General features: G+C 37.9%; 10 protein-coding genes and 1 long non-coding RNA gene across 39 annotated transcripts; 2 read left to right on the top strand and 9 right to left on the bottom strand.

The window, feature by feature from the left end:
* Positions 1-39,138: 39,138 nt before the first annotated feature.
* On the bottom strand, positions 39,139-44,674 carry LOC143722391 (uncharacterized). Its single transcript, XR_013196876.1, has 3 exons — positions 44,543-44,674; positions 39,798-39,854; positions 39,139-39,510 (listed from the first exon to the last, which is right to left on the bottom strand). It is a non-coding gene; the product is annotated as an uncharacterized LOC143722391 (long non-coding RNA).
* A 9,239-nt stretch (positions 44,675-53,913) lies between these two features.
* LOC143722390 (tripartite motif-containing protein 16-like protein) lies at positions 53,914-56,249 on the bottom strand. The gene is made up of 3 exons (XM_077213797.1): positions 55,907-56,249; positions 55,444-55,491; positions 53,914-55,203 (listed from the first exon to the last, which is right to left on the bottom strand). Exons 1-3 carry the CDS (start codon positions 55,983-55,985, stop codon positions 54,683-54,685), a joined length of 648 nt encoding a protein of 215 aa, XP_077069912.1. The 5' UTR covers positions 55,986-56,249; the 3' UTR covers positions 53,914-54,682.
* Positions 56,250-60,508: 4,259 nt separating this feature from the next.
* mrpl12 (mitochondrial ribosomal protein L12) lies at positions 60,509-68,310 on the bottom strand. Its single transcript, XM_077211745.1, has 6 exons — positions 68,286-68,310; positions 66,889-67,082; positions 65,178-65,370; positions 64,297-64,365; positions 62,559-62,696; positions 60,509-60,979 (listed from the first exon to the last, which is right to left on the bottom strand). The coding sequence occupies exons 2-6, from the start codon at positions 66,948-66,950 to the stop codon at positions 60,863-60,865; spliced, it is 579 nt and encodes a 192-aa protein (XP_077067860.1). The 5' UTR covers positions 66,951-67,082; positions 68,286-68,310; the 3' UTR covers positions 60,509-60,862.
* LOC143721414 (methyltransferase-like 26 B) lies at positions 68,234-74,425 on the top strand. Its single transcript, XM_077211747.1, has 7 exons — positions 68,234-68,356; positions 69,404-69,606; positions 70,363-70,525; positions 72,451-72,510; positions 72,638-72,705; positions 72,847-72,925; positions 74,148-74,425. The coding sequence occupies exons 2-7, from the start codon at positions 69,407-69,409 to the stop codon at positions 74,193-74,195; spliced, it is 618 nt and encodes a 205-aa protein (XP_077067862.1). The 5' UTR covers positions 68,234-68,356; positions 69,404-69,406; the 3' UTR covers positions 74,196-74,425.
* hgs (hepatocyte growth factor-regulated tyrosine kinase substrate) lies at positions 73,088-96,823 on the bottom strand. 28 transcript variants are annotated; one of them, XM_077211715.1, is made up of 23 exons: positions 96,507-96,639; positions 94,650-94,734; positions 94,466-94,541; positions 92,849-92,941; positions 92,349-92,472; positions 91,379-91,431; positions 91,223-91,291; positions 90,352-90,476; positions 87,991-88,077; positions 87,154-87,283; positions 85,053-85,151; positions 84,881-84,976; positions 84,761-84,799; positions 83,970-84,131; positions 83,675-83,888; positions 81,989-82,161; positions 81,776-81,916; positions 80,391-80,568; positions 80,144-80,277; positions 78,727-78,822; positions 78,512-78,598; positions 76,320-76,443; positions 73,088-74,306 (listed from the first exon to the last, which is right to left on the bottom strand). In XM_077211715.1, the coding sequence occupies exons 1-22, from the start codon at positions 96,541-96,543 to the stop codon at positions 76,348-76,350; spliced, it is 2,394 nt and encodes a 797-aa protein (XP_077067830.1). In that variant the 5' UTR covers positions 96,544-96,639; the 3' UTR covers positions 73,088-74,306; positions 76,320-76,347. The 28 variants fall into 28 exon arrangements, with proteins under 28 accessions (XP_077067830.1, XP_077067838.1, XP_077067841.1 ...); XM_077211723.1 differs by having other exon boundaries at positions 87,154-87,256; XM_077211726.1 differs by having other exon boundaries at positions 87,154-87,256; positions 87,991-88,071.
* A 2,103-nt stretch (positions 96,824-98,926) lies between these two features.
* cldnk (claudin k) lies at positions 98,927-99,813 on the bottom strand. Its single transcript, XM_077211713.1, has one exon. It carries the CDS (start codon positions 99,811-99,813, stop codon positions 99,163-99,165), a length of 651 nt encoding a protein of 216 aa, XP_077067828.1. The 3' UTR covers positions 98,927-99,162.
* On the bottom strand, positions 98,927-108,541 carry btr02 (bloodthirsty-related gene family, member 2). Its single transcript, XM_077211712.1, has 8 exons — positions 108,453-108,541; positions 106,348-106,643; positions 106,160-106,243; positions 105,793-106,017; positions 104,620-104,761; positions 104,068-104,094; positions 102,025-103,981; positions 98,927-99,984 (listed from the first exon to the last, which is right to left on the bottom strand). The coding sequence occupies exons 2-7, from the start codon at positions 106,639-106,641 to the stop codon at positions 103,437-103,439; spliced, it is 1,317 nt and encodes a 438-aa protein (XP_077067827.1). The 5' UTR covers positions 106,642-106,643; positions 108,453-108,541; the 3' UTR covers positions 98,927-99,984; positions 102,025-103,436.
* Positions 108,542-111,023: 2,482 nt separating this feature from the next.
* On the bottom strand, positions 111,024-119,633 carry LOC143721394 (GTPase IMAP family member 7). Of its 2 annotated transcripts, none has more exons than XM_077211697.1 (4): positions 119,119-119,633; positions 113,787-113,830; positions 112,798-112,905; positions 111,024-112,723 (listed from the first exon to the last, which is right to left on the bottom strand). In XM_077211697.1, the coding sequence occupies exons 3-4, from the start codon at positions 112,856-112,858 to the stop codon at positions 111,735-111,737; spliced, it is 1,050 nt and encodes a 349-aa protein (XP_077067812.1). In that variant the 5' UTR covers positions 112,859-112,905; positions 113,787-113,830; positions 119,119-119,633; the 3' UTR covers positions 111,024-111,734. The 2 variants fall into 2 exon arrangements, with proteins under 2 accessions (XP_077067812.1, XP_077067813.1); XM_077211698.1 differs by lacking the exon at positions 119,119-119,633 and adding an exon at positions 115,563-115,756.
* A 1,611-nt stretch (positions 119,634-121,244) lies between these two features.
* LOC143722389 (GTPase IMAP family member 7) lies at positions 121,245-125,654 on the bottom strand. Its single transcript, XM_077213796.1, has 2 exons — positions 125,531-125,654; positions 121,245-122,377 (listed from the first exon to the last, which is right to left on the bottom strand). Exons 1-2 carry the CDS (start codon positions 125,544-125,546, stop codon positions 121,353-121,355), a joined length of 1,041 nt encoding a protein of 346 aa, XP_077069911.1. The 5' UTR covers positions 125,547-125,654; the 3' UTR covers positions 121,245-121,352.
* Positions 125,655-127,853: 2,199 nt separating this feature from the next.
* On the top strand, positions 127,854-133,572 carry rsad1 (radical S-adenosyl methionine domain containing 1). The gene is made up of 9 exons (XM_077211696.1): positions 127,854-128,029; positions 128,120-128,253; positions 129,341-129,545; positions 129,631-129,996; positions 130,218-130,281; positions 132,102-132,249; positions 132,326-132,380; positions 132,582-132,685; positions 132,794-133,572. The coding sequence occupies exons 1-9, from the start codon at positions 127,922-127,924 to the stop codon at positions 132,909-132,911; spliced, it is 1,302 nt and encodes a 433-aa protein (XP_077067811.1). The 5' UTR covers positions 127,854-127,921; the 3' UTR covers positions 132,912-133,572.
* Positions 133,573-137,824: 4,252 nt separating this feature from the next.
* On the bottom strand, positions 137,825-139,623 carry rasd2a (RASD family member 2a). The gene is made up of 2 exons (XM_077213795.1): positions 139,075-139,623; positions 137,825-138,970 (listed from the first exon to the last, which is right to left on the bottom strand). Exons 1-2 carry the CDS (start codon positions 139,601-139,603, stop codon positions 138,462-138,464), a joined length of 1,038 nt encoding a protein of 345 aa, XP_077069910.1. The 5' UTR covers positions 139,604-139,623; the 3' UTR covers positions 137,825-138,461.
* Positions 139,624-144,179: the final 4,556 nt, after the last annotated feature.

Raw genomic sequence — 144,179 nt, 5'->3', positions numbered from 1 at the left:
CACAACAACTCTTCTCCTAAGCAAAAATGGCCTCGCCCCCTTATTTAGTATTCTCGGAGGAGGGGTTCATGTAAATATTGGGGTTTACTGACGTCAGCAACCCTGGAGGAATGTCGTGTAGTCCCTACCGGCCGTTTGCTGTAGTCCTTAGAAATTGATTTCTTTAAACGCAAATATCTCCCTTTGCTTTGAACTTTGAGCACTGTAACTTTGCAGATGTTGTTTATGCTCAAACAGCAACATTACACACTAGCTAAAGTTAGAAAAGTGAAATCGTGTTTTACCACCCCTTTAAGATTAATCACACCAGGATATATTTGTAAAAATAAGTGTTAGACCACAGATACATTTATGAGGGCTTATTTAATTTATTGCAACAAATGGTAACAATTAGTAAAAGACACAGTTTTAAAGCTTCGCAGGGTGCAATTTATACGACGAGTTGAAGTTTGCTGTGCTCGGCCTACACGAAGTGAATGCCTGCAATCATTCAGTCATTGAGGAATGCACAAAAAGTGCAAATTAATAAAAACATTATTAACTTTACGAAACGACACACAATTGTAGTATAAGTTTGCGCTGAAACTATATTTACCTTTTTTGAATCCATTAAACCTGCTGAGAAACGTGAAGCGAACTATAATGAGCAGTTCCACGCGCATGCCCGGGAAACTCATGAATATTCATGTAGGCTCCGCCCACTGCCTCTACAGGTGCACAGCACAACTTACTTTTGCTCCACATTTCACGGTGCAAAAGGGAGAGTGCGCGAAACGTGTCACTTGAAAGCTAGAAAATATACAAGATATTTGTGAGAAAATATTCTACAAGTGTGCCAAATTTCTCGGTGACTACACATTTTTTAATGCAGGTGTGTAAATGCGTTTTGCACCATATTCACTGCAGCAACTGTAGCAAAAATGTGAGCATAAGAGTTTCTTAATTTGTGATTTGTAGAATAGGATTTGTGCACCTGCAATGAAGAATTTGAGAAGGTGTAACTGTTGTGTTGTGTTTGTGGAAGAGAAAAAAAAGTCTACAAGTTTGCATCTCTCCCTGTGACTTTAAATTTACTGATACACATGTGTGGCTATTCTCTACAACTGCAAATTTCACTGTCACAGGCGTTCAGTTGATTTGCACCAAATATACCGTCATATTATGAAACTAATCAACATGAAAAACTACAAAGAACTACAAAACATGGCACAAGACAGTAAATATCAAAGAGTCCACAAACACACAGAGAATGCATGACAAACATCATGTTTGTCAACCTAAAGATTAGGATATGGAAACATGCACCATCACAAAGTCATCATGCAACAAATGCTGTGAATGAGACCCATATCTGTGTTTCGTTTGTGTGAATCTGCTCCCATTTGCTGTGTGATTTATTGTTGTGTGTAAAGAATCACTGGGAGGTCCATCATTACACTGAAAGCCTCACACAGAGCAACTGCAATGTTCACTTAGTCACATAATTAAATGTTAAAACACCATCAACATTGTTCCTTCAGAGGATATGTATATATATATATATATATATATATATATATATATATATATATATATATATATATATATATATATATATATATATATACGTGTGGGTGTGTGTGTGTGTACTTGTACAACTATCTTTGTGAGGACCAGTTTGAGTTTTAGACCATTGGAGTGAGGACAAAGAGAGTAAAGTGAGGACATTTTGGCCGGTCCTCACTTTCTGAGACCCCTTTAAAGGCATGTTTTAGGGTCAAGACTCGGTTTTAGGGATAAGGTTATAATTAGGTTAAGGGTAGGTTTAGGGTAAGGGTTCGGGTTAAGCACTTAGTAGTGATGAGTAAGGTTAGGAGTAAGCGGCTAGAGATTGCATTGTGTCAATGAATGTCCTCATAAAGATAGATGTACATGAGTGTTTGTGTGTGCGCAATTTTTTAAGCACCAGTTTCTCAACCAATGGCACGATTTGTGGGTGGGAATATCTGTTTGTTTGACCAATGGCAGAATTAGGAGGGTTTAGAAAACAGTTTAGTTTGTTGACGCTAGTGACAGAATCTGAATTCGACATTACGTCAAATGCATATACCAGACAGCAACACAGTGTCGGCTCAGATGCGGGCCACATCTGGTACATGTGGATTCTATGCGTACTAGACGAGGGCCAGGCCTGGGCCGACACCATGTCGCTGTCTGGGATACTAATCTAACTATTTAAAAATAGTGCACTAGTAGTATACTAGTACGCAGTTCCGAATTCAGCAATAGCCATTACACAATGTAGGCCTATGTGGAAAAGAGTTTTGTGAAGATTCTTTAACAATTCTCCTTTTGTGTTCTATGGAAAAATGAGTGAGTAAATAATGACAGAATTGTTATCATTCCCTTAAAGTATGACTGAAAACCGTTCAATGGACACTTCCCTCCAAAAGTTCTTCCTTTAACCCTGACTAACAGCCTCCTCATAAAGCTCCCCTCACTCCACTCAACCCGTACGCTGTCCTTCTGCTTCTAGCCATTCACGTGTAGAATCCTGATCTCTTGCTTAAGGTGACACCGCAGTAATCGTCGCTGTGTGGGAGTCATCAGGCCCACGGATGCATCTGTTAGTGAGGGCCACTGAAATGCCAAGCATAAATAAATACCCCTGTCAAGGGTTATTGACCCCATGATGCGTGACTTTTCTAGGGAAGTATTAATAATTACCAAGCAAGCATTTTAATTTGAAAGGACAGGCTGTGTCTCAGTTCAAGTGATTCAATTCAAACAATGCATTTTCACTTGGATTCATTATGATCCAAGGGTCTGGGTTTTGGGGTAGACTATAGACATTATGCACCAGAGAAACGTGGGCGCCGTCATCTTTAGAATATTGTCTTTGAACTTCCGTTTTTGCGGTCGCTCTGTATATTTCTATGGCATCGCTGTACAGGAGTAATTAGCTGGTGAAGTGGATTTACTTATTGTAGAGTTAACAAAAGTTATCATGAGCATTGTACTGTTTGAGCATTGTACATAGGTCCACCGGGAATTTTTTTACGAGCAGTTCATACATACCTATGCAAGATCGCTGTGAAAATACAGACCGGAAGTCAAAAGACAACGAGCGCAGCGCTGAAAAGGGGCGGGTCTACATAAGGTCTATAGATTTAAATTTTAAGTACTCAGTATTAATTTTTCATATGCTCAGAGATGACGCTGAAACATATGGTGGCACTTTATAAAATCCTTCTGTTTATATGGGAAAGTTGCAGTATATAATTCAGAGTCTTCATTTTTTCCTTTCTATGTACTATAATGGGCGATCTACTGTAATCTTTTATTGTTTTTCTGTGTGTTCGCTGCGGTTGTCATAAGCAGTGGATTTCATTAAGCGGCAATGTTTTCTCCCCCAGACACGCACATCCATTTATCTATTGCTCATCGCATTTATCCACTGACCCGCAAAATACAGAGACAGATGTAAGTATGATTCTATCAAATAAAACACATGTTTGAGTCCTTGAATTTATGATCAAAAAGAATGCTGGCATCCAAAACTCAATCTTTCAACATATCATATGGATGTCATTGCAATTACTGTTACAGTTATTTGTTTGTTTGACATTCCCGTTTTCATTTGGAATTGACTAAATTGTCTACTCAAGCCTGACCTTCAGACCAATACAAAAAACAAAAGCATCACATGACTATTTATCAAAACTTGTTACATCATGTCATATTTGAGGAGCATAAAGTTGGCCCGTCTGATTTTGCATTGCATCACAATGGAAAGTTTGCATGATGGTACACAACCTAACCTACTAAATATTCATGAGCTAAGCTTTTGCATTGCTGTGACACTGTGTGGCATGACCCCACCTCCTCTTAAAACAAAGTGACACTCATGCACTGAAGGATAAAAAAACAACATTGCAAAACTTCAAAAGACATGTTTTCCTCCCCAGCTCCTAGATGCCCCTGTTTACTGTGAACTCTGTCCCAATGCAAAGTTCATTGCCCAACTTTGAAGATAAGCTTTGGTGAGTTAAACCTCTGAGTAAACAACACAGGTCACTGTTCATTCTTTCAGTGTTTCTCCCTATAAGAAGAAAGACAGTTATGATCAAACTTTAAAGAGCAAGAATGATTTTTACAGTCAAGCCAAATGTTAACTGTCAAAATATAATTAATTTTCCAAAAGTCTATAATATATGCCCTTATAAATATATTAGGGAGGGGCTAGTTACATTGTCAACATTTCATCAACTACAAAGTTCTTAGTCAAAAGTCCGATAACACAAATGTTTGTTTAACTCTAGTAGTGGATTTGGTTTCATGTCCAGCATTGGGGCATACTACCTTAAAAGTTTAGAGGGCCCTATCTTGCACCCAGCGGAATTGACTTTGTACACCAAAGCATGTATCATTCGTATTTTGCACCCGCGCAAAGCGGACTTTTCCCTCCACAGACGCACGCCGGCAGACTAGGGAATGAACTTGCGCTCCCTGGGCGGTTCAGCGCAAAAAATGAGTCGTGTTCTGGCGCAAACAATCCCTGGTGCTATTTTGCAGTTCCAGAAATCAATTGCGCCACTGACCAGATAAAAAGTAGTCTAACATCAGTGGCGCGTTGCGCGTACATTCAGATGCTATTTTAAGCGTGCATGCTTGGCCACAATACAGAGTGTGAACAACACGCATAAACTGTAGATTCTCTCATCTACACAGATGCATTTTCCTTTTTGCAAATGATACATTATTATAAGGAAAAATATTAAAACACGAGGGAAATCATTGTTGTGTCCATGACCATAGGAAAAATAGACATAAAGCTTACACATTTACCCAAATTATTATATGCATGTTTAACCAAAGCTAATTTGGGTGGGTTTGTCCCATCCACAATGTCACTTCTCTTTCTTTTACGGCCCTGATGAGAACATTGATCTCCTCGGCTGAGAACCGATTCTGAAGCGCGCCTGGTAAATGCGCCGTTATAATAGTATTGCACAGAGGTGTCAATTCCAGGGTGTTTATTCCACCCATTAACTTAGCCAGCTGATTTCACTTATTAGTTCTATCTCCTGACTGAAAAACTGTGCTAATTAGCAAATCCAGGTGATTGGAACAAAATACTGAGGAGGAATTTTACTTTCTGAACCTGGACTTGACACCTCTGGTATTGCGCCATGGAACAAGCGCACCTCGTTCATCATGCTCTTAAAGCCCAGTTCACACTACGTGATTTTAAGCCCGATTTAAGCCCGATTTGCAAATCGTTGAGCTCGCCGACAGGTCAGGGTGTTATCGCGTGCAAATCGCGGGGGATTAGCGGGCGATGAACGCTCGCCAATCTGTTAGTATGAAAGAGCCAACAACGCATCAAAGACGCTCGCAGACGCCTCGCGGACGCGTCGCCGAGCCTAGAAGAATATATAACATGCTAGATATCCAGAGCTGTCGCACTACTCAACCTCACTGATGTCATGAACAACAGCCAATCAGAGCAAGGCATGGGTTGAGGTCACCGGGTAAATACGCGGGTAAATACAAGATTTCTGCCGTCAGCCAAACATAAACATGCAGCTACATCTCCGATATAAACATGCTGTACTCATCTCCAACTCTCTCTGTAGCACAGACAATCCCTGCTGTTCGCGTATGCGGATCCACAAGGCCATACTCTCTTATTTTTTCTTTTTTTGCGTTTTTTTCTCAGAGCAAATCATCGCGCAAACAGTTTGCAGCACTAGTTTCTGTGTGACGTCCATATTCGCGGCCATGTTTGTGTTCTTCTTCGGCGCGCGTGCGGTTTCGCCTCATTTCCGGTTCGCGTGATTTTTCGTGACAAAACGTGGTTTGTAGACAAGATAGAATCGTTGGGTGACAGAGTTGTTGTCAACTCGTGTAGTGTGTTACCTCCTGTTGCGGATCAATCACGTTGTGTCGTGTGGTGTGAACAGCTCAACAACTTGAACACTCCTGATTTCACAGGGAGCAAGTCATGTAGTGTGAACCCCACAGTTCAGCCCGACGTTTTAAAATCATGTAGTGTGAACTAGGCATAAAGGGAATGTGATATAAAGCTCTTATTGGTTTGTTTCCCGTTACGCCCAAACTACACCTATGAATAAGCTACTTCAGACCAACCCCTTTTAGATTTGCATCGAGCGCAAGAGTCATTTATCCCGCCAGTTAAATAGCAACAGAGATCTGCCCACAAAGTTACTTGCGCTTTGCGCTTTACACGTTTAGATCGTTAAAATAGGGCCCAGAGTGTGTTTAATGATGTTCAGTAGTTTTATATAGTCAATTATAGTCAAGTTTTCAAAAATGTATCTACTCTAAGAAACAGCATGAGAACTAGCCCCAATCTGCCCTTTATAATATCATTTAATGGTTAACCCTTTGGTGCTCTTCCTGTGGCGGTCAAAAATGTCGTTTTTTTGTGTTTTATTTCTATGAAATGATTGTAGTATATTTTAGTTTGATAATGTTTTGTTTGATTTTATGGTACTAAATTATATTTATGCTGTATTTATAATCCATCTATTCGCTTTTTGAGCATAGACCTGAAAATAAATTTACTTAACTAAACTTAAACTGTGGTAAATCTTGAATGCTTTGGAGCACATACTTAGGTTTGATCTCTTTCCAAAGACAACATAATGGAAAATATTGCTGAAGTGAAAAAAGTTTTAAAAAATTGACTTTAAAAAAGTTACAGAATTTTACGTTTATTGTTATGAAAATGCACAAAAATGTTTATATGAAATATATATTTTCAACAACGTGTTTTACTCTGAAACTGCAAAGAAAATCAAAGCCATAACTCAAAACAAGTTGTGTTCCAAATTTGAGCATGATATCTAAAAAAATTAGCTTTCAGGAAGATTTTGTTTGGCCACAGTATCAAAAGTTTTCACTAGATGAAATTCGTCTCTTAATAAAAACTTAAATATTAATAATAAAAACATAATATTTAGTCATTAAATACATAAACCTGGCGCTCGGCACACAGTAAAATGTCGGATTGTTACAGAATAAAATAAATACTACAGTAAAAATCTGTTTATTGGCTAACATGGCAGAACCTGATTTCACTAAGTGCAACATGTTCCAGGATTAACAACTTTAATGATCCTGGAACATTTCAATCAACCAATCAGATTTGAGGGACAAGTTTACAGTTTATGTCAAGTTTAGGCTTACAACCTAAAGAAGGGTCAATTCCCCCTGATTTTAGGGATAACTTAAATTTAATTTAAATTTTCGGACAGGAATGTTGTCTAGGATCAACTGATTTCACTGTAAAATACTGTCACAGTTATGGGTTTAGCAAGTAAAATCTATAAATTACCATATAATTTACAGTGAAAAATAGTAAAGATCCATTCTCATTTAAAAAAAAAATCGTATTATTTTTGTTATCAGCAAAGGGTTTTGTGTTGCATTTTCTGTTGTTTAGTTACCTTTTATTTTTTTAGTGTCATGTGTGATACCATGATGTTTTTTCTATGTGTGCATGACCTTGTGCACCGTCTACATAAAAGTACTCACCATGTTTTATGGACAATGCACTTATTCATCATGTAGTTTTCTATTGTATCCCCTGTATTATTATGGTGGTTATAAGTAGATTTTAAGGTGGATAGCAGATTGCAGTAGTTCAAATTTGGTATATTAACAGTAACAAAATGAAATATACAGTTATATTATTATATATGCAGCCAATTTTTCACTGTAAATTTAACAGGTTATTTTTAACAGGGTACGTATGCTAATTGGCCAAGAAGGCAAAAAAAAAACTAATACTAGCAAATGAATCTATTTCTACTCAGGAAAGCCAATAATTTTTCTCTCTGGTCCAGTATTTTGAATAAACGTTGACCTTCAGCCAGCGTGAACAGTAGTTGAATGGGAACTTACTATTCCCTGAGGTGTATTTTCTGGCAGGTCCAGCTGTCCAGACTCCCATGCACACCAAAGCCAGAAGTGAACTGTGAAAAAAATGTGACTTCTCTCAGGCCTGATAAAAAGCTACTGGAGCCATAAAACGAAACGTGACATTGACCGACTTTAACTGCACTTGCAGATCAAGGCGTCAGTAAATGAATGTCTTCTGTTTTTTAAGGGATTACAGATTTCTTCAGACTGACGTGGGTGTTAAAGTACGAGATTCCTTATAAATGGTGCTGAGTAGTTCCAGAGTCTGAGCTAAAGGTCCAGAACTGTGCCAGTTTTCTGTGAAAATCCATCATCAGGCCTGAGCCATTAAGGATATTATGCTCAGTTCTGAAAGAAGAGCTTTCTGAATTGGATAAGTGGTTCTTCCAAAGTCTTCCAGAGATCAGTGTATCAAATTGCTTTGGGCTTTTGAGTCATTCGCCGGAATAGACTGATTAATCTACAGTGTTCTTTGAAAAAGGCTCTCTCTCATATGGAAAGCGTGTTGCAATAGCAGCCAAGTAAATTATATAAATGTAATTTTCAGAGGCATTGGTCCTTTGGTACTACAAATTGTAGTACAAGCACCACCTGATAAAAAAAGCTTCGGTTTGCAATGCAAGTAAACTTTTCTGTTTTGCTTTCATATTCCTCAATTTGCATGTCAAAAACAGTTGTATCCTGCCAAATGCATAAATAGTGTCTGGGTTTAATGCACTAGAGTACTGAGGTGTGTAAAATAAGCTCATTTGAATCTGTTTAAAGGCAAATTCGAATCATCACAGCAACAAGTAAATTAAATTTGTCGTACATACACTTACTCGTTGATTCCTGACATTTGCAGTCCCATCTGTATGTAGCAGGATACATTTTCTAAACTCTACTTAACATTGTCCTCATATGGCTCCACAGCAAAGAAATCAAAAACGACCTGTGACCGTTTAGCACATCCCATTATTCCTGAGTTTTTGTGTCATCTGGAGTTCATTGGAAACCTCAAATCAACAGAATCTCAAAATGGTTTGGAAATTGCAATTGGAAAGGCTGAATGGTCACAATGATCTTTTTAGTTTTGGCACGGCAAAACGTGTAAGCGGCTCAAATTGTCAAAACAGATGGTAAAATAAACAGACAAGAGATCTTTGGAGGAAAGAAAAAGACGTGAATTATTTTAAGTGACTAAGTGTTGAAACTCAGTGAGTGTAGAGATGTATTTATAAAGCAGAATTAGAGCATACTGAGTCCCCCGGAGAATTTCACCTCCTGTGAGGAGGAGAAAGACAAGATAAAATGTCCTTTGTCCAAAGTGCAATTCAGAAATGTGCTGCCAGAGGGAGCTACTGGGCCAACAAGTTATAAAAAGTCTAGCATGTGCTTTCAGACGTTTTGCTAACAAACTCTCTCTTCAAAACCCTTCACTTCAATGACGCTTGCCAACCTGACAGACAGAGAATTTCTGTTTCTGTCCAAAGTTTGAGTTCTTAGGAAACACATTTCAGTGATTTCTTCCTGGTAGTGGGAATTTTAGGCAGTGAAATATGACTGGAAGACAGTATTGTTGCACGCATTCAAGCATTTTCTTGTATTGTTGTCTTGAGAATGCCAATAAAGAGAAGTGTTGGATGGACATCAATTTTTAATACCTCAAGGAACCCTGAAGAGTTTTATCAATGCCAGTTTAAAGTTCTTAAAAAATGGGTCCTGGCAGAATATATGATTAAGATGAATATGAATCAAAGGCCAAATAATAACTTTACCAGATTGTAACAGATCATTTGCAAATGAATTTGTCTCACGGCATGTTTTTTGGAAAGAATTATTCTCCACTCTATATCCTCGCCAAAGAATGTGTCTTTCATTTAAAATATTGGCGGATGAGCAACCCAACAACTGAGCTCAACTTACACACTACTGTATGTACTCCTTTTTTTAAACAATGCTTTTCATGTTATCAATTAAGCAGTAATTAAAGCATGTAAAGGATGCAACCTGTTAAAGTGCAGAAGTCCCATGAAAACAATCATATTTTGATTATGGAATTAACATTTGTATTAAGAAAAAAACACACTTACACATTTTTTAAAGATTTAAAGCCTTGAACAGTGAGCACATATATGAATATTTGAGAGTTTTAACCAACCAACCCAACCAAGCAATTCAATTGTGTGTATATATATATATATATATATGTGTTTGTTTTTTTATTGTTTTTCAAATGTATGTATTTTTCTTTTCTGATTAATATATACCACTCATATGATAAAGATTTTTTTTTTGTAACCAGCTAACTAAGGTCATGTCAGAATAAGAATGTGGACGGCTGGTGCAAATGAGCGTGTATCAACATGGTTTCTAAAAATGAGGGATACACATTGAGTGTTCTGGATGGCTTGGCTAAAAGAAGGCATCAGGGCTTTTTGCTCTAATTATCATGTTTTCACAGCACTGCAATTCTGAGGGATTTCTCTGCCTCTCAGCTTCTGCGTTCTTTGTGAGCGTCAACGCAACCTGTCATGCAAACTAAAGGGAACAATTAGTTAAACCAAAGAGATTCACTGCATTAATATTCATAAAGTAAACCCCCTTGTGGTCTGTATCATTAGTCAGTACAAGAAAGCATAAAGCTGTGTTTCTAGATGGATGGTTTCATTTATTTTGGGAGGAGGTGGTAGGGGACACAGAGATATGAGAAAAAGCATTTTAGATGAGTGTGCAAAATCAACGTGAATGGACTAATTGATCCTTTATCCATATGTGCTGTCTATTTTTTATGCAAATTGTATTTTTAAGCTAATTAAAAATTTGGAAGAAATCCCCAACTCTCATTGAAAATACACAATGTTATGTGGATTCGTCACTGTAATCACTGCCAGTGCAAACAGCCATATACTTTACGCAGATCAATATGCGACTGATTCAATGTCATGTGCAATTGTGCAATAATCTGCCTCACTGAATCCTCTTGACTACCAAAATGTTTGAATGCATCATAATTCAGCCGTCTGTGTCACGTCAATTGAATTTACTGTTTAGCAATTTCATATTTAGAAATTCATTTGTACGCTGTAAACAATTATTTTCATGATTATCGCCTCAGAATCATGATTTTGGTATGTTCCACCTTATAATTCATGACCTTTTCATAATTTTTAACAAATCTTTTAAATTCATATCCAATTCATTGGAGTAAAAACTACTTTTCAGGTGTACATTCGTCAAGCTATTCAATCATTTTACCCATACAATAAAAAATATGGAAATATAAACAAATATCACTTCAATTAATGAGAAATATAGATTTTTATGCAAATTTGATCTAGTGCATGACAGTTGAATCTAAATCTCCAACACTTTTACCTTGTTAACCCTGGCATAATATTTTTGCCTCGATTTAATTCAAACCTCATTTAAAATACATAGAGCAATAAAATGTCATATAATATTTAGTTTCCCTAAAGGTGACCCTCCTTGACCCTTTGTTGAAAAATATAAAAAATAAGTTCTTAAAGAGATTCAGGCCCTATTCTGTCCCCCTATAAATGAAAAGTGTTAGTCGCTGATGAGTTTTATGCCCATCATTCAGAACGTGTGTAATGGCATGAAACCACCCGAGTTCAAACCTCATGTTATTCTCACTTCTGTGCTCCTGAACTCAGACTAGACAGCTACCATTGTTTTACAAAACTAGACAAATCCATCACATGCTCTATGCCATCAAAAGCAATAGGGCACTATGTCACTCACACCCCCGTTTATTTCAGTCTTCAGTCACGCTTAGCAAGACACCTAGGGATGAGGAAATACAACCCGAACTCACAGCAATTCTTACAAATTTTACGAGGTGGCTAATTCGTACAAATTCATACGACCTCACTCGTACGAATTCATACAACTTTTGGTAAATCGTACATAATTTAGTTACCCAATTCGTATGAATTCGTACGAATTACCTACCCCTGACGCCACCCCTAAACTAACCCATCACTGGGGTTAGACAAATCGTAATTCGTACAAATTGGTCGTGAGATGGCGTTAGGAAATATGGCTGACCCACTTTACATTCTTCTGTTTCTTCCCCCATCACTTCTTCTTCCTTCTCATTATCACTTATAAATTGAATATACATTAACACATACTTATTCTGGTCAAGAAACGGCCACTGTCTGACTGATATGAAGAGCAACCAGCCAACCTGTTTTGTCCTTACAGTGTTTCTTGAGTGATGGGTTTATCTGAAACAGACAATATGACAATAAAGGACTGTCATGGAAAATACTGTAAAGAATTAGAAGATATATTCACTGTGCATTAACTAATGTTAACAAATACTACTTCTGATTTGAATCATCAATTAGTAAATGTAATCATTTAATAGATGTAGAAGTATTGTTTATTTTCAATTCATGTTAACTAAAGTAGTTCACTAATGTTTAGTAATGAAACCCTATTGTCAAATGTCACCAGAAAAAGTAATGCAAAAACATTTGTGAGGCCAGTGGCGTGATTAATGAGTGACACCTGCGCGACGCACCATCTCGTATCTCTCACGGAGGAGCGGAAGCATAAAGGAGGAGCGATGACAGTGAAGAGTGAGAGAGGAACAGGCCGGGATTTATGTTGTGTTTTAGTTTGTTATATGTGACCGCAATCGTACGTGAGGGGCTGCTGTCTTTTAATTTCGTTTTGTATTTGTTTCATTTATTGTATTAAAATCTGTTGAATGTGTGCCGGTTCCCACCTTCTTCTTCCCACAACATCTAACCTTGTTACACAAAGGAAATGTAACGCAATACTTTTCACAAAAAGTAACTAAGTAACACAATTGGTTATTTTTTTATGGAATAATGCAACATTGTAACACATTACTTTTAAAAGTAACTTTCCCCAAATTAGGTATAGAGCGTGATATGTTTGGTGTGAGTGGCGAAAGGTTGTAAAGGAAAAGCTTCACAAAAGCTCTAAAATGGAGACGGTTTGGGCGCTTTTGCTCCTCTACAAACCTCTACATTCATTGACACTAGAACAAGGTTAGTAACAAATTCATGTGCTAACGCACAGGCTGTGAATTTTACGTGAGAAAATATACGATAAAAATGAATAATCCATGCAATTACTAGTGAATCAGACCCATTTTCCCAAAGAGAAACAAACATTATAATGTTCACCAAATGCATTCAGGCGAGAGAAGGCTAAAAAGTTTCCAGTTCTTATCCTTAAGAATTTTGCCAATGGTTATGTTACAGTTAAAATAAATATGCACAAACAAAAGCCTCCATGAGCTGAAGTGTTTGTCCAACAACATGGCGAAATTAATGTTTCAGATTGCAGTACAGATAAAGAGTCGGCTTCATTTTGTAAACGGCGGTGGTAACAGAGGAAATGAATATGTGTTCTCTCTGACAGGAAGCTCTCAAACAGTGCAGTGTATAATCATTTTGAGAGTTTGGTTAGGTGTTTATGTTAAGAGACAGCTGAGGGACAATGCTATCCCATCTTGGCCAGTGGTTGAGGTCTTGGCCCCGGCCCACATGCCTGAAAGTAAAAATAACCCGCAGCTCCAGTGCACGTCTCCTGTCATCTGTCACAAAACCCTAGAATGACAAGAGCTCACTCTCACATGTACTCGAATTGCCCACATTCCCTGCCTTTTCCATTATCAGACTACTTATACTTGTTTCTACAGCTAGACGGTAATGCACTTCATCCATTATAAAAACCAATGCATGTTCTGTAAGTCGCTTATGTATTTTTAAAAATAACATGAAAAAAAGGTAACACTTTATATTACGACCCGCAAACAACTGCGTAAGTAAACCGAAATTACGGTGTACGTTTCTGTAATTATAGTGTACTTATGTGTAGGTATAAGGAAACAATATGTTAAGTTTTGGGTAATAAAGGGGTAACAAGAAGATAAACAACCTCCAAATAACTTCGTAAGTAAACCGAAATTACGGCGTACGTTTCTGTAATTACAGTGTACCTCCGTGTAGGTATAAGGGAACAATATGTTAAGTTTTGGGTAATAAAGGGGTACAACCAGATATACAAGCAAATTATTTATAATGTAATTATTTTAAAACTAACAGGTACCTATTCTGTTAATATATTCCAGGCAAAAATTGTACATCTGTTGTTTTTTTTTTTTTATCACATTTTTATCACATTTCTGGCAAAATATGTTCTTGTGCAATGTAGTTACAGGGTAATTTTGACATCTGTGGTTTGTAAATTAAATATATATATTTTAGGTGTAAATTAAGGTGGTGCTTGTTACCCCCTTGTTCTGTGTAGTTACAGGGTAAATACTTTGAAATTTTGTTTTGATTTTTTTTTGTAAAATAAAAGTCAGAAATTAAATGGGATCCTTTATTGTATATTTACTGCACTTACCCTGTAACTACACAGAACAAGGGGGAAACAAGTGCCACTTTAATTTACAGCCCGCAGGAGTTACACTTGCTGTGAATACAGTTGAAATGGGAAACAAACAATACTTACTATGTAACAATACGAAACAACACTATGTGCACAGTAATTACAGAGAAAGGTACTCTACTAAAACAAAACAAAAAAACATTTTAGTTACACAGTTAATTTGCCCTGACATTTAAGTGTCATTGCAATACAATGTGATAAGGTAAGTACTAAGTACTACATGGTACGTTCTAAACTAAAATCATAGCAGAAACTTTTATTTTTTTGGGTTAACGTTAAGTAGGCCTAGTTTAGTAAGAAAAGCCAATAAATAAAAATTTTATCATACTGTGCATACATACAGCCATATATATGTATATATATATATATATATATATATATATATATATATATATATATATATATATGTATATATATATATATATACGTTTAATTTTCAACCCACAGATGTCAAAATTACCCTCTAACTACATTGCACAAGAATATTTTGCCAGAAATGTGATAAAAACTTTTATATACAACAGACATACAATTTTTGCCTGGAATATATTAACAGAATAGATACCTGTTAGTTTTAAAATAATTACATTATATATAATTTGCTTGTATATCTGGTTGTACCCCTTTATTACCCAAAACTTAACATATTGTTCCCTTAAACCTACACGGAAGTACACTATAATTACAGAAACGTACACCGTAATTTCGGTTTACTTGCGCAGTTGTTTGCGGGTCGTAATATAAAGTGTTACCAAAAAACAACTACATCATTCCCTCTAAACTAGTATAGTCCATCTGAGCTCTTCAAGCTTAAAGTACAACCTTCATGTTTCTTCAAGTGTGCAATCACCAGAGTTCAGCTAGGCATCGTGCCTCACCGAACCGCGCAGAACACAGGACTCGGTTTTACATCAAACACAGTTAGATGGAGTGCAGTTCAACGAGAAAGAAAACAAGGGTCTTAGTAAGACGCTTTGAGAAGTTTTTAAAAGACTTCAACCCTTACGTGTGTGTGTGTGTGCGTGCGTGCGTGCGTGTGTGTGTGTGTGTGTGTGTCTGTGTGTGTGTGTGTGCAGCATGCAGTACATTTATACAATCTAACAAAGAAAATTAGCTTCAAACAACAAAATCAATAACACCCCCTTCACTCCACACAGAGAAAGATTGATAGAGACTAGATTAAATAGCCTAAATTCCCTCCAGTTACTCAGCAGGATCTTGATGAAACCAACAATAATTTTAATAATGAACACCAAATAATAAAAATGAATGAGCTTAAACATGCAGTAAAGTGGTGCAGGGGTTGAAATTATCTTTACATAACCATAATATTTGGATGAATACAAATGATGTCTGTTATTATTTGTGAGTAATTATTGAAAACCAGGCAATCAATTCCAGGATTAACTGCTCCATTCATAGTTAATATTATGAAACTGCAATGTTCTTTTGTTTTTTTTATCTTTCGCTGACTGAACTGCTTCACCATCTAAGTTCACAAACAAATGTTGCTTTCCCAGAAGTCAATTTAGCCACAGGCAAAAGCACATACTTTTTAGTCTCACCCATTGTGTCTGGTGTTATAAATTACTACTATTTCCCTTCCAAAGGTTGCTTAAGGACATTGTGAACAAGAAAATACTTTAGTACTACAACTCTTATAAGTATATACATATATGTAGCTAGTATTTAATTATTTTACCATATAGTTACAGTACATCAGTAACACAGAGTATTTTTCCAGAGTATTTGTTTCCTGAAGTTTCTCTCTCTCTCTCTCTCTCTCTCTCTCTCTCTCTCTCTCTCTCTCTCTCTCTCTCTCTCTCTCTCTCTCTCTCTCTCTCTCTCTCTCTCTCTCTCTCTCTCTCTCTCTCTCTCTCTCTCTCTCTCTCTCTCTCTCTCTCTCTCTCTCTCTCTTACCTATAGCTTTTTTAATTTCATTATGCTACAGGTCTTATTTATCATTATGCTATAGTCATGATGTTCATAGTGCCCATATGCATCCTGCATCATAATTAAAATGCAGCCCATGAGATAAAAGACTATATGAAAATGAAAGCAATTACCCAGTGCTAGAGGAAGGTTAATGCCACCGGGAGGATTCATCTGAGGTATTTACAATCTGCAAGATATTATTTCAGCAACAAGCTTATAATATAAGGATAGCTATGTTAATGACTGCTGTGTAATGTTAGCATAATACAGATGTTTAAGGACACACAAAATGTGAATTCAAAGCACAGGATTCTGATTCTCCTGATTTATGGCTAATCCTCCTGGACTAATTATGCAGTCGCCAAGTGATTTTGGTCCATGTTATATATATATATATTTCTCTTTTTCACTAGACGACAAAACAGGAAACTTTTTTAGAACTATTGCAATAAAACTGAGAGCACACGATGCTTGTTATACAGTAGGTGAAACCGAATAAATGTCATTTATCATTCTTGGTCAGCCACAGAGAATGTTTGAGGATTGTCACCCAAGCCTATTTTCTTGCTCTGGCAAACTTTTTCACTGTACTTCATTAATAGAATATAAAATATACAATAATCGTGTACAGTGATTGTGGTGTGTGTTTATCTCACGCAATAATTCTGGCAACACTTGAAGGCTGCATCACTCACAATTTCAAGTTACAGTAAGTCAGAATCTATGTTGAAGAAACTAAGCAGATATTGAGGACATATCCGTCAAGCTCTAGAAACATGGGATGAGTAGTTTCCTGTTGCTGGATAAAAGCCTGAAAATCAGTGGTGATATATGTGGGTGCGCTGCTTTCTGCCCATCCATGATAAAGTGAATGATGTAGTTCAGCTGAGTGGAAACCCACTCTTCTTACTTAAAGTGATAAAGAAAATGTGCTTTTTGCAAAGAAAATGGTGTACTGGAGTATCTGCATTGCCAAATGGGACCGGAAAAATAATCCAATGGATTTTCTTCAGCAGTGTCAAATTCTATCCAACTTAAAATGCCCAGAAGTATCGTGATCCACATTGTGTTTCACTGACCCGAAGCTTCTCCATTAGAGTTATTACTGTCTAATAGACATGGAAACTTGAGGATATACTAAATTATAGCTCTTGTATAGGAAGTACATGGTGCATGCTTCGAAATTCAAGCAGTGTTTTGCCATTAATGTTATTGAAATATTTGTTGAATCTAAATAATCGTTGGAAATGTCATATCGGTCCCCTCTTACAAGTGTCCTCTTCCTATGTGACTTTTTATCCAGTAATTGTCACAGTGTCTGGTTGTGTTCCCTTGTCTATCACTAGAGGTCCTCGTTCTCACGGTGTCCTTCACATTTGACTTCAATTCCCAGCATTCTGTCTGTCACTGTCACTCATCAGTTCATTGCACTCAGCTGTTCCCCGTAATCATTGTTCCCAGCTGTTTTTTGTTAGTCTTGTTAGATATGTGTATACATTCCCTGTCTGTGTTAGTATGTGTACGGAGTCGTTGTTTTATGTCCACACTTCCAATCTGTATCTGCCCGTTCTTGTTTTGTCTTGTGCCTTGAATTGCCTATTTGGATTTTGACCCCATGCCTGCATTACTATGAGTTTGGATTACCCTTTATTTAATAAATTACTGCACTTGGATTTTTCCGCCTCCTGTGTGTGTTCCGTGACAGTAATATCATGTCCTTTAACAGTTTCCAAGTAATTTGGCATTACTCTCTAATATTCATATCATGCATATCTAAATGACTCAATGAAATCAAGCGAGGCAAAAGGAAAGCTACGTCTCTCTGAAACTTTGTGTGTGAACTTTACCTTTATTTTATATGTATTGCACAATTATTGGCACCTCTTCATATTCTAATGAGTAAAAATCTCAGTGAAGTATATTCCCATTCATATGGTATGTTTTCAGGTTCACCGTAGTAATCAGCAGTGATATGGCATGACTTCCTGTTTCACTGGGCTCTAAATATGAAGTGACACACAGGCCAAGTTCTTATAGTCATCCAACAATATGAGAAAGACCTGAGAAAAGAGCAATGATAAAGCGTCAGTTGTGTTTGACCCGGAACACAAAAGGTGTAATAATGTGCATTTTTTTGTTGTAAATGGTCATATCTCTTAAATAACACTTAAAAAATATGAATATAAAATAAATTGTGTATTTTGATCGTTTTTAGTGTTCCAACTTCCAATGTTTGGTCCACATCCTAATACTGTTATTAGGTACTTCTTCTGGGTCAAAACTGACCCGTATGGAGGTTCAACCAAAAATGCCTGCTAACTCATGAAAGGAAGTGCACAATCTGGGTGTCATCATGCTTCATTTTGAAAGTTTATTTCACATTAGTTCCCCCCAAAAAATGTCACTGGTAAAACATCTAGAATGCAATGATACATTTGCAATTATATTAGTTAAACTACAGGTCTATGTTGAATGGCTGTTAATGAAGAAGGATGCATTTACCTCCATAATGGTGTAGTTACAACATCTACCAGCAAAAACTAACTGACGAAGTTAACTAGTCAAATCCTGACATTATGTTGCTTTTTCTGAGGTGCTGGATAGCCCCGCCCACTCACTGGTCCAAAGTCCCATTCCTCTTAACTGTACTAACCATTAAAAAATGCTCTGATTGGAACATTTTTACCTACATATTCAAACACAGTCTTAGTTTAGAACAATTTTCTCTAACATGTTGTTTTGCAGAACCATTTAAAACCTAGCCCGGACACCTCTCATCATGCTAGATAGTGCTGATTGACTTCTTGTAGCTTTTCCCCAGTGGAGCCGGTGAATTAAATGCGTAATTGAAATAGGAAGTGATTATGTGCATGTCCCCGTTTCGGTTCAGAGAGGGAAATGACCTTCTGACCTGTTCTTATAGTAATGAGGAGGTAAGCGGTCCCCATGCTGCCATTCGGCAATGACTAATGCTAACTGCACCAATGATTGCCCATATTTGTAGAGGCCAGAGTACGTGGAAAACAATTTCCGTGTAACAGCCGCCTCCCGTCTAACGCGAGAGAACATATTGTGAAAGTAATGGCAGGATTTCAGACGTCAGAGCTGTTCTGTCCCCGCCTAATCAGATGCAACCAGTAGGACTATTTTGCCACTACAGACTTTATTGGAAATGGCTCAAACCCCACAGTTATTACGATCCACCAACATATGTATTCATACATATAAATGCAATGTTCTCCTGCTCATATGGGAGATTAATTTCCTCCTCCCGAATGGCACCAGCAATTGGCCCCATGACACAAGGAGGAAACCAACTATATGAAAGACACGTCCTCCTAATGTGTCTGAATACAAACATCACAACAGTCGTTGAATGTAGTAATAGACAGAGGTCAGTCCACAAGCACGTACCTCAGAGCTCTGGGCTGCGGAGAGAGAACAGAGCGACAGATGGGCGAGACACATCTGTAACAGCAGTAAGGACATCATGTTGAAGGTAGCAAACTGGAAAAAATTAAAGGCTATTAGCTGACTTTGCTCATTTAGAGCTTTACCGATTTAAGGCCTCTACAAGTGGTTCTTAACTGTTTTGCTTGATGATTTTACACTGGACAACAAGTGATTTTACATAGGACAATTTTTTTTAATATATATATTTTTTTACAAAATTATATTTTATTATGCGACTTTTAATCTATATATATATATATATATATATATATATATATATATATATATATATATATATATATATAGCAATGATTCATTAATTTGATCAGTGACAGTAAAGCCATTTATAATGTTACAAATTTTAGAAATGCTGTTTTTTTAAACTTTGTATCCATCAAAGAATTCTTTATCATAGTTTCCATAAAATTATGAAGCAGAAAACTGTTTTCAACATTGATAAATGGTTTTTGGTCATCAAATCATCATATTAGAATGATTTCTGAAGGATCATGTGACGCTGAAAACTGAAGTAATCAAGCTAAAAAAATTCATCTTACATCACAGGAATAAATTACATTTTACAATGCATTGAAACAGAAAACAGTTATTATAAATTGTAATAATATTTCACAATATTGGTATTTTACTGTGTTTTGGTAAGCATGAGATACTTCTTTAAAAAAAAAAGTAGTGTATTTATTATATATTTCAATTGCATTGATCGTAAGAGCTGGGACAAAACAGAGGGAAAAAAGTGAATCAGTTCAAAATCCATATTTTCATTTCATATCATATTTATGTATAAAGCACTTCATAAAGCACTAAAACATAATGTAATAAGACAGAGCATATACTCCCCCAGACACACTAGATATTTTTCATAGCTCTGAGAAAAACTGTCCTGACTCTGCCCTTGGGATGTTAAGCCAGAAGACAGGGAAGAGAATTTACGAAGAGCATTCTTTCACAGACACACACACACACACACACACACACACACACACACACACACACACACACACACACACACACACACACACACACACACACACACACACACACACACACACACACACACACACACACGAAAGCATTTCTAGAGAGTGGCATTAGAGGCAAAGACCATTAAGACATTTTCAGAAATTACAATTAAACCCTGCAAATATAAACATTCACAGTGCATAGCCATTGCTTAAGCACTCACTTCAATCAGTCATCACAAAAATGATACAAGGATTAAAAGGACTTACAAGAAAATGACCCTGCCTTGAAAAAAGGCTTACATAAATAGCATTCAAACCTTTAGTAGTCTAGCATTCAATATCCATGCGACGGTGTAAGCAATAACAAATCCACTTTAAAATCTAGAGATGAACTACATAAAAAAAGAGTGTGTGTAAAAATAACAATTCATCCATCTAAGTGACCGAATATTAATGTTTGATTGCTTTATCTCTAAAACTGGAGGAGCAGAGAAATGAAAGCATTAAGTCTAAAACTGGAAGCGCATCAGAATTAATCTTCAGGGAGATGAAAAATGGATGGACGGCAAAATGAGAAAAAAAAATAACATGCATTTACCAAATTAGGCACAACCTAAAAATGTACAACAGATTGTAGTATATAGTAGGGCCTGGACAAGTTACAAAAGACAGCAGAGCTCTGTGAAATCCCTATGAATGTATAAAGCAAAACTGAATTGTATGTTTCCACAGCACCTCATCCACATCACAAGCAATGTTTTCCCTGGCCAAGCAGGGACACATGCATCTTTCATATAGCTTGGAGAAGGGGTATACGCGTTTGTGGATTTTGGTCATACACTTTCCATCCCCAGGCAGAAAACCAGTTACAAACCAGAGCAGCCCGGTGGAAACTTACGTTGTCCCAAAAGACAACGCGCCTGAGATGTGTCTTTTTGCAATTATGTTTTGTGAGGTTCAATCCAACCTCATCATTGAAGAAGAACTTGTGCTCCAGTGCAGCCACCTCTAGCTCAAGGACTCTCTGAAACACACATGACAATATCAGAAATAGATTGTATAGGACTCATAGAATACATATTACATAGTGCACATAGTTATATCGCAATTCTTTGACTCTTTCTGAACTGCGTTTAAATGGCACCCTGTAGACCTGCTTCATCCTCAGATTATTTCTGCGCAAGAAACGGTCCAGTGTTGATAAGCTTACCCTATCGATATTTTGAAAAATATCATTGTTTTCTATTATTTTTCTTTGTATTTGCCGTAATGTTATGGCGTACTTTTCTAGGACCATGTTCATGATTTCCTGTTCAGGAGACAGAACACGTTCCCGACCACCTTGTGTTGGTAATCTTTCAGTTTTGCCAAAAAAATAGTAAAATACTGTAAATACTTTGTAGGAATACAAAGTAGGAATACATTTTCCAAATACTTGAAACATACTTTATTTTTACAGTCCTACAGAACAGTCCACAGGGAATACTGTACTACTGTGCTCATTGAGTACTGTATTGATATGCATATTGATATTTCTAACATATTCTCATTTCGGAAAGATGATGATGGATGCTGCAGTGTTCCTGCTCAAATTTGGCTGTACTCTTTGCCCAGCCTCCCTCATTGTTAGACCATGGTTGATCACATGGTCAAGCAACGTGGCTCGGATCTCATCAGAGATTACGGTCCTTCCTCGTCCTCCTCCTCCTCCTCTTAATCTCACTCCTCTGGCTCTGCCTCTGCCTCTGTTTCCAATGTTGGCATCCATTGCTCCAAAACAGAAGAGCTCACCTGTTGCCCTTTTATGCTAAAGCTCTGTTTGCTAATTGTAAAACTGTGTGACAGGTGTTTGCCCATGTGAATAGTCAGTGTGCATATTTGAATGGAAGTGTGTTCCTTGTGAAAATAAGAGATTTTCTGCATGAAAATTGTGCCAAATGCAGAGAACTGTGTGGTGTTTTGAAAAAAGTGTGTTTTAGAACTGCAATTTGGGTGTAAAGCAGGAATTGTGCTTGTAGTTTAGCAGAATTGGTTCAGGGGGTTGGTGCATGAGTTACATGTTGTGGTCATTGTGTCTCAAGTACCAGTATTTGTGTATAAACAATTGAGAAAAACTAATTTCATTTTCAAATTTCCTATAGATTTTTGTTCAGTTTTAGTTAGTTTTATTAATGGTTTTGTTAGTTTTATTTTGTGAACACATTTCTATTTAGTTCCCTTTCGAGAAAACTCGCGCTACATCGAAAGATGACACTTTGGGGAACGCCTCCAGCATGATAGCGTCTGAAGTGCCTATGGAACTAGTCCGATCTCGATTGGTGTTGCATCATGATGTCACATGTGACGGCGTGGCGGAAGCTATAAAGGGACGGCGGCTCATAACATCGTCAGCTTCTGGTCTTCAGCAAGCGTTCTATAAACCCTGTGTGTCTTATTTGGTGTCTTATATCATATTAAAGCAATGGTGAGCCAAAAGAAAGTCTTCAGGCTGTTTGATTCCATTTTTTTTTCTGGGCCTGAAAACTTCTTAGACCTACCTGAAAAACCTTAAAAGCACTGATTATTTAATTTGTGTTCTTGTTTTATTGTATTTATTTGTGCTATTGCTTGTCATTTTGTTATCTGTTAAAAATATCTCGAATCAAATTGGATCGTAATCATATCACTGAATTCTTTGAGGTATCTGCAAATATCATATCTGTCACGTGTGGTTTCAGGCAGACAGAAGAATAAAGTTCCAACACGATGTTTAATGATAAATATCCAAAAGGCAGGCAAACAGGCTGGGTAACACACACTTAAAGTAACAGTGATTCGACAGAGAATGAATGTGAGGGACCAACTTATATAGCAAACACTAATGAGGATGATTAATAGAACACAGCTGACACATATTAACTAATAATTATGGAGCAGGAAAACTGAACAAAGGAACACATGATGAACATGAAAACAAACTAAAAGTCCAAGATAATGAAACTAACTGAACATAATGTGACAGTATCATTGGCTATGAGAATCGATATCATATTGTATCGTGATGAACCATCTGATCTACACCCCAATTGTATCTTTTAATAGCATATACTCATAGTTATACTCATATTCATGTGTTCTATTCAGACCAGACATTTAGTTTACTTACACTGACAAATGCATGTCTATTGTGGCATGCTATTTGTTTTTTTTCCGTTTTCTGCTCAGTGCGGTATCTTGTCTAATATGTGTGGTATCTTGTTTAGTTTCACATGAGTTGGTTATCTTGCTTGTGATTAAGGTACAGCTGTATTTGCATAAGGTCTAGACATTTCCGATTCTTAGGGTTGGTTCACACAGAAAGCGGTTTTTCTTTGAAAAAAATTGCAACTTAAATTTTAAAAATTTTAAAACAAAAAAACATATTTTAACTTGAGTGCCGCATTTAGAACGTCGAGTCATGCACGAGACGCTGCAAAAGACGCGAGCGCAACAGTCATACATGTCCTTTTAGCACGATTACATTGAAAAATAAAGAAGAGCAGTGGAATGGAATGGAAAAACTAAAATTTCCGGTACAGGGTGAGAGCTGGCGCAATATAATTTTTTTGTTATTTAAAGAGCGCGTTAGTAAAGTGCTCCTATAGGCGGGTCCACAACACGCGTAGGCCTACAACTTTGTTCCGTAGATAATCCGCTTGCGCGCTTTAACCACAAACAGATCCGTTTCCTCACTAGAGAAGCGCTCAGTTTTTCCGATTACAAATTCCGCCTTGTAAATAGTGAATCCGCCATGGAGCGAACGCAACTGGCTTTTAAAGGGAATGGGAAATGAGCCTTTGATTGGTTTATTGCACGTTACGCCCAAAACATACCATTACTCATTAAGAGTACAAGTAAGGAACAACCCTTTTAGACCATATGCTGGGCGTGCCGACCATTTTCCCCGTTGTTAAACTTGCAAGAGTGGATTGGGACACACTTTAGACCATGCGCTTAGATCGTTAAAATAGGGCCCTTTGTCTTAGTTTCAGTTTTCGTTTATGGAAATAACCTTGATGCTAACGTATGATGCTAATGTAAACAGAACTGGGAGATTTTATTTTGTACTCATACAACCTAAAGTTCACTTAAAATCGTTATGTAATCTTAACTTAAATATTTTTAAAAGTGGAAACTTGACTAAAGCATTAACTAGCTAATTCAGGAAGTGCTAACTTGCTAATTAATAATGCAATGGTTTGAAAGCATTAGTATAGCAAAGCAATTGCTGAATGAGTACGACAATATAGAACATTTAACATATATCTGTTTTCAAACCAAGCTCATGCTCCAGTTGTTTACAAAAAAAACCAACATAACAGAAACTCTCCTAAATTAACATAGCTAAACATTAAATACTACTAAATCTGCCACTTAACTTTAATCTTACACAAAAAACACCACATGACACTTAATTTTAGCATTTACGCTCACTTTCGAGTGCCGTGGCAAAGCATGCTGGGAAATCCCAGCCCAGTCTTAATTAAATGTAAGTTTGTAAAAAGAAATGTAAAAAGAATCAAGTCCATAAAACTCAAAACAATTAAACAATTCAGATGACTTAAAATGTGTCGGTTTTGTGAACTCAGAAGAAAAAGAACGTTCTTATACTCGTAAGAGTTCATTTGATTGAACTAATTTTTAAATTTAACCCTTGTGCATCAATTAAAAAAAGTTACACATAGGTCCATAGAGGACAAAAATGTCTGTGTCAAAAAACTGTCATAAAAATGTGAAGCTTTGGAGCACAAGTTTGGTCTCATTTTAAAGAAGACCCTTTGCAGATTATTGCTGAAGTAACATTTTTACATTTAAAATAAATAAATAACTATATTAAAAAAAACATGTATATACACAATACGTGCACTGCATCAAAAGATTAATTAAAATGTTAGTACATAGTAGTTCAAGTGGGACCAAATTTTATTTGGTTTGGTATAAACAGAAGAATCAAAATGAATACAAAATGAAAAATTATGCTGGGTGGTGATGGCGCAGTGGATAAGACACATGCCTTTAGTGTGAGAGACCCGGGTTCGAATCCACTGTGAGACACCAATGTGTCCCTGAGCAAGACACTTAACCCCTAGTTGCTCCAGAGGGGTGCGACCTCTGACATATATAGCAATTGTAAGTCACTTTGGATAAAAGCGTCAGATAAATGTAAATGTAAAAAGCCTAACAGTGTACGAATCTGGACATGAGGATGAGTAAATAATGACAGTTTTTAATGTTTAGATGAACTAATCTTTTAATGCTATGTGTCTGAGAATTCTGTCTGTAAAATATGACTTTCCAGCACAATCCTTATGATTTTGCCCAAATTAATTAATAGATATTGCCTACTAATACATCAAAGACAACTGAAAAGAGAAATGATTTTAAATTACATATACAGTAGATACTGGATAAGTCTGTGTGAAACGCATATCAAACAAGAATTCTTGACAAATTCTTGTACGCCTTTAAAGAACTGGGCCAGTATAATTTTCCCAGTCTTCCTTCATTCCCCTTAGGGGGGTGTCATGTAAATATTTGTGACTCAGATTAGCAATGCAACTTGACTCCAAAGGTTATTGCAGAATCTGGATAATCCTCAATTTCTGGCCTTTTACCCTCCAAAATCGTGCGTGTACTGCATGCAGCATGAAAAGATTTATAATTTTCATAGCTCTAGGTTTTCCGGGCGGTCAAACAAGGCATGTGTCACGATACAGAGGGAAGCAGACAAATAAGTGATACATAAACAGTTTTATTGAGCAGGGGCACGGATCCGAGTTATGCAGACAGGTGAGCTTGCAGCATAGAGACCGAATGGATGAAGGACTTAGCTGGATGATAATACGGGTCTGTGTCTTGTAGATGAACGGAGAGAGAGCAGCAGCTGTAGCGGATGACAGGTGGCTGAAGATGGATGACAGAAGACGGGGTTCGGTTAAGGAATCCTTGAAGCCTGTAAGTACAGGTATCAGGGTAGAGTCGAGTAAAGGAGAAGAGAGTCAATATAGTGTGCGCTGATGATGATGTGCAGGTGCAGAGAACGTGCCACTGACTCATCGGCTTGCTTTGCTGGATTTTCTATGAGATTTTAATGGGTTGCCAAGTCCTTTTTGAAGTCTCTTGAGTGGTTTAAGTTTTCTGTATGGCATTGTGTGGGTCACTTATTATTCTAATTGAAATCTAGTTGTTTTATCTCTTTCTCACACTTTTATCACAAACAGAATCAAAATAGTGTGGAATTAATCAGATTAACACAAATTAGAAAATTTGCTGGATTGGGTCGAGAGTTCATTGCTCTGAATATCTTAAAATATCAAATTATAAGTGCATAGCTCTGGCTATAGCATTTGATCAAATAGCCAAATGAAGAGAAAAGATCCAGAACTTTTATCATTTTAATAACTGGCACATTTAAATTTTGCTTTCATTTTTCTTTTTATTAAACAGAACTGCAGTTTAAATAATTATTTTTCACATTATCTGAAGTAAGTGTGAGCAATTGCCTGTTGCCAGGGTGTTGCTATGCAGTTTCTAAGGTGTGCTGTGGTTTTAAGTGCATTGCTATGTGGTTTCTAGAACTCAAAGACTAACAGGTGTGATCGTAAATGAGTGTCCATGACAACTGATTCGTGTCAGGAAATGGGAAAGAAAGGAACACGGTAAAACAGGTGACTAAACATGCTGGGAGAAAACAAAATCAAAACTGTTTAAAAATGTGACCATTACATAAAAACTGTTTCAAAAATTGGTAATAATAAGAAATGTTTCTTGAGCATCAAATAATCATATTAGAAGGTAGAATGAGTAATGAGCAATGATCCTGAAAAATTCAGCTTCGATCACAGGAATAAATTACATTTTTAAATATATTAAAATAGAAAAGTTATTTTAAATTGAAATAATATTTACATTATTGTTGCTTTTACTGTATTTTGATCAAATAAATGGGTAACACTTTACAAAAAGGTTCATTAGTTAACTACATTAGTTAACATTAACTAGTAATGAACTGCACTTATACAGCATTTGTTAATGTTAATTTCAACATTTACTAATACTTTATTAAAATCTTGTTAACATAATGCACTAACATGAAAAAACAATGAACAGCTGTATTTTTATTAACTAATGTTAACAAAGATTAACAAAAACAGTAACAATGTATTGCTCATGGTTATTTCATGTTAGTTAATGCATTAACTAATGTTTAATAAATTAACCTTATTGTAAAGTGTTACTAATATGTTTGAACAGTAAAATTAGTTCTGATCATAAAGAAAAGCTATAGTACATGATTACAAACCATGGATTAAAATACCATGATTTAAGGTCCACAACACAAACAGTTCGGGAAAGGTTATGCAGCCAACTTTAATACTTTGAGTATTAGTTTGTTCAGTAGTACTAGTGATGATTTGTACCTCGGCCTGCTCTTTTTCAAAGCTCACAAATATGCATATGGTAGGATACCTGGTTATGGGTGAAATTAGCTGCTGTTGGGATATAGGATTACAATTTTTTTTAATTTTTTTTTTTTTTTAAACATGAACGTTGACTTGTTACTTCACAAGCTAACAATGTGCACACCTGACAACTGTGATTCCCTGCTAAATACGCAGGCATAGACTATATTAATAGGACACGGTTGAACTGCAAACAATACAGACAATCTGAAATATTTTAAAGAGATCACGGACATTTTGGGAGAAACTGTTTCAGTGACCATATGAGTTTCTTAAACAGGAATAGACTTTCCTGCTATTGAGGTGGGATACAGGTTAGGTTAGGCACATATTTGGTGGTATGGATAGGTTTAAGGCTGGGTTAAGGTGTGATGGAAGAGTCAACAGTGTAATTATAGATGTAATCACAGAAATTAATTTTAGCTGTAATTACAAGCAGGTTTTTCTTAAAGGTGCAGTGTGTGATTTTTAGCGGTTCGGCTGCGAGTTGCACTGAGGGCTCAGCCCACTGCTCACCCCTCCCTTTCGAAGAAGCTATGGTGTCTGACATGGGACAAACATATCGTCGTCTGAGACAGCAGAGAATAGCCAGAGTAAGCCAAGAGTGTGTAACATTGTCACTGTTTCTGTACCACAGTCCATTTTAAACCACACCATGGATAAACTTTACAAAGCCATAGTCAGGTGAGGATCAAGGGCCTTAATATATAATATAATAATAGTAATCAGCTTATTGTCTCACAAACATAACCAGCACATTTCCCCTCACATAGCAAACCCATAATACAGCGAGGGAGAAGAACCACATGAAACTATGCAACTATATATTTTTTCTAACAGGTTAGTAAAAGATTAGCTGGCTAAATATGAGCTGTTACTGTGGCTGAGCTGGTTAAAGCGTAAAGCCTTGTTTAAACTCGACGCGTCCGCATGAGCCCAAAGGTGCGCGCGGCAAAAATGGCATGATTGTAACGGCGCGCGCGTGTCCGCATCCCCTAGACACCATTTACTACACACAATAGGCTTTTTTCTCTGATTTTGAAAACTCTTCGCAATCGACTTAAATGCTTCCAAGATCGACTTGTCGACCGCGATTGACGGGTTGGTGATTCCTATAACGTTACTGTTTTACGGTCAATGACAAGAGTACTAATCAGCTGTCTCACGAACGTAACCAGCACATTTATCCCCACATAGCAAAGCCATAACACGGCGAGGGAGAAGAACTAAGTTACATGAAACAATCCAACGACATATTTTACACCACTGACAAGGGAAAAGTCACTACTCACGGTGTTTATGGCTAGCTTCTAGCTTTCTGCTGCTTCTCTTTCAAGGTAGTGACGAAACGCGCTCTGTAACGCTGTTTGTTCGCGTTCGGCTATGGTAGAAACATGACGTCACAATATGGCGACCTTCATAGAAGGGGATTCCCGCGGTTATGTAGATAGAAATGTCTCATTCTAAGGTAATAAAAACATTACGGTTAATTAAGTAAGTTCTTTATACACCACTGAAAACATAGTTGTGGATGTCATATTGCATATCTGTTAATAGATACTCAAAATTTTGACACATTGCACCTTTAAATATTAATACAATACAAAATCATGCATATACACAATAACTGCATTATATCCAATTATTCATTTAAATGTTATTACATAAAAGTTAAAGACACTTTAGGGTCCCTTAGACCTATAAAAAAAATTCATCTTTTTCCATCACAGCCAAAGTAATGGTGAAAGTGATTTAGCCACCTCAGTCAATGTTTATACTATTTTAAAAATACATAGCCTTAAAGAAAGACAAAACAAGCTCTGCTTTCCCATCAGAACTCACCAGAATAATGCAAGTGTGTTCTGGGTGGCTGCCACTTGGACTTCATGCAAACTATTTAATCTTCTAAAAAGTCCTTCTTTATGTAAGTCACTGAATTCGGCTGATGGTAGTACTAGTCAAAGTACTTAACTTGTAGTAAAACTTTATATTTATTTATAGTTTTAAATGGCAATTAAATACCAGATGTTCGAAGTGACCTTTGGACCTCACTGTACACTGTCACTCAGATTAAACGGGCCAATCAAAAATAATTCATAGGAGTGCCTATTGCAGATCACTGTCTGTAACCTAAAAGCTAAAAGCCTTTTCATGTTTCCTCTGGCAGCTTTACCAGATGGGGTGTAAGGGTCATTTTAGCCAGCTAAAATGGATCAGTAACAGACAGGGACAAAGCAGAAATCCAGCCACATCCAGGCCTCTACATTGGCTCCTCGGACTGGAACAGTTTTGCATGTCTGCTGTAGAGTAATCTTTCAGCAGAGCTGTGAAGTGCTGCCAGAGCTTCCCTGGAACACAGTCAGACACAAGAGCCAGAGACTCTGAGAACTGAGATGCCTCGGGTTTAGGCTGATTACAAGTTGTGTTGTACACAAAACAAATGAATACATAACTGAATACATAAATAAATAAATAAATAAGTGTATGAATATTTAAGCCAGGTTTCAAATGTGGGCACCGACTCAGATTTCCATTTCTGTAAAATTGCCTTCTTTGCTGAGATCATGCATAATGATACAGCTTGTGATAACTTGCAGTTTCCCCAAAAATGCCAATTTTTGGCTCCGGTGCCAAATACATTTTACAAATCAATTGTGAATCAAAAATAAGTTCAGTAGCACAGATACAACCAAGAATCAAGAAACTCCACAACATAACCTAGTCAATCTCGTACCATTGTGATGGAATTAGTTAAGTGAGTGACAGTTGTGGCGTTCTATCAGAGGAAGAGAACGGGTTATTTAATGAGGGTTGGTTGTACCCAAAGAGCGTCTCGACTCGTACGTCCTCGTTTCGTCATCCACTAGCGCCTCAGTGTGTCCACTAGTATTTTTTTCTGACGGTGTACCACCAGCTCGGATTGGGTGTCTGCTCCTCCTTCAATGTTAGCTGGTTGCCAGTATGAACGGTTGCGGTAAACAGTAGCCTATGGGAATGGTATATGAGGTGTTGTCTTCCTGTGGACGTTTGTAGAGTGTGGGGTCTCCTCTTTCGTCCTCCGGACGGGTTTCCGTCCCAATCTCTCTCTCTCCGTATCGGCAGTGATTTGGCTTCGTTGGAATCTGAGCCCCTCTCAATAAACTGCAGTGTTCGCGCTGCTTTTCCTATTGCTGTGACTCGGCGGGGGTCGAGGTGCCCGTTGCCGGGATTCTACTGTCTACTTTCTGTTTTCCTTTTTTAGAGTGACCGAGAAAATTATAATCTGAGTGATAGTTGGACGCGCACTAGTGTGCGTGGGTGTGTAGGTGTGTGTGCTGCAACCGCCTTAACTTCTGTTATTCTTCTTAGGCTCACTGGATGTGTTTGATTAGTTTAGTTCCATTTAAGTGTGGGTGTGTGCGTGCGTGTGAGTCGTATTCGTTTTGTTTATTTCTTTTTTTTTTGTTTAATTACGTGTGGTTTTCTTTTTTGAAGATCTGCTGGTCTTTTGTGACCTTGATCATGTATATTTGTATGTTTTGCTTTGATAATGTTGGTTATTTTTAGGGTTGTATTAAACCCAGCTGTTTGTTTGTTTCTCCCCAGGGACTGAGGTACTTGGCGGAAGGACCTTCTCTGCATGGTGGTGCTGCTTTGGGTTGACACTTCTGAAGTGCCGGTGTGTGATTTAAGCGCACGGTGACGTGTGAGCGTGTGTGTGTGAGTAGGGTCGTGCTTTTGGAAAAGCCTATAAGTGGTCCTTCCGCCTGTATCCCCAGCCTGGGCGGGTTGTGTTTTTTTCTTTTTTTTCTTTTATTTGGTTTGCCTTGTGGGTAAGAAAAACAGAGTTTTCTTGAAGTTCCTTCTACCCTTGTGGGTAGGGGACTGTGTCCCTATGAGATCTTTCTTTCCCAAGTGCTATCATGTCTACCTGTGCCGAGTGCCCTGGGTTTTAAAAAAAGAGGAAATACCGTGTTTTTACAATTTTTGTATGGCAATAAAAGATTATTTGTAACATGATTGTACTTGCGTCTCTGACCTCCCTGGCACACACAAACCTGTGTGGCCTAGTGTAACTACTGGGTATATTCCCTGATTGAGTCAGGGTGGCGTAGTCGACTATCACAAAATTATTTATTAGCAACCCAGAAGCCGATCTTATCGCCACACTGGGTGCCTTTATAGTTTTTATTCAAGAATTTATGCACAGTAGAAATAGAGTTTTGTAGATTTTCAAGAAATTTCCAAGAGTGCAGTTAGACAAGAGAAGTCCTACAGTGGAATTTCTGTGATAGTCATGCAATTATTACCCTGGAATATACAGTAATTTCATACAAAAATGTGTAAAAGTGTATGTAGTTTGGTCCTCGAATAATGGAGCCTGTGGATAACTTTGAATTGAATCACAACTAGGGCTGCAACTAACGACTATTTTAATAGTCGACTAGTCACCGACTATTGAAATGATTAGTCGACTAATCGAATAATTATTAAATTTTTCTAAAATTTAGCATGAGATTGCTTTAATTCTGTGGAAAATGATAGGAAACACAAGAAAGAAGGGGGTACTTCAATGAAAAATGCATATTATTATGAATTTCAGCACCAGCACCATCGACCAGCACCATCGACCATGGAGAGCGGCCTCATATCATAGATCAGCATCTGCAATACTGACTCAGTGAGGGCATTCGCCTGTTGTGGGGTGCACGTCTGCTTCTTTTGCAGAAAGGGGTACTTGGTGGCTCTCTTCTTCAGACTGCATGCATTTAATTTAAACTACTTTTGTCAGGCACAGTCGGGCATAACGTTAAATCCTTTTTTTTATATACCGAAAATACGCTTATAAAATGTACAATGTACATCCAAAACAAAACGTATTCGCTTCCATGTTATTTAAATCTTACCGAGGCGAGTCAAACTCTGTTTCATTCAACTGTCCGACGTGCTTTCTCTTTAAATGTTCGTGCATCACCAAGGTGCTGCCGTGATACGCAAGGACTGCTTTGCAAACCATGCAGGTAATCTTTTTATTCGCCGTATCCAGGCCAAAATGCTCCCAAACTTTAGATGTTTTGGTACGCGCAACTGCTGCGTTGGACGCCGCCATTTCTTTATGTTATCGCTCAGCAGAGAAGCTAATGCGCATGTGCGACTCTCGGCAGAGATTGTAATAAAGAGAGATGCCTCGGTCAGAAAAAACATGTCTGGCGACAACTTCGACAATGAAATTCATTGTCGACTATTTCTATTATCGATTTTTGACGACAACGTCGACGAATCGTTGCAGCCCTAACCACAACGTGCCTAGCGTTAATAGAGCAAGACAACATTTCCATGAATCACTAGACAATTCTATAGCAAGTTAATATTCCCATTCTTGTATCATATAGAGCGTTAAAGAAAGAGACAGCGCCGTGTTCCTTGGGCCTGCGATTACTTGGAGCTTCAAGAGTTTGATGTATAGATAGTCCGAAACCTGTGAAACATTTCCTAGTAAAATCCTTAATTTGTAAATACCGTAAAAAGTCTCTTATGGAAATTAAATCTTTTTGCTTCCATTGGGAGAAAACATTGTCTTGTAAGCCTGGGTTGAAGGCATGAATTGGACAGTCCAAATGTGGAAGATCCAAAAAGGATTTAATCCGCTTCCATATTTAAGGGAATTATTTATTACTAGATTCTCACTATAAAACCTTGAGTCCATTTTTAAGGGACTATTCAACCAAGCTTCTAAAGATGTACTATGATTGGATGACTTGGACAAGGTTTGTTTTTCTAGTTTTGCAAGAATTTATGTTTAAAAGCTCCAGACACGAGAGAAAGAGACAGATAAGATAAATGCTGTTTACTGAAGGAAGTCTTGAGAATAACAGAGATTTCTAAATATGGGAGTTAATAGTGTTTCTTCATAATTATAAATAGCATGATAAAGAAAATGAGCAGTTCTAGCTGGATGTTTGTTTGTCTTGTATGTGTGGGCCAGATTGTGCTATCTTTGTTGTGACCGAATTTCCCCAAAAGGATAAAACCTGAAATACCCAACAGTGACTGGAGCACCCAAGACTTGTCACAATGACACCAGCTTAAAGTCGACATGAGATGGAAGTTGCGATAGTCTTTTCTTTCATATTGCGCATACATCTAAGTGAAATGACTTCTTCAACAACAAAATGTAGGCCGGGACTTGATTTTCTGGTTGGATTTCTGTGGTTTGCTATTGGTGGATCTGACGTGAGTTACTGGTTGGTCCGCCCTCATGCCAGTAAACACATCATCAAGAAGAGAAGAGATGAGCTGCAAGAGGGAGGGGAAGTTATTTTGATTAAAGAATATGAGGCAGATGAAAAAAAAATGGTGCACACGGATAAGTCATTTATATGAAATACTGCAATATTCCATTAAAAATAAGAATTGTCCATTTTGATTTCATTGTGGCTTAAAAGGTGCTGTAAACAATGTCAGCTGTTCGTAAACCTGAGGGAATGAGCAAATTTTGGTCTCTGAATTAGGCACCAAATTAGACACACTCCCTTTTTACAAAGGGATATTTACCTGTCAAGTAACGCAAGTTGTACATAGAAGCCCTTAGCTCTCTCCAGCTTAAAAAAAGATTTACCGGCCTCTTCTATCCTTTCTTTATTATTATTTTAGCACGTTTGGTGATGTAGGTCAGCTTCCCATATATGGACTTCCCTCTTCACCAAATGATTGGCAGGTAGAAAGCACTTCAAAAGTGTTCTGATTGGCTGAAGAATGCAGAGTGTCTCAAACTTTTGAATGAAACCTTTCAATATTGAAAATAATGATAAAACAAATAAGAAAACTAATACAATATAATGTAGCTAACCATCTATTCACTGAAAGTGACAAGCAGTTCATCCATCACTAAATCCATTCCACTAAATATATATATATATATAAAAAATCATATGAGCATATGTAACAACATTGTATGAGTAAACAATCTAAAAGCGTTGGGCTCCTACTAAGAATCGGATAACTCATACTGAGATAACATAGATGTATGTTGTTTTTCAGCCAAGTTATGTAAGATTTTTAAACAGAAAAAAAAATGGATGGCACAAAAGCCAGACAGATTGGAATGGAGATTAGTCCATCTTTCATAGTGTCTCATATATCTCTCACAGCAGAACATGTCTCAGTGTTCCACACAATTGCCTTGAATATGAAAACAAGATCCCACAGATGTCACTCTAAGAGAAACGATAGAATTCCCATACTTTGGCAAAGATCTGGGAATAGAAAATGCTAACAAAACACATAAACAGGGCTCTGGGGAACAAGTCACCACATAGTATTAGTACATGTTTAACATTGATGGAAGTATAGGGTTTATCTTGACTGTTGTTTGCATTGAGGTCCATTAATGTGTTCTTATGGCCCTTATATCTTTAAGCATTTATCTCTGTTCTTTTCAGTGAGATAATACTGTGTGGAGCACTGGTGGCCTGCGCGGCGCGCACACGCACACACACACACACACACCCACACACAAACACACACACACACACACACACACACACACACACACATACACACCAGATTCCTTGATTACGATGCTTTCAAGACCCCATGAAATTGTACGGAAATTTTGTAGCTTAAAGTTTGTATATTAGCTTTGAGGTCATCTAAAATATTTTGATTCATATGTTTTTGACCAATCAAATCCCTCTAGAGTGAGAGGGTAAACTTTAGGCTAATGAACGCTGTAGTGATCATGTTTTTTTTTGCAGGCCAACCTATAAGTTCGCATCACCTTGGTTTCCTTGACAAAAAAAAACAATAGGGTTTTACATTGGCTTAAAAGGAAAATAAGCACAACATTTAATATGAATTCTAAATACAATAACCTGAAGTAAAAAGCTTTACGTGTAGTCTGGCAAGCCAGACCCACATCAAGATGTTAGGTGGTAACTCACCATTGGCATGCCTCAATCTGAGGGGCGGGACAAACGGTTGTCTTTCAAATTCCCTCTGCACGCAATAGGATAGCGCTACAACCAACCAGAGCAACGAACTGTTGTGGCTGAGTCCCATGCATTTTCCCACCAGCAAGTTGATATATTAAACTTTTGCTGTAGCCGGTCGGCAAAACTCTGAACACATCTTCCTTTAAGAATGATGTAAGTGCCGTTCTTTGTTCTTTTCTCAAAGAAAAGCTTAACTCCGAGTCCTCCAGAGTCACGGCCAAAGCCGATTCGAAAGACCGCTGTTCGTCAGCAGCAGCGGGCATCTTCTTTGTTTTCAAGTAGCAGAGAATTCACGCAGAACCGTCACAACTCTGCCGTCATTATGTTAAGCCCGCCCACCAACTCTATACACAATGTGATTGGCCTTTACTAGAGTTTAAAAAATAAATTTTGCTGCCGCTATGCTGCGTCTAGATTTCTAGGCTACTTTATGTGTAAACTATTAACGAACTACACCATGGTCACATGACTTCAATGCCGCCACAATTTAGCTTTCTACATTATATCCTTTCAGTCTTTTATATATATATATATATATATATATATATATATATATATATATATTGTAAGGGACCAAGACAGTGAGGCAAGAGGACACAGGAGACTGTTCTCCAAAAAAGGGGTTTACTACCCAAAATATTGGAAAGTTACATAAAGACCACATTTAATAACTAGGCCTTAAAAGAGGTCAACAAAAAAAAAGGTAACTAAATATAAACTTAAATACATAGACTCGTAACACAAGGTTAACTGAACCAAAACTGCCCCCCCCACACAAACACAGAAGGGTGCTTATATAACAGCTTGACAAAACCAAATGACATAGAAGGGGTAAACAAACTAACACTTGAGAACTCAAGAGCTGACTAAGGTCAAAATCCCCCCAGGCACATGGTGAGACATGGTATGGCCTAATGAGCTGACTCCCGGATATAAGTCTCCTCAGCCCTTAGCAACTCCTTTCGCCCAACCAGGAAGGGACCGCCCCCAACAGGTCCAGGTAACTCAACACAAAGAAACATGTGATTAGTCCACTCCCTGTAAATCAAATTAAAGGCAAAGCAAAATAAACTAAATCAAAAAACTGTATTGTGTTCATTATTCAAATATCCTAGTTTAGCTGACTATAAATAATAATCAGTGCAACAAACTAAAGAAATAAAATAATAAGACGGTCATCAAATGTTTGGAACTGAAGTGGTATTACCCTGTGTGGCCGTAGCCATCACATATATAAACATTTTTCCTGAAAGTTCGAGTTGTAATAGTTTGCAAGAGCGTGACTATAAACAGTGAGGCTGTATATAATAAATAGTATAAACTAATCGCATCTTAGTAAGACATGTCAACATTTGAACCACCAAAACCTCATTAAAAATCCCACTGACTTTAAGACAATGGTACTGTACTCTATGAACCATCAAATTACTCACTTCAATAAACATCTTTGCAAAAACATACTCAAATTTGTACCATAAGTATAGAATAAATACAGACAAGAATGCTGATCGCTGTAATTATGTCATCATATCTCAATATTATACACAGACACTTCCCCCTTCCAAAACATATTATGTTTGGAATGCTGTTGCATGATTTTTTTTTTTTTTTAAAAAGAACAATTTATTAATGCAATGTTGATTCTGGGCAAATTTTTCATTCATAAATGCAAATGTATGAAGACAAATCCTTATTTTTCTGTATTATTTGTAATTACTTTCCATCGTTGGAATGTATGCAAATTAAAAAGGAATTTAATTTGGTGGAATAATAAGAGACATTGGTCTCTTACAAGAGAAATGAAGAGACCCAGTCTTTCTTTCTTTTTTCTTTCTTTTTATTATTTTCTGCAAATATATGTAATTTTCTTTTTTAAATATTATTTTATTTAACTGATACGTGCCCTGATTAATACTTGTTTATATATATTTATCAATGCCATTGTAGATGTGTAATTTGTTTTGTTCTTGGTGTTCAAATTTTTTTTTAAACTTTCCCCCACCATGAGTTTGTGAGTTAATGCACACAACATTGAGTTGCAGTGATAAAGCAGCACTGCCACCTGTCGAACAATATATGTATTACATTATTTATTGTATCAAAAGTGTACAGACGGTTTATATGGTTTATGACGGGTCCTCAATATTACACACAAAAGGTCAAACATAAAAGTCCCCCTGTAGTCAATATCCCTTAAAACTCATCTTTGATCACCAAAAAGACATATTTTAACGTTTTTTCTTGGAAAAAAAATCTTCCTGCCTTAAAATAGCTTGAATGTAACTACTACACCCTAGCCTCATTTAGTATACGCGGTTCTGTGAATATGCAAATTAGCCCCGCCTCCACTCACTCACACCAGCTCAGAGATCCACACGCTGACTATCACACGTTGATCTGATTGGTTACAAGGTAGTTTGTGACGTCAGAAACACCAGCGATTTCAAACCGTGTTTTTGAGACTGTCTTTGGTTCACTGCAGTTTTAAGGAGAAAATACTCAGCAATGGTGTTGACACCACATAGACATATAAACAACATAAAAAGCTGGATTTTCACCACAGGGGGACTTTAAGATAGTGTGATTGTGAAATTATGCTTTCTGTCAATTCCTGTTTGAGATCATTTCAGGATAATTGAAAGAGGTAGTATTTTTTTATTATCACAAAACAAAATCCCATCATGGTCAAAGTCTAGATCACACAATCTACATCACACAAATGATAAATTGAGTATAGAACATGATATAGCAATACATTATCACACGCTCACTCTCTGTGTGTTGTCTCTTGAGATGCTATATGGTCACAGGCATTTTTGCCTTGTTTACACCAGGTAGTGACATCCATCTTGATAGATTTATTTACAAGTGGTCACCATGCTGATAACCACAAGAAAAGTGCTTATGCATGTATATGGACTTTTCCAAGTATTTCGTTTTAGCTATTTTCTTTAAAGCCACAAATTACATGAAAAGTAGTTTGAGACCATTGTTTTATAACAACTAGTGACTGACAGGTGAATAGGTGGTATTTCGTGGATGTCCAAATTGGTTTACACTACAAAAGCAAAGTTTTCACATGGATTTCTGTCCAACATGTGTGGTTTCAGTGATTTGATCACAGAATGTGTTGTACACCTGGTTTTAGTGCGGCCTACATGTGAACGGATCACCTGCAACTGATGGTAATGCCAGGAGTCTGTGAGTCAGAGTTCATGTAGAGGGGACAACTCTAATGACAAAGTACAGTCGGAACTGTTCCAGAAAGATGAACGTTAGAGTGTGAGGAATCAGATGGATTCCAGCTGGGACAAGACCCTTAGGAGACAAAGACACATGGTCCTACTAGAGTAACACACTCTCAGAATGTATAACACTTTTTGGTAATGCTTCATTTTACAGTCCTGTTTCCCATGTACATACTATGTACTTATTATAGTAATTACAATAACTGGGTAATAACTAGGTACTAACCCTGAACCTACCCCTACTCTTAACCCATGTACTTACCTTATATTGCCCAGTACTTTCTAGGTAAGTACACTGTACTGTACTGTAAAATGAAGCGTTTCCCACTTTTTAATGGCATGAAAAATGTTTTTCACCTTGTAGAAAGCTTTAGGTCCAAGTTTTCCAGTGTCAGTCAGACAATGAATCACCCCCTACCATAGAAACGATAGTGTCACAACTGAAGAATAAACACTGACAATCAAAAATTTCAGAGTCGGTAAGATTTATTTTTTAATTTTTTTACATTTTTGTGAAATATTGTGGGAATTTGGTTAATATGATTACAATTTAAGATAACTGTTTCTTACTTTAATATTCTGTAAAATGTAATTTATTCCTGTGATCAAAGATGAATGTTCAGCATCACTACAGTGTCACATGATCCTTCAGTGATCATATGCTGATTTGATGCTCAAGAAACATTTCTGATTATTATGATTGTTGAAAACAGTTCTGCTGCATCATATATTTGTGGAAACCATATAACCATATACAGTATTTATATACAGGTCCTTATCAAAAAATTAACATATTGTGATAAAGTTCATTATTTTCCATTGTGTAATGATAAAAATTAAACTTTCATATATTTTAGATTCATTGCAGACCAACTGAAATATTTCAGGTCTTTTATTGTTTTAATACTGATGATTTTGGCATACAGCTCATGAAAACCCCAAATTCCTTTCTCAAAAAATTAGCATATTTCATCCGACCAATAAAAGAAGTGTTTTTAATACAAAAAAGTCAACCTTCAAATAATTATGTTCAGTTATGCACTCAATACTTGGTCGGGAATCCTTTTGCAGAAATGACTGCTTCAATGCGGCGTGGCATGGAGGCAATCAGCCTGTGGCACTGCTGAGGTGTTATGGAGGCCCAGGATGCTTCGATAGCGGCCTTAAGCTCATCCAGAGTGTTGAGTCTTGCATCTCTCAACTTTCTCTTCACAATATCCCACAGATTCTCTATGGGGTTCAGGTCAGGAGAGTTGGCAGGCCAATTGAGCACAGTAATACCATGGTCAGTAAACCATTTACCAGTGGTTTTGGCACTGTGAGCAGGTGCCAGGTCGTGCTGAAAAATGAAATCTTCATCTCCATAAAGCTTTTCAGCAGATGGAAGCATGAAGTGCTCCAAAATCTCCTGATAGCTAGCTGCATTGAACCTGCCCTTGATAAAACACAGTGGACCAACACCAGGAGCTGACATGGCACCCCAGACCATCACTGACTGTGGGTACTTGACACTGGACTTCAGGCATTTTGGCATTTCCTTCTCCCCAGTCTTCCTCCAGACTCTGGCACCTTGATTTCCGAATTACATGCAAAATTTGCTTTCATCCGAAAAAAGTACTTTGGACCACTGAGCAACAGTCCAGTGCTGCTTCTCTGTAGCCCAGGGCAGGCGCTTCTGCCGCTGTTTCTGGTTCAAAAGTGGCTTGACCTGGGGAATGCGGCACCTGTAGCCCATTTCCTGCACACGCCTGTGCACGGTGGCTCTGGATGTTTCTACTCCAGACTCAGTCCACTGCTTCCGCAGGTCCCCCAAGGTCTGGAATCAGTCCTTCTCCACAATCTTCCTCAGGGTCCGGTCACCTCTTCTCGTTGTGCAGCGTTTATTGCCACACTTTTTCCTTCCCACAGACTTCCCACTGAGGTGCCTTGATACAGCACTCTGGGAACAGCCTATTTGTTCAGAAATTCCTTTCTGTGTTGTAGGGTATGAGCGCAGAATCATGGAGTCAGCATTCCTTAACACAATAAACACACGTTAACAGGGGTTTCTAAAGCCCCAACCTATGACTCTTCCAATTCTAAATCTTCCGTTAGCGCCAGCCAGTCTGGAGGGTAGATTAGTTTGTGACACCTTTACAGCGTAATGAGTCCCCACAGAGATCCTCGCGCGATCCTGATTTGTTCGCGAGCCAACATCCAAGAAGACCGTTATCTCCAAACCCCCCCCCAGCGAGGAAGGAATGCCAGATGCGCAAGTGGACAACACACACTCACACACACACACACACACATATATGCATCTATAACATTAAAACCCAGAAATGAGTGATTATGAAATGTAAACATGATGTATTCCTGTATGTTTGAAGTTTATACTGTATCCTGTCTATCTAGGACTGTTAGTTATGTAGTTGACCCTTGCGGACTTCTATAAAGGTCTAAGAGTTTATATATATCCTTGTATGCGTAACAAACACGGAGTGATTGGTATTAAACGAAATCGCTCAACTTGCTCGAGCCAAATATATGTAAGAAGTTAATGAAAAATATAGTTTACTATGTTTTCCATCTTTGGAGTGAAAAGAGACCAAAACTAACATCACTGGTGTTCTTAGATAACGGCGTTTACGACCCAAAGGAATGTTCACAGAACTGCCACCCTCTCTGAATTCTAACCAAGGAGGAGAAATGAATCCTGTATTCATATATATACAGTATATGCTATTATATATCCACTTGAGAATTGTATGAACAATGTATCTAAGTTCCCTATTTCATGAGTTGCCTTTTTGTGGTTTGGTCTATGTTTCTCGACAACTCTAATGCGATAATGTTTTAAACTTGGCCAACTAATGTTTAACCAAATCCATTTGTGGCAAGTTTGGTCTTGATAAACTCCAATCTTCATTCCCCATTTGTTAATTGACATTACATTTTGCTAAACTTGTGACACATTAGTATTATAAGAATTGTGAAGATTCTGCTCTTAAACACCCTAATTTCGTCGGTTTCAAATGTCTCTCTCTTAGACAAAGAGCAATAAAAACCAAAGTCCCGCCTGTGAAATTCCAACCCTCTAATTGGCCAAGTCAACAGGAAGAGGCCGGATTTCTCCAAGGTGATAAATGACGCTTCCCCCCTCCGCTCGTCTCTCTGTTACTTTTGACTGTCAAAATGTAAGGTCTCGCCTCCGGGCGAGCTCTTCGCCTTTCTTTTATTTGTTTCTAGTTTAGTTTGTGTTTTTCAGTCTTAGATAAGTCTCCGTGTTTAAATCCAATCGACGAGTGAAAAGAACACCGCGTGACATATCTCTTCAGCAAATCCATCTACAAGGGACCTTTAAACGAGCGCGCGCTCGTTTTGAAGGAGAAACACGCGCACGTGACCACGTGGCGAGGGACGCACACACGCTTCTTCACCAGCCATGCGAAGATGTGACGTTAACTCCGCGTGATTTCCCCGTAGAGATCTTTATTTCTTTTCTTTGTTAGTCAAAGTTTTGTTTTCCGTAGTCGACTCTGTTCACTTCCACAAAGTGAAACAAACTTAGCCGAACTATTTTCCTTTGGTAATGTTACCCCAAAGACTTGGAAACTCCGTTCAACGCGCGCCAAGCAGCACCCAGTGACGCTTCCTAAAGGACTCCGCTCACGCACGCGCAGGAATGCCGCGACACAGAGAGACCCAGAAACTTAAGTATATCTCTTTATAGAGCTTCTAAGAAGCATTAAGATGATGTTTTCGTGTTGTCACAGGCAGGGGACTGTCAGGGGAATGTTGCCAATGCTCTCTCTCTCTCTCTCGCTCTCTCTCTCTCTCTCTCCCTTCCCCTCTCACACGTGTTTCCATTGTCCACACTCTATGCATTTCTCGTCCATCGATGCCTTATCGTGTATTGTTGTTTATTATGTTTGTAAATAAATATATCCCATGTAACCGTAGTAAATACATAAGTAGTTCTGCCTTATTAAAGTACATCTGATTGATGTACTGCCTTTTTGCTCATTTAAGTCCCTTAAGTGCCAAAAGATCTTATGGCAACAAGCTTACAAATTAAAGATACTTTAAAGAGTATGTGTTTATAGGGCAGGAAACCCAATTCTTGTGGCCACAGAATTGCTTTTCCTGAAATCCTATAAAGTAAGATGATATTGTGGATTCCCACAGATATTAGTCTGACAATTGAGCTAATTAATTTAGCCTGTTTTGTAAGACGTGGTCCGTGCAGGTAATTGCAATCAACTTGTGGTTAAGTGCAAGGATACACAAGCATGCATGCAGGTAAAATTACATATCATCCCTTATCGGGAGTTTTATTAACATGTAAGACTGATCTAATCCAAACATGTATGAATAATTATTAATTACCAATTATTAATTATGATATGCAAATTCCCCACGGATTAGATCCGCCCCAGAGTCTTTACAGTGTCTTACCCTCTTGCTTGAGGGTGTCAATGATGGCCTTCTGGACAGCAGTCAGGTCGGCAGTCTTACCCATGATTGCGGTTTTGAGTATTGAAACAGGCTGGGAATTTTTAAAAGCCTCAGGAATCTTTTGCAGGTGTTTAGAGTTAATTAGTTGATTCAGATGATTAGGTTAATAGCTATTTATATATATATATATATATATATATATATATATATATATATATATACATACTATTATTTACAAAGGATGTATTAAATGGATCAAAATGTAATCAGAAATTAGATTAAAAAAAATTTGATCAAAATTGCTATATATATATATATATATATATATATATATATATATATATATATATATATATATATATATATATATATATATATATATACTGTCTATCCCACAGACCCCAAACTTTTCAATGGTAGTGTAAGATGAATTTTTGGTTACACTTTATTTTATGGTGATATACAATATACTTACTGCATGCACTTACTATATACAGTAGTTATGATTAGGGTTTGGTTTAAGGTTAGTTACTTGTAATTATGCATAATGTACTGTTAGTACTATATACTGTAGTAAGTACATGCAGTAACTTAAAACTACATAATTTAAAATAGTGTTACTAATTATTTTTTATATTTTTTAAATGGAGGAATTGGAAGAGAACCTTATCCTATTTTCCTTCTTTCTCCACATCCATGGGCTGACAGTAAACAGTAGCACAGCCTCCCTGTGAAGAAGACAACATTAAAATGCTTCTACGTGAACTAAGAGCTACTAAGTGGAATAAACAACACTCTTGTTGAGAGAGATGGTGTAAAATGGTCATGTAAATGAAATCAAACTACTACTTGTCACATATCTATCTAGTCACCATCCTCTGCACTTCATTTCCAAGCACTCTCCTCAGTTCCCACCTGCACATCATTCCCAATCAATCAGACTTGCACCTCATCATCACCCTCATCACTGCCACTACATAAACACACACTTCACCACAGCTCACTGTCCGGACTTGGTAATGCCATGTGGATAAGCTGCATTTTGGAGGAATTTTGAATTGATTTCCAAGATAAACAATGAGCCAACTGGTCATGTGCAGTGCAGAATCTGCAAACATATCCTTGCACATGACAGCAAAAAACCAGGGACATCTCATTTACAACGGCATGTCAAGCGCGATTGCGCTATGGCTAACTCTGCTGGTAGCACAAGCAGACAGTTATCAATGTCTGAATTTTTCTCGAAGCCAGTGCCACTGAATGCCAGATCCCAAGTCACCGATAAGTGTGTGGATTTCTGCTGCGAAGACATATGGCCATTCCAAACGGTGGCTGGAGGAGGATTTATAAAGTTATAAATCCAGACAATGGTCGCCTGTGTGCTGAGAAGTTGCTGCCTGACCCCACGACTATCTCTCGCAGATGCCAAGAAAAGGCAACAACAAAAAGAGAAGCTGTTGTTGCTGAGATAAAAGAGGTGATGTGTTCAGTTAATGTTGGGATGACCACAGATATGTGGACTGATGATTACCCCAAGGTCAGTTCCATGGCGATCACGTCACTTCATATTGCCAAATTTCAAGTTGAAGAGTAATGTACTCACCACTACCATGTTCCCCCACGATGATGACAAAACAGGTGAAAATATGCGCAAGGAATTGTAGAATAGGCTTGTGTGAGTTCAAAAGTTTGATCCCTCTGAGTAAGGTGGTGTGGGTAACAGACCAAGGTTCGAATATTGTATGACCTTACCAGTGCTTGGACTGTCAGGACCACATCTACAACACGATCCTCCAACATGCCTTGGACATCACCGTGCTGTCAGTAACAGTCCCAGGTTAGTAGAACGTTACTGGCTGTCAAGAAAGTAGTCCGGTTCGTGAAACAAAAGACCATTCTGCAGGTGGGATAAACACGTTACAGCACTGTATTTCTCACGCTGAATTCTATCAAGTATGTGTATGCTGAATTTTGCGAAAAGCTGGAGAGTCGTGGAAGAGCACAAAGAATGGCTGATGTGTCCCCAGATGTTCTGGATTTTTAGGTCTTTTTCTCCACCCCTTCTATGAAGTCAGAAGGAATTGGAAGGTGATCAATATCCAACCTTGAACCTTGTTGTGTTGTGGCACGAGAGGCTGAAGCGTCATTGCCAGCCAGTGAACACTGACATGCCTTATCAAGCCACCATCCGTCAGCGCCACTTGGAATGGATTGGTAAGAAGGTCCAGATTCAGCCACTCCATAAACTGGCAATATTCCTGTGGCCAAAATTCAACAAGTTGCGGATGTTGTGTGAAACTGAGAGAGATGCCCTCTTGCATGAGTTGGCTCGCAAGCTATCGAGCAACAGGTGTAAATGCGAATGAGAAGGAGGAGCCAGCTAGAGAGGTGACGTTAGATACTCGTTACACGTTAGAATATGACGATCGAGATTTGCAACAGTGGATGCTATTCTTTTTCTTCACAACACTCGCAAATAAACAGTGAATAATGACCAACGTACATGAAGCATATAGTTCAAAGATTTTTTTTATTTATCATTTATTTAAAGTTAGCCAGTTGGCGAAGAGTTCTTTGAAACATTGTTCTTCAGTAAAGTTAACATAAAAAAACTTAACATAAAAAAAGGTAGGCCGTGAATCTTTATTTACTTATTTGCTGCTGGATCACATAGCTTGGTTATAATATTCTCTACTGCATGCTTATGCTTCTCTGTAATGGACAGTCTGTATTCATATTTGTGGCTATGATTGTCAGTGGTGGTAGTTATGTTTGAGGCCTATAATAAAAGTTTACCTTTTAGTAGCGTGTTTGTGTGTGTGTGCACATAGCAGAGACCGCGCATCAGAGAGCTTGCGTCAGAGAGAGCTTAAAGATTAACTGAACTGAAAAAAATCAACGTTGATAACATGTTGTTTATGACAATTAAAAGTAATTTACATTAAAAATTGTAACTAAAAATATCAATATAGCTTTTTTTAAGTAGCACAAAAATTGCGTTTGTTACGCTGGCAATTTCGATGACGTCACTGGCATGGTAGGTCCCGCGAAGGTATATAGGCAACAGCTGCAGGTCCTATATACACACACGAAAATGAGTAATTTTAATGGCATGAGTTACGCATTTGAGCCTGTGAGGGACAGGCCAGTAGTATCTGACTACCACCACATGGAGGACGACCAGTTTCAGGCTCCACATACAGTACAGGATCGTTTGGGGGGAAGTGACTGGTGTGGGCGCGGGCGCTGCGGGAGCATGGACACTGCACCGGACTCGATCTGCTGCAGAGAGGTCAACCTGGAACATTTATTGATCGGCGAAAATGCATCCCCATACATCGTTCATTTCGGATGCTGTGCGGTGAGAGAGACGTGTTGGAGGTGGATATGCTATCTCTAAGGGATGTCCGAGCTGAAACACTGGAGCGCCCCATAAGTAGCTGGTATGTAACAGTGAATGGCAACTGAGCTAGGCTAGGCTAACTTATATCCTTTTCTCAAACTGTTAAGGTTAACAGCGTACCGGCATTTCACTCTTTGGGCGAGGGGGTATTTGGGAAGGAGGAATAAGATTCTGTTCCCATCCTGTGCAGTGAACTAACATTACATATTTTCCCCTCAGCTGAATATCAAGGATTCTAGTATGCGTTGGACTTGTAGCTAAATAAAACATTTGAGGTCAGCCACTTCATGTACTCATTGATGTTTTCAACACATCTGTCTCTCGTACCTAGGACTAAAAACTAGAAATCACGAGTAGAATAATTTTGTTGACAAGGCAGGGGGTAGAGAGAAGCTAGCTCTGATAGTGAGGGTTGGCAACGGAGTAGCCTACCATGCCAGTGATGTAGTCGAATGTTGAAATACAACATGGCGGCGCCCGTGTAACAACAACAATATTTTCAACGTACCATTTTATCCCTTTTAACAAATTCTGCTATTTTAATAATTGTACCAATGAGAATAAATGAAATACGTGCAAGCAATAGACACTGGCGCCAACGTCAGTGGTGCTGGAGGAACTCAGGGGGAAGCTCACCTGAGGAGAATATCGCACGTATCCAGTCCGTGGAGTGGAATGGCGAGCAAGCGAAGACACCTGAGCGGTTCCAGTACTAGCTGGTTGAAGCGAGTACATGAGAGGACACTGGCTCCACTCGGATATTGTAGAATCTGGCGAATGTGTTCGGTGTCGCGCAGCCTGCAGCTCTGCAGATGTCCGTTAATGAGGCCCCATGCGCTAGAGCCCAAGAGGACGCCACACTCCGGGTGGAGTGGGCAGTCACACCAAGGGGGCACGGTCGACCTTGCTGTTGGTATACCAAAGCAATGGCGTCCACTATCCAGTGAGACAACCTATGCTTGGAGAGAGCCTTTCCCTTCAGCTTCCCACCAAAATAGACAAAGAGCTGGTCTGAGGTCCTGAAACACTGCGTTCTGTCTATATAGGTGCGGAGAGCACGTACTGGACAGAGCAGTGCCAAGGCTGGGTCTGCCTTCTCCAGGGGCAGCGCTTGCAGATTCACCACCTGGTCCCGAAAGGGAGTGGTAGGAACCTTGGGCACATATCCAGGCTGCGGTCTCAGGATCACGTGAGAGTAAGCCGGCCTGAATTCCAGGGACGCTTCGTCAAACGGAGAATGCGTGCAGGTCCCCTGCCCTCTTGATGGAGGCCAGTGCAACCAGGAGCGCTGTCTTTATTGACAGGAACTTAAGCTCCACTGATTGCAGAGGCTCAGAGGGAGCACTTTGCAGGGCAGTTAACACCACTGAGAGGTCCCAAGAGGAAACGAAAGGAGGGCGAGGAGGATTCAGTCTCCTCACTCCTCTCAGGAACCTGACGATCAAGTCGTGCCCTGCCAAGGACTTACCTTCAACAAAGTTGTGCTGTGCGGCAATGGCGGCGACATAGAGGATGGTGGAGGGTGGAGGGAGACAGCCTTCGCTCCGACCCACTTTGTAGGAAGGAAAGCACGACACTGATCGAACATCTCCGGGGATCTTCTCGGTGAGAAGAGTACCAGTTAACGAAGAGGTTCCACTTCAACGCATAGGCATTTCTCGTGGACAATGCTCTAGTGGAAGTGATGGTAGCCACCACCGGTGGTGGTAGGGTACTCAAACCTGCCTCGACCCGTCCAGGAGCCAAACGTGGAGGTTCCAAAGATCGGGACAAGGGTGCCATAAGGTGCCCCATCCCTGAGAAAGGAGGTCCTTCTTCAGAGGGATCGGCCAGGGCGGTGCTGTCGCGAGGAGTACTAGTTCGGAGAAGTCGGCCAAGTGTGGCGCAACCAGAATGACCTGCTCCTCGTCCTCCCTGACCTTGCGCAAGGTCTGCGCAAGAAGGCCCACTGGGGGAAACGCAAATTTGCGGCCCCACGGCCAGCTGTGCACCAGAGCATCCATGCTGAGCGTGCCCTCGGTCAGGGAATAATACTGAGCGCAACGGGTCGAGTCGTGAGAGGCAAACAGATCCATCTGTGCGTCTCCGAACTGGTCCCAAATTAGCTGAACCGACTGGGGATGGAGTCGCCAATATCCCGGGAGGGGCTGAAGCCGTGAGAGCTCGCCGGCTGCACAGTTCAGGGCTCCGAGGATATAGATGGCACGAAGCGACCTCAGATGCTTCTGACTCAATAAGAGGAGGTGGTGGGCGAGTTGCGACATTCGCCGGGAGCGCAGACCACCTTGACGGTTGATGTACGCTACAGTGGCGGTATTGTCTGATCGGACTAGTACGTGTTGACCCTTGAGCACGGCCCAGAAGCGGCGCAGATCAAGCGTACAGCCAGCAACTCGACGCAAATGACATGCCAAAGACGCTGGGGTCCTGTCCAGGAGCCCGCGGCAGCACGTCCATTGTATATGGCGCCCTAGCCCGTGGTGGAGGCATCTGTCGTTACAACAACATGCCGGGAAGCTTGTTCCAGGGGCACTCCGGCCCGTAGAAAACTGAGGTTCGACCACAGGGTGAAGGACTGACGGCAGGTCGGAGTAACTGGTACTCGGAAGGTGCCGTGTTGCCATGCCCACCTTGGGACTCGGTCGTGAAGCCAAAGCTGAAGCGGTCTCATAAGAGCAATCCGAGCGGCGATGTTGTGACTACGGACGCCATATGCCCCAGGAGCCTCTGAAAAAACTTCAGTGGAACCGCACTCTTGCACTTGATTGACTCAGCCAAGATTCAACAACCTTTGTGAAGGCGCGAGGAGACGGGGCCAGCCCGAATGGGAGAATAGCGTACTGATATGCGTGCCCCCTGACAGCAAACCGTAGGTACGGTCTGAGTCGAAGGAGAACGGAGACATAAAAGTATACGTCCTTCAGGTCGATTGCTGCAAACATATCCTGTGGCCGCACACATTCGGAAATGCGTTTGGCCAGGAGCATCTTGAACAGCAGCCTGTGAAGGGGCGGTTCAGATGCACAGGTCCAGGATTGGCCGTAACGCACCGGATTTCTCCGGGACAATGAGGTAGGGGCTGTAAAACCCGGACCTCATTTCGGCTGAAGGGACAGTCTCGATCGTACCCTTCGCCAGTAGGTTAGCAACCTCCGCTCTCATGATAGGGGCATGATAGGGGCATAGCCACCGACCATATTGGAGCGGACTCCACAGAAGCGGGGAGGAGACCGTGCAAACTGAATCCCATAGCCGAGGGTCCGCGCGACCCAGCGGAACAGATTGGGAAGCTCTAGCCAGGCTCCCAACAATTATTCCAGCGGCGTCACGCGAACCACAGCAGTCCCCACGGTGGTGCAGCGAAGCGGAATGACCAGCCCGGACGTGGACGGCATAGCGGCCCGGTGTGAGGCATGGTCATAACCGCACCCTGAAAGAGGAGGCCAGGGAAGGACCAGCGTTCTGCAAGGGGGCCTGCTCTGCCAGGGGTCTGGCGACAGAGGGGGATGAGAGCACGCACTGTCATCCGGCTCTGAGACAGAGGAGGACGAGGGGTGCACGGCTCGGGGGTGGCGCAACGTGTCGTCCGAGAACTCTTAATGCTCAGAGACGGGAGAGTCAGTTCTTTCTGACAAGTGTTAGTGGCCACACCCAAAAACCAATCGTGCAGCAGCGAGCACACAGGACAGGGTGGAAGGTTCCACTCTAGTCAGACGCTCGTGGCGGCCCGGGAAAGTATGGCCGTCATCTCAGGATCTGACTCGACAAATGCCATATGCACACCCGAAAGTGGCAGCACTGTCAAATCTTCACTTCCTGAAGATTCTAGCCCGCCCTGTGATGCTGCGATGGACAACAGATCCGATTCTGGAACGTCAAAGGAAACCCGCGGGGGGTCCGAAGACGGGCCCGCGAGCGTACCGTGATCGTTCGCGGGTTGCGTCAATAAAGAGGGGGGCGTGGGGCACGGACGGATAGTCGGCGCCTTTGTTCCACACCATCACCCTCAGGTCACCCTGGCCACCAGCCGAAGTAGCACCTCACGTGGAGAGTGCTAGATCGGGGTGTGGATGAGGGGACTCTCTCTCTAACGAGATCATTAAGTCTCGACCGTAATGACGCGATGGTCACATTCCCGCGGGCAGAACGTGAGTCATCCACAAACGCTGCTCTAGCGTGATCAAGCCCAAGCACACAGAACTGAGAATGTGCCCATCAAAATCGAAAATAAGTCAACTGCAACCAGAAATGCACGGACGAGCCATCTTTAAAAAGACGAGCTCTTTTGCGTGCGAGCTCTTTTGTGAGAGGAAAAAACTCCACGATGTTGAAGCGAGCAGGGAGAAACACACTCACTGGCAGATCACTGCACAGATCAGCAGGCAATGTGAACTCGCTGCAGATCGCCATCACACCAACACCGGAGAATGGCTCGTCTCGTAGAGTGAAGTCAGGAATGGCTGTGGAGTGAAGAGATACTCTCGGCTCCGAAGCGAAAACATATCTGCATGTTGCCGGCGTCCTCCTTTTATACCCACGAGGTAAGGCGGAGATACGCTATGCAAATTCTTTCTAAGCGAAACCCCATTCGTCGTCATCCGACGTAGCTCAGAGTGACAACGAAAGGGAACTACAGAAGCTTAGTGAAGAACCGACTCTCCTAGCCATTTTATGGCCAAATGACAGAACAGCAAACAGTTTTTATTACCTGCCCCACAGTGACCATGGCCCCTCTACTTGCTGCCATTGAAGCTCCAGAGAACAGTTTCCTTATTCCCTCTGTGAGAAAGGATAGCAGTTCATGAGGCAGGGATCTTACAGACAGAGCTTGATGAATAATTCAAATGACCCCAACCGTTGTCTGTTCTCTCTTTCCTGATGGATGAGTAAGTAGCACAGTCTCAAATTCTGTCCTTATTGCTGTGGGAAGTTTTAAAAGTGCAGGCTTTGGCATGCATACTTCTTCGGCACCAAAACATTGCTGCAATTCATTTTGTACTATATTTTGTGACTACATATATTCAGACAGTTCATTCCTCAGATTTCCTCTAGTCCTAAATCTAAAATATGTCTGTGAAAGGATTTGCTTATTCTCACCTTTATTCCAGACACGTAATAATCCATCAAGAACGTGTGCATAGCTGCATAACACCATATGTTATCAAGACAGATCATCATTCTGTTTGGGTGTATGGTTTATAATCTTTAAGCCTCACTTTCTTCTAAGCTCAGGTGGCAACTTTACATCACTCTCCATTATGTTATAAAACACAAGGTAGAAAAAAATCATTCAACCTCACAGCAGTTTTTTTTATTTATTTACATAAAAGTACCTACAGTTGCTCCACCACAAAAACACTCACAACACTATGATGATTGTTATTTGAATCATTTGGTTTGTTTGTATCATAGATGGATAAAGGAACAGATCTACCAGCCATTGTCCAGACCAGCAGGGGGCCTGATGAGCTGCAGAAACTGCACATATTTACTACAAATTAACTGAGTTTTGTTACTAATAATTATATAGCAACGTCGAACACTGACATATATATCTGGTTTGTCAACTATTGTATTAATTCTTAATTGGCTAATATATAATGCTGCTCAGTGGTGAGGGCACCTAGTGGTTTACAAACAAATATTCATATTAAACTGAATATATAAAGCACAAGCAGGTTGATGTCCAGCAGGAAGGAAGATCCAGAGTCAGATTTGATTAATGACAGCTTTTATGTCATTCATAAATCCTCTAGCGTGGCCTCATGGGATATAAAGTGATCATCATTTGACACCAGAATCCAGTGTTGGGGAAAGTTACTTTTAAAAGTAATGCATTACAATATTGCGTTACTCCCCAAAAAAGTAACTAAGTACGTTACTTAGTTACTTTTTATGGAACGTAATGCGTTACATTACTTTTGCGTTACTTTTTCTCACCTGCATGGGCTTGTTTGTTTGTTTTTTAATAACAGCTAAAACAATCTATTTTTGCCAATTGTTAAGGCCCTTTCACATCAAAAGTTAAATGAATAAGCCTAAGGCTGAAGGAAATGCATATTTACTACTGTACAGTAGAGGGCGCCGCTCAAACAAACCTTTCAGCTGCTGCTGTTCTTGATTAAATAACAATAGGATACAGGAGAAGGAAGTTCAACACTCTTATTTCTAAACCTAATCTAAAGTAATTTTTGCTTATTAGTCTGGTTGAATTAGATCATTGTAGGTCAGCAGCAAAGACATTGGTTAATAAAGTGAGATTAAATACATAAAGTGTATTTGTGTAATTTAACATAGTTAATTACAAAACTTTTGCACAAAATTCTGAGATTGCATTTGACTGTTTTTATTCATTTTGAGGAATACTGAATGTTTTTGTGCAAGTGAGATGAGTAAATGCATGTTCAATGCAAATGCACACAACGACTCACTTTATTTCTCTCAACATGGGGACAGGAGAGCTGTCAGGCAATAAATGTGAAAAAGTAACTAGCGTTACTTATTTGAAAAAGTAACTCAGATATTTTTTTGTAAATTTAAAAAGTAATGCGTTACTTTACTAGTTACTTGAAAAAGTAATCTGATTACGTAACTCAAGTTACTTGTAATAAGTTACCCCCAACACTGCCAGAATCTCGCTGGAAGAAACAACCTGTACTTTACTTTTTCATGATACTATGAATTCAGACGATTTGGGATGCCGCCCAGGTTTGATAAGCAGGGCAACACAGAGTGCAGGAAATGAGAGCATAGTGACATCAGACCAGCAGAGGGCGCAAGAGACCACTGTGAGGAACAGTGTTCAAAACATTCATGAAACATGCTGGAAAGAAAAATCATCACACATAGATTAATAATTTATTTTTGTAATTATTTTAAATACATTTTTATGTATTATTTATGTAATTGAAGTGTATTTATTTATTTTTGTCTTATTGTGATTTTTTTCATTTATTTTTTTTACCTTTTTTTAAAGACTTTTCCACAGATCCCTTGTCACTTCCTTGTGGCCCCCTGTGGTTTTGAAAACTCCTGATCTAACACAATTTTATATCATATATTATAGAAAACTTCAACTATTACACTTGTTCCACAAGAGCTTGATGACTACCTACCAATCTCATTAACCTCTCTGATGTCTAAATGCTTTGAAAGGCTTGATAAAGGTATGTAATGCTACTCAACACTTATTCAATCCTTTTCAATTCACTTACTAGTCCAATAAGATAGTAGATGATGCAATTCTAACATTGTTGCATCTTGTTTTCTCACATCTTGAGGTTTACAAAAATCATGTGAAAATGTAAGAGAAAATAAGAGACTCTAAAACATCTCACTGTTACTGATTTATCATGCAGCTCAAAGTATTATGGGTAAAATCTCTCTATATCTGTTGTGATCATCAACACAGTTTCACTGATGATCCAGAATAAACACTAAACCCCGGATAGAGCGGCTGAGTGAATGTGGTCTGGACTTTGTGGATGAGGCTCATTGTGTCAGAGACGCTGTAGAAGGACAGAGTTCCTGCACTGTGATCCACATACACTCCTATTCTTCCGCTGGTGGACTTTACAGGGAGAACAGTCTGTTTGTTATTGTGTCTGAATGAGTAACTGGAGGAATAGCAGATCAAACTCCAAGACTGATCATTATATCCAAATCCACACTCAATACCCCCTCCCTTCCTGCTGATGCTCTTATATGACACTGATATATACACACTAATCCCACTCCACTCAATCTCCCAGTAACAGCGTCCACACACACTATCTCTACACAACACCTGACACCACCGATCAAATCTGTCTGGATGATCAGGATACGGCTGCTGTGTGTCAGTGTAAGTCATCATTCTGTTCCTCTCAGAGACACTGAGGTATCCATTCACTGTGTTCAGATCCAGAGTCAGCTGATGGGAATCTGATGGAGAGAAAACACATCAGAAACAGGAATTATGAATCTCTCTGATATTTTAATGTATCTGAATTCTTCATGACTCAATGTTCAATGTATCATCAGTGTTTCATTACAGCTTATCAGATACCATGTGCAAATCATCATTTAATTATTAAACTCTTTTATCATGATTTATTTCACCTCCTACAGGTAGAACATGAACACATCCAGTGAGATTTTCTGCTTGTTTTCTTAGGGACTTACATTGTAGGAAGTCGTTCCTGATTTTGGGATTCATGTTGGTGAATGTGACTGTGGAAATAAACAGACATGAACAATGTGAAGAGAAATGACAGATAAAATGCATCCAATTTTAATCTGATGTTATGATATTAGATGATGGAGGACTCATTTCTGAGAACAAATTAATCTTCAGATGCCTCATATATAAAACACACGTATCGATTTCGATCCTAAATTCTAATGGATTTCATCCTACGATGAAACATATATTACTTCTAAACCATCAAGGGCCGTTTGTGGCTGTTCTGTAGAGTTGATGCACTTGCTCACGTTGCACTTGAATTAAAGATGAACTGTGATTTATAAGTGGGATGCATTTAGGAAAATTATGTGTGCGTATGGATGTTTTAGAAATCATAGGAACATTTTAGAAACTGTTGTACGTTCACATTTCGGTCTGTATAAACCAGGGCCAGGACTTTACCTCTATCAGAGATCTTCTTGATCTCCTCTTTGCAGAAATCCTCCAGTTTGTCTCTCAGCTGACGGACAGATTCTCTCATGCCATCAAAAGAGGAGAGAGAACCGAAGGGAACGCCGGGTTCGTCTGTAGATTCAGGAGGTGCTGAGAGAGACTGGAAACTCTACAGAAAACAGAAATCAAAACTCATCATCTCCACACTTCAGCCAATAACCTGCACTATATCAGATCTGTGCGGCTCTTGTAGACTTGACTTCTCTTCAGTGACTCGCTTCAATCCAGCACTTTCACACAATCAGATACTTTCTTCTCATATTCATTATTTAATGCTACAAACTACAGTATTTGTCACTTTCACTCCTTGTGCAAAAGAAAGTACACTTTTAAAAAGAGCTCCGTAATTATAACAGAAATAATACTTTAAAAATATAAGTGCAGATTGGATGTAATGTTTTCAGAAACTTGATGGCATGTTATTTGCAATTAAATGAATGTGGTATGTTTAATTTTTGTATTAAATGCAACCATATTATGTTTCTGACTTATGAGATAAAATCCCTCTCTTGTGAAGGATTTGTCTGTTATTCTTTTCTTCAAAAGACAAAGTCCTGTTATCTGGCAGCTCTTCATTTTTTTTATCCTCTTTAAAGGGTCAGAAACAGCACAATATCAGAGCTCAAACTAGCCCTGACTGTACAGTTGTGTAAAAATAAATTAATTTTAAAAAAGTAAAACAGTAGGCTATTTAGACATTTAAAATTCATATGATGATGTTTTAGATTTTCATTTTAGATGTCATGGACCTCCAATATGATCACTCTCATGTGAGGGACCCCCACCCTAAAATTTAAAATAATCAACTCACTAATGTCGTTAGATATTTAATTGTAATGTAATTTTTATTTATATGTTTTACATTTATATTATTCTTTTTATTTGATTGATAACTAACATTTGCAAATATTTTAATGAAATTATTTATGTATTATTTATGTTATTGAAATATGTTTATTTTAGTCTCATTTATTACCTTTTTTTTACAGTTTTCCTCTAGACTTTTCCACAAACCTCCTATCACTCCCTTGCGGCCCCCTGTGGTATCCCAGACCCCTGTTTAAAAACCCCTTTAAACCACTTTATTTACAAAAATATTAAAGATGTAACATTTTTAGTAAAAAAAAACAGCTAGAAAATGAGCGCAATGGATTTAAAAAACAGTCTCAAGACGTAAAAAAACATCTTAGAAACGGCAACACTCATTTCTAAAAAAAAATCCTTTCCTTTCCTTTCCTTTACAATCATAAATCCTCCACTCATGGATAAATTTGAAGACAGCCATCAGGGTCAACATCGCAAATACATTTGTTTATGCCCCATTTACATCTGAAAACATCCAATTCATTAACCAACTTATAATATCTAAACTCTATATTGATATGGGATTGTATTAACCCCTTTAACACTGCAAACGCATCAGTTGATCCACCATCATTCAATTTTCCTTTTCATGACAACCGAATTGCCATTTCAGCTTGTCCAAATAAAAAAAATTAAAAACACAAACTTCTTTATTTTTCCCTGCTGTATATAGCCCATACATAAAAAAAAAACATAGGGATAAAAACTCCCCCCAGGGTCTGACACCACTCCTCTAATTTGTTAAATAATGGCTTTAGCCTAAAACAGTTAAAAAACAAATGAAAAACGTTCAAATGCAGAAATGTTTCCTGCATCCCACAGAACGGACAGCCCACCCCTACCTGTGGGTCAAGGTGTGCTCGGTGGCTCGGTTTGTGGCTATTATCCCATGCACAATTCTCCACTGAAGGTCTCCAGACGTTCTCTCAATAGGAGTCTTGTACAGGGACCTCCAGTAGCCTTGGGGGAAGCGCCGGGCCAGAAAACCTCCTGCCACTTGGACTCTCTCACACTCTCAAACGAGTGCAGATGTGACACTTTCGCACACAAAAAGATCTTTTTCCAGTGTTGCTAAAAAGTTCCAATTGGGGGGTCTTAAAAGAAAGCAGGCCTCCCTGCCATATTCCAGTGTCTGCTGAAAAAGCCAGTTCTGGGAAAGTAGAGGTTTCCTCCTCCTCAACAGATGACTCTAAAGCCAGTCTATAGTCCTGATGCAAAATCTCACGTATTTGAGTCAGCATTCTCTCCAACCACTTCAACTGATCTAATGTCCAGCTTTAGAGCCAGCTCTTATGCAGGTATATCCACCCATCCTCAGAGATCAAAAGTCCAACTTTGGTATTGTTTGCAGTCCATAAAGTTCTTCTGAGGGAGACTGAACTAAAAATGTCCGAGCAGAAGTTCCTCCCTCATCCACAGGCCCATCGCACCATTTGGCTCCAGTCATGGTCTTCTCAATGTCAATGATCTCATTTTCTAGCAACTCTAATGTCTTTTTTAAAACCAAAGAGGAATGGGTTGCATATTGCTGACAGAACCCTTTTATACGAACCTTGCTGATTTCCCCACAACTGAATTATACTTTCATATATGAACCTTTTTTCAGTTTTACTGGTTTCCCAAAAAATTCTCTCAAAAGTACTTATCCAAACGTTCTGATCTCTATTCACCAATAAAAACTCTATTTTAATGAGTTTGTGATCAGAAAAAGATGTAGGAGTGATAGCAGTATGTTTAACCCTATTTCTCATATTGTGTGATGTGTAGAACCTGACCAAACTTGCCCCAGAAATCCTACCATTACTTAATTTGACCCATGTGTATTGTTGCGCTGATAGATTGTGTTCCCTCTACACATCTGTGGCTGTGCGTGAGGTTCTTCTCCATTCCAGTCTCAAGTGCAGTTCCAATCTCCTCCTAAAATTATAAAATCCCCATCCTGCTGTTGCCTTAACAGTTTAAGGTTAAACTGTTTTTCCTCCATAAAGAAAAAGTAATTTACTCTCCATTTTGGAGAAAAAAAAAAACACTATACCTCCTTCACCAAACTTTACAGTTAGCACAATGCAGTCAGGCAGGAAACATTCTCCTGGCATCCATCAAATCCAGATTTGCCCATTAGACTGCCAAACAGAGAAGCGTGATTTGTCACTCCACATAATGTCTCCACTGCCCCTGAGTCCAATGGCGGCATGCCTTACACCACTTCATCTGATGCTTAGCATTGTACTAGTTAATGTGAGGCTTGCATGCAGATGCTCGGCAATGGAAATGGGTTAGGGTTAGCCCTCCCACCTTCCACCTGTGAAATGAAGTGAAATGAGGCTTCGTTACCTCACTGACACGTCACACCGGCTTAAATACAGGGCGCATCGATTGTGCTGTCCCATACCCGCTATCCATTTAGTGCAATATTATAATCATATCGGTCATGCCTCTATGTATGTAGCTTTTTTTTATGTGGTGTATAGTTGTTCATTAAAGTACTAGGCCTACTATTAAAACCAATGATGTGTGAATGTCTGTTGTCTGAGTGTAAATTAAAACACCTTGCGGGCTCAAGCACCGTTCTGCACATGCACATTTTGCTTATGAAGTACATGCTTATTAAATATACAAATAAACCATACAAGGACATCGCAATAAAAACTTATGAATGACACAGTTGGTGTAGGAATTTTTATTGACCACCAGATGGCAAAGTAGAGAACTCTATCAAAAGCCTCAATGCTTCAGAAGCCTCGGCAAATCCCTACTAGTACTACCACTGACAGTTGACCGTGGAATATCTAATGGATGAAATTTCACAAACTGACTTATTGCAAAGGTGGCATCTAATCACAGTAAGTAAGGCTGAATTCACTGAGCTCTTCCGAACGACCCATTTGTTTCACAAATGTTTGTAAATGTACGTGCTTGATGTTATACACCTGTGGCAATAGTTCAGGTTGAAACACCTTTATTCAATAATTAAAGAGCTGCGTCCCAAAACTTTTGTCCATATAGTTTATAGCCCCGAGTTCCCATTTGAGTTTGTCAGTTCTCATTTGAATTTACATATCTTGTGATATGCTGAGTGTTCTGTTTATTCAATAAAAGACTGTTCAGTGGAAATTCATTCGTCTAATTGTCTGTGCATGCCACCACCCCTCAGTTACCGTAAACCCCGATATTGTACACTTAACTAGCAAGACCTTAATCTTTGATATTCGATCCTTGCTGTAGAGAATGTTTGCACTAGTCATATCCGTAGGTCATTTACTGCTTCGGCCAGCACACTCAATACTGAATTGAAATTCAGCTCACTCTCAACACTACCAAATTTGAAAATAAAATGCTTGACACATTAGGCTATCACATGCATAACTGGACAGTCCACACTAAAATGAAAATTGTCCTAATTTATTGACTCTCAACTGGTGCTCAACCTGTATTTTATTTTTGAACACAGGAGAATGTTTATGGCTCATTCACACACATCGCGTTTTGCCCTGATAAATGTGAGACGCGAGCAGTGGAATTAACAAAAAAAAGATCTTGGTACACTTAAAAAAAAAAGTGCCATATTTTAGTGCTATATTTTTAGAACAGGGCATCATGCCTGAAACATGGCAAAATACGTGAGGTGGTCGAAAACGTTTGTCAAGCACATTTACTTAGGAGAAACATGGAAAAGGAGAAATATACTGTATATTAACATGTTTATTAACCACAAGAAACAGCCATCACATCCCTTTGTCAGGGCAGCTCAGTTTCCTGAGACACACAGCTTCAGAGAGACAGACCAGCCCAGGACAGCACACGTGTAGCTAAACGACAAATGGACGAGTCGGTGACGGGGTGGTCTGTTTGCAGGCTCAGAGCCTGTCAGAGTTCATTCAGAGTTCACCATCCTGTCTGTCTCTTGTGGACCAAGTGGTCATTTTAAAGGCATTATTGTTTTCTTCAAATTCCTTTCATCTTTTTATATATATATATAAAAAACAAACAAAACAATGACTGACAGGTAACAACTGAAGAAGTAAAGATCCAGGGCAGATTTCACTCCAGCACCACAGTGCCTCCTGCTGCTTCCAGTGCTGCTTTCAGTTTTTCTGCCTCGTCTTTAAACACATTAGCCCGGATCTCCTGAGGTAGGGACTCCACAAGCTTCTTAGCCTGTAATTGGGAGAAGAAAAAAAACAGTAGTGAAGGACATTACATCATGATCCAAGCCCTAAATCTCATTAATGGGTTGCAGAATCTAGTGAAATGCATTGCTGTCTGAAACCTTTTCACATATTAAAAACACACACCAGAGCCATGGACACAAATATTGACAGCGGCATGAGTTGTGCATGCTGCTTCAGTATATGCAGATACATTTCATAAGTTTTAAAGGCAAATCCTGACTGATGGCAATCCATTCTTGTCTTAGTGCTCAGAGTATATAATAATAATAATAATTCGTAACATTTATATAGCGCTTTTCTAGGTACTCAAAGTGCTTTTACATATGGAAGAGCAAATTTTAATATTGTTTATCACTACATCTGGGCTTCTGCTAGTGCACTCGCCTTTTGAGGATTGACCACAGGTTCTCTATGGGATTAAGATCCGGACAGTTGCCTGGTCACGGATCCAAACTTTCAATCCCCAAGCCATTTCATTATCACTCTTGACCTTGTGACATGGTGCTCCATCAAACTGGAAAATGCACTGATCATCATTAAATTGCTCCTGGGGACTTCTGGTTGAGTTGACAAGGAATGACCCAGTTGTTCTTGCAGGACATTTTGATACCATTCTTTATTCCTGGCAGTGTTTTGGGCAGAAGTGTGGCACGACACAGGACTCATGGTAGCGTTCACCTTTTCTTCTACTGACAATTGATTTTCCAGATGTCCCAAACTTTGGGAACAGGGTTTCTTCAGAGAGAATAACTTTGCCCCAGTCTTCTGCTGTCCAATCCTTATACTTCATGCCGAATTTCAGGCTTCTTTGGTGCCCTTCTTGAAACCAGGCCATTTTTTCTGCTCCCAATATTGAGCAGCTCTGCACTGGCGGTGACACGATTCCAGAGCCGACAGTCCTGGACACTCTGGGACGTCCTGAAGCCTTCTTCACTTGCGTTGAACCTCTCTCTTTGAAGTTCTTGATCTGGTAAATGGTTCTCTCAGGGTACAATATTCTTTTTAACTATTTCCTTGCACGTGAATCCGTTTTGATGTAAAGTGATGATGGCTGCACTTCTTTTTTCGGAGGTGACCATTGCTAACACAAGAACACAATGATTGGACGCACTTCCCTCGATTTATAGCAATCGGCCTGCTCTTATAATCTAATCAAAATCACAATGATATTACCTGACTAGTACTTGTTCACACTTACCCATGTGCTGATATGATTAGTGAAATGATGTTAGCGGGTCGTTTTGTACCGGGGCCAAAAAACAGTGAAATTTGGGTTTTTGTGGTAATTTATGTATTTTGGCCAATGAAGCTTTTGCGAATGCATTTGATCACACACTTGCACAATAATCTAGAAACAATGTGCATCAACTCTCCAACAACTGAAGCAGCAAACTTTGGGAAACACAAAATGTGTCACTGCGAATACTTTTGACTAGACAGCAACTAACTGATGTGTGCCAAAAAGAGACTTAAAGATCTTTAAGATTCATTTTCCGGCCAACGTGGCCTATAAAAAAAACATCCGTCATGTCATTCACCCCTGAGTTCGTGTAAAAACACCTTACCTGTACAAGATTTATTCCCTCCATGCAGTTCTTCACTTCTTTAATCAGTTTGACTTTATCAGCCGCCTTTAGTTCTGTCAGTTTGACTATAAAATGTGTTTTCTCTTTCTTTGCAGGCACCACGTCCTCCTCTACCGCCTGCAAATCCAGTTAAAACATTAGAGGGGGGAAAAAAACTCATTCACAAAACTGTTAAATGTCACTTTTTCCACAAAAATGACAAAATATGATTTTAAACTCTTAAAATGGAGTTCTTTTTCAACAAATGGTCAGTAAAAATATGAGACGTTTTATTTTTTTATATATTTTCTAGGGGGGTTGAACATTTTTGCAAACATTTTACCAAAAATTGGGACGCATCTAAATGCAGATCAAAACCTTGATTTGTGCAATATACAACCTTGATTTGTCCAATATACAACCTTTAAGCAGTAATGGCTAAAAACACAATTTACAAAAAAGAAACAAAACTTAAAAATAAGAAAAAATAATAATAATAATAATAACTTCACCAGAATGAGTAATAGAGAGTGGAATTTTAAAAAAATAAAATAAGTGCACAACAAATGTGGGACACAGCTAATTATATTTTTCTGGGTATTACACTTATTTTTAATGACATTAAAAATCGTAAAACAGAAAATGGTCAAGACCTCTTAAGACAAAACCCATTCTCCATGTTGTCATTTAATGTGTTTAAAACTATCTTCTGACCAGGCTAGGTTAATTAAAGGCACACTGTGGAGGAATTCCGCTTTTGTCAAACAGCGACCCCTTGAGTCGCTGTGGAGTACTTGTATTTAACGTTACTGTCGTAAATACCACTCACCAGAGATGTCTCTGCACTCACGGCCTGATCCCCTCCCCCTGTATACCGGTACCTGTTCAGTAGGATGGAAGCTGTAACCAGTGGAAATAAGGCGTGGCCCCTTTAAGAGCTGCGCGCGCTCTGTTGAACTGTCAGCAGTCTGTATTGAATGCGCGCATCGAACACCCCATGTATGCGGGTAATTCTGTTTGATTCTCATTCTTATCCTATTTGTGTTTATCAAGTAACGCTGTGGACGGTAGAACGTGTGACAGACTGTTACACAAGTTTGATTGGGGAATAAAGTGCAAGTTGTGAGATGCAAATTGCCTCTGTGAGTCTGTCTGGCCTCTGTAATAACTTCATCTGTGAGCTATCCCTATTTGTCCTCCTGACACAACACGTTACAAAGCGTCGGACATCGAACAGGCACAGATAGCCTCCGAAGATGTCTACTAGTCCATCAACAAGAACACCAGGTCAGCATCGCTTTTGCATCCATTGCTGATTTTTAGCTCTCGCCGACGAGTGAACGCCTGGCCGAGTGAGACTCTTGTCCGGTTCCTCACGCGGTCAGTTTCTCGTTTTCTTTTCCTTGACTCTTCCGACCGCGTTTTCTTTGTCGACTCTGCCAAGATTCAATTCTGAAATGCGTGCTTTGTTGATGTATGTGACGTCGTGCCGTAAAGCAAGTCGTGATTCTCGCGAGATTTGTCGGGGGCGCTCCTCTCAAACTTACATAACTGGTTTTTCCCCAAGCTTTACTACCAGGATGATTCGCCCTACTATGAGTTTGTTTACCACCGAAATTACTTTGAAGCTGTTATATAAAGGTACAATTCCTCCACAGTGTGCCTTTAAATGTTACATGATAGCTTATCAAAAATACTGTATGTTACAGTTGACTCCACAAAAAAAACACATCTTTACCTCAGCTGATGGTATTGCTGCCATTGAGCCCATTGCCATCATCCCAACATCCTGAATGTTCAGCGTTTTCTGATGGGGACAAAAATACATATACATGATCAGTGTTTTCAGTTTAAGAATAAGATTAAAGCTGGGCAATCGTGTTAAGATTCACAATATTTCATATTTAAATTCAGCAACATCATGAATATAGTGAAGAATTTAATTTAACCATTAAGTTTACAAAAGATGATGTTTCTAATAAGAATAATTTTGCAATCCCTTCTTGTCTCGCAATTATTAAAGAGTTAAAACTTATAATATTTAATAGTTAAATATATTTGTAATGACAACGTTTCAATTCAGTTATACTGAATAACACTGTATCGTTAAAATTATAATATAGTATATTACGTTTGCTTAAGTATGTTTTTCAACTTTTCAAAATAAGTGCACTTCTTTGAAACACAGCAAAATAGTATTAAAAATAATGATTTAAAATGTATTTTTAATTAGACATTATTTACAAAGTGCATTTTTAAAGGTTCAAGTATGTTAATGAACAGTCATGAAAATGTGCTCCTTTTAAGTGCACTCAAGTGGCCTTTTTCATTTATATTATAATAATATCTACAAGGTGATTTGTAAAAAATATACTTTTAAGATTTGAAGTACACTACAAGTGCACATCCAGTACAATTAAGCGCACTTCTTTTTGTCTCATCACTCAAAAATGTTAACAGTATTCCCAGTTAAAATAAATGTAGGCAAACATTGTGTAAGTCATGATATAAAAATACGGCTGTGTATATTAATTAAAAATCACTTATCCTTCTGTTCATTTAGTGGGAAACATAATTTCCTGCATTAAACAGTGTTAACACACACACTCTGCGCTGTACCTTTAATAACTCGTTGAGGTCGGACACTTCTATGAGCGTGAGGTTGGCGATGTCACTGACGAGCTGTTGGATTTTGGGTGAGTATTGCTTGGGTGCCCCATCAAGAGGAGGTGTTGTAATGGCACCAGACGCACTGACAGGGCTGGTCTTGAGCGTTCGCAGGGCACACAGTGCTGGCGTCGGTAGCTTGTGTCTGTGAAATGTGTCCATTCACACAACAATCATGAGCATATAGGCAGCAAAATCATATAGAGTGTCTATTAGCAACAAAAAAAAAATCAATGCGTGGCTGTAACACAGTTAATACTCCAAATAATGTCTTTACTAGTGATTAGTATGATTTTACCATTCAAAAGTTTGGGTCAGTATTATTTTCTAAAGAAAGACATCGTTTAACTAGCCTACTTTATATTAAGCTGTTCTTTTGAACTTTCTATTCAAAGAATCCTGTAAAAAAAGGATCATGGTTTCCACAAAAATATTGCATAACATAATCATTTTCTACATTGATAATCAGAAATTATTCTTGAGCTTCAAATCATCATATTAGAATGATTCCTGAAGGATCATGTGACACTGAAGACTGGAGTAATGATGCTGAAAATTCAGATTTGAACACAGGAATAAATTACATTTCACAACATATTAAAGTAGAAAACAATTCTTTTGACTTGTAAAAATATTTCACAATATTCCTGTTTTTACTTCATTTCTGATCAAACAAATGCAGCCTTAGTGCGCAAAAGAGACTCTTTCAGAAACTTTAAAATGAGACTATTGCATATTATATATAATATAGGTCTACATTATTTACTGTACTATAATGGATGCACAATTTTGCTTTTCAAAATTTCTTTTATGCTTCAGCAAATATTGTATAATTGAAACTCAACATTTGTTTTCATTGAATGGCATTATAAATATTCAACGGGATCCAAAAGTCTAGGACTAGAGAAAATACTGGCTTTTTTTTGCATTTTTCATTACACCATATATTCCCAGCGAGCACAGCACTTTGAGTCAACAGCTGCATAAACCTGATGATCATGTTCACGGCCATGATTTTTGAAGATCAAGCGCATCGATGAAAGAAAGTCCTCAAGCGAAACCTCAGTAAGGTTTTGTAACTACTATTATTAATGGTTTCTTAGCTGAAGGGTGCTGGTGTACCCACTGCTGACCTTTAGTACAGAGCAGTTCTCACGGTCAATGTCACATACATTTACTTACATTTGACTAGAGACCCAGTATAACAGAAAATATTAAAAACCTATCAACTTTACATTGACTTTCAATATCGCTACCAGCTGTAAATGAACAGACAAAGCCTAGACTTTCATGCTCTGCTCTCTATACATATCGGTTGAATGACCACTATTAGACATGCAGAAGAGGAACTTATACACTTGTGATTTATTAACAGAAGTCACGTGACCATATACGGTGCGGTTATTAGATGCAATATCATCAAAGCGGTGCATGAATTAAACTAACGTTAACGTTACACTCCCTCACTTCTGACGGCCAGCGATAAATGCATCAGATCTGACGCAGAATAATAAAGATGCAGCTCATATTAGCACATCACAAATGTATGATCTTAATAAGATATGTGCATGTGTGTGTGTTTTATTGACAGCGATACTTGTAGTAAGTGTTAGTCCTCTGCCCTTGAGAGGCGCAGGGGGGTAGTTTAGTCTCTGTCTCTTACCGGTGTGTGTTTGCCGCGGCCCGCAGCGCGATCCGGACGCAGTGTCTGCTGCAATACATCATGACCCGATTCCGTGAGCGACCGAGCAGAGAGTGTGTGTGTGTGTGTGTGTGTGTGATTGTGAGTGCTGAATGTCTGGCTGTCGGTCCTCCTCTAACACAAGCACATGGCGTCCTCCACCGGCGCTTCCTGACCTACCCACAATGCATTGCGATAGAGGGAAAAAACTTTATTTAAAAACCTCCGTTCACAAAATCTTTTATAAAGGTATATAGTTAAGCCAAAAATGAAACTTCTGTCCTCATTTACCCACCCTCAAGTTGTTCTAAACCTGTATGAGTTTCTTTGTTTTTTTGTCCCCTTTGACTTCCATAGTATTTTTTTTTCATACTACGGAAGTCAATGGATGGTAACTGTTTGGTAACTGACATTTTTCAAAATAAGAAACACATACAGGTTTAGAACAATGTGAGTTAACGATGACAAAATTTTCGTTTTGGATTGAACTATCCCTTTAATTAAATGACTTTATTGAAACTAAAATAGAATCTGTAAACAATGGGCAAGAAATATAAAATAAATAAATACGCGATAAAAGACATCTAGACAGCCTAATTTTAGCCTAAAGCCTATTTTTTTATTGAAAATGTTTTAAAACATTTAAGATCCTAAATTACATAATAAACCATAAATAAATATAATGATTGATTTATTGATTGATTGAAAGTTAGCATAGAGGCCATATACTATCTGACAATTTCATCCACTATATAGGCCTATAATCAACCTGAAAATGAGGATAAATGTTAAAAATGCATTTCCTGCCCTTATAAAATAAATAGCTAAATGACATAAAAAATGTAAATAAAAAAATATAATTTTAAAATACATATTCAGAAATGTTCTGCATGTATACACACTATAGATGCTTTCCTTAAAAAAATATGTCAGACTCAAATCCTTCCCATTATGTTTAAGGAACAAGAATGTGCAAAATGTTTTATATGTGTACATCTAAAGTGCTCCATATGTAAGTTTTTGTTTCAAGGATCTCAGGCCATCCTGATGTGACCAAAATGGCCACCATGCATGCTTAAATAAGTAGAATTAAAAAATATATACGAATATTTAAAAAAAAACCTATAGTTTTAAAATACCAATACATAGGCAAACATTCGTAAAACAATTTGAGATGGATTAACCTATAGGCCTAAACCATAGAATTAACAGATGATGGAATTTGATGGAATCTGATAGATAGCTCAACAAATAGGTTAGGCTATTTAAAGGTCGGCTTTAAATGTTATTTGCATTCTCCGTTTATTTCTTAATTGTATAAATGTTGAGGCGTTTGGTTATACAGATCTTAAGGGGAGGAGCAGACAGAAGCTTCTTACCCGTGTAATCTCCTGATCCACACTGTCCATCACTGAGCTCTTCCTCTGCACCGACTGAACTACAGCACAGCGTGAGTATCAACAACATATTTATCATGTGTCTCGGAACTCTGTTCCTACAAATATAAGCAACAATGTTCTTAGTTTTACCGAAAAACGAAGGAACGATTTAATTAATAGTGGCCAAAAAATTTTAAATTCATGGAAATTAGCCTTTATTTTTGGACATGTCATGTGTAAGGCTATATAGATGTATCAAAAAAGGATAACGAATATCAAATTGCGTAACTTGTCAAAATGCATCAAATAATTATAACACGTTTTATTTGTGACATTTATAATGCGATTTCACGCAAGTGAAAATATTGTCACACAATGTCCCTACTTACAGTAATCCAACTCTATCATTTTTATTTTATGGCATAATGTGTAGTAATTTAAAATACAGACTTCAAAAAATTAGCAAATTCAAGCACTGCCGTCACTGTAATATTTCACTGTAGCAGTTGCTGGAATCTCGACCTGTGATTCAATCGAGATTAAATGTTATAATGCTATATTATTATAATTAGTAGTATTGTTTTTTTCCATTACTTTAAAGTCAGCATGAAACGGAAATTGCTACAGTGTTTTCTTCCCTATTGTGACTTATGAGTGCGAACAAGAAAAAAAGTAGGGCGGGGCTTGATTTTGTCCATGGGGAATTGATTGGATGGTTGTGGTTTGCTATTGGCTGATCTCATGTGACTGACATTGCCCCGCCCTCACACCTGTAAACACATCATCAGAGAAGAGAAGGGGAAGTTATTTGGATTAAAGATTAAGAGGACACATGAATTTAAAAAAAAAAATGTTTGCATGGGTTAATCATTTATAATAAAAATAAATAAGAATCGTCCATTTTGATTTCATGGTGACTTTAACCTTAATTTACAAATGAAAGCCTTCCTGATCAATGGTGCCAACCGTCCCTTATTTGCGCCTTTGTGGTGATTTCGCAAACTGGACTGTATTTACCGCCAGAGCCTTGTGGCAATGGCGTCATTCAACCACCTACTCTATAAAAATAAATGTTCAACATTCAGCAAAAGTATGTTTAATATTCCTTTCTGTTGCAGACCATGCTGCTCTCGCCGGCGGCCGAGCGAAGTCAGGACAGCTTGCTGTCGGTACTGTGGGAGATCCTGGAGGATCAGTCTCATCGTGAGCTGTTTGGCCTCGAGGTAGGATCCGGCACGGGCCAGCATGTTGTGCACTTCGCTCAAGAAATGCCCTTTGTCACATGGCAGCCGTCAGACATCAATGAGGAATCCAGAAACAGGTACACAGGCTGCTGTCTTAATAAATGTCATTACTCCTATATACACTCTTAAAAATAAAGGTTCTTTATTGGCATTTATGGTTCCATGAAGAGCATCCATGAATATTTACATTCCACAAAAGGTTATTTATAGTGGAAAAAGGTTCCTAATAATTTCAATAATTTCATCCCTTAAAACTCATCACCAAAATTACATATTTAAACCTTTTTCCTTGGAAAAAATTCTTCATGGCTTAAAAGAGCTGAACTCTACACCCTTGCCTCATTTAGTATACGTGGTTCTGTGAATATGCAAATTTGCCCCGCCCCCACTCACTCACACCAGCTCAGAGATCCACTCGTTGACGATCACACGTTGATCTGATTGGTTACAAGGTAGTTTATGATGTCAGAAACACCAGCGATTTCAAACTGCGTTTTTGAGACTGTCTTTAGTTCACTGCAGTTTAAGGAGAAAATACTCAGCAATGTAAATTTGTACATGGTTTGTCTTAAAGTGAACCACATAGACAGAGACATAAACACACCAAATAGACATATAAACAACATTAAATGCTGGATTTTCACCACAGGGGGGCTTTAAAATGTTCTTCACACTAAGAAAAAAATAGTTCACTGTTCACTGAAAGGTTTTTGAGGAACCAAAAATGTTTTTCTAACTATAACACCACTGTGAAAACCCAGTTTTGGAGCCTTTATTTCCAAGTGTGTATTATGGGATGATCTGGGCTTGAGCGTAACGTTACTCTGCTGCAGTATCAGAGCTTACATTGGGGCCACTAAGGTAAAAACAGCACTGGAGCCGGTGCATCTGGATGCCAGTGAACCCTGGGAGAAATGGGCAGGACTGCCACGAAGCTCCTGTGACATTATCATAGCGATCAACCTGTTCCAGTACAGCCCCTTCAGCACTGCAGAGGTATGACACACACATATACACACTGATCTGCTTTTACATGTGAAAACACAGATGAATTTACCCTAGGGTCTTGAAACTCTGGACAGTCCTGCAGCCTTCTTCATCATGATTGCACTTAAATATCCTACAAAACATGAGTAATATGTACTTACATTTAAAGTTCATTGCTGTTCAGATGTTTTGGGTTGATATAATGTTTTAAGAATATTTTTAAAAGAAGTCTCTTATGATTCACCAGGCTGCATTTATTTGATCAAAAATACAGTAAAAACAGTAATATTGTTTAGTATTATTACAATTTCAAGTAACTTTTCTATTTTAACCCTCTGGGGTCGGCGGTATCTGCAAATTAACATGTATATGCTAATATATCATACACAATATGTTACAGACTAAATATGAATGTTTAGACAAGATTTTGTGATTAGTTTTGGATAGATTATAACGTTTTGACTGTAAAAGAAGACTACTGTCACATTAAATAGTTAAGCTTTTGTTCACCAATTTCTGCTTGTTAAATATACTATAGTATGATGTTTTGTCAAAAATAAAGTAGGTATATTGAATTATCAACTAAGATGTTATTATAGTGTTTGTTCCAATATTCAAACTAATGAATCCTTACCTTTTTTAATATGTATGATAAAATGTATACTCTTTACAAAGAAAGAATACACTTGAAATATTGTTAAAATTGTAATTGTTGTAATTGTTACCTATTTGTAATTGGTTACGATTTCTAATTATAAAATATGTATATATAGATAATTTCTTTTGTCCTTGCGTTCTTTGACACTCCTGTGTGAAAGGCTCATTAATATGCAGCTCATTATGTATGTGGCACATTATCCGGCCTTTGTCTTCTCAGGTGTGAACACACCTCCACGCATATGGCCTTTCCAAACAAAAGGTGTCTTAGTAAATTTAAATCAATGTATTGTTTTGTGTAAATGATTAGGCAGGATGATTTTCAGATCATTTTGAAGCAAAAACTCTAGGCAACAACACTCATTAGTCAAAAGTCTTGTGGACACATATTTAGTATGTGTTTTGTGGCCTTATTTCAGACACTTTAAGTTTTAGTTTTTTCAATAACCATGCATAAACAATATACTCTCAAAAATACAAACATGTACATACATGTTGCTCACATATTACGGTAGCCCCGTTTGTGCTATATAGAGTGAATTTACACCTTTGCCATTAACATGTTTATAAATAACAGAAAAAAGCACAAATGTCAGAGCATGTCAAAACACCTCCAGGACCCAGAAAACCCCTCAGACCCCTGAGGGTTAAAACGTTATTTCTGTGATGCAAAGCATCATTACTCAGTGTCACATGATCCTTCAGAAATAATTGATCATGATTAGTAAAAGGGTAACTAAACACTAAAACAACTCTTTTAAGTTAATGATCTGTAAGAATGGAGCTTCATAAATGCGGTTCATTGATTCGAGTACATTTTTTGACATTTGGGTATAAAGTGTTTTAATTCTACAATATACAGTATGGTGTAGAAACGTCTGAGTGCTGCCCTCTTCAGGTTAAACGGTGGCTACTGCAGTTGAATTTTCCTATTGGATGTTGTGGTGCTGCGTGACATAAGCAGGCACCAGCTCACCACACCCTTGCCTACAGAGAGACCCCCGCCCCCGCCCCACAGACTTGATTTTGTCCATGGGGAATTGATTGGATGGTTGTGGTTTGCTATTGGCTAATCTCATGTGAGTGACAGGTTGTCCCGCCCTCACACCAGTAAACGCATCATCAGAGAAGAATTGTTGCTTTTGTTTAAAGATTACGAGGCACATTAATAACAAAATAAAATAAAGATGTGCATGGATAAATTATTCATAAATACTGCAATATTCCATAAAGAACTGTCAAATTTGATTTCATGGTGACATTAATGTAATCCACAGGGTGTGTTTAAAGGATCTGGGCAGATACTGAAACAGAACGGACTTCTAATGACTTATGGAGTGAGTTAATCTCATTTCTACATGCTGTCCAATATGTTTATCATAAACAACTTATAGTTATATAATCACTTTTAATACAAGACAAATCTCAGTATAATCATAACCTTGTGGAATGAATGTCTCTCAGCCGTACGCGATCAACGGCACCATCACTCCCATCTGCAATGAACAGCTGGACCAGGCGTTACGCCAGATGTGGGTTTTCACGCTGAGTTTTTCCTCTTTATTTCAAGATTCAATGTACTGGTAGCCTATTTATTGAGGTATTATATGCAGACAGATGTTTCAGGTGCACTGCTTTCAAACCTTGCCCTGTTTTACACCCAATGCCATTAGGAATCCGGAGTGGGGTCTTCCAGACATCGATGTGCTCCGACAGCTGGCCTTCAGTAATGGGATGAGGATGGAGCGAATGGTGAGGGACGCTCAATCTCTTTTTTGAAGCCTTAAAGAGGTCATATGATTCTTTTTTAAATGTTTTTCTTTTTGTTTAGTGTGTAATGTGTATGTTTATACATGTATAAGATCTGCACAGTGACAACGCTCAGTCTCCAAGAAAGGGACATTTTCACGAATCTGAAAAACCAACGACTTTATTAACCGCAATTGCTTCTGAAGCCTTGGCAGTTGAAGTTAACGATTATGGAGAGGGGCGATACTTTTCTGACAAACGCTTGATGTTTTTGGCCAATCACAACACACCGGGTACTCTGGCCAATCAGAGCACTATGGGCTTTTCAGAAGGAGGGGCTTCGTAGAAACCAGAGTTTCTGGGAATAAAGTTGTTGGAAAAATGTAAAGTATGTGAACATTAAAGCATGTTAACCTACTCTAGTACAACTAAGAAACAAAAAAATGAACTTAACCTAAAGTCAAAAAGAAGCAAAATGTTCAAGACCATTTTGATTTTGAACCTTACAACAATTAAGCACATTTCTCCGATAATTTTAATTATCATATTGCATCTCAATGTTTTGTTTTTTTTCCTGTAATTCTCATTCTCAGTGTTGATTTTCTTTTATTGTTCACATTGCAATATAATACTAACATAACATACACATTTAAAATGACTACGGTTGAATTCACACTGCAGTAATCCAAGTCTTTTTTTCATGTCTGTGTTAAACAGTAAAGGGGATTTAGGGGGTGGAGGGTTTTATTTGCTAAATAATGATGAAAATAATGTCATAACACACTAAATCTTAATAGTCTTAAATGCATGCTTCATTTTTCAAAAAAAAAAAAAAATTTTTTTAATTCATACTTCATTAAAGTCCCCCTGTGGTGAAAATTAAGCTTTTAATGTTGTTTATATGTCTATATGGTGGATCTCTGAGCTGGAGCGAGTGAGTGGAGGCGGGGAATATTTCCATATTCATAGAACCGCACGACTAAATGTAGAGTTACATTCTGAAAAAAAAATTTCCAAGGAAAAAATGTTTAAATTAGTCATTTCGGTGATCAAAGATGAGTATTAAGGGATGAAATTATTGACTACAGGGGGACTTTCAGCAAAATATAATTTCTCATGGTGATATCAGACACATGAGAAGGACAGGTTTCATGCGATTCACTGATTCCTGTTGATTGGATAAGTCTAAAGACAGAATATTAATAACCTGTAATTTGCTCCACAGATTGAGATGCCTGAGAGCAACAAATGCCTTGTCTTCAGAAGACTGTAGGAAATCCGTTCATTCAGAGAACACGGATCCAGTTTCCAGGATAAAATGGCCACAGCGCTTCACTTCCCATCAGTAAACTCCGTTTCACATTATTTTCACATTCTGTCAGTACTGTAAAACACGCAAACCGGACAGATTTACATTGTTTTATTGTGCACATACTTTCAGAGACAAGAAAAGAAACATTTCCACTAATGTATGACCAATAAAAGAACAAGATATTTATTAAATATGATTTTAAAATTACTTTTTAAGATGAAGTGGATCAGTATGGAACAAAGATGATATTAATGGGGTTACAGAAGTCACCGGTTGTGTGTGTTTGTTACAAACATGCACCGTTCAAATCATCCAAAAGCTGCCCATCTCTCCTCAAAACCATCCACAACCACGGTTAAAAATAGACTTGGTCTGCCATTGATTTGATGCTCAATTCTACACTGCGATTAATTGGTAATGAAACTGCGGCTTATGATATCGACTGATTCTGAACCCCTGGCCGATTCACATCGAGCAAAGATGTCCGGCAAACTTACATGCAGTACTTGGAAACATCAGCCCGTTTATCTGGATCTATTCCGTTGGTGATATGCAAATGGCAGTAAAGTCGACATCTCATTTGCTCTTAATTATATGACAGAAGCCAATGTGTGCACCATCTACCGCATAAATCATTAGCAAGGATTCCACAACACTGATCCTAAACTCAGAGCTTCTGAAATATTTCTAGAATCGCAGACGATGGTTTTGTCACACGGAAACCAGCACTGGAATGTCACATGGTCGTTTTAGAGCAGATCGGTGCTGGAAAATGGTGTGTGACGCCTCAGTGACCTATGCTAAAGCCGGCAAGTCTCGTAATTGAAGATAACAAATGGCTGTTATATATTCACTCATGCAAACACATTTTAAGAAAATATGAGACAAAGGATGGTTATGTTGTCTTTTAAAAAAAAATCATATCGTGTTTCTCTCTCTATAGTACACATGACTAACTTTGCATAAGCTCGGTTTTATTAGGAAAAACTAGATTTGAAAAATTCTAGAGAGAGACAAGTTAGCAGTAGGGTGAATCTCACAAACATGCCCAGGTCACGTTTTATGGAAGCTCATTTCTGCGACATGAGAAAAAAAGAATCATAATTTTTAATGTTATAATTATGATTTACCAAAGCATGAGATACTAAGTGATAGAATTTTGATGTAAAAAGTCAAATTAGATTTGTCAATTAACTTTTAATTTCCTAATTTCAACTTTTTAACCCAATTATAACTCATTGAAATTTGAGATGAGATCTTGCGAAATTGAGATAAACAGTAAAAATTATGACGTATAGTCATATTTACAATACGTAGTCTCATAACTTTGACTTTCAACATTTCAACATCTGACATTACATTTGTGAATTTTAATCTCACAATTATGACTTAGTATCAAATTGTTATGTCATAATGATGATTTTTCCAAAGCATGAGCATCTTATGTGGTGGAAATGGGCTTCCATAAACAAAGAAGCCTTTTTTTAATTTAGGAGATTACGAATTTTATGCATTATTTTCATGACAATTAAATACATTTCCCCCCAAATTCTTATCAATGTGTCAAGATGAGTTTTTGTAATTCCCTAATTGTCAATAGTGAATTTTTAAAAACTGAAATCAGGATAAAGGCAGAATAACAAATATTACCATTGTGTATAACTACTTTACAGTTGAAATAATACACTGATTTTGTGCATTACAACAATAAGAATGGGGTGAGAAGACAAGTTTCATTGTTGTAACTAACATCACAATACCTTATACAATACTTTAGAAAAATATCTAAAAAGGGCATGGTTTCCTTATGGGGGGGTATTTTGTTTTGGGGACAAAATGTGACCCAGACATTGAGTTTTGTGAGATTCATCCAGCTGAGAGACAAAGGTTCCCCACCAGCTCCATCTGTAGCCTCTCCTCCTTCGTTTAAAGAGAAAGGGAAGGGAGAGGGAGTCAGACAGCCAGATGCTTTTACTGTATTTGTACACCATCAATACTTGTGGAGCGTTGTGAAGCGAGAGCAGGTGGAGGATAATGAGCCCAGAACCGGCAGGGTGCGAGAGGGTTGGATGTAGTGTGCTGGACCTGGTGGGTGAAGGCGTATGATGAGCGATCAGTCGAATGAAATGAGCTGAGCCTCTGCACTGCCCGGAGGAGCCTGCGGGTGCTGCTGTTGGGATTGCTGCTGCGGACCACCAGGGGGAGCCATCTGTTCAAAAACATCCACAAACAGTTGACAGTGTAAACAGTCTGACAGTACTGCACATTTTTGTAAATGTGACCACAAGTCCGCAAGAAGGAACTGAAATTGTTAAAATGTGACGAGTCAATCACAGACATATATGTTGAACACAATGGCCAATCAGACACATATGTTGAGTGCGTCAACGCAATGACAAACCCAGGGATTAAAGTGAAAAAAATTCTTCTGACTGAAATTTTTTTTCAGGCCAAGTCATATTCCTTTAACTTTATTTAAATAGTCGAGACCAATATCGTTTTAAGGGGAGATGTTTTAAACCGCTTTAATATTGCAAGTTTGCATATTTTAAAAGCTATTTTAATCTATGAAAAAAAATGACTTAGCTTGACAAATAATCAACCATCTACATAACTTTTCAGTGCATGTTTTTATTTATCTTATAAGACCAAACAATGCTAAATTATATTAATATATAGTTTGTTTAATGGCAAATCGTTTTGGCTGAGGGCAAAGTGAAGTTTCATAACTTTATATATTTAGGCTATTTAACTTTAACTGTGTAGCCTATTAGAGAGCTGACTAATGTTTGACTGAATTGTTTGCTTTATTTCTCATTGTATAGCTTCTTATAGCCTACATATTAGGCTACTTATACTTTTATGGATATTATTGATAATTAAAACTGACATTTAACAAAAAGCAACAGGGTTGTGTAATGTTATATATTCTAAAATATATAAAATATTCTTTATATATTTTACTATGCATTCTCTTGTATGTGTACATGCATAATAAAATAAAATGATACAACCCTGTCTCTGTTTGTTAAGTTTGTCAGTTTTAATGATCAATAATGTTTCATATTTTTAAAATGAAAACAAAAAGAAGCAGGGTTGTGTTTTATATTGCGTGTTGTTATAAATATATGGAGTGAAGATAATCAATGTGCGTTGTCTGAACCACATTTGTGTGGCCATATAGGCCTAATATGTTTATGATAATATGTTCATTTATAAATGAAAAGAGGTGTTTTGTATATATTTCGTTTTATTGTTGATGAAAAGAGGCAGAGTTGTATTTTATACCATATTACATTTTATTGTTGCCTAAAATATACATAAAGAGATAACCGGAGTAGCCAGAGCGAGATGAGTGACGAAACCAAGATCGCCGCGGATCCGTTTGCAGAATAACCGGACTCGCGTCCTCGGGAGTTCGTTCTCCCGAGTCGAACTTGCCAAGTCCGAACTATCAAGGACGCAAGTCCGAGGTTTATATTTATATTCAGGTCAATATTAACCCGCGTTCTGTTTTCTATCATGGGCCGTGCACGTTTGCGTTGACGTAATATGCACGCAAACGCACCAGGGTTCGATAGAATTAAGTTGAACGTGAAACCAGACCAACGCTGCGGGGGGCGCAGGGAACAAACTCGCTCGGATTCGGACCGCAGCAAACCAGCTGTAGCCTGACATGCACTTCTCCAAAACTTAGATTAATTGAGTGAACACGGAGCAGTTTTTCCGTGAGCGGGAATTGAAAACCCGGACTGGACCATAAGCGAAGTGATTACAGAATGTTAGAGTGGAGAGAGGAACGTGCTTTCGCTCCGATCCAGGCTTTATCACATCCCCCTCAGCAGGGTGAATACACCTCGTCTTTCCTTAATTTAAGACCTATTCAAACTAAAATTAAGACATTTATCACACTATTTGAGAAATGAAAGCCTATTTACGGCCTTAACATTATGAAAAGTGAATTTAAGACATTAAGGACAGACGGGAACCCTGCAATTGACGGAAATCCGTCATAGCGACGGAGAACTTTAATCCCTGCAAACCAGAGGCGTTTAAGAATCCGTTCAACAGCGCTCAAAATGCTAGAGGGAAATGCTGGTATCGTCACATTTTGAAAATTTTAATACTGACTTGATACCGAAGTCGGTACTTTTGACAACACTACCATAAGGTAAAATATGTCTAAGATGTGTAAAAAATACACTCAAAATGGTAAGAGAGTAGTATGCGAGTATGCTATTCCACACAATGAAATGTTTAACCATAACACTTCTGACCTGCTGGTACATAGGCTGCTGCCCAGGCATGTAGGGCTGTTGGGGGGGCATGTTGGGGTCTTGTCCCGGAAGAGCGCTCATCATATTCTGCAACAGAATGCAATCAAACTTTACATCCTGTATGGTTTTTGGGAATGACATCAGATCTGAGACATACAGGTTTAATGCAAGCCACGAATTTGTAGAAAATAGTAAATAGATATAGTAAAGCATACCTGCATGTTGTATGGCTGGTAGCCCATGTAGGCAATGCCATTGGTGGGGGCAGCCTGGGACATAGGGGGCAAACTCTGAGCTTGGGACACCACGTTCTAGAGACACAACATGTAAACATTCATACTCAATATTCAACCTTTATGCTACACAAAGCAGACTTGCACTTCCTGAAGGAAATAAAAGTATTTTTTTAAGGCTGGGAATAGACATACATTTCATGATTCGTTTTCGATTGAGCTTGAAATTTGATTCAATTCTGATCTTGATTCAATTTAATTCGATATTAATTCATTTGGATGTATATATCAGGTACAGTACGTCAATTAATCCTGAAGGAAAAAATCTTTCAACTAAAACAGTTAACTATGTGGGGAACCCTGTCAGTTAAAATAACAACGGACTTGTATGCATTTAAATTACACAAGGCAGTTTTTATAATAAAGTTGTGATAATCTTTTAATGACATAAATGTTTCTACACCAATTAGTTTTTGAAATATAAAAATTTAAATGGTGGCTGTCATATAGACTTGTTTATCATCACAGATTTATTCAAACATACATTAAATATTGAAAAACAGCTTAAGTAAAAATATAATGAATATGACAAAATGCATTTATCAAAATGCTCTTCTTTAGAGGTTATTTTTCTAGCCAATTATCGAGTTTATGGACGCATTGAATGGCTTTTTTCTGAGAAAAACGTAACGTTACATGACTTTACAAGCGGTTTTATCTTTCCGCGATAAAACACTCACTGAACGATTACACGTGACATGATCAATTTCAGTAAGTTGTACTGTATCTTTCAATATACCTTCTGATGTTCATTCATGTTTATTTTGTACCGTAACAATCAGCTCACAATAGCTCTTAAACTGACATGCCACAGCGATCACATTAAGAGCGCCAAAACAGCACTTATTGTTTGAATTTCTTAATAAAATTGACATTAATTGAAAACTGTGACTACGTTTCATAAATACAAGGAATGTAAGAAGTGCTGCACGGGGTGTAACTTCAGTGTCTCGGTGCTCTTTGTGTGTAGGGATGGTTTCACTTATAAGAAAAAAAAATCAAAGGCACTTGAGTATTTCATGGCTTAGATTTTAAAAGCAGGTGACAAGCAACGACACACCTACGTTTAATTTCAAAAGTAACAAACCACAAAACGTATTTGGATTTATTGGATGGGGAGTACGTTACAAATAGTGTTCGTAAAGTTTTGTTCACACATCAACTGAAAACAACAGAATCAAATATTGATTATTGGCATTTAAGAATCCATTTCGGTTCACTGAAGTGAGAATCGGATAAAATCAGTTTTTCAACCCAGCCCTAGTACTTGTAATGCTGTAAAAGAATATGATGGTTTTAGGTAAATGTAAGGCTTTTATTCTGCACGGGGTGTCCTGACCTGGTAGCCCTGCGTGGGTGTGGGCTGGTAGTTAGTGTAGGCAGGGGTGGTTGTGGGAGGGGCTTGTCCAGGGGCGACTGGCTGCCCGCTGGTGCCTGCAGGCTGATACATGTAAGCGTTCACCATGTTGGGATCTAAAAAACAGTGGGTAGAGATTCTATTAATAAATGTGAAAAAATAAATTGTAGCACATTAGAAAGCTTATCTAGTTAAATCGTTAACAAAAGGTAAAGGATGTTTGGGCGACCTGCAGGCATGGCCTGGTACGGGCCACCAGCAGACGTCTGTCCGGGCTGGTTCATGTAGACTCCATGCATGGGCGACCCCTCCACTGAACCAGCAGGACTGAACGTGCCTGGATAACTGGGAGGGCCAGCGGGGGGATACACCACCCCTCCGGCCACGTTAGGAGGCAGCGACTGCATCTGCAAACAGAAAATTACAAACAAGGCTGCAACAACTAATCGATCAAATCAGTGAGAATCACAACAATCAGAATTGGATTATCAATTCATTGGGTCTGTGCATTTTAACTCAAGCGATTATTTCCATTTCACAGAAATGATTGTCTGGGTCTCCATTAAACTTTACAGACTGAAGCAGGGGCGACAGAGCACTAGTTCTGACTAAAATATACATTTTGCTAAAATACTTGTTGGAGGTTAAATGCAGGTTTATAATTCTACATGTAACACATGCAACCGTACTTTTATGACAGCTGTAACTGTAAAGGGACTCTTGTAATAGGGAATAAAATGTAATAATTGCTTTGTTCAGATGAGTGAACGTTTGCATTCCTCCTGCAAGTTACCATTAGTGCTTTTGTTTTGATTAATCATCATTTTTAACTTAGTGATTTTAACACTAATTATAAAAATATTATAAACACTTAAAATAGGCTTACCAAAGTGAATCAGGGCAAGACAAAAACACATTTTGAAGATAAGGATTGATCGTGTATTGACCCATTATTTACATTTTGTTATTTATGAAAAAAAAGGGTTGCCTTTAAATGACAAGCAATCAGATTTTTTGTTAACAATATAATATTTATACTATTACTTTTTTGCAAATAATGTACAGCACAGCCTATATAGATACATGAAATATATTTGTTTTCATTACCCTCAATTTTCACACTGACTGGTGCACAACATTGGCAAGGTTGTGGAATAATTTTTTTTTTTTTTTAAATAATGGATTAAGTTTTGGATTTTTCATCTGATCAATTAAAGGATTAGCCAACAGATTTATAGTTTATGAAAAATATGAAAATATAAAAAACTTTGGCCTGTAAGCAGTGTTTGACTAGTTTCATGATGCGTCTTTGTCATGTAACTTTAGTATGAATATAAAACTGAGATGGTTAAGACTGAGATGTTTAAAATGTCTCTCATTTAAACTTTAATAGCAATAAAGAGATGGAAAGTCTGATTCATTTGAAAATGATTTGATATTATTCCCTGTATTAATTTAGTAAAAAAAAAAAAACTTTCATATATCTACAAAGATATACAAATCTTGCATTTACTTGTTAACTTATATTACAATATTATTCATCATGCCTGATTACTTCGTCTGCACACTATGGCAGGCTGCCTGTGTCAAAAGTGTGGATGTAGAGGTGCGCACCTGTGAGTAAGGCAGAGAGAAGGCAGGCATCTGTGCTCTCATCTGAATGGTGTGTTTCTGCTGCTCCAGGCGCATCTGTCTCTCCTTCTCCTGCTCCTGCAGACGCTGAATCGCCAGCTGCCTTTGCATCTCCAGATACTCCTGCATCAACCAATCACAGTCAGTTTCCCCCCCTCGTCACGTGATTCAACGGTAAACAGAAAAGCGACTCGCCTGTTTCTTCTGCCTCATGATCTCCAGTTTCTGGGCAAGCTGGATTTGTCTCTGTCTCTCAGCCTCCTCTGCAGTCCGTCGCAGCTTCTCCCGGTGCTCCTCTCTCAGAGCGTTCAGTGCCGCCCGCGCGTCACGCACCTGCGCCAGCTTGTCCTGAAGACCCTCATAGTACACTGATAGAGAGAGAGAAGACGACATTCAGCATCTCGAGACCTTAGAATTCACTCTGAGAAACCACCAAGCTACAATAATACACTAGTAAAAGCTCATTTTGTATCAAGCTTTCTACACTGCAAGTTTCAAACAAAAAGATTAGGTAAAAAATAGTTTTGATCATTATTTAAATTGATTAATTTTCAAATTTATTTCAAATTATTTTAGTAAATATTTTTTAAAATAATCTAATTAGCCAACATTGGTTAGTGCATTAGTATCATGGCTACTGATAACTAAAAAACAATGAGTTAATTGTAATCTAAAAAAGATCTTTTAAAACCTAGTAATGTTTATCAATGAATTTATCTTCTCCTATATCATTCATAAAAATCTGCCTAACCCACCTACCAACCAAACAATATAACGTCCAATAAACCTAACCTACCAAGCAAGCAACCAAATCCTTATACCTACTAAACTATCTACCTATTAGTGTTGTAGCAGTACTGGAATTTCCAACTTCGATACGATACCTTGCAAAAAATATCAATATTCTATACCATTTTTGATACCATGGGGAAAACTGCCCTATATACATTTAAAAAAAGACAAGTAAACAATCAGTAATAAAATGAGAACAAATAAACAAATTACATTCGATAGCACAAATAAATATAATAGAATAAAGAGAGAAATGAGCATGCCAATATATACATTCAATACTACAGAAATTAAAGTAATCAGATGTAAAATAACACTGGATAGCTTTCAAATATCAAATACTGATTAATGCTTACAATTTAGAAGTTTATAAATTTAGAAATTAGATTTAGAAGAAGTTATTCAGTCAAGAGCAGAGAGTGATTTTCTCTTCGCCTTTGGTTCTTTGATTATCATGACAGACAGCAGCAGGTTTATTAGGCTGCTGTCACTTTAAGAGCGTATGCACTGTTACACAACATGCGTTATCTTTCTCAACTAATTAGATTCCAAAACTGACTGTTCACATGAATACTTGGCAAGATGGGCTTTTTGGCAAGTATCTTGGCAAGATGTGTGTCAATTCACCATCAGAGAGAAAAGAAAGTGAATGTGCAGTTGGAGTCGGTGTATCGATACTGCAGATGAGTATTCGAGCGTTTCCGATATTTCGGTATCAATACATATTAAAATATAGATCTTTTTGACATCACTACTCCCTACCTACTGACCTATCTAAATATTGTTTTGATCCAAATGATTGTCCCATTTTACAAAACGTAAATTGAATTTAAAAGAATTTAACAGTAAAAATCAAATTCACTTGTTGACGTTTTCAGTGCACAAGGGAAAAACCTCACTAACTGACGATTAAACCATATTAAGATTATTCTCGTTCTCAATAATTAACGGTTTTATTAAATAGTACATGCAGCCATTGACCAGATCACATGTTTTGGAGGCCAATTTGCACCTATATTTAGCACTGTTCAATAATGTTGATACCAGGTGGAAACGGGCCTGAAACACAAACATGCGCACATGACTCACTTCTCTTTTCATCCAGCTGGTTGAGTATTTCCAGCAGCTGAGGGTGCATGTTGTTAATGGATTGGAAGAGAGAGAGCACGGAGCTGTCATTGGTGATGCTGCGGCCGCGCATGTGGTTGCTCTTCATTCGGTTAAGGAACGTGGTGACGGCATTCTGCAAGGCCTTCAGGAACTGCTCGTGGTTCTCCTCAGATTCTCCATTCTGATACTGCTGCTGAAGAAACAGACGCAAGACATTCAGCGGAGAACATGAGTAATGTTAAACAGTGACTATCCATTTTAGAGCTCCAAGTACCTCCACTATGTTGATGGGTTGGACTGGAGCGTGGCTTTCCACTGGTTGGCTGATTGGCACGGGCTCAGCCAGTGAAACAGGAGCGGGAGCAGAGGGTGTGGGACTCTTGCGAACCTCTTCCTGTTTCTTCTCCCAGTAAGTTCTGTTCAGGTAACGGGCCAGCTGAAAATAATATTTCACAATATTACTTTATTTTTGAGTATGGAAGCTTGTTTCCGCCACAGAATAAAACAATTTAAAAGATAATTGCGATTTTTTTCCTCGCACAATTCTGACTTCTTTTCTCAGAATTGTGAAATATAAACTTGCAATAGCGAGTTATGTCAAATTCTGAGGAAAGAATACTTTTTTTCTACTAATTTTCTTTTTTTCTAATACTTTTTTTTACTTTTTTTTCTCTAGTTTTCTTTAGTTATCAAGTCAGAATTCTGTGATATAAAGTCATACATTGCTAGAAAAAAATGTCTAAATTTCAAGATAAAAAGTCACAATTATAAAAAAAATAAGTATTTTTTCCCCATTAGAATTGGACTTTATAACTCGCAATTGTAAGAAAAAAAAGTCAATTATGAGATAAAATGTTGCAATAACCTTTTTTTAATTTTTTTTAACTTCAGCATATTTACTTTACTAATATACATTCATAGTCTTGATATGAGGGTAAATGAATGAGGATTTTTCGTGTTTATTGCCTAAAATCGCTTTTACTCAATTGTAAGTCACTTTGGCTAAAAGTGTCTCCAAAGTGAATAAATGCAAGTGTAACCATTCCTTTAAATGATTGTTTTTACCTCTGGATCCACGTCTTCGGCTGATGGAGCCGATGAGTTCTGAAATGTAAAAAGCGGAACAATTTAGCCTCTAAAGAAAAATGTTATCGCCAATTCATTACTTAAATGAAGGACTCTTACCACAGCTGAGGAGTAGAGAGTGCTGACAGGAGGGGCAGAGGAAGTCACAGGGGTGGGATCTGCTTTGGGGTACGCAGAGTAAGGGTTCTTCTGTCTCTGTAAACACACACACAAGATCATCACGTGCCCCTTCATTTCTGCAGACAGCAGCGTTATCTTGTAGCCATCTCACCATTCTCTCCTTCTCCTCCGCTTCACTCTGAGACAGAGCGATGGCCAGCTGCAGCTCCTCTTCCTCCTGCAGCGCGGCCTCGTCTCTTTTCGGGGGCATCTGAGGAGCAGAGCAGCAAGAGGTAGTCAGGACGAAACAACAGGCAGGTGAGGAGAGGGGGCTGGGCGCATTTTCATTCAAATTTGTTTTCATTTAAATATTAGCAAGGCACACGTATAGACATTTTGGCTGACACATTTTTTTTTTTTTTAAATAAGAATATTGGCCAGTATTAAAATGTTATACTATTGGGTCTACAAAAAAGGGGGTATAAGAACATTACATAAAGAGTTTACAGTTTAAACTGAAATTAATAATAATTATTAATTAATAAGGGGTCATATCACTGCCTTCCACCGATTCGGGCAAGTTAAAAAATGATAAATAAAATAAAAACACCAACACCGACACTGACATGATCACTGATATGCTGTACATCTACATTAAAGGTGAAGAGTGTAATTTCTACACTATTAACGGTACCAAATGAAACCGCAATCTGTTAGCCGGACAAAACATTGGCTCTATATTTGGTGTGAAACTGCATAATTGGTGTGAAAATACACCACTAAAAGTCTTTAGTCAGTAAGATTTTTTTAAAGCAATGAATACTTTCATTCAGCAAGGATGCATTAAATTGATCAAAAGTGACAGTAAAGATATTTAAGGCCCCAATATACTTCAAGCTGTTGTGACGTCAAACACCAAACATTGAACAAAATCAGGCGAAAACGAAGTCCATTTTGTGTTTGTTTCGGGAGTTGGAAACAGTTGATTTGTTCGCCCCGGCTGGTAAACACCTTCAAACTACCATTGGTCTGTGTTGATGATGTAATAGGTGGGTGTGGCTCTGAGGCTCCACCTTCTTTCCCGTGGAAATCTTCTCTGGTTAATTTCGGTTCGGTTTCTGTTTTTTCCAAGGCTGACAAACTTAGTGTTAAAATGTATTGCAAAGTCCGTGCTTGAAATCCATTTGACAATTTACACTAGAGAAGAACTAGAAGTTATGAAGAAGTGTGGCATTTTGCGAACACGCGCTACGTGCTGCCAATCACAACACACTGGGCCAGCTAACCAATCACAGCACATTTCATATTTCGGAAGGAGGGGCTTTTAGCGAAAACGACGCGTTCGGGACAGATTGGGAAGAAAGGAGCTGTAATAATGTAAAATATCTGGATCTGGAGTAGAGTGAGTGGTCAAAAGTACCAACTTCGGTACTGAAATATAAAACATGTGACGATATCAGCCTTTCCCTCTATTGCATTTTGAGCGCTGTTGAACAGATTCTTAAATTCCTCTGATTGGCCATTGTGTTTATGCGCTCAACACAATTGTCTGTGATTGGCTACAATGATCAACTATGACATCTTTACGCTCTTCACCGAGTGCTTACACAGATACACACGGGAGCGTTTGAAAGTGCTGTCTATCCCCTGATATCCCCTTGTTGATCATTGTAGCCAATCAGAGACACTTTAAGTGTCGTTTTCTCACCGCTGTCATTTTTGTTGTGTTTACTTGTTATCGAGAGGAAAGCGCACAGCACATATTCATCTAACCTTCGCTCTCAGCAGCGTGGACGGCGTTGGGATGTTCACTAACAGTATATCACTGCTCACGTATTTCAAACGTCTTTTTAAGCTCTAGGCGAAGAACGATAAAGAACTTCGCCGCAAGCATAGGAGACTTCTTTCAAAAACATTTTATAAAATCTTACCAACCCCAAACTTTTTAGCAATGTTGTAATTATAATAGCAAATAAACAAACTAATCTGAAAACAGTCTGTTTGTTTAAACTAGTGGCACAGAAATGATACACTTCACCTTTAAATGTTGCGTTCATTACTGATTGGAGTGGGATTGACAGTAAGCACACAAACTCGACAGTAATATGTGCTCTCACCCATGAGCCTCAAAATTGCTTTGCATTTAAGATCCAAATAAACTGGTGATGATGATTAAACTCTTGTATTATTGTCCGTTTTTATACATTTTGGTGGCATGCTTCATAATTGTGACGCCCATGAGTGTGAACACTCTATGAAATGTAACTACTTACTGCTTCGGTGGGCACTACCTGAGACTGCTGGGACAGAGGGCTGGTCAGGTACTCAGGGGGAAGCTCGGACTGCCCAGCGCTGGCGGCCTTCCCTTCAGCTTTTCTAGGAGGGGGAGAGAGGGACGGGTGGCTGGTGAAGAGGAGGGTTTAGGAGACACAATCAACCTGGTCAATCTCTGGAAGTCAGCAGGCTTATGAACATGAGGGACAACTCAAAGATAAGATTACAATACAAAAATATATTACAATATATTGTGGGGGGGGGGGGGGATTAAAAGTTGCAACATTCAAAAACGTAGTGAGCTACCTTTCAATCAAATGCCTACATAAGCTACACCTAACTGTGATGAGTCATAAGTGACTGATACGGGACTATCTGCATAGGGAGCAACTGTCACTTTTGATTAATTTAATACACCCTTGCTGAAAAAAAGTATTAATTAACAAACAAACAAAAATGTACTGTCCCCAAACTTTTGAATTAGGGCTGAACGATTTTGGAAAATAGTCGATATTTAAGCAATTAATATGCTATTCTTTTTTAAGCTCTTTATCTTCTGTTTTATTCAACAAATACAAGCAATAAATAATTGCATGGTATGACCAACACAATATTAGATAGATTAAACATAAACTGTTCTTTCCTGTAGGCCAGACCTATATGTTACAGGGTTTTTCCTGGGTCAACATGGTCTTCCAAACACACAGTTAAAAGTAGCCCTACCCAGTTGATCTGCGAGCCCAATACTGACAATAAATTTAAAATAAAAGCAAAGAAACAGTTTGTGATTTTTGCTTATTTTATTTTGATATCTCATATTATGTATGATCTCTTACCTTGATGTTTGTTTCTTTTGTTCCTCACTGTTTACACTTGGTTGCTCACTCTTTTTTTTTGGCCCCTCATTTTCTTCTGGACTGTGGCTGAGAATTATTCAGTTTACAAACTCTTCCAAATTATATATAAGCTATGCAATTATCAGACACCGATAAGATCCTTTTTTGCTAGACCTGATAATTATTTTGGTGTATAATAATATCAATATAAAAAAGTAGCATTAAAAAAAATAGCATTAAAAAAAGTTTATTTTAAATAATAGTCTCATTTTCCACCATATACAATCAAATACAATTAGCAGCTAGCTAACAACAACTTGCTTTTTGCTTTGTTCTTGGTTTCAACTCACTCCAATCTAAACTTAATGATTTAATAGGTAATTTTCTACACAATTGTCATATAAATAACCTGAAAATACTGTGGATAGTTAAGGCTAATTCTTACTAGCCACTCTTGCTAAATGGGGTAAAGCACACTTGCGTTCTCATTTCAGAGGTGTTCTGAGTAAACGATTCGTTATACACTAGTGATGGGCTGATCATGAACGATTACTTCATTTTGAACAAATCTTTATTATGACTCGAGTTTTCTCAGAGAAAGATTCGTTCAGTTTGTGTTGAACGCACATGCACAACATCCAATAGGTTCTGTACAGGAGACAGAAATGACTAGCTCACCTCCTGAGTCTTCAGGTCCGAGTCATTTGTTCCTTTGTCACGTGACGTGACAGGTGTATTGAATACAGAAATGAGTTCCCAAACTTTCTTATAAACAAGCGCGCAGTCAGTATTTTTCTTAACTCTTACAGTTACTTGATACGTTTCTGGTCTCAAATTGTAGGTTTTCTCCAATTACAAATTATAAATGTGCGTATTTCTGTCATGATGGTTATTTTCCATAAAACTGAAAATGTGGTAAAGAGTTGGTTAATGCTTTAAACTTTATCCGTATGATGGGGAAAATCACTTTGCTAAAGCAAATACCTACATATTATAACAACATACTTTTAGGGGCCAAAGGAACGAACGACTCGAACCTAAAGACTCGAGAAGTGAACTAATAATTTCTGTATCCGGTACACACTGCATAACTCAGCTTATGTGACGTGACAAAATATTCAGATCGGGAGGTGAGGTAAACTAACAGACCGCATAGCCTGAAGACCCAGCTAAGCAATGAATAAATCATTTTCTGTTTCTCATCATTGGGCCTTGGTTGCATTATACATTTTCTATTATTCAAAATGTGATTAACGTTGCGCAAGTAGATGTATTGGAGAATTTGGACGTTAACATGTAATTATATTCTGCTGAAATGAACAAAATTTCTTGGAAAAAAGATTTGTTCATTTTGATGAACGAGATTCAAAGATCCAAGTCAGTAAAATGATCCGGACTTCCCATCACTATTATACACCGATTTAGACAGTGACGTCATATTGCGATATTATCGCAAATGCAATTAATCGTTCAGCCCTATTTCGAATGGTAGTGTGTCAAACGCACCCCACCCCAAGCATGATACTCGACTCACAATTGATTTCAAAATTTGGCAGCTGTATGAAGAGTCTTACAACAACAACAAAAATCTCCTTTTGTGAGATTTCATTTTTGTGTGAATTATTATAGGCATCATGACAGTAAAAAAACTAAATGAACAACACAGTAGCTGTGGTTCTATCCACCAATTTTAATAAGAATTTGGGGATTTTACATAAAAAAAAAAAGCTGGATGGAAATGCCAAGATGCGAGTAAATTCAAAAAATTTAATTGATGTGGAATTTGTTTTATCCATTAAGAAGACATGTGCATAAACTATGATGGAAACACATTTACCGAATAAATCTCTCGATGCATTAAAACAAACCAAAATAACTTTGCCTCAGAAGATGTGATTGGATCACTGGACTAACCAGCAGACCAATCACATCACAGCATCTCAAATGTTGGTTTGATCGTTCAGTCAAAGTCTGAGTCAAAGTCTGTCATGAATGATTTGCGTTAATTCCCTTCGCAGAAGCGTTTCACACGATTGCGTTCCCAAACATAAGGCGTCCGAATACAAGATAACATGACCGTGTCTGCGTTTCATCTGCGCGCTCTGAACTGCAAGTCATTTATGATGTAGGAAAAAGAGCCTAAATGGTTTCCCAACTGCAGCAAAATTCCCATATTTATAACAGATATTCAGCACCAAATACCCAGTAAGTGACGATTTTGTTTTCTTGAACACAAGATATGGAAACGCTGCTTTGATCGCAAATGTTTTATGTGTTATTCTAATTTCGCGCATAAATTAAATTCCCAACATTGAATTAAAACATAGCAAGTTATAGATATCAGTCTTCACATATACTCACTTGTTGAGAATCTCAAAGCAGGGCTCACACACTCGCACCTCCTTCTCAATGCCAAACTTGGGAATGGTAGAGTACTTCGAAGAGCACTTCCCACAGAAAATCTGCCCACATGCCCTGCAGTGGTGCTGAATGAAGAGCCACCAGCCATTATACATCATGAGATCAGCTTACATGGGCCAGTGCTTCTCAAACCTGTCCTGGAGCCCCCCCATCACTGCACATTTTGGATGTGTCCCACGTCAGGCACCCAATTCGAAGCGGTATTTGAAATTGCCCCCTAAATTCTCTACATTACTCCACTGAGTGCGCCGAATGGGCAGCTGCTTTTGCATAGTTTTGGCTTGGAGTTTAAAAATCATTTGAAACTTTGCAAACTGGCAGCTCCAGTAGTAATGAAAAGATGCATCTTCGAACTCTGTCATGGAAACTAGCATGTATAAACTATAATTAAACAATAATCATCTAAAAAGGAATTTATACCAGCATGATATTACACTGTACCCACATTGGACCAGCAGCTTAGAAAATGGATGGATGATTCAGCCAAGGGCGAGACGCGGGAATTCATTCGACGTGACAGTCAGAGTGCATTATGGGTATTCTCTAGCCGTTGAGTGCACATCGGTTGTATACTCGTTATTGCGGTGCATTGTGGGATTGAATGAGTGCACTCGATAACATACAGCATGGTTTCGGACACCACTAAAAATGGCTGACCCCTCAAATAGTGTCCTATTTAAGGGTGTTAGATGAGGGAGACATACAAAATGTGGTGAGGGTCCTCAGGACATCTTTGAGAAACACTGATATAGGCTACTTCATAAACATTATATAGCTCAGTATGGTAGATTATCAAAGGAACGGTCTGTACCTTTCGGGTCATAACACCAAACTGAACCCTACATCTGTGACACTCCTCTGCATCCACCCAATCAGGGGCCTGAAAAAAAAAGAAAAAAAAAACATGACAAACCAAACCCCAGAGAGTGTGTAGAACGTATTCGCTTTACACAACAGTTATTCTTACCCTCTCTGCTGCAAACATGGCATCACTCTCCTTGAACTCTGGGAAGACGTGACCTGATCAAATAGAAGTGATTGTATTTCTTTAGAAAGTGTCATAGCGGTCAATAAGCAACTATTGTTGTTGTGATGCCACATCCACACATACAGCATTTTTAGCATTCTGTATTGTTGTCATAGTAGATGTTTGTACAGTTGGATCCCCTTACATTGTTGGTAGGCAGCATAAATGCGCAAAACCAGTGACCGATATATCATCAAGGCCAATATATCAGACGATATTTGTCAGTTTTTAATTATCGATACTGGCTGGCAGATATGTTTTTCTTTAATGGCCAATGTGTCGGAAGTGAGACTTTTATTTTGAAAGCGCTGAGAACGCCAGTGCCTGAGCATCCGAGCTCCCATTCTCCATCTTTGTTAGTTTATTGTCTCAGTTGTAAGTGTTTCAGTAAGTATCAAAGTATCTAATACTTTTATTAGACAGAGCTGTTAAACCAAGAACTTAAACGGTCCACTTAAAGCTATTATAGCATTTGCTTTTTCTATTATTAGTAATATAATGGCAAATGCTACAATAGTTCCTTATCTACCATCAACAATCAGCAAATACACCTTTATATCGTTAAAACAAGTCTTTGAATATCTAGTAAGCATCTAATGTCACAAACTTGCATACGTGACTGTCTGCGTGACTGTAAATCAATTGCACTGCACGTGTGTCGAACTTCCATCCACGGTGCTATGAAAGCTGTGCGGACACGACTATGCGAGAGACGGAGAGTGAAGTCAATCACCATTCAAAAATCACATCTTATTTTACGGACATTCTAATTTAAAAACGAATCGAATGTTTTTGCTATTTATTTTGCATTGGCAAATTTTTGTTTAACTTGCAGTAGTGTATAAATATATCATTTTGGTTACTGCAAATTGCTGTATGTGTGAACTCCCCTTTAGTTTATGAATCTTACCTTCCACCTTCATGATCTGATAGGTATCCTGGATGACTTTGTACTTGGGCTCGTTGCGGAAGGCGTGAGACCAGGCCTGGATCAGATAAAGGATCTTGTTCTTCACATTCGGTTCGGGTTGTTTCTAAACACAGAAGAGTCACATTCTCTCAGTGATGGCTTAAAAAACAAGCTCTGAGCTCTGAACTCAGAAGTTGACTAACCAGCTCATAAAAACACACACATGAGAACAACAATATATCAAGCCACCTCAAATCCTTCTCTGGGGTTGTCAATCTCACAGAAAATCAACAAAAGAACTCCAAATCCAAAGTTTATTGTCTGATTACTTCTGGAACTCCCCTCAGCAAAATAAACATGTGACGACGATGACACAATCAGGAAGTACAGTTTAGCATGATTCACTGGGTCTGACCCACTTGGAAAGATCATTTGGCGGGGCCAAAGACTCTTAAAGCAACAGTCTGCAGGACAGACAGGTTGAATTTAGCAGCAATCACCTTGAACAGCTCCTTCAGCTCCTCCATTGTCTGCTTACAGGCCACTTCATCATGAATCGTCTGGCCACAGTTCTTCACCACTGACTCCAGGACCTGTTGACAAGCAAATGCTAACTTACACACATGACCTTGACTGATCGGGAGCACAATACAAAACTTTTCTTTTTAGAATCTCTTGTATGTACCCAACATTAAAGTGCTACTCTTATGCTATTTTAAAGGTTTTCAGTTTTGTTTTGGGGTCTCCTACAATAGGTTTACATGCATCCATGGTCAAAAAACACTTTCATTTTCTCATAATATACAGTACATTGCTGCATGACCTCATTTCTCAGTGTCTGAAAACAGTTTGTTCGCAGATTCAGTATTTTTAATCCCCTTCTTTCAGCAAGCCTCCTCTGCTCTGATTGTGGAAACTGTGGTTCCTTATTATTGTGATCCAACATTTGCCTCGCATTTCAGGATGAAAAGACAAACATTTCAAGTGAAGGATATTCCACTTCTTGTCTCCGAGACTGTGTTATGATCTATATGGCCTTATTATTTTTATTTTGAGTATTAAAGTGATGATACACAGGGCAACTTTTTGAGCAATGTTGGTGGGCAATGTTGTCGTCAACGGGCAACCAGATGAGAGACAGGGCCCACGACCGATCTAAATTATCCAGATAGAAATGTATTGCCCATTTTCAATGTGAAAGTGCCCAAGCAACAATGCTCAAAAAGTTGCCCTGTGTATCATCACATTTAGGCTTATCATTATTGCTGATCACTGTTGATATGCTATATCTTTACCATAAAACTCTTACGACAAACATGTCTCCTAATATCTTCAATTGTTGCGTATACCGAGCTGCAGCAGACACATTTGTAAACGACTTTACTTGGATCCATTGTGCGAGCTGTCTCTTTAATATGGCGTGGTTTATATACATGTTGCTGCTGATTGGGCTCTCATTTTAGACACCCACCAAACAAGAGAAAACGTATCTCAAACCCTGTTGCACACAGTTTCCATGAAACATGTTGTTCAACACGGAAACAGCAGCAAAACGTTGCGCACCGGTTTGAGCTTGAACGTGCCCCTGTTGTGTTTGGTCTCCTCTTCTCTGATTGGTCAGATGGCTCCGTCTGTTTATGAATGGTTTGCAACAGGCGCTCTAAAGCCCAATGTACTGTATACTTCTGCCGTCCGCGTTACGTAATTTCTGTCATCAAGAGGGTCCGCGCCGCGGATGTCCACACACACGTTCAACGGTGCATATGCGAGTGACTTGAGCGCTTGAAAACAAAGTCCACAAGATAGTGCACTCATACCAAATTCGTCTTTCCGTGATCACGACCAAAGGAGTATACTTTGAAAAGCTTGCGAGCTCAACTCTGCACAAGACGTTGATTAAAGCGGAAAATGCAAATGCATGAAACCTGTTGTAGGAGACCTCCAAAACAAAATTTTAAATAGTATAATAGGGGCACTTTAATGTATTTGTCATTTATTCCAAGTTTTTTTTTTACAATTTATCTTTAAACTTTTTATCCTCAATTTCTTTTTTGCGTCCAGTTTGAAAGCCCCTGGTCTAGAGTGCTCAACATATAATGAAGAGGATTGACCCTTACCTCAAGAGCATACAGCGCTACATGTGGATTTTTGTCATTGAGTTTTTTCTTGATGGCACCAATTGCATATTTTGCCCTGGTGGTGGGAAATGTCATTAACAGTATATAAGGAAGTCAAGGCAATATTTATGACTCCTACTCTTTGACTGACATGCAAACATGACCAAATGTTTTATGTTCTTACTGCGTATCGCCTTGTCGAATGAGGTCACATATCTGCAGAATGGACTCCCAGTCGGTCTCCAGCAGCAGCTGGCTGGTAGCCTTATCTGTAAAGATTGGAGGGATCACATGTCTGATCAGAATCAATTCTATCAAGATATGTTTACTGAAACATGGGGAAAAAACATGTTCAGGTTGGACAGTAAAGACCCTTTTTGAGCTGACGTCACAATTATGTCACGGCGTTAGCTGGAGGCAAAACAAAGGGAAAACTGGAGGCGGCCAATACAAACCAGCACAAATTCGGCTGTATAAGGAGCTTAAAATGTCATCTTGTTGTGTTGTTGGGTGCAAGAATCTACGGAGTACAGGCTTTTTAAATTTTATCGCATAATGTCTTCTAAACCATTGTGATTAATTGTGAATCATCTTTGATTGTATACATTGTTGTGATTGATTGTGATTTGTGACTAGACTTTTTGAAGAATCTTGTAAGAAAGAATAATCAAATACAAAGTTAAAAAATGTATTTGCTGTATCTGGAATTTTTTTATTTCTAGAAAATATTCACATCATTAAAATTGCACTGTAATGTCACTCTTTACATGGTTGTCTTCTGGCCTTGGCGCTGGCTGGGCAGAACTTCGGAAAGTACCACACAAGTCGTGTATGTGACCATTCAGCAAATAGGCATCTAACAATTTATATGCCCTCAGTTTCTCTTTATGCTCGGTTACTCTATCAGGTAGGTGTAGAAGTAAAGCAAATCAACCGGAGGCAATCCTGTTGATCGTCCAACCATTGAGTACATTGTGTACAGGTCGGCAAATCTGGTTCCGTCCATTAAAATTAACTTTTGCAAATAACAATCGTGGTCCTGGACAGTGAGTGACCTTACACATTAAGATAAAATCAGATTTTCTTCAGTCATTGTAAAAAAATCAAGCTAACAAAACTTGCTAACTAGCGTTAGTGAAGCAGTCAAAATACAAATTACACAATATTCACAAAAAAGAAAGAAAACTTTAATTGATTATTTTGTTGTTTGATATCTCACTTTAAAATTATTGTACATGTTACCTAATTCAAAATCAGAAATGTACACAATTTAATCAATATTGCACAATTACAAGATAGATAGATAGATGTACAGATAAAGCTTTGTGAAGTCTTGGAAAAGCAACTGATGTGTGAAACAGGAAGTTACTGTTATGTGGTGAATCTGTATGTAAGTGGACCAAAACATCCTCTCTCTCTTTATAGCAGCTCTCGATTACATGAGCAAACAGGAAGAACCAACCGTGACTAACGGGAATACACTAAAATACACCTTCAAAATCCTCAAATGACACTTTTCCAAAAGGTGTGAGCAACTGAAAACTGAAATATTTATTTGAAATGCAATTACAATATGCCAAATTAAATGTGCTGTATAGATGAATTGCCTTGCCAACAGCAAATTTTGTCAATGACAAACAAAATTCACTGCCAATGACATTAGACACACACGACGGATTACATAAAGGGAAAAACCCTTACATGATTTGTTATTTTATGATTTTTGTAGCTTGTGAAATAGAGGCCTGAAAATAGCTTTAGCTCCGATGCGCTGCTAACTAGCTTACATAAGATAAATTAATTGATTTATGTAGGACACTAACAACACAATAAATTTGAACTGAACTGAAAAGGATAGTCGCAATGTCATGTTTAAGTTCGTGTCACTGGTGTGTTTGAATGTTCGATGGGAAAAATAAAGACAATAGATGTTGAGGGCTAACATTACCGTGACTATTGAAGCTGGGCTAGTGTTAGCATTAACAGACTCATTGGTCTGTCAGTCAGAATTAACACCGAAAACATCAAATATAATACATACCCAACAGTCTCTCAAATGTTCCGCCGCCTTTGCCCATGTCTAATCTCTGATATCGGGACGATCTCGGAGTCTGTTTTGCTGTTGTTCACCTGTGTGAATAAGCGAGTTTCACTGCCGGGTAACACACGCATGCGCACAAGAAAGACGCGAATGTCAAATAAAAGTCCAAGTTACAGAAACATTAGTCACTCCCTGTATAGCCAGAGTGATAAAAAAAAGAGTATGCTTTGTTATTAAATTACATTCGTATTTATAATAAAATATGTAATAATAAACATATCCTTCGTGTCTGTCGTTTTCCACATGTGTGTGTGTGTGTGTGAGAGAGAGAGAGAGAGAGAGAGAGAGAGAGAGAGAGAGAGAGAGAGAGAGATTTGTATTATGTTGCCCATTCTAGTGCTATCACTATACAACAAATTAATGTTTTATTGATCATACTGGTAACTGAGAAATATGCATAACAATATTTCTGTGCCCTGCATTTTTGTTATATAATGCAATGAATTTGCTGCATGAAACCAACACTGAAACTCCAACCCTCTGTAGCTACATGTGTAGGCTAAGTACTGTGAAAGAGCTACCTGAATGTAACAATGCCCTGACCTTCCCTGAATGTTACAGGTGTGTCCCAATTTGTGTACTTATGCACTATTCTAAGCCATTTTGTAATAGTGTGAGTGTTCATACTGAACAGTCCAACAAGAATGTTAAACACTTCATGCACTCAACTGTCACAGCTTTTCTTAGCAGTGCAGGAGTGATCAGACTGATGCTGGATGACATAATGACCTTCATATTTTCAATAACTCTCATACACTTGATGGAAGAATACAGTGAGAATGCGTAGTATCAGTACATAGTGTATAGTAGGTCAGCTGGGGCACAACTTATGTCACCCTGGCAGACATATTGTCCCATATATAAAAAGAAGCCCCTGTGCCAACCACTCCTTAGGCTTCTCCATCCTTTATTCTCTAGCAGTCAAGACAACAATAAGCACTTTTCTATATTATACAACCCAGGATTTTCAGTCGTAGCATTAGGTCATACATGAGTCACTACCTGGCGCAGTAAACAATGCAGCTATTGTAAATGCTGTGCTGCAGCATACAGTGGTATTGTACTGCGGTCTATAGATGCAGAGCAGCCCCCATAACAACAATAGCCAGAGATGCTCAGAGGGTCAAGACAACATGAGCCGAAAGTGTCTTCATCAGCTGGACTGTTTACATGAGATTTATATGCAATTGTAGATTGCATAAATGTGTATCTGATATTCTCTCCCAAACTTTGTGAATGATCTTTAACTTTATGACCTTAAAAAGACCCATGTAAGATTTATGTACTGTTTTAATCAGATTAAATGAGAGTCTACATTCTGTATTTCCGTTTTGAATTCATTAAATTAGCAAAATCGAAAGTTGATTGGATGATTCCAGCTGTTACTTTGCCTTCCGTTGTTATCAAAGCTTCTTGCTTCTGTTTTCTAGACATGTCTAAAAGACCAATATATCAGTCAGGCCTAGTATTAGATTATCTGCTTTGGCCGATTAACAGTTGTAGGCCTACTGTTGTAAAATAAGGGTTAATCCTTGTAAAATATGTGTTCATTAAATTGAACTATTTTGGTACATCTGATTTACTAACATTAAATTATGAACATATCCTATCAATACCCGAAATATTCTACATATTGATATAATTTTTATAGTCCACTCCAATGTTGTTTGGACTATTGTTTGGACAAAAATATCTATTTCAGAATATCTATTTTGTGAAGAAAGAAAATCACACAAGGTTGGAACAATGTTTAAAAAAAATGTATGTGCATTTTCCTTTAAGAACAATTCTTATTCCAAACTCATAAGTTTTTGTTAATCTTCAAAACACAAATGAAGATATTTTAATGAAACTAGAGAGATTTCTGTCTCTCCATTGAAATTCCATTCCTTATAAAGCTCTTAAAGACATCACATAAGTTATCCATATGAATCAAGCGGTTTAATACAAGTCTCCTGAAGAGGCAAGAACGCTCTATACGATGAACAGATTTAATAGGCTTTTATTTACATATTAATATTGATCAAAGCATATATACAATCTCAAACATACTTGCTTGGTGTGTGAGATCCACTAAGGTTTGATCTCGTGCGTCAGGCAAGCACGGTTGAGCTTTCAATGGAGAGACAGATATGTTTAATTAATTTGAGTTTTAAAGCTGAAAGAAAGTCATATGGGTTTGATATGACATTAGAGTGAGTAAATGATGAGGAAAATTTTCATTTTTGTGTGAACTATCCATCTTATTGTACCTAACATGATTAAACGTGTCTGCGCTACACAGAATGTCAGATACTAAGTGGAATCCTCAGCATCTTCTTGAACAGACGGAATACGAAGAATTCAGAGAAGACATTACAAAGGATTTAAAGTTTTATTATTGAATAACATAACAGACACATACAGAAAAAGACAGACTTATAAGTGGACATTAGATGTGGCAAGGAAACTTGATTTCACATTTCTATTCACTACCTCCATCATACTACAGAAATATTCTGAATGATAAAAAATAGATGAGAATTAACTTGAATCTATCACAATGGGAAACTCTAGCAGAGAAGGCTTTTGGCGGCCGGCGTGTCGCTGCTGGTCATTAAACATAACCCTTGACCTGGCCAGCTCCGCCTCCTCGGCGTGGGCTGCTGTCGCCGCTGCTAAACGTGGGAGAGGAGGGAATCCCAGGGGGATTGGACCCTGCGTAGAGGAGCGATCCACCGATCAACAGCAAAGCCGAACCCCCCCAGCCCAGGTAGAGCGCGGGGCCGAGCTCGCGTTTGTGAGGGGCCGCCACATAGGGGTCATAGAAATCCCTAATGATGGAATGGGCCGTCCAGCTGACGGGCACAAGGATGAGGAACCCTGCGATGACAAAGAGCACGCCAGACACGCGGGCCATACGCGCCTTGAGGCTTGGGAGGCCCACGCACTGGGTGCACTTGATACCCAGAACACCCAGCGTGAGCGACAGGGTGCAGATGAGCAAAGCGAGAACTGTAAGACCCCGGGCGGCCTTCATGTCACTCGGAAGAGCCAGTAGGCTGTCATACACCTTGCATTGAATCTCCCCAGTGCTCTGCCAGATGCAATTCATCCACAGGCCCTCCCATGTGATCTGCGCCGTTACAATGTTGTTCCCGATAAAGGCAGTGACCCTCCACATGGGAAGGGTGCACACCAAGAACCCGCCAACCCAGCCGATGATGGACAGGACCAGGCCGAGCAGCTGCATGCCGGTGGTTGCCATGATGAATCTTTTCCAAGAATGATCACTTGGAAAAGTCTAATGGATGGCACAGACAGAAACCTTCGAGACACTTCAAGGTGGAGAAGCGAGAAGAGCGAAGACAAAGTCCTTTCCAAAGTGAGACAAAGTGAGTTCCAATAAAGAAACAGCGTAGTAGACTGCCTAGCGGACCTAAAGATTGGAAGAGAGGAAAGTGTATAAGTTACAGTAAGTTACTGTTTACAGTATACAAAATCTCAGAACACATGCTGATAGAACTTGCAGTCTTGACAAGGATTCTTCAAGATTCTTTAAACCATTCAAAATTTCTAAACATTCATGTTCTTAAAGCAGGCATGCCCATTCCTTCTCCTGGAGGGTGTTTACAGAGGAGTTTAGCTCTGTCCACGCACACCAGAAACAGACAATCAAGGTCTTTGGGAAGACTAGAAACTTCCAGGCAGGTTTTTTGGAGCTAAACTCCAGAAAAAATGTTGCCCTCACAGAGCAGGACTGGAAACCCCTTTTTTGAAGAGAGGATGTGGGCTCAAGTTAAACTGGGGCTGTCCAATCCTGCTCATGGGGGGCCAATGTCCTGCAAAGTCTTGTTACAACCTGCCAGAACGCAACAGCCTGAAAGTTTCTAGTAATCTGGAAAAGACTGGGATAGCTGCAGATTGGAGAAATAGGCTTGCCAAAAGGTAGAGGCGTACCAAAAAGGTACACAATGCTACAACAAAAAAACTAACCCCTAACCCTACCCTACTCTCTAACAGGCAGCTTTCAAGACCAATTGCAAAGATCTTTCGGCACACCCTTTACTCCAACCTGCAGATATACACACTTGATCTAGAAGATCTTGATAATCTGGTTCAGGTGTGATCGCTTGACACTGTATCTCAATGGGACTTCGTACACTATCAACCCCTAAAAGGTGCATATAAGTACTCTAGAGAAGTGGTATGTTCTGTTAGGGGTAAATGAGGTACAAAGATGTCCCTTTGAGGGTACTAGTGTCAAGCTATTGCACCACTAAAGGTAAAATTTACTTTCTGAGAGAGTAATGTCAATTACAACAGAAGATCATTTCAAATTGTCTCTCAAATTGGTTTTAAAACAAGCAAATCTTTCTGTTACAGTGATATGTAAATAAGTAAACATTCAGCATTCCAACAGAAATGTGCTCAGGTTTTTGCTAATATACTTATGTATTAAATGTTTATTATTCAAGATGTCTAAATCGACCTTGAAGTGGGACTACTTTACTACGTAAATGAAGTTTTTTGGACATTGTTCCCGTGAGTAGATTTCCAGGTAAACCACTGCATTTCTTGTATTAGATGTGTGCGTCGATCGTCTGGTTTAGTGGTGTTATGTGGTTATGACGTTATGAAGTGAGTCACAAGCTAACAAGCGTAATGTCTACTCCTACCCACACACTATAGGACTTTCAAAGATTGCTGTTCTTTTCACACAACACAACTGTCTGTCATCACTGATGTCTTCTGCTGTCAAAACACATTTCACTCTGCAGGAGCTGAATACCAGGCATATCTAGATATTTAACCTGCTAAATACCTCTCAGACATCTGCGAATCTCTCAGATTGTGTGCTTTTGAAAATACAGACAGCAAACTGTCGGCGAGTGGAAAATCAGAGCTAAAACTGTGTAGTGTAACTTGTGGCAATGCCTTTAAAATGGTGTTTATTTCATTGTTTACTCCCTGGTCCGATGAATTTCTAGTTTTTTTTTTTTTTTTTTTTATCATTTTCAGAGGAAATTGTTAATGTGCCACAAATGCTATTTATGCATCTTAACTTGTAAACCAGAACATTCCTTTAAATATTCATGTGGCTTTACACATAAATATTTAGGAACTGTTATGTACAGTGAGCATTACTGGATTCACTATACATCGGAGAGAATGGGTCCTTTTCACATTGTGGTGGGTGTAGAGCTACGCCTGGTGGGGTGAGTGGATTATCTCAGAAAAACATGAGGAGCCTCTGGACACAAGAAGCTTTCTTTGAAACGTTCAGAGTGGGCCAAGCAGACTTAGGTCTGTTTATGTCCAATCTGAATGCCGTGCTGCATAAGCACTTAGTCTCAATGATAAACCTCAAAAAACACTCAAATGCTGTTTAAGAAAATAACCTTTTAGTTACATTTCAAGTTATTTACTGAACCATTAACTTCTGATTTCCAAGATAAATGACTAAAATTGTTGTTACCTGATTGACGACAATGTAGTCCCTGAAGTTGAACTCCTTCCACAGCCACTCATCTGCTAATCCTCTATCTTCTAGTTTTGGGTTCCTTCGATCTGGAAACAGAGCTTGACCTGAAATGCCATAAACCTGCGATCGAGGTGAAACCTACAGATTCAGATCTCTGGAGAGGCTCAGCCTGGGTTAATGAGACTTGGGGTGTATGTTTGAGAGTGTAGTGCTGCCCTCTGGGATGCCAGCTCGGGTCTGTGTAGCGGTGGGCAGGAGCATGCGCTTATGTGCGCGTTCGTGTCAGCGTGTGAATGCGTTAATGTGTCTTGAGTGTGTCTCCCAGTGCCTGGTGTACCAGCACAATGACTCGCTGTTCTCTCGCCCTCGCGCTCCTCGATCCCCAACCCGTCCATCTAGTCCTCTTTTTCATCCTTCGCCTTATTGTTCCTTGAAGCGAACTCCATCGTTTCTTACTACCTTTCATTCATTTCGCTTTCATAAAAGTTCACAGAGCGAGTACAAGTATGTTAACGTCTTACTTTCATGTCTATGTGACAAGGGAATATGTGTAAAGTTATAAATAACATCTAAGGAATAAATAAATAAGAAAGTACAATTGTAGCTATTGCACATTTGGGTTATAGAAACTCTTATGTTTTCAAAAGTTTAGATCGGACCATTTTGTTCATTTAAAGAAATGCATCATCTTCATTTGATTATTGTAACTCATATAAATTGTAATAATAACTTCTCTTTTTTTACATTTTACAGAGAACATCTCAGTGGTACTTGCCCGCACAAAACGTGCTACGGTGTCGCAGGGCATTGCTATGCTTTTTGACATTATTACAAAATAAAACATTTTTAAAAGTCTGTTAAGAAACAGTCTTGAAAGTGTGCTCATACTTATTGTGGCCTTTTATTTTGTTAATATTATATTATCAGCAAGTAGTTTTTAAAAATATACTTTGAAGATTTTACGTACAATGCAAGTGCACGTTCAGTAATATTAAGAGCACTTATTTTTTGCTAGGATATACAAGGTAGGCACTTATTAGCCCAAGTCAAAAGGGTCGGACCCCAGGTCTTAGTGATATTTCAGTCTTCAAATTCCAGCTTCAGTCCCTCCTTTAATTCAAGTCAATGGGATTGTTTTTTTATATTTATTTATTTTTATTTTTTTGCGTGTTATATTGTCCAGCAGGTCAAGAAATTGAAATTGATCCCCTAGAAAAAAATATCCACCTGTCAGGAAAAACTCGCAGAGTTTGAGGTATCCTATCATTCATGTCTGTAATTTAAATAAGGCTTTAAGAAGCACCAGTAATAAATAAAAGGGAATATGTGTGGTAATAATTCTAATAATTGCACCTCATAACGGCAGTGGTAAAGGAAGTGAAAGCTGTAATGGCTGGCATATTGTTTCAGATGCTGCAACAGCTGCTGCTGATGATAAGGGGAGCAGTGTTCTTTTCCCCATGGGGTCGTCCCGGGCTGAAGATGGGGTGGAGCTTATCTGTGAAAGTATCTTTGAAAGTGTAGATATGAGTCCCGGTATCCAAACAATAGAAAGACACACGTCCCCCCTCATAGTCCAGGTAAATAGACACTCTTTTGGGCTTGTGACTGAGGCTAAAGGAAGTTGGTGGGATTGTGTTGGCAACATACTGGGTGCCATTCTTTAAGCTAAGTGTCCAGAAGCCATTGGCTGGACATATTGTGAATTTTCCCTTTCTGTTGACAGATTGTCTGGCTACACCCAAATCCCAGTCAGTCTTGTCTCCAACCTCCACTTCCCAAAGGTGTCTTCCATAGCTGAAGGCTTCCTTGGACATTACATTGGCCACCCGGTCAAACCTCTTGGGGTTCTCTGGGACTTCTTGACGCTTATTGGCGTGTCTAACCTCCTTTCGGTCCTCAGAGACGTAGAGGTACGCGTGAGCTGTCCGGGGATTCAGATTAACATCAACTAAAAAGGAAGTGAGACGATTGGCTTTCCAGAGGAACTCGTAATGACAGAAAACTTATTCTATAAAAACATCAATGAAAACACACCTGAGTACTTCTGCAGCCTCTTCAGTTCTGAAAAGGAACAAATTGCACATGAAACATAAATGGCATAAAAAATCTATGCCAGCTTGCTAAAAGTATTACATTCTTACATTTAAGAGGCACTCAAAGGTCACCGTTTAGCAAGTTATCTTAAACAGTTCGGACTTTATAGAAACTTGCAATTGCGACTTTATATTTCACAATTCAGATTTTTTTCTTGCAATTGCGAGTTTATATCTCACAATTGTGACTTTATTAACCGCTATTCCAAGTTTATTACTCACGATTCTGAAAAAATGTGAATTGTGAAATATAAACTCTTTTTATTCCATCGCAGAAACAGGCTTCTATACTTATTGCCCATTTTAAGAAGCAAATGTTGAAATTGTACAGCTTTTGACCCCAAAACATTGAAGTTTAAAATTTCTAACTGCAAAAAAAAAAAAAAAAAAAAAATATATATATATATATATATATATATAAGATAAATAGAAGAAACTGTGAGAAATATGTTTAGTACTAACAGGCAAAAGCATAGTGTTATTTCAATCATACCAGCTTTAGAAAGTCTTTTAGCTTCCACCATGACCGTATCCATGAAGTCAACCACAGCCTGGCTGGTGACGCCAACACAAGGATCAGTCTCCAGTGTGACTTTAGACCAGTCTCTCATTGCTCGCGGTATTTGACTGAAGCTCTATAGATGAAAAAAGAAAGATTATTTTTTACTATGCAATACATGTTAAAAGGAATAGTACACCAATGAAAATTGCCCTCATGTTGTTTCAAATCCATAATTTTTCCATGTAAGAATAAGGAAAACTTTTGATGAATTTCACACAGCTTTTTTCCATAAAATGAAAGTTCAAGGTTCATATATCAACAACACTCTAAAAAATAATTCAGAAAATCAAAAACCATGGAAACTAATAATGATCGGGAACACAGTCAAACAAAAAAACTAAACTTAAACTCAGTGAAACTAAACAAAACCCTTATTTGTGTGTTTTTGGAGGAGATCTGTTAGTGTTTAATGTTCTGTTTTGTTGGGATTTTGTAGGGGTTTCTGTTATGCTGTCGTCTTATCTGAAGAGTAGAGCCTATCGAGGAAGGGCCAAGAGACTATTAGACTACTGCATGTTGCTTTACATTAAAGCAATAACTATGTGTGAGCAATTACTTTGATGGTTTCTTAATTATGATGGTACAAGACTCATGCATTATATTCCAAGCCTCCTGAAGCCGTGAGATTTGTGAAAGGATCAGAATGATATTTAAAACATGATTCACTGTAAATCAATGTGCTAATTTCACAACCAAATGCGATGTGACAGTTTATGGGATGGAGAACGAGACATGAGAGTTATGGCAGAGGGGAAGATTTAATGATGAGAACAGCGTAAATTGCAGTCTGTTCTTTCGCTTTTATCTATTACATGACTTCAGAAAACTTTTTTTGTGTTATTTTTGGAGCAGATGTGATCATTAAACTGTAGTTGTGTGGAACGCAGCATAAAGAGTCTTCTAAAAAATTTTCATCTTCTACTGAAAAACTTTGAGTATACGGTTTTGGAACAACGTGAGGGTGATTAAATGATAAATTTTTTGGGGGGAGAATAATTCCTTTGCTATTAACATAATGACATAACGTAACAAAGAATAGAAAAAAGTAACACAAAAGCAAAAAGAAAGAATACTGCTAACAAATACAACAAGAAATGGGATTACCTTTTTAAGACGCTCCTTGTCATTCAAGAGCTCTGGGTTGGTGTGTCCATTGTCCAGTTCAAGGATTTCTTTCTCCAGGTCTTTTACAAGTCTTTCAACTCTTTTCTCCGCCTCTCTTTGTTTCTTGTCCACTGCTTCAACTACCAGTTTATGGCCGTTCTCTAAGGCGCTCAACAGAGAAGAAAACACCCTCTGACTTTCCTGAACCTCTCGGAGACATGAGCTCTGTTTAGAGAAAGAACAGTTTTTCTTTTAGAAATAATTGTAATAAGTCTGGTTAAAAATGTTTTATTAGCAAGTAAGTTTAAAATAATATTTCACCCAAATATAAAACAGTTGCTCATCATTTATTGTTATCATGTTTCACCTTTAGGAACTTTAAGGAATTCTGAAGTTTCTCAATCTTTTGAACTCTTTCCTGAATAATTTGATCCACCTCTCCTGGATTCTTCTGTTTGAAGTACATGAGTAAAGAACAAAACCACAGAATTAAGTTGTTTTCAGGAATGCTGTATCATTTAAAATGATTGATTTTTTTTAAAATGATGCACTCACAGGTTCATCTTGAAGTTCATCCATACTAAAAAACTTTGATTTAGCAGCCATGCGTGTCTTCCTGTAGTTTTCGGTGACGTCCGCCAGTATGCGGTTCACACTGATACGTGGTCTGGAGCCAAAGGCCCTCCTACAGAGCGGACACTCTTCTGTCCCGCTGCGGCTCCAGTACGTGCGCAGACACATTTTACAGAAGCTGTGGCCACAGGGTGTTGTCACTGGGCTGCTGAACATGTCCTCGCACAGAGAGCACAGGAAGTGCTTCTCGGACAGGAGACTCATGCTAGATTCCATCCCTGAAAGATCACAACTATTATATAGTGCAAATCACATTTAATTATAAAAAAAATAGTTTTTTCCACTTTTAACGCTTAAACCCATATCTTTAGTGACCAGGGACGTCATTAACTATACCCTCCATCTCATTCATTTTTTAAAGTTAGATATCAACATTCTTAGTATTCCTCAATTAATTTATTATAAACCACATAACAAGAAAAAAATATATAAAAGAATCCCTGTTTTCCCATTTATTTTGTGTAAAAAATTGTATAGGGTCGTTGACGACCCGAGTTGTGTAGTAGTGTGAGTATATTTTTTTCGGCACAAAAATAATTGAATCCTTGATGCCTGAATAAGTGCAATTCACATTCATGTCTGATATACAATGATGTAGTGATGTTTCACTCATAGTCACCGCAGGCAGAAAACAAAAGAATAGGAAGTACGATCAGCAAAACTTGAAATGACTCAGTGATTTACTGCAGAGCAAGAACTGAACGCAATCAAATATTAGTGTCACTGTCACTTGATCTGGTGAAGAAGCTGTCAGCGATCAAAATATTGATTTTGAAGATGTAAAAAAAAAATAGTTTTGAGAATATGTTTGCGATGGCGAATATGAGATGCTGAATGTACTGGGAAATGAGCTCTGATGAGGACAGTGATAATGGTATAAAACATCTGCTCAAACGGAACCCTTCAAAGCTCCAAAAGTTAACAAAATTTGCTTTAGTTTATTCTTCTCTAATTGTTACTCTAATATCTGGAGAGTATTATCGTGACAGGTAGAGATCCATCCATGTTGATTATAGATCCAGGTTGCTAAAGACCAGAATATGTAATAATGATTGGCGAAACATTCATGCATTTAAGGGTTAATCAAGTGCCTTTAACTACTATGTACTAACATGTAAATTAATCATTTGATACAATGCACTTATTGTGTACATACATGTTTTTTTACAAAAAAAGGTCATTAATCTGCAATAACAATTACACTGTTGACCCTTCACTTACACCTTAACCCAGCCTTAAACCAACCCATACCACCAAACCTGCGCATACCCTGACCCGTATCCCACCTCAATAACAGCACAAGTGTTTTTCAATACAACATCAACCCAATAAGTAGCTTACAGTGTAGCTAACTATTACATATATGTAGCACTGAAGACACTTCATATAAAGTGTGACCAAATAGGACATCTGTATAGCCTGTTTTATCCCAGTACTTATGAATAAGGGACTGGTGATGATCTAATGAACGAAAACTTTAGCTAAGAGATCAGAAAATTCTTGTCAATAAGCATCAGACTCATTTAACACAAAATACAAGGGTACAACCACATTCTGCTGTCCTCTACCTAACTTGACTTTCTGTATATATCATTTACAGAGCAAAGCTTCAGCTATTGTGCCCATGTAAATATTTGCAAGCACGTATAATGAGTCTGTGTGGCATTCCACTCAGTGTAATGGGGATCTTCACAGGCCTCTATTCAGAGTCAACACAGTGTGGTATGGGGAAGAACAAGTTCAACAAGAAACCCCTGTCGTCATCAGGACAAGTCTAAATATTTATCTAGCAGGTTTCAGGACAGATTTTCAGACATGTTTCTCAGTAGCTATAAACATTTAATAACTGGTTGAACTTAAAAAAAAACGTCACAGTTCAAACTTGAACTCTATTATACATTTACATTACTAAAATATTTACCACAGTTGGATATTTATAAATCTGTATTGTAGCTGTTGCTCTTTACATTGTGAGCTAACATTTAAAGGTACAATACAAAGGTTACAGTAATCTCTTTGGTTCTTACCTGTACTTCAGTGCACGAAGAGAGTTGTTCACGTCTCTTACAGTGAGTTTCATAGAGTGAGCTGGATCATAAAGTACACAGGTGTGTTTTCAGCAAGGGGAGGAGCCTTGGACTTTACACTGAGTCATGCACACTACCACATTATACAATCAAACAGCTTTGAAGTGTTGTACTAGATTTTATTATTAGTATTATTTAAACAAAATATAAAATGTACAACTTTTTAAAAAATATTTCAGTAAAAAGAAGAGAAAAAAAAGGAATAAACAACATCATATTCAGTCTGTACTTATAGTTTATGTATTAAAAATATGTATTTACACAGTGGCCTCCAAAAGTTGTCCAAAGGACAATATCAGCATACATCCTTTATTTTTATATTTTGATGTAAATGCATTATTATCGTTAAAGACCAGCAACCATGATTTTCGGTTTGATTACAAAATAATGGCTATATATACACGTCACAATTAGATATGGCCATTTTGCAGCAGTAAAGATTATTGCTATAAGGTCATAACACTTTTATTGGTTTACTGATTGACTGCCAATATCAGACCAATCAGAACACACGTGATTGAACACTGTCGATTTATAAATAGCTCTAATATTTTTCTGTGTTCTGAACTCAGTTTAATTTCAAATGTTTTCCTACACTTTAAAAAAATGTTTGTTTTATTAGTGAAATAATGTTGAGTTAGATTAACTTAATTTATCCAAGTAATTGAGTTATGGACCAGGCACTTAATTAAATTCAACAGCTAGGATAGAACATGGAGAACATAATGTATTTAGCATGTAATTTTACGGAACAAGTAAGCTATGACTTATGAACTATTAGCACAGTTATTGCTCATATGTCAATGCAGTGCATATCTTCAGAGAGTCAAACACAACCTAATCAAAGCACTACTCTTCAGCACAATGGTAACCACAAAAACTTCAACATCAACTATTTTTAGTGTCAAACATAACAGTATGCTGTGAACTAGAAATCCAACCTGAAATAGAAAGTTACAACTGGTTGAACGACATACACTGTGCATGCACAGTACAGTAGTGTCTGTTATGCACATTAGGTAAGGAGTGTGTGCCCCCCCTTGTGTTTTCCTTAGCTAGATAGAGTAGATTATTTAGGGCGTCGTGTACACCGAAGAGTTTATTTGTGTTCTACATTTTTCTTTTGGTAGGCAGGTTAGAAGGATTGGGAATTGCACCCTAAGGAAATATTTGTTTGGTTTTGAATTGTTCTTTGATTTTTTACTTTGATAAATACTGTAAATAGCTCAACACTGCGTCTCAGTCTAGTGGCTTCAGCTTTTCATAAATAAAACCTAATGTCTTTTGGCACTTATACGTCATGGTTGCTTCTGTTCACCCACTCACATCTATAGTGTAATTTAATATCTGAATGTTACGTTCTACTCCCCTATCGTCATAACACAGTCAAACTATCTTGGGTATGGGCCGGTTTTGTGCTGCAGTTTAAAGCATTTGTGCACCACTAGAACTCAGGATCACTGACTCAAAATCACTCACTGTATCAGATTAAAAACATACTTGCCTTACGTCAAGATGACGTTTAAAGTTTTTCACACTTAAAATAGTTAACCCTGCATCATTGGCTACTCTGTGTAAATGGAGCCCTGGGTTATCTTGATATTTTTTACATTTCACACAGCTCATAATTTAACCAGCATTAACAATTAATCCTGGGTTTCATAAGCTGACATTTCAAACTTTATACATTTCTAAACCCTGGGTTAAAGTTTTTATTTGCATACTTGCGGTGTCAGTGTCACTGACTGGTCATAAAGCCTCTAGCATTGTTGCATATCCTCATTTTTCATATTGACGACTGTATACTGTCAAGTTTATACCGAATGATCTGTTCAGACTATAAAGATAAGAATGAAAGGGTCTCTCCTTCACTCCAATTGACATGCTTTCTGTCACAATTGACATTTTTATCCTCAAATAATGTAATTACTACTGTTTATACAATGCGCTGTGTTTCTGTGACTTTCTAATGCTCACTACACATTGTACGATTTTCTGATGTCCCAGACGAAAGATGACCAGTCGTGGTGATTTCTGTGGTTGTGACTCCTAAGCGTTGGTCATAAGAAGAGATGAGATTTTAAAAATGATAATAGAAGGTGCAAGGCGGATATCCAATGGCAGTTGATTCCATAAGCGAGGGGCAGCTATACGGAGAAAGCTTTAACACATTTCGTTTTTAGACGGGATGGAAGGACATACAAAAGAAACTTATTTGAAGATCTGAATGTGGAATAAGAAGATCTTTGAGATAAGGAGCTTGAAAAACTTTAAAAACAAACAACATCATTTTAAACTGGATCCTAAAATTGGCCAGGCGCCATTGGAGCGATGCCAAATCAGGGGTGACGGTCCTATTTCTTTGCCCTGGTCAACAGCCTTGCAGCTGCATTTTTAACCATCTGGAAGCAAGCAAGAGATGACAGAGAAAGACCCAAGTACAATGAATTACAATAATCTTGTGATAAAAGCATGAATAACCTTCTCCAAATCTTGGAAAGACAAAAATGATTTCAATTTTTGAAAAATCTTTAATTAATAAAAAAAAATTCTTAACAACCGAATTAATTTGCTTAAGCATAACTCTGAGTCCAGGATGATACCAAGGTTCCAGACATGGGAAGAAATTGAGGGGGAATGATTGCCAAGTTCATTAATGAGACCGTCTCTCAATCTCGGGGGACCCATAACAATTATTTCTGTTTTGTCCTCATTACGCTGGAGCAAGTTATTTGTTTATTTCTTAACATCATCAAGACAGTCCAACAACGGTTGAATGTAATCTCCAGCTTTCAACGGTATATACAACTGGGTATCATCAGCATATAAATGAAACAAGACATTGTGGCTTCTAATAATATTCCCCAGCGGACGCATTCATATGTTAAAGAGAAGTGGGCCCAGAATGGAGCCCTGAGGTATACCACTAATAATAGGAGCTGAAGAGGAGTAAAACCTACCCAACGATACAGAAAATGGCCTGTTTTTAAGGTATGACGTGAACCATTGTAAGACTTTCCCCTTTAATCCTGCTCCGAAGTAGGGTTTTATAACTCCAGGTATAATTTGGTGCCAACCCTGCTTCTAAATCACAAGTGAAGCGCTCCTGTACCAGAGTTAAAAGCGGGGTTTAGAATGACGATAACCCAGGGTTAAGCCCAGTGTGAAAAGCCCTATACAGTCTGTAGAAGATCCAGCGGTGTCAGAGACTGACTCTGTGCACTATGCAGTCCCTTTGTGTGCATCTGCGAAGGAATTGTAAATGTAGCTCCATGCTGCATTAGCTGCCCCTCCAAGTACACCACCTAGAGCAGCACCGATAGCAGCGCCTACTGCCATACCATCATATCCTATCGCAAATCCAAGAAGTGCACCTACAAATGCTCCTTTTCCAACTGCAACTGCGTAATCAACAACTCTGACCGTGAAGCCAAGCTTGTCTGCAACAGCCAGTTCTGCTTTCTCTCTGGACTCCAACTGTACCTTTTCTTCATATTTCATAACCTGATTGAGAAGTGCCTCCCCTGAATGTTCGTTCTCCAGCACCTTCAATGTCTCCCTGATCTCTTTCTCCTTTGTTTTCCTGAGGAAATGCTCCTCTTTCTGAATTCTTTTTTCTGCATCCTTAAATTCCAGGTTTGAAAACATGCCATGCTCTGAGACCATTTCATCGACCTTGGCAAACAATGCATGCGTCTGGCTGCCCTCAGTCCGGTTTATTTCTTCATTGAAGAAGAGGTAGTTCTGGGCACATTTCTCAGCAAGCTCTCTAAAGCTCTTGTTCTTCTTAACCTCATCCTCTATGGACAGAGTTGTCAGACCTCTCTCATGGTATAAAACAATCAATGTGTGCTTCAAGACACGATCTCCAAAGTAGTGCACCACAGGCTTCAGTATGTTCATAGTGTCAGAGGTCAAATTAAAAGGGTCTAGAACAATCACTACAGCATGAGGACCTGGAGAAGAGAAACAAATCGCCTTCCTGAGCTCCTTGTGAAGCACACTGTCCGGCAAGTCGTTGTCCTGAAGATTTGGTGTGTTGACCAGGGTTATTTTTCTCTCCTGCACAACCCCTGAGCTTTTCTTGGTAGCTGAAATATTGACTTCATCTGCCGTAAAGACATCTGGCCCCAACACAGAGTGTGTCAGTGAGATCTGATCACGACTTGAGATGCCAAAGACCAGCATCCTCAATGGTGTTTCACTGTTCACTGTGAGATGAAGTTAAAAATATTTTTCATTATTTATCATATAAACCGTAGTTCTAATTTGTTTGTCAACTCACTTTTAGGTCTATCACCGTCTATGCTCGCTCTTCTCCGTGGTTTCCTTTGGACTGCTGCCATTTTAAGAGTAGCACTGACAGGGGTTGAAGAATTCAGGATAATCTATTCTATTAAAGAAACAGACATTTTTAAAGACAAATAATATTTATATATAGATAAATTAACTAAAATAACTAACCACAAAAGAAGAAATTATCAGCTAGTTGCTGAAATATAAACTATATATCAGTAATTAAAAAAAAATCTGTTTGGATTTAAATTAAAATTTAGGCACATGCTTAAGAGTCTATGATTGGATCATTATTGTAGTGATTATTATGTTTCTAGCATGTTATATGTTTGGGAACAGTTCTTCTAGCCCTAATTGATGGAGTGTGTAGCTTTTCATTTCTTAAACAACCATGTAAGAATGTCAAGGTTCATCAGGCTCCAGATTCATCAGGCTCAAATTGTGAAAGAGCACAATTGCTCTTGAAAAGCAAATCATTTTCACACATGAATCGGCTCGTCTGAGTCCAGAGCTTAAATTAATTGAAAGTGTTTGGGATGTGCTGGAGGAGACTTTACAGAGTACTGGACTCTTGCATTGTCATACAAGATCTTTACCAAAAATGTATGCACCTCTTGATGGAAATAACATCACAACATTTATTTCCATCAAGAGGTGCATCAATTTTTGGTCAAGATCTTCTAAGTCAAAATATTAATACAAACTACAATACTATCTGAATTGCACTAAAATAACACTATCTTGTAACCAACATTCTTCAGAATATCTTCTTTTGTGTTATGCAGAAGAAAGAAAGTCATATATGGAAACAACATGAGTGTGAGTAAATGATGACAGAATTTAAGTTTTTAAGTTTATGCTTACCGCTGCTTTACAACAACACAAGATATAAAAGTAACAACCATTCCAAAGCATGTAGAATATTAATATAATAACTTTTATTTTTAAAAAAGAAAGAAGTTTGACACTGAAACTTACCTCTGAAGGTCATTTCCATGGCACACAAACCCAGCAGCATCCCACTGAAACAAGCAACAAATATTAAGCATACAGATGCAATTGTATTAGGTTTAGGTGTGTTTATTTCCCACTTCCCACCATCACCTATTTATATACGCCAGCGCTGTGTATTTAGGATACAGTAGAAGCATAGATTAGGATTCAGGTGGTATGTTCTGAATGGAAAACTAATGTTCTACTTGATATTTGTAAAATATGTAAAACAAAATTATATGTGTGTGTGTGTGTGTGTGTGTGTGTGTGTGTGTGTGTGTGTGTGTGTGTGTGTGTGTGTGTGTGTGTGTGTGTGTGTGTGTGTGTGTGTGTGTGTGTGTGTGTGTGTGTGTGTGTGTGTGTGTGTAAACCAACACAGCTTCCATAAAATAAATGGGCTTACTAGTGATGGGTGCTTTCGAAACACTGCTTCATTAAGCTTCAAACCTTTATGAATGTTTTGTTTCGAATCAGTGGTTCGGAGGGGCATATATCAAACTGCCAAAGTCACGTGATTTCAGCCTTCGTTACGTCATAACTGTTTCGAAATTTCAATGTATTACGAGGCAAAGATGGCGGTGGACACGTTTTTGAACGTCTCATCAGGAAATGTTTAAATAGGATGATTATATAACCATTGTAGTTTAGACATTTGCTATTTATGAACGTGTAAATGAATGCTCTCTTCACATTACCTTCCTTGCGCCAATTTATCTATGGGTAGAAGGAAAAATATACAAACTTCCAGTGAGACAGCATATGCGCCTATGTCAACTACGGAGCCTGTTTAAAACACTGATGGGAACGATAGCAGTGGAATTGAATTTATCAGATAATGTTGAGGAACATAACTGGTTCGATTCACACCCAGATCTCCTTACTACCCCTGTGCCTGAAACTCCCTTAAAACATCTATCAAAGAAATCAAAATGAGAATGTATAAAAAGTAATGACTGTAAAGCTATTTGTGAGCTTTCGGGCAAATATGAAGAGATGTTTCATAAAGTTTCTGCCATTGATACTGTAATGATTCCTGTCTGTGTTTCCCTTGTCTTGTGTGAACTTTAGTTATTTCCTGTTCTGTGTCATGTTTTGTAGTCCTTGTAGTTTTTCTAGTTTTTTAGCATCCCCAGGTGTTTCTGATTAACCACGCCCTCTTGTTATCTTGTTTAGCTTGTTAGTCTCTGTATTTAAACCCTGTGTCTTGTTACAGTGTTTGTGGGTTCATGATGTTGTTAGAGGTTGGTTGTGGCGTTCTCTATGTCTGAGTTTTTGAGTTTGTCTAGTCTTTAGTTTATTTAATAAAAGTACTACTGCTGCATTTGGATCCTGCTTCCTTCTATGTTCCAACCTGCCACGTTACAGATACAATGACTCTGAAGAATTGCTTTTGAGGAAATTAAATTGACAAATTAACAAAGCTTATTTGGATTTGGCAAGATCAAAATTATTGGATTTTATTAGATCAAAAGCCAAATGGCTAGAGTAAGGAGAGACTAACTCCAGTTACTTTGAGTGGAGAAGAGGAATTGCAGGAAAAGTTAATTGACAGCTCTAAATATTAATGGTGTCAGGTGCACTGTTCCTAACGTAACTTCTAATTGTATCACAAGCTTTTATAACAAACTTTACACTTCTGAATTTAATGTGTATTATTTTGAGACTTTTTTTTCTAAACAATTAAAAACCATATTTCTACTATTTAATTAATTTAAAGGAGCAGTTCACTTCAGAATTAAAATTTCCTGATAATTTACTCACCCCCATGTCATCCAAGATGTTCATGTCTTTCTTTCTTCAGTCGAAAAGAAATTGTTTTTTGAGAAAAACATTCCAGGATTTTTCTCCATAATAGTGGACTTTAATGGGGTCCAGGGGGTTGAGGGTCCAAATTGTAGTTTCAATGCAGCTTCAAAGGGCTCTACACGACCCCATCCGAGGAATAAGAGTCTTATCTAGAGAAATGATCTGTCATTTTCTAAAAAAATAAATAAACATGTCTTTTTAACCACAAATGCATTTGTGCAAATGCAAACCTTCAACCCATTGCACCCTGTTGAAGTCCATGGAGAAAAATCCTGGAATGTTTTCCTCAAAAACCTTAATTTCTTTTCGAAAGAAAGAAAGACATAAACATCTTGAATGACATGGGAGTGAGTAAATTATTAGGAAATTGTAATTCTGAAGTGAAGAGGCAGATCCCATTGGGCTGCCTTGTCTTAAAAAACTGGAGGAGAGCATGTTTGTTGCCCCATAAATATGTTATCCCCAACAAGACCAAAGATGTTGTTGACATTAGTACTTGTGTGTTTTGTGGTCACATTGAAACATTAATACATTCTATTCTAGTAAATTGGTTCAGAAGTTTTAGAACTTATATTTAACTTAACTAATATAACATATATTATAACTTATATACATAAAACCCCTATATGCAAAATCTTTTAATTTGAAAGATATTATTTGTTACACACGGACTGTTGTCACATATTTATTACACTGACTCCAACAAATCTAAAGAATGAATTTTCAACTTTTTTTATTTTGTTTGGCAAATTGTTCATCCATAAAGAGAAATGTAACACTTGCTACTCCTGCTTTTTTTTTTTTTTTATTGAGGTAGACTTTTAGTTTAACTAGCAATAAAAAATGTGATAGATTCCTGAAACAAAATGAACAGTTGCTTTGTAATGGCTCTGATGGTCATGTTTAACCAGCTTTCTCTCATATAGGCTATTGATTGTTTTTCTCTCTCTCTTCTTTTTCTGATTATCTAATATCTCTTGTTTGTATTGTTTTCCTATAAAAAAAAATTCTCTTTAGTCCTTGTCTTTTATTTGTCCTCTTCATGCATGTACATGATTCTTAATACTTCCTTTAGATATCTGACTTTACAAACAAATGTTTTTGAACGGTTATGTTCTCCAGAAGGCGTTTGTATTTGCATGTTTCTTGAATAAAAATAAAACAATTCAGTGGTTTTGAACCACCATTGTACAAGTGTCTATGGGTTTTACCTGATCTCTAATCAGTTTTATAAATGTGTATAAGTTTTAATTAGACATTAGTATAAATAAAATGATTAACGGTAGTTAATCTCTTATTGGACTGCTTAGCCGAGTCATCAATGGAACACACAAAACAAGTGCTGAAAATTGATAACACTTGAACACTTGATATTTAATCTTATTAGATGATTAGCTAATAGCAATTGATAGAAACATTTTCAATGTATTTGTAAAAGGTATTTTTATGCATGTTTGGCCTGAGCTTTTGTTACATTCTCACTGTACCGACCAGGAGACGTCAGCGTTTGGCGTTTCGAAACAGTGAATCATTTTGCGAAGCAATTGGTTAAACTGATTTCGAAATTGCTTGCTGTGTTTTGTTTGTTGCTGGGTTGTTATATAGTTTTGTGATGGGAGAAACTTTTCAAAGCTTCGAATCAGTTTAACCAATTGCTTCGCAAAATGATTCACTGTTTCGAAACGCCAAACGCTGACGTCTCCTGGTCGGTAAAAAATCCTGGTCGGAAATTTAAATGTCACAGAACACTACCCTCAAATACCCCTTTTCCACCAACAAGAACCGGGTGCTGGTTCAGAGCCAGAGCCAAAGCTGGTTCAGAGTGGGTTCGACCGACGAGCTTAATAAGAACCGATTTGCCTTTCCACTGGCTAGAGAGCCACAACAGAGCCAGATCTTACGTCACTGTATACGTCTCATGTTGCCCAGCAACGCTAGTGCGGTAGCGCCAAACAGTACGCCAGGTTTGTTCGAGAGGCATCGGCTTCTCGCAGATCGATCTCCGCATGACATCAAAGCACTGCGATAGCGATCTAAAAGCACAAGGAGTCGTATGTTCTCCAAACACTCCCGCAGCTCCGATCGGTCCGCGCCGCTCCGATGCATCTCGAACAAGCCATCAACAATAACGGACGTTGCAATACTATGGATGCTCATGGGTTTACAAAAAAATCGGAGTCCAACGCGTTTGTGCAGCTCGCCGTAACTTACATAGACGGATATTTATAATCGAGCTGCTATTAGCTCGACTAGCTGCTATTTAAAAATGGCGGTCACAAGTTTCTATTCGTCTTGTTGGTCACGGTAACCCCGCCCCCAGCCCCTGACGCAAGTGGTTCTTACTTGGCTCTGTTCTAGACCAGCAATGATTTGGTGCTACTTAAGAACCACTTTTCCTGGTTCGGAGCTGGTGCTTTGCGTGTGGAAAACCAAAGAACCGAATTGAAACTAGGCTCTGGCTCCGAACCAGCACCAGCTCTGCCTTGGTGGAAAAGGGGTAGTCCTGACATGGAGCTTTTGATTGGTTAGACCGCCTGTCTGTCTTTCTTCACTGCTTTCGTTTTTAATATATTGAGTCAAAAGGGCTTTTTAAAGGTTTATTTTAAAAATTGCTACTAATTGAAAATTGCTATTGTTACTATTCCGGCGGCCATAATGGGTTCAAAATATTATATTAAGACGTCACTCTAGCTGGCAGCGCGCGAACGTTTTTCATGAAAACAGCCGTCACAACTCATCAGGGGCGTAATTTGTTTTTGAAATGAAGTGATCAAAGTGCTCGTTGCCGCTGCGATCAGTGGTACAGATACACTGTTCTCTCGTGACTCGCGTACAGTCTTCACACGGACGCGCGCTTTAATCCGTTTCGGAGACTCTCTATTCGTTCCGATGAAATCACAAAATAAAATGCACTCAAATGTGTCCCTGCTTGATATACAACCACTGATAAACATAATCGGTTTTAATGAGGAAAAAAAAAATACGAGTGCGGTTTAGAACCCAGAACCTCTGACACGCTTGGCAAAAGTTCTATCACTGGACCATTTATATATATGCATAGGTTTGAGATCTTTATTCAGTACTAACAACATATATTAGATCTCATTAAACGACAAATTAAACCAATGTACTATTTAAATCGATGGCTGGACATCGTAATGTTATTGTTCATAGGTAGGCTACATCTGATTTATGATTTAGCATTATTAGCAACCCACCCAAACACACACCTGTCCCGACCACTTTTTAAAGCAATGTTACGCCACTGCAACTCATCTCAGTTCCAACATAATCTGTTATTTCTCGTGCCATTTATACGCCAAAATGTTTTTTTGCGTGGATACATACGCACTGAAAACCCCTTGGTTAGGATTTGGGGTGGGGAGTTTTCAAAATGTGTTTTCTCGTGTTAGAACAGTCCCATGCAGTGTACTTTCGGTTTTGCATGGACATTCTCTCAAATAATTTCTTTTGTAGGCCTAAAATAGTTACATTATAAATTTGTACATACCCATTTCATGTGGTTTTCACCAAAGTAGCCTAGTAGCTACAGCTTGATAAAAGTGCGACAAAGTAGTTTGGAGAAAAGACGTCCTATAGGCAGTAGTATCTGTTCGATCCCGAAATGTTTAAACCAGGAATCGGAATCGATTCCTCACTGTTGTTTTCGATTCTTTTCCGAAGACCGAAGGATCAAAAGATCGAAGATCGAAGGATCGAAGTCCCGTGTCTGATCACAGGATATTAGGATGTTGAAAGTAGGCTACCATACAATTCTAGTGACGTTACGCGATGCTGCATATGAACCGCTGGATTTTTTTTTAACTGGTTCATTGAAACGAACTTTTGCGGAAATTAAATAGTCTTCCAATCACTATTAGCGAACAAGAGCCAAACTAATGATTTACTCTGTTTAACTGAAAAGCTAGGCTCTTAAAGAAGAGTCGATTCCACTTGATGGAATCGACTCTTGATTCTCAGCCCTAAGTCCTACTTCGCAATAGTAGTCTACTTCCGGGTGCTACCTTTCAAATTGCGTAATCGTCGCAGCTAGTAGCCCATACTTTGAGTGAATTAATACTACTATGCAAGAATAGTTAAGGGGTAGGCTACTTTGGTTGGAAATGTCCTAGATTTCTAAAAGATCCGTGTTTGAACTATTGTAATTTTTCTTCAAAATATTAATAATAAAACTACTTTCAAACCCATTAAAAATACTTTGAGTGAAATAGCTTAATTAATTTGTTTAGGTAATTAAACTTTAAAAATGACCAAAAACTGTAGGCTACGATTCAAAATAGTATTTCAAAATACTGCCTTACAGGCTAGGCCTATATCTGCCACACTTCTTGAAACATACAGCTATAGATGCAAGGCATAGCTTTAATAAAAACAGAAATGTTGGGTAACATAATCATCAGCAAAAAGCAAAGCAAAAGCATGACAACCCATAAAAGACAACCTAGAACATGTACACTTCAAAACACATGTGCATTTCAACTTTTCAGTAAATTGTTATAACATGTAAATAAAAAATATTCTATTAAATTAGAAAAAATGCAAAATGACATCTTGTGGTGTCATATTGGACTCCACATATACAGTATACCACACCTAATGCAACATAATACAGTCACATGACCTCTAAAGTATCTATGCACTGTTACTGCGTATATCTAGACTTAGTTGTGGTGACATTTTTGTCCAAGAGAAGTCCCTTTTTTAATGGAATTATCTGGAGAGTCATATTTGTAATATTTGTACTTTAAAAACCACCTAGAGATTAATACAGAACCATAAAAAAAAACTGATGCAGATCCTAAAGAGCAATAATTGAACCTAAAATATAGGCTATATTTTTTCTCTAAATGATTACAAGGTCTATTTTCTTAATTTTCTTATATTTTTTATGTTAAAATAGTAATAACATAATTTATGTCTCTCCTTTTTCAGTGTATAGGCAATAAGTGAAAATTCACCCTATTCTATTTTCTAAATTCATCCATTTTTGCAGTTAAACGTATGCAGGACTTTTCCAATCATTTAGTCCTCTTAAACTCATCCCTGCAAGCCTGAGTTGATTTGCCTCCAGTTTTGAGTGCAATGCTCACATCCCAATTGTTTTCTATAATCTGTTACACTTAGATGTACATCACAATACGGAAGAAAGATCTGTCGCTACTTCCGACCTTGCTGTCTTGTTACATTGACATACTGTAGAGTAGGTTAGTATCCGTCCACATTTTCAGTGACGTTGGTTCCAGAAGTATTTTTCCATTAATTTTTTCGCATTGGGATTTTAAAAAAAAGTCTTTATTAAAATGTTATAAGCCATAAACCAGACCAACCAGCTATGAGGTAAATCACAACATTCCAAACATTAATTTGAAATAAAAATGTATTTTGAGAGCGCAGGGAGACTTCTACTGTCTTTTGTGGTGCTTCGTGAAGTGGGTGTTCCCAGCAAACTTTTTGTGCGTTTTGCTTGACGGGACTCTCTGATTGGTGGAAATTTCTCTCACCATGAATTCTCCTGTTAATAACAATTATTCTAAAAATAAGCTGAAATAATGTGAACAGATGGCTGAATTCTGTTCACATTATTGAATTCGGACATGCTACGCATCTCACATAATGTTATCTGCATACTATATAGTTAGGAAGTAGGAATATTTAGATGCAGGGATTATTTTTGCAGTTCCAGACACACTTCAAAGAAAAAAACACAACTTAATCTTTCTGTATTCAGACCGGAGGTGCCCGAAAGAAGCGGTTAATAAAAGCTGCATTAAAGTTGGCTGTTTGTGATCCCACTCTGTCATCTAAGTGTTGAATGGCCAGCTGTGCAGCTGCACCCGATGACCCGCCCACAACCCCTCCCACTGCCCCTCCCACTACCATTCCAGCCGGCCCTTCCACAGAGCCCACGATCATTCCCATGGCTGCTCCAGCTACAAACCCCAGTCCTAGTCCCACAGCCAGGGTAGTCCTGAGGCGGCTATTCTGCAGTTCGGCCTTGTCCCTGATTTCTGCTTCGACACTTGCATTGTAGTTGTCCATCTGCCAGCGCAGCTCATCCCCCCGAAAATGCTCCTCCAGTTCCCGGCATGTCCTCTTGATCTCAGCGTGTCTCTTCTTGCGTAGCTTTCTCTCCTCGGTTCTGATGCTGTCCTCTGCCCTCTTGTAAGATCGGTTAATGTAATGGTGTCCACCCATTGCCTGCAGCATCCGCTCGATCTTATGTAGGAGCTCCCTTTTCCCGGCGTGGTTCCTCCAGTTCTTACTGAAGACATGATAGCGGCCGTTGCACTGCTCCACAAGTTCCTGCAGGTGCCAGTCGGTTCGCATGACCTTGTCGTTAAGCTCTCTGCCTCTCAGATGCCCATCGTAAACCAAGAGGACCATTGTGTAATTTAGAACATTCTCCCCAAATTTATTCGTAACCAGCTTGGGAGTCTTCATGTCATTAGGGGAGATCTTCTCCAGGTCGAATACGATGAGTACGGCATGAGGTCCGGGAGACGACAAACACATTGATCTTCTCAGCTCTTTCCTCATTTTGGACTTGGACAGGTCTTTGTTGTACATGTTCGGTCCGTTGACTACTGCAACCCGTCTTCCTATAAACTCTCCCACATTTTTCTGGCTGCTGGTAATGCCATAAACATCCCCGGAGAACTCCTCCCTTCCCAAAATGAAGTTGGTGAGAAGGAACTGGGATGTACCACTGCTCCCGATAACCAATATCCTTAGTTCCACATCACCAAACCCTAGGAGAAAATAAAACAGTGATTTGAGCACAAGGAATAGCTGAAAATAAAAATGATGTCATTATTAACTCACCCTCATATTGTCACAAAACCATTTGCTGTATTTTGTCCCCCAGTGGAACTCAAAAACACCATGTCAAGATCGATGCAAACACCATAAAAGTTTGTACATAAGTCTTGTGCGCTATATTCCAAGTTTTCTTCTGAAGTCAGGCTGTAATTTAAGTTATTATTCACTGAAAATCTTTCCCCTATCACGTTCATGTTTATTTTCATTGGCTTGTTTAGTTTCTTTGCTTTGTCACTGTCTTGAGTTCTCGTTTGTTACTATGGTGTTTGATTAATCCTCACCTGTTCTCCATTCTGTTAATCATCATCCTCTGTGTATTTTAACCCTGTGTTCTCTGTTCTTTGTCTCGTGTTAAAGTTATGTTTGGATTATCGCTTCCTGGATTATTAAATACTGTTTATTGTTCATTCTGTGTTGTGCATTTCTCCTTTTGGATTTACTACTACAATGCCTGACAGAACACGAGAGGGAAATAAGGATTTAAAATATGGACTTGCTGGCCTTCAAGCTGCTCTGTCTAGAGTAAGGAAACAAGAATCTCGAGGACCATACCAGTGACTTTCTAGACCTAGTGTGTCTTACCACCTTCCCCGACTGACCCGTGTGTGTTTTGTTTTTTACCAGCCTAAATTAGCAGTTTAAGGTATGCCTGCCTGGTGTTGGTCCTCGAGAGAATTTTTAAGAGTTTGTGGAGAGGGTGTTGGTGAATAACTGATTAGAATTCATCTGCCCCACTGAGGACGACATCAGCTCCACTCCAGATCCAAAGCCCAGCCATCCACTTAACTCACTCCGCACGGAGCGAACGCCTGAGCCCATCGCAGACGTGGAGTCAGAGCCTGCCAATATGAATGAGCCAGAAGAATGGACTGAGCGACCATCGCCACAGGGCCCGAGCCCAATGAGAAGTCTAACAAGGTGTGTGAGCTGGCAACACAGTCCGTCCTAGTGGGAGAGCTAGCGGAGTAGGAGGGGATGGAGGAAAGCCCCGTCCACACTCCCGCTGCTGAACGTGATTGCAGCTTGCCTCTGTAAATTAGTATGAGGATTTGGAAGAGGATCATCTCCGAAGTCTCCTGTCACCACTGGTCCCGCCCAGCTCCAAGACTCCTATGTCTCCAGAGATCCCAACCAGCCTCCCTCTCCCACCTCCTCTTCCAAAGTCAGCCAGTTCTTCTGACCCGCCTTGGCTGTTTGCCTTCAATCCTTCGGCTCCTTCCCTGACACCACTGAACTGTGAGGATTTGCCTCAGGTCTTCCAGTCTCCAGCTCTTCCTAGTCAAAAGGATCTCCAGCCGTCGATTCAGTAACTTCACCTGGCCCGTCGACCTGTCGGCCCGCCTTGGCTCCTCCCTCCAATCGGCTCCACCAGAGACCATCGTCCTTGCTGCACCACTGGGCTCCTGCATCCCTCCAGCTCTGTCTTGGTAAGACATCGCACTGTCTGCGCCACTGACTTGCAGGTCTTCAAATACGCTTCGTCCCTCCACTTCTTCGGCTTTGTCAGGCTTCGCCTTCACCCTGGCTCCACCTCGGACGCTTGTCACGAAGGCTCCGCCGTTTTTATTTATTTATTAATCCTTACCTGTTCTCCAGTCTGTTAATCATAATCCTCTGTGTATTTAAGTCCTGTGTTCTCCTCTGTTCTTGTCTCGCGTTCAAGTTATGTTCGTTGTGTTTTTGTATCGCCCTTCCTGGATTATTCTATTCTGTGTTTATTGTTCATTCTGCGTCGTGCATTTCTTCTTTTGGATTTACTTCTGCAATGCCTGACACCCCCAGAGCAATATTTAAAAAAGGGTTTGACTCCAACTATTTGGCAATAACAGTAAACAACACTCCAGTTCAAATATGCAGAATGACATTTGAGAGCTGCAGTTGAGGGGAATCTATTCTGTACATTTCTGTGATTATTTTGTCAATAAACCAAATTATCTGTAGACTTTTCTGTAGACTCTTATGGGTATTTTATTTGTCCTATTTGAAACTTTTTCAAGGTGTGGAGCAGCATGAAACATCTTCCTTTGTGTTCCATAGAAGAAAGAAAATAATTCTGATTTGGAACAATATATGAGGGCGAATAATTAATGACAGAATTTATATATTTTTTAAACTATTCCTTTAAGATTAAGATGTAGCTTATATTATTTTACAGTGATGTTACCAACAAGTTGAGTATTTTATAATACTCATTTTTTAATTATATTTTTCTGTTTTGTTATACATGTATATTTTGTAATAATATAACACTAGTTGTAAATTAGACTTCTTGATTAAAAAATAAAAAATAAAAAATAAAAATATGCATTGCATGTGTTCAAAATTCATACGTATCTAGAGATGCATTAGTCAGAAATACCCTTGTGAAAAAAAGTAAAGATTAACATACTTTTTAAAGCAGAACTTATTACAGAAATAATATACTTTAAATAAAATGATTGATTATTCAATGTTTTCAGATTAATAATTAATTGCATGTTATTTACAATTAAATTAAAAGTATTATAAATGTATATGAAATGCCGTTAGTTGAACCCACTGACTTTTACATCTAACATCTTTATATGTAATTCCATAATTACTTCTATCATTTCATAATTACTTCTATTGTCGTTGAAATATGGTTAAAGTTATACTAAATGTACTGACAAGCATGAATGGTAAACTAAAATATACATTCATGTCATTTACATTGAAAATTTTTATGTTTATGTATTATACATAAATATTAAGTTGCAAATTAGTACATTTAAAATATATTACCTACACATGTAATATCAAACAACACGCTACAGTTAAAATTATAATCAACTACTTTTCATGTGCTTTAGTATGTTAATCAACACATCAAAATAAGTGCACTTTTCTAAAGCATGACAAAATGTTAAAAAGTGATTTTAAATTTGACATATTTACACAGTTCAGTTTTTAAAAGTGTTCTTAATTGCATAAAGAAACACATGAATGTACACACTCTTTAAATAATATTACATAATCTGCAAGTACTGTTATATATACATTTAAGCACACTTCTTTTTTACAAAGATTAGCCGCTCTATGTTGTGAAGTAATTTCAAACTTACCTGCTCTTTTAGGCATGTTTCCAGAGGCTGCTTTGTTTTACTGTTTTTGATGGTACGTTTTTATTGTTCTTGATGCAAAGAGCTTCTTTCTTAGTTTTTAAAAAATAATATTAGTCAGATGGCATATTACATTCGTTTTCTCATCTCTGTTGTTAATGGACAAGCTCTACTGGATGGAATAAGGCCTGGAGACATGGGGAATTGAATTCACTCATGCACTTGCCCAAAACACCCCACCCCACCCCACACCACCCCACACAAACACATGACTTCGATTTTGACTGCATGAGTTGCGTCATATGGCATAGGAATCACAGTTTTGACTGACAGAAAATACATTTTGTTTATATATGATTTATGCTTGTTATAGTTTTTTGTGTGTATCTAAGATTTTTGTATTGTATGAAATGCAAGTATCTTATAATCTTAAACACTAACTGTTCTGTCCTTTTTGAACAACAAAAATGTTTTCAACTAACAACAGTATACCAAAATATGTATAAATTAGGTTAACAAACACAAGCAATCAGCACAAGACAAGTTGATTGGTCACGTGTTTGGTTTAATAGTTGGTATAAATTATGTGCACCAACACTATGACGGAGTAATTATACAAAACTAGGTCAAATAATTTTTGTTTGTTTGGTTGGTTTTATGCTTGCTGCTGTAAATGAAATCTGTGTTTGTAGTCCTCTCTGTGGTTTTTGATTGCCTGTCCTTTTAAAGATTATGATATTGGGTGATGCCTGACACTAAGGGTTCATGTTCCTTTATATTTTATACGACCTATTAATACTATGAATGTGTATTGATCAAAATATCCTCTGAACATAACTGACCATGGCTAAGAGATGAATGTACAGCTTATTACATAATTCTTAAATGTACAATCTAAATACACTGTAAAAAAAATCCCAATTTCACAGAAAATAACTGTTTTTGATTATCATTTTCTTTCATTTTAAATTGTACTCAAACTCTGTAAAATTACAAATAATATCTGTGAATTAAAAATTCAGCTGTTATTTTAGGTATTGTGACATTAATGACTAATTCAAGTTATTCAAATTTTTTACAGAACATTTACTGTATCTTTCAATTATCTGTAATTAAACAGTAACAAAAAAGTTAAATGATAAAATGGTCAAATGACTGCAGCCCCCCCACCCAAAAAAAACCTGTACACTAACATTAAAGTATAACATCCTAAATTAAATAAACTGAAAAACACTTTTATTTTACAGTAATTCCTGAATTAACACGATCATATACCTTCAATGTAAAAAAAATAAAATAAAAATAAAAATCGTAAAAAAATGGTCAAATGACTGGCAGCTAACGGCTGCTAAACTAAAACCATAAAAGTAAAGTAAAATGTTCTTTTTTTAAATAAACCGAAAAACCGTATAATGCTCTAAATTATTCAATAGCATCAAGACATGAATGACATTAAAGGTAACATTCATATCAAAGATATTTAAAAAAAATCGATTCACAAGGAAAAAGAAGAAGAAAAAATAAGACATACGGAAAGAGGTATAGGCCTACGTGTAATCAAAATAAAGAAGATGAATTAAATTATTTGTAGATGTCCACAGTTCTGGTTGCTTTGCGGTTGGAAAGTCCTTTGCAATGTTTCAATGTAAATATTCGTGCCAGCCTTAAAATGGTAGATGTTGTATCCTTTCAGACCATTAAAATTTGTGTATAAGTAATATAATAAGATTGCATCTCTTTTTCGTCATAATAAAAAAAAATAACATCTCTTTTCTCTATGTGAATTTTAATTCCACTTAACATATTAAATAAATATTCCACATCAATCCAAAAGAATTTAACATATATACATTCAAAGAAACGATGCATTTCAGTATCCTTTTTACAAAAATTAACAGGATTCAGAAAGGTCATTTTTACATATTTTGATAGGAACTGGTTTGTTGGATACATTTTATGGATCATTTTAAAGTATATTTCATAAACTTTATTATGATACACTTTTTGTTATTATAAGTCCAAATCAATCTCCAATCAATAGCCTATTTCCAAAATGGTCATTCCAAAAGTATTTATTTCGAGGTGTTGCAGGGCAATATGAATCAAGCACCTGAAAAATGTATTATTACATGTATCTTTAATCAACACGTAACACAAAACAAACAAAAGCCTGAAGTTGAGCTTTCCCTGCGTCCCAATGTCATTACTATCCATCCTAAATAGTATGTGACATTAGTAATTGTAAATACTATTTAGGGCGGATAGGGTGGATAGTATGCACATTCGGACGCAGGGTTTGTGACGCAGTGTGTGTTGCAGGCAAATAGCGCCGTGTAGAAATTAACATGGCAGAAGTAAGCAGCACACATGGAAGCATAACTTGACCAGTACAGTATGTCGAGACGAGCTTTCCTCAGACAACATCAGGCTCTGCAGTGTTTGAGATCTATCGCTACTCACAGGCTTCCTCCTCATGCAGATGAAGCGTCACTTTATGTCCATGTGAGTGTCTAAATCCGATTGTCAAAGCCAGTCACTGTCAACAAATGTAAAGAAGTGTATCTGTCTGTATTAATCTTTTTTTTTTTACAGTGGCCATATTGCCTGAAAAAATGCTCCTACTGCAACTTCAACAAGTATATTCCCCGGAGTCAAAACCATGCGGTCATGACAGAATGTATGCAGAAAGAAACACAAACCTTACTGCAACTCAGTCAAGTCTCCCGGTCAGTAGATACCTCTAGAAAAATACACATTAGCACACTTGTAAAAAGAGAACCTATTACGGAAAATAATGTACTTTTTAAAGAATATACATAATTGCTTGTTATTTGCAATTAAATGAAGATGTATTCTAGTTTAAGTTTATATAAAAATGCAAGAAGCTGAACTTTAGAGTGCTTTTGTGACCCATTTAAAGGGACAGTTCATTCAAAAATAAAAATTATGCCATCAAATTCTAAACCTGTATGAGTTTCTTTCTTCTGTTGGACACAGAATAAGATATTTTGAAGAATGTGGGCCATGTTTATCTCCTCACCGGAGCATTTAACAGCAGCATTCAAGTTAGAATTGTATTCTTAGTAAAGCTACTAAAGTTATTCAATAGGAGCAGTGAGTGATTTTCTGTTTTTATTTTGTTGTTTGATTCATATTAACAGCATATATATAGCAGTAGGTACCGTATATTACACTGCTTTAGCTTTAAAGGGATAGTTCACCCAAAAATGAAAATTAGCCCATGTTTTACTCACCCTTTAATCATCCTAGGTGTATATGACATTCTTCTTTCAGATTAATATAATCGGAGTTATATTAAAAAATATCCTGGATCTTCCAAGCTCTGTAATGGAAGTGAATAGGTATATTTCATCAAGTTCATCAAAGCGCATCCATCCATGATAAAAGTGCTTGACACGGCTCTGCGGGAGTTAATAAAGGAAGTAAAGCGATGCATTTGTGTAAGAAAAATATCCATATTTAAAACTTCATACACTAAAATAACTAGTTTCTGGCAGATGGCACACTAACATGTGAAAGAGAACTTAGTTTATTACTCACTACTTCAGTGCTCTGTCTAACATCCAGCTCTCTGTATGTGTTCTTCAGATGTGTGCGCTCAGAAAACCATATATCAGAAGTTTAGATACATAGTATAATAAAGGATATGTTGGGTATTTTGAGCTGAAACTTCACAGACACATTCTGGGGAGACCTGAGACTTAAATTTTCATCTTGTAAACAAGGGGCATAATAGGTCCCCTTTAATTTTGGGTGAACTATCCCTTTAATTTGTGCTGTACTGTTCCCAAGGATCAGCTCAGTGTTTTTTGGAGGAGGAACGCCTAGCTTGGCTCAGCCCTCCACGATCGCTGCTGTCTTGGAGACTGTTTCCAAAAACGCCCATCTCTCAGATGATGCAGAGGTCACTCTGGAAGTGAATCCTACACCTGCTGGAAAAGCTAGTCTGAAGGACTTCATGTTAGCAGGAGTTAACCGGTTTTCTGTTGGAATTCAGGTACGCTGCTTCCACACATGGCACAATCTGTCAGATGTTATGTAGCTTACTTAGAGTCTTCATAGATCTAATGCTGTTTCCACAGTCACTGAATGATGATCAACTGAGGATACTAGGGAGGGACCACAACTCCCAGCATGCTCTCCGGACAGTGTCAGAGGCCAGGACGCTCTGCCCGGGACGTGTGTCTGTAGATGTCATGTTTGCTCTTCCAGGTCAAAGCGTAAAGTCATGGGAGAGTGAACTGGAGAAATTGCTGCCGGTTTGTGATGATCATGTTTCACTGTATCAGCTGACTTTGGAAAGGGGTACCCAGCTTTTTAAACAGGTTGAAACCAGGGAACTAAACGTGCCTGGTGATGATGTCACTGCTGACATGTACAAATCAGCACGCAGAGTCTTAGAGAAGGCTGGGTTTTGCCAGTATGAGGTGTCTAACTTTGCCAAAAATGTAAGTTATAATTTATAATTCCTTATGTTCTTAAACCTATACCTATAGTATCAAAATAAGAAGTAGCACTAGCAACACCAAGGTCATGTGTTTGATTCTCAGGCATGCACTGTAATTTGCTTTAAATAAAAGTGCCTACTCAATGAATAAATGCTATATTATTAGAATTATTTGAAATGTTCAAGTGTACCCTTGGTTTATTGATTATGTACTCATTGTAGAACGCTGTCAGTAAACACAATGTCGGGTACTGGAGGGGACATCAGTACATCGGTGTAGGCCCAGGTACATTCATGCACATTTACTACTCTTCAAACATTTGGGGTCAGCAAGATTTTTTTTGAAAGAAATTAACTTTTATTTAGCAGGAATGCACAAAATTGATCAAAAGTGACAGTCAAGACATTTCTAATGAAAAATAAAATTATATTTCTAATATCTAGTTCAGTCATGGAACTATAAGGCCCTGTTTAAAGCTGGTATTAAGATGCGTTTTGGTTTATCGGATCACAAGTTGACGAGAGAAACACATTCCCGTTTACACCTGGTGTTTTAATCCGTCTCTTCTGTCCACTTTCAAACACTTCTGTCCTGATTTCTTCGACGGGAGGGTCTATGGGTGGGTAAATCTATGGGCTTTTTCAGATCTTTCGATATAATGGACAAAATAAGCTCACGCAATTTACACATGAACGCAACAGGAGACGACAGGAAATCCCCAATCATTTTGATATGATGATTTGATGCTCAGGAAACACTAATTATTTTTGCTCCTTAACATTTTCGTGGAATCAATGATACCATTCAAACATTTGTGGTAAGATAAAAAAAAGAGAGAAATGAATACTTTTATTCAGCAAGAATGCAATAGATTGATCAAAAGTGACAGTAAATAAGTTTAGATTTCTATTAATATATGCTTTAATAATTGTAATAAATAAATGCGGTTTATTGAACTTTCTATTTATAAAATAATCCTGAAAAAAGTATCACCATTTCCACATAAATGTTAAGCAGCACACCTGTTTTCAACATTGATAATACTAAATTGTTTCTTGAGCACCAAACATCATATTAGAATGATTTCTGAAAGATCATGTGACACTGAAGACTGGAGTAATGATGCTAAAAATTCAGCTTTGATCATAAATTACATTTTAAAATATATCGATCAAATAAATGCAACCTTAGTATATATATAAATATAAGAAGAAAAAACAAAAATTTTTATATACTGTATAAAAATATAAGAAGAAAAAACAACTGAATTTATATACAGGTGCTGGTCATATAATTAGAATATTATCAAAAAGTTGATTTATTTCAGTAATTCCATTCAAAAAGTGAAATTTGGATATTATATTCATTCATTACACACAGACTGAAACCCATGTCTTGCATACGTCTGTGCGTGGTGGTTCTTGAAGCACTGACTCCAGCTGCAGTCCACTATTTGTGAATCTCCCCCACATTTTTGAATGGGTTTTGTTTCACAATCCTCTCCAGGGTGCGGTTATCCCTATTGCTTGTACACTTTTTTCTACCACATCTTTTCCTTCCCTTCGCCTCTCTATTAATGTGCTTGGACACAGAGCTCTGTGAACAGCCAGCCTCTTTAGCAATGACCTTTTGTCAGTTTTGTCAGTGCCACAGACTGATCGACTCCATGCCACGCCGCATTGCTGCAGTAATTCAGGCAAAAGGAGCCCCAACTAAGTATTGAGTGCTGTACCTGCTCATACTTTTCGTGTTCATACTTTTCAGTTGGCCAACATTTCTAAAAATCCTTTTTTTGTATTGGTCTTAAGTAATATTCTAATTTTCGGAGATACTGAATGTGGGATTTTCATTAGTTGTCAGTTTTAATCATCACAATTAAATGAAATAAACATTTGAAATATATCAGTCTGTGTGTAATGAATTAATATAATATCTAAATTTCAATTTTTGAATGAATTGCTTAAATAAATCAACTTTTTGATGATATTCTAATTATATGACCAGCACCTGTATGTGTATGTGTATATATATATATTACACCAACCTCAAACTGTGATAGACTGATCTTACAAAAACACACAGTAAGATTTCTCATGATCTGTTAGGGGCTCATGGGCGCTTTGTGCTGCGTGCAGTGGGAGGAGCTCAGAGGGAAGCACGAACCCAGACTTTAGAGCCAGATGTTTGGATACGAGAGGTTCAGCGTCACGGTCACGGGACTCGCCGTCGGATACAGCTTGACCACCGTGGCCTGTAAGTGTATCTGACATGTAGTCCACACACAACTCGCTGTGTAAGTTATTGAATCAGATCATAATTGTATGTGCAGGCTGGAGGAGGTTTTGGTCATGGGTCTGCGTATGAATGAAGGGATCACCCTGCAGGTAAAATGGACCGCTTCTTAACACAACATAGTTCAGGTCACATTTTGAACCAATTATGTTTTGCTTTTTTTTTTTTTAAATACATGATTTATACAACATGTTAATATACGTAACGGTAGGTCGAAATGCTAATGCTTTTTTTTATATGAAGTCGGTGAACTGACAATGCATTTGATCTTTTTTTCTTATGAAATGGTGTAGCACTGGGAGTTGTTCAGCCCAGAAGCTGACCTCCAACACATTTTTGGGATGTCAGAAAACGTTCAGGAATTGCAAGCAGGCGGACTTCTAATACTTAATGACAGGTAATGCTTACGGCTTCAAAACTGTTTTACTTTCAAAGTAACCCAAGTGTGAAAGTACATTTTCACTTACACATCAATTCCCCCCTTATACTCACCTTTATGTTTTAGGGGTTTGCGGTGTTCCTGGGAAGGATTAGCGTTACTGGACAGCATCTTACCCACAATGCTGCTAGAATTAGAGACGTTTTTCCAAAGCAGAGTTTCTGTACATCAGCAAGAGCACTGACTTTCACAGAGACGGATGACCGTTTACATCGGAGAAACATGAGACAGATAATGGGTAAACATGAAACAAATGCATCGATGATTGAAGAAGTTTGCTCTTGAAGAAGGAACGTGGGTCAATAATGTGACACGTTTTATTTCCCTCTATATATTAATTTATTCACAAATACAGAACATTAAGAAAAGTATTGCACACATGACTTGAATGCACCTCTTAAATATGAACATGCTTTTAATTTCTTTAAATTTAAGGGGTTTGGGTGCATGAAGTAAAATATCAGCATGATATGATCTATTTATTTAAGAAGAATTCAATTCTATATTTTCTAAATACATATCTCATTGTAAACAGTTCATCCTTGCTTACGTTTCATTTTTTTGACCTTGTGATGTTTAATCAAGATGTCATAATGGTATCTTCCATTGAAAATGACAGACTTCTTTCTGGTGGTGACATATGCAAGACTTCTCCAATCATTTAGTCTCCTTAAACCCCACCCACTTCTCAAAATCCATTCAACCACCAATGCATTGAACCAAGTTCCCGTCCTACTTTTTTTTCTTTGTCGATAATCCGTGTGTAGGCTACGTCACAATACGGAAGAAAATGTCCGTTTCTGCTTGTTTCATCACAAATTTAAATAAAATCTTTTTTTAATGTTGCCTTTGTGTCTGTCTATATGTTTTTTTTTAATATGCTTTAAGACAAACCTTGTGCAAATTCATCAATCAACACTATTTTCTCCTTAAAACTGCAGTGAACCAAAGACAGTCTCAAAAGCGAGGTTTGAAACCGCCCCTAATTTCTACTTTACAAACTCGTAACCAATCCCATCAATGTGCGGGATGGGCCTTATCCTATCATTATTTAAGGATGCTAATTTTTAGAAAGCTGTCTGACTTTGAGATGGAGAATGTGAATATGGTTTGTGTAAAATTAGCAACATATTCAATTGCCATTGTGTCTGACGTTGTAGAGCGATACGTACAACGCATTACCTTTTTGATACATTGACTTGTAGACGAGCCTGTATAATTAACTCTTCTGAATCAGTTTCTGGTTCAAACATGTCTGAATTAAACTAGTAATTCCACTTGCCATTGTGCAGCATTTAAGTGGATCCCTGAGCTGGTGTGAGTGAGTGGAGGCGGGGCTAATTTGCATATTCTTAGAACACTAAATGAAAAAAGGGTGTGGATTTACATTTAAATATGCAATTTTGATTATCGAAGATAAGTTGTAAGGGATACAATTATTGACTGCAGGGGGACTTTAAGTAAATTACGTTTTACTTAAAAAAATAATGATTAAGATGTGTTCGTGTATTCAAGGGAATTTGGTACTGGGGTCTATATGACCCCAATCGACTTTTCCTTAGTAAAAAAAAATGGTTCCCTTCATCTCAGTGGAATAAGATTTTGTCAATTTTCCTACATTATCTATCTATACACACACAAAAAAACTGGGCTTGATTCGGTCGTTCTATAGGCATGTAAAAAAATTTTTTACACTTCTTGTCTTCGGGGTCAATATGACCCCACATTGAAATTAATGGGAAAATCGAAAAAAAAAAGTTTTTTTTTTTCATTTGTCAAAAAAAATTAATAAATCCAGAATAAATCTGAAACTTTCCATACCGCAATGAAGTCCTGGTACTAGAGCACAAATGCAATGTGGAACGAACATGATCACTTGCACACACACGTGCACGCGCACACAAACACACAGGTGTGACTCCAATAGAAAGCATTTTTATTGAAATTGGCAAATAAAATCAATAATTCCTGCATAAATCTGAAAATTCTCACACATAAATGAAGGCCTGGTACTAGATCACTAATACAATGTGGAATGAACATTATCACACACACAGACACTAATACACACACAGATAGAGAGAGGTGTGACTGCAATAGAGAGCATTTTTATAGAAATTGGGAAATAAAATCAATAATTTCTGCATGAATCTAAAACTTTCACACATAAATAAAGGCCAGGCATTAGAGAAAAAAACAATGTGGAATGAGCATGATTGCACACACACACACACACATGCACATGCGTACACACAAACACACACAGACACACAGGTGTATTTACTCTTCACTCCTGTTCATATCTGCCTATTAGCTGTTTGTTTTTTGTTTTTATTTACTTTTTAAAAATTAATTTTTTATTCTAAAGTTAATAATTTTGTACATTTTGATTATTGAAATATGTAATTGCAATCAAGTATTTTCTTTTAGTGGTAACTTATGTGGCATTATTGCAAATTTATTTGGCATTACTGCACATTTATATAGCACTATTGCAATAACAAGATACTTCAAAAGACCTCAAACAACAACAAAAATAATTCTAAACTTTGACAAAATACTGATTTAATGTATTTTAAACGTTTAAATATATATATGCATAACAAAAGCTGTTATAAGAACAGGAAGTCACATCCAGAAAAATGAATGGATCTCAATGGGGCCTCTGCTGGATGCATATGGTAATTACAATTCCAGGCTAAAAATATATAATCTACAAAAAACAGCTAACCAGCAGATGGCAGAATTATGCATCTAACACCTATATCAATATCCAGAAACAATTCCTATTTAAATTTGATCATCATTAATGCGTTTTTTTTATAAAAAATTAATATTTCATACATATGCTAATGGTGTAGTGGAGGAATTCTGCAGTAAATAGGTAAAAAAGTACTTCATATCCCCCAAAACACAGCATTAATGAATAGATGAGAAGTAAACAAAAAAAAATGATATGTTATTTGTATTATTAAAAATGTATATTTTTTGTACAATTACTCTATCAATTGTTGGGGTCATATGGACCCCAAAGCCAAGATTTGTAAACAGGAAACGAAGACAAAATGAAGGTTAAGGAAAATGTGTTATTTTTACATGACGGTTAAGGTCAGTTCACACCAAGAACAATAAACTTGCGTCCTCACTAACTGACGACATCCTTCGGTTTATTATAAGTGTGTGCTGCAGTTTTGTCGTCTTTTTTTATAGTTCATCAGCTGGAAAAAAATCGTTCTGAAAGTGATTCCAACTATATTGTTTCTCTGTGCCGTTTTCGCTATTATTAGCGTAGACGTAGAATTTTTTTAGCGCTATAATCTTTATCGTTGACATTTTTAGAGTCATGAAAAGTCACAAAGCTTTTAGAAAATGACAAATACCCTTGACAGTTTACCTGTTAAATACCAACAGTTAATCAGACACCATAATAGATCCAACATTAACAGAAGAGGGGGGGAATAAATAATACAAATTAAATCAGTGCATCACGACTCTTAAACCATGAATCGCGAGGGCAATAAACCTGGCGACTCACCAGGGAAAAGCGTCCGAAAATAAAACGCCAATAGACCTTTACGGCCCACAGAACATGAACACACGTAGAGGGAGAATGACACGACCACACTTAAACATGCTTTTTATAAAGCCTAGTCTAGAACGTAACGCGTCTCAGTAATTGCGCCGCACAGGTGTGCTCAATGTCAGGACGCAGCGCTGCGCCATGGCGTTTCTTCCTAATTTAGAGGTACACAACCATTAAGATGAAGGGAAAAAATCATTCTAATGAACCAAGAGCTAGAGAAAATATTAAAAACACTCTACATGTCACACGTATATGCGGTTTATGCAATTTTTACACTTAAAATATGCTATAATTTAGGAATCTGTGAAACGATGAACACTTCTTGATCTTGATTGCTGGTCTGATCTATGAAATCTGAAGTGATTGTATCATGGGGGCTTTATCGTCTTTAGTGGTATTTGATGCGACATGCATATGATTTCATATTGCATCTGCCAAGTTACTCCTCTTCAAACCACCCACATGCTCAGTCAGAGAAGTTCACTGAAGAATCATGAGTTATTCTTGTTTCTCCCTTTTTATTTCATGTAGAAACCCACTTAAAATATATTGCATCAATATAGTTGAGACATTATTGTATCAAAAGGCTGTTGTTACGGTCCCTAATATAAATGTCTAGGATTCAAGGGACACATAACATAAAAGATGGACAACGACTAGCGTGATCCAAATAAAGTATTTATTGCAACACAAACAATGACAGAAACCAATTAGAACTAACAGTCCGCTGTCCATGGTGCTGATCTGCGCCTTGTGCATGTGCAAATCATTATGCAAATATCTGTGGATGCGTTAAAACGTCTATATGCTTCTTTGTCTTACTATTGATGCAGGTTGTCATTTCTTTGCAGTCATATTAATCACTGCATTCATGAATATTCAAAGTTTCTTTCTGTATCGTGTGGTGTAATGTCTATTATGCAAAGCGTGATTGTATTGTCAGGGATTCACACATATTAATGCGTGGGCGTATGTTCTTACTAATGCGAGAGAATTTTACGCCAGCACAACGATAATGACTCAAGCCACTGCAGACGATGAGAAGTAAGGCTTCAACGCCCACAACTTTCTTCCCGTTGTTCATCCATAAATGGACATGTGTGAGGTTTGTTCTAAAAGTAGACGCGTAGATGCTGCTGTAAAAGTGAGGTGAGGTGGGGCATACACGTTATAAATATGTACAGTATTATGACTCGTGAATATTACTGAAGTGGTGTCACGTTATCTCGTTGTCATACCCGATTTGCTGAAAATAAACTTTTAAGCGGAAACATTGTTTGCAATGAACAAACTCGCGCATAAGGAGGGAAAACACGACGCATTATTTCTTAAGGACAATTTTATTGTTGTCTGTTATACATGAAAAAGTGGAAACAATTTTGAGGTACTAATGAAGGTTTATTCATTTTCAAGAAAAAAAAACAACAACAACAGCGCGTGAATGCGTCTTTTTTGTTGTCTGAAGTAGCCTATAGCCTAAGAAACGTGCAAACAAATGTGAGGTAGCCTATAATACACTCAATATAAAGAAAATATTCATACTACTCAATTATACAACATTTCCCAGTTGGAAATACATGCGTCAGTATCTGCGTTTTGAAACTGGTCCAAACTTGTCATGAACTGCATTTAAAAAATGGTAACATGGTTTTATTCATATAAGTCATTCATATAAGTCAAAATAGTATTTAACAGCACTGAATCAACGTAAATAGCCTACATTAACTCATGCGGTAAAACCTACAATTGGTTACCACACTTTACTGCGTGGTTGGATATTTTCACTCTTAAAAAGTTTATAAGATCATTTTTGCAGTAATGCCACAAAATAACCATTTTTTGGTTCCCCAAAGAACAGTTCTTAAAAGAACATAGAACCACAGATTCCAATAAAGAACCTTCATTTTTAACAGTTTAGCTTGTTTGTTGCTGGTCTTCCAGTTGGTCTACCAGTTTACACCAGCTAATGACCAGTTTAGACCAATAATACCATCTTAAGCCTGCTTTTCCTGCAGGGTTTTAAAGAGATGCACAAATACTTTGAAATCTGTCCTCTGGTCCAGCCAGGGACTTATAGAATATAATAATTCTTACGTAGCTGAATAATTATTATTCATAGGTTTGAAACAGAGTCCCTATAGCGTTACTCTTTTACTGTATTTGGCACCTCTCAATAGGTGTACTTCTTTTAGGGTTACTCGGCCCCATCACGCGCCGCAGATCGCTACTGAAACTCGGTCTACGCGCGAGCGGTTGCACCGCCCCACACGGCTCATTCACGGCTCTTTTGTTTCTCTTTCTGCTGCTCAGCGCTTGATACGTGTGCATGGAGATGTCTCGATGGAGAGAGGGTCTGGTTTCTGTGGGGAGTCCACCCAGCACCGCCAGGGCTTCGAACATCTCCTCCAGGTTGGCGGAGTCTTTAGCAGACACCTCGAAAGAGACACTGTCCTCCCCGAGAAACCGGCAGATGTCTGAGTGTTGCACAGCTCTCGAGGAGTTTAAGTCAGTTTTATTGCCACAGATTATGATCGGAATCTGTCTGTTTTCTTTGGACTTGGTCAGCTTGGATTTGGCCGTGACAATCTCCTCGCGTAAAGAGCAGACCTCAGTGAAAGACTCTCGGTCAGTCACGCTGAACACCAGCAGGAATATGTCACCTGTTGAGGACATAACAAGAAATTAGAACTTAGTAAATCATAGATATAGAATAAAATATACCGAATACCGAATAAAAAACGGTACATGGGCTATATATACTGACCGGTCAGAATAGTCAGTCTTCGCTTGGCAGGGAAGTCTCTCTCTTTGGACGCGTCCAGGATATCTAGCTGGTATTTCTCTCCTCGGATGTGGAACAGTTTGCTGTGAAAGTCTTCAGTCGTAGGCTCATAATGTTCCTCGAATCCATCATCGCCGAGGAAACGGCGTATAACCGCCGTTTTTCCCACTCGGGGCGCGCCGAGCACAACTATGCGCCTGTAATGACTGGGTTTCACGCTGACCAGATCGTCGTTTTTACTCTCATATCTCATATGCTTTGTTTTATGGAGCTGAGAAGCGGAGAAGGGGTCCAGAGATCTCCGTGGTTTGCGTTCAGAGGACGAGGTTCGCTTTCCAGTGCTGGAGGAGCGCACCACTCCTGGATGTCTCCAGTGCGATGCGCACTGCAAATGCTTTTCAACTGTTGCGGCGCTTTCGGAATGATAGCTGCAACAGGAGAGCGTCGCGGTGCCATCAACTGAAAGAAGAGCTTTGTCAGTTGTGTTCACCATGCTCCTTGCTGGTATCATCCAGAACGGCTGGTTCTGTGCTCTCGGTGCAGTGAGTTGTACAGTACGCGCTTCCCGCAGTGCTTTTTATATGCTGAGGGTGGATGGGGGGTGTCGTGTGGTGCGTCATTCAACGCTTATAGATTTGGTTTCTTCTGGTGAATCTGAACAATGCTGCAGCCTATTTAAGGTATTGCCCACCGCAGTGTTACTTGGATCTGAGCCATGCAGAGCTTCAGATTTTCAGTATTGTCAACTAATGCCTTCTTAAAAAATGCGCACTGAAGAAGTCAAAAGGTTTCCAGCTTAAGTTGGATTGAAAAATGCCTGAAAAGCTTAAGGAATGCCATAAATATGCATTTGTAAAAAGTTAGCATAAGATAGCAGATATTGTCTTTATAGTTCAAAAACTTATCATCATTAAACAATTTGGGTAGATTTTTAAAAATATTTTTGAAAGACGTTTCTTATGCCCAATACTGCATTTATTTGATCAAAAAGAAAATAAAAACTAAAAACAATAAATTAATAACTATTTGAAAATTGAAAATAAATGTAATTTATTCCTATGATCAAAGCTGAATTTTCAGCATCATTACTGGAGTCTTCAGCGTCACATATTATTATTATTATTATTATTATCAATACTGAAAAGCAGATGTGCTTCTTTATATATATATATATATATTTAATTTAATATATGATTCAGGACTATCTGATGAATAGAACGTTCAGCATTTGTTTGGAATAGAAATCTTTTGTAACTTTATAAGTGTTGGGGTAACCAATTACAAGTAACATGTTATCAGATTACTTTTTTCAAGTAACTATAGTAAAGTAACATATTACTTTTAAATTTACAACAAAATATCTGAGTTACTTCTTCAAATAAGGAAATGCAATAAATATAATAAAAAAAAATTTGTTATTAAAAACAAACATGCCAGCCCAGCCCAGGTGAGGAAAAAGTAATGCAAAAGTAATGTAACACATTACTTTCAATAAAAAGTAACTAACACAAGTAGTTTCTTTTTTAGGGAGTTACGCAATATTGTAATACATTCTATTTTAAAAAAGTAACTTTCCCCAACACTGATTATAAATATCTTTGTTGTCACATTTGTTCAATTTAATATGTCCTTGCTTTCTCCCTGAATAAAAGTAGCTCCCAAACTTTTGACTGGTCGTTTATATTTCATTGAAAAAATGGCCAGTTAGTTCCTCTCTGCTAATGAATGAAGTATCGATAGTTCCAGAGAAACCAAGCTTTGCATGTCGGAGAGAAACACAGTCTAAAAGCTCACATACTCTGATCTGGAATATCATGAACAGATAAGCAGACAGTTAAAAGTCCCAGTACGGTTGTGCTAAATATCATCACTCTAATAACACCGCTCAACCAATCAAAGACACAGACCTGAACCAAATGTTCATGTCCAGTTTGATGTGATGTATAGCTGCGTGAGTAGCGTGTGGGTGGAAACATTTTAGTTTATTTCCCTCAGTCGTCTGGATAATTGTGGGGTTGCTAATGACTGACTTATAAAAAACCCTTGCATAATTATTGAACACAAGCTTTATTTTTCAATTACCGGATAATTTTCAGATGGAAAGCTTGTGTTATTTGTGTGTGGGCGCACGGAAACATTTGGTCAAAGAGGTGCAGGTTTATCCGCGTTTGTTTTTTGTGTGTCTAGATGAGACGGGTACCTCGGGAATTGCATCTATGAATGATTTCACATATTCCATTAAACCCCGTCTGCGTAATGATGTTGATGGCTCTCTTTAAATACAAATTGAATAACAGCTGACATTATTAGTGCGATGAAACTAATCGAAGCATCACGACAATAATAACAATAATCTATATAGATATGATCACGACCACAATTCTCTCTTGCAGCTGAAACCTGAGCAAACTTCTGTATACTTATAATGGAAATAATATACTTTAAAGGAATATACTTCAGTGTGAACCGAATGTAATGTTTATGGACTTAATTGTTATTCACAGTTAAATGAAGATTTATATTAAAGGTAATTAGTTGAACTTTAGAGTGCTTTTTTGACCAACTTAATTAATTTCTTTATGTAATTTCATAATTGCTTCATAAATGTCTTTGGAATATGTGGTTAAAGTGCACTGCTGAATGTGCGGACAAACATTTATGGTAAAAAATAAAATATACTTTAATGTCATTTCTACTGAAACTTGTATGTCATTTATTTAAATAGGCTTATATTTTTTACTTTTTTATTTTTTACTTGCACGTTTGTAATAATTAAGCATTTTAAATATATTAACTTTAAATTGAATATTAAATAACACACATACAGTTATTATGGTAATAATGTACTTGTACATAAAAATGATCGTGATTTTAACGGTAAAAGATTGTAAAAATGCTACAGTGAAAAACTGTTAATTGGTTAACAGAAAGTTTCCTTACTATGTACGGTAAATAACTGTGATAATGGTACATTTAATGTAATTTTACTGTAAAATACCGTTAAATTTACAGTTTTTGGAAGTGAAAAAGAGCAAGTCATTGTATAATATACACTGAACAAATGTAATGAAAATTCCCACAATTCCCTGCGTGACACTTCACATTTAATTTTTGTTTTTAAATAACTATTTCTTCATATTTTTCGTAGTTTTTTTCTAATCAGTTATGTACATTAGGGTTTTATGTTACATTTAATGTTGTTAAATTAATGATTATTGCATTTTTTAAATTTCAACATGTTACCATGATGGTGTTTAATGTTTGTGTGAATGACACTGTGCAGCTTCTTTATAATAGTGTTAACTTTCATGTGGAAGAGCTGCTTATGATGAGCTTTGATTGATTTGACTCTCATTACTGCTGTGAATGTTGGCTGTCAGTGTATTACAATGGAACAAAACAGATATTAATATTTCAAAAGATCAGTAAATTAACATTATATCAGATAATGAAATACGGTTTATTGCTGTAAATTATATACGGTTAAAAGTCTGTAAAACCTAAAATGTTGCTACCGTATTTTTAACAGGAAAACTCTGGTAACCACAGCTGCCAGTTTTTTCCCGTAAATTTAACGGAATTTTTTTTTTTTACAGTGTAGCCACATCAAATAAGTACATCAAAATAAGTGCACTTTAAAGTAAATCTTTTAGGTTATCATCAAAAGTGCTCTTTTTAAAAGCTTACTTAAGTGTGTTAAGAAACATAGTCATGAAAGTGGCCTTTCATTTTATCGATACTAATTTATCTATGTGCAGTTAAAAAAAAACACTTTTAAGATTTGAAGTACATTAAAAGTACATTATTTTACACAAGCGTCAGTTATCTTCACAAAAATAGAGTAATAATGTAAAACATCTGGTCCAAAAATAGCACTATTTTGAGGAGTAATATCACAATTTTCAAGAAATATCAAGAACATTCTGGCTATATGAGAGCATGTCTGCACATTTATTTATTGGGCAAAGCATCTCAACAGAGGACAAATCCCCACCTTATTCAGCATGAACGCACATGAAAATATCTGCAGTCTCTGCTCAACTTCATTCCGTCAAGGCCACTCTGAATGGACTGAATTGGTGAATGTGCTTTGCCCTTGTTTTACAATGCTTACCTTGGACTGCTTGAGACTAAATGTTCTCCGCTGAGAATGAAATATGCATCACCATGGCAACTGAGCACTTTATAACACTGGTTTCCAGTCTTACTCTAAAAACCTGAGGCTATCTCTATTGTGAGCCATCAAAATATCACTCACTCCTATATAATGCCTTTTGTTGAAACTGTATGTCCTGTGCTTTACATTGTTGTGAGACGTTCTTATGGAACTTACAAAAGCTGAAGGCACGTATGTCAATTCACCTATATAAAGGAAAGCAGTAAATGTATTCATTCACAGAACGTAAAATGTCAAGTTGCTATAGCCTAAAATGTTCCATCATTGTTACAATTACCTATTTAAATGAAGTCTTAAAATAACTTAAATTGTGTCAGCTTGAAAAAAGTTAGATGCAAAATTGTTTCCTTTCCTTCACGTGGTTGTATTGCATATCTATTTTTTTCTATACAAAATGTAGAAATTAAAGACACTGCAAAACACTCTTGAGACAAAAAATGCACAAAATACATTGAAACCTCACAGACATGGAAAAAGAAATGTGACGGTAACAATCAACTAACATCGATTTAACATGTTTAACAGTCGACAATTTTAGGTGCAATATGTAACTTTTTATTCACAAAATTTAAATAACGGGTCAATACCTCATCAATCTTCTGTCTTACCCTGATTCACTATGTTATGCCTATTATAAGTGTTTATATTTTAGACATGTCGGGATGGTTTTCGGATGAAAATTGCGTAGGCTACATCACTCGTGTGTCGTCATATCTGCAAATAAAGAAAAGTTGCTCCAGCTACTTTGATGTTTGTATGGTGTGGAGAACGTGATAACAGAGAATGCTACTGAGCTCGTAATAAAACAAGAGTTCATTGTAAAGCATTATATATTGTGAAGGTTTATTTCATTATGGTTGTTGCAGAGCTGTGCTGGAGTTTATTTTCAAGGAAGTGCCATCTAATAAAG

The sequence above is a fragment of the Siphateles boraxobius genome, unplaced genomic scaffold, assembly GCF_051911475.1.
Source record: "Siphateles boraxobius isolate OS27281-9 unplaced genomic scaffold, OSU_SipBor_1 66, whole genome shotgun sequence".
NCBI lineage: Eukaryota > Metazoa > Chordata > Actinopteri > Cypriniformes > Leuciscidae > Siphateles > Siphateles boraxobius.
Note: the sequence above shows the minus strand (reverse complement) of the source record. Positions and strands in the feature narration are given on the sequence as shown.

Bases quoted from the DNA above. Each gene is read 5' to 3' on its own strand.
- btr02 (XM_077211712.1), bottom strand. From the start codon at position 106,641: ATGGAATCTAGCATGAGTCTCCTGTCCGAGAAGCACTTCCTGTGCTCT. The intron at 104,762-105,792 runs GTAATCCCATTT...TTTCATCTATAG, and splicing joins ACAAGGAGCGTCTTAAAAAG to AGCTTCAGTCAAATACCGCG. The intron at 103,982-104,067 runs GTGTGTTTTCAT...CTTCCTTTTTAG, and splicing joins GAGGCTGCAGAAGTACTCAG to TTGATGTTAATCTGAATCCC.
- hgs (XM_077211715.1), bottom strand. From the start codon at position 96,543: ATGGGCAAAGGCGGCGGAACATTTGAGAGACTGTTGG. The intron at 92,473-92,848 runs GTGATTGCTGCT...TTCTGTGTTTAG, and splicing joins AGCTGAAGGAGCTGTTCAAG to AAACAACCCGAACCGAATGT. The intron at 91,432-92,348 runs GTAAGATTCATA...CTATTTGATCAG, and splicing joins TCAGATCATGAAGGTGGAAG to GTCACGTCTTCCCAGAGTTC.
- cldnk (XM_077211713.1), bottom strand. From the start codon at position 99,813: ATGGCAACCACCGGCATGCAGCTGCTCGGCCTGGTCCTGTCCATCATC.
- rasd2a (XM_077213795.1), bottom strand. From the start codon at position 139,603: ATGATACCAGCAAGGAGCATGGTGAACACAACTGACAAAGCTCTTCTT. The intron at 138,971-139,074 runs GTCAGTATATAT...TGTCCTCAACAG, and splicing joins AAGACTGACTATTCTGACCG to GTGACATATTCCTGCTGGTG.
- rsad1 (XM_077211696.1), top strand. From the start codon at position 127,922: ATGTCGAGACGAGCTTTCCTCAGACAACATCAGGCTCTGCAGTGTTTG. The intron at 128,030-128,119 runs GTGAGTGTCTAA...TTTTTTTTACAG, and splicing joins AAGCGTCACTTTATGTCCAT to TGGCCATATTGCCTGAAAAA. The intron at 132,250-132,325 runs GTAAGTGTATCT...TTGTATGTGCAG, and splicing joins CAGCTTGACCACCGTGGCCT to GCTGGAGGAGGTTTTGGTCA.
- LOC143721394 (XM_077211697.1), bottom strand. From the start codon at position 112,858: ATGGCAGCAGTCCAAAGGAAACCACGGAGAAGAGCGAGCATAGACGGT. The intron at 112,724-112,797 runs GTGAGTTGACAA...TTCATCTCACAG, and splicing joins AGACGGTGATAGACCTAAAA to TGAACAGTGAAACACCATTG.
- LOC143721414 (XM_077211747.1), top strand. From the start codon at position 69,407: ATGCTGCTCTCGCCGGCGGCCGAGCGAAGTCAGGACAGCTTGCTGTCG. The intron at 69,607-70,362 runs GTACACAGGCTG...ACTCTGCTGCAG, and splicing joins AATGAGGAATCCAGAAACAG to TATCAGAGCTTACATTGGGG. The intron at 72,706-72,846 runs GTGGGTTTTCAC...CAATGCCATTAG, and splicing joins GACCAGGCGTTACGCCAGAT to GAATCCGGAGTGGGGTCTTC.
- LOC143722390 (XM_077213797.1), bottom strand. From the start codon at position 55,985: ATGAGAGAATCTGTCCGTCAGCTGAGAGACAAACTGGAGGATTTCTGC. The intron at 55,492-55,906 runs GTAAAGTCCTGG...TTATTTCCACAG, and splicing joins CAAGAAGATCTCTGATAGAG to TCACATTCACCAACATGAAT. The intron at 55,204-55,443 runs GTAAGTCCCTAA...TCTCTCCATCAG, and splicing joins CAGGAACGACTTCCTACAAT to ATTCCCATCAGCTGACTCTG.
- mrpl12 (XM_077211745.1), bottom strand. From the start codon at position 66,950: ATGATGTATTGCAGCAGACACTGCGTCCGGATCGCGCTGCGGGCCGCG. The intron at 65,371-66,888 runs GTAAGAGACAGA...CACATTTCACAG, and splicing joins GCCGCGGCAAACACACACCG to ACACAAGCTACCGACGCCAG. The intron at 60,980-62,558 runs GTAAGGTGTTTT...TCCCAATTACAG, and splicing joins AGGGAATAAATCTTGTACAG to GCTAAGAAGCTTGTGGAGTC.